We start from the raw sequence: 144,179 nt of genomic DNA on the forward strand, positions 1-144,179 counted from the left end.
TTTCTTGAGCAGGAAGGAAATCTGCCAGCATCCTGCCTTCCGACATGAACTACAACGTCCACCTGCCAGCGCCCCCCCCCCACTGCAGAGTTCGGATCTCTCAAACCTCCATCCACATAGTGTAAGCCAATTCTTTAAAGTAAATCTCACTCACTCTCCCTCTCTCTCTCTCCTCCCACATTTCTTTCTCTCTCTCTGTCTACACACACACACACACACACACACACACACACGCACACTATTGATTCTGCTCTGGAGAAGCCTAACACGGTGATCATTTAGGTTTTTCCAACTAATCCTTACAATTGGACAAAAAGTAAAGATCAGTTACAACTAAGAATAATTTAGAAAGCAAAACGGTGACAAAAAAAAAAAAAGAAAGAAAAGAAAAGAAGACGATGGCACCGACATCAAAGGATGCCAAACCTTCCGTGGCTTTGCTTGCGGCTGTCCCAGAACCCAGCCACCCCCATCCTCCCCGCACCCACCCCAGGCTCAGCTGCCCTCCAGCACCACCTGCTGCCTAGGGTCGCTGGCCCAGCCTCCGCCCTGGCACCCCGCTCCACCTGGTGGCTGGAGAGACCTTCCCAAGGGCAAAGAGTTGCCTGAGCGTGTGTGCACGTCCCATTGTCCTTGAAACAGGCTTCAAGCTTCTCAAAGTCATGCTCCGGGAACGCCCCCAATCCGGCCCACCTCTCCGACCTCTCTCTCAAGGCCTTTGGTCCTCCAGGTTCCCCCACGGTCTCCCCACGGATGGAGGTTCTTGTCACTGAGTCTTCGCTCAAATATGACGGCGGAGGCTTCCACCCCATCTGTCGCTGTCCCAGCCCCAGCCCTAGCCCGCCCACCCCTCCCTCTGCCTGTTCTGTTTCCGCCCCCCCCCCCCCGCAGTGCTCCCCACCCTCCGAAATGACCTTCATTTGTTTATGTCGTTGTCCAACCCAACCTCCTTCTTTCCTACCCTCTGCTCCGTCCCCGATGAGACCTGAGTTCCGTTCTTTTCCCCAGCACAAGGCCCGTGTCCACTGTCCTCCCCGGCCCGTGTCCCTGACAGAAGCATCTGAGCAGGTCCCATGTCCACGTCGGAGGTCACTGTCTTCTCCTCTCCCGTCTTTTTTAAACGTGGGCTCAAGTCACGTAGAATCAATTGCCTGGGTTGGGGCGCCTCCTCCTAGCCCATCGCCACAGGCCAGGTTTCCATGGTGTCGGGACCCATGTAAGAGGGTCTGCCCCGAGCCCTTGCTCACGTGACAAACCACTAACTTTCTTCTGTGGTATCAGCGGGTTACAGGTAAACTTAAAGCTTATGTCTGTAAGCACCGAGCCCCTGACACCACAAGTACATTTCATTAAATGAGGAAAATGGAAACCAAGGCAGCCGGTGTGCAAAAGGGGAGTCCTTTATTCTGATCCTTACTCTTCCAGAAGGAACTCACCTTTCAGCTTGGCGCTGACCTATCTCCCAGTGTCCCCGAACCACGACGTCGGGGCCAAGTGACCCCCCCCCCCCCCGCTCTGGGCCCTGACAGCCTGCTCCTAGGCTGGGCCCCTAGCTGACACACAGCCCATCATCTTCATGACCTAGGGCCCAACTACAAAACGTAACTGAGACAATTCAGTTAATTTCCTGGGAATCCGGACGTGAGAAACTGAGCCAGTTTCTGGACAAAGGTCAAGAAGGATGTGCTGTATTTGGAAACCAGGGCTAGGAAAGCCACGAGCTGCGTGCTCTCCGTGGCAGGAGAGGGAGAAAGCTAAGCGTGAGCCAGGGTGATGTCCAGTCCTGGTGGGAGACGCGAGCGGCAGGTAGAGGGAAAGCAAGGCCCTCCTGCCCCTGTGGGGGCATAGCTGCCGCCTGGACCCCCGGTTGCATCCCCACCCCGGTGCCCTGTGGCCTGGCCGCGAGGAGCTCTCAGTCTTGCGACCTGCCACTTTACAGACCCTCCCCCACCTCCCACCTTAGCACCCACTACCCTGGGGGCACTTCTGTTCCAACCGGGCCCAGGGCCCAGGACCATAAAAGTAGGTCATGAAGTCCCCTGGGGATGGGGGAGGGGCAGGGGACTTGCTGTCCGGGCTTTGAAGCCTCTTTCTGTGTTTCTTTCTTGGCCGATCACAGACTGAGTCATCGGAAGCCCCAGAAAGTTCATGTTTTCCCCATTTCCCGAAGCTAACAGGAAACAGACCATTACCAAATTGACAAAGGAAGGTGGGATTTCTTTGGCTTACAAGCCAGAATTTATTTCCTCTGAGGGCGAGGAGGGGGACCTCCGAAATCGAAAATAAACCTCATTTCTAATAAAGGAGCAGTTCCTCATAGAGAACTGCTCAAGAGGAACGGGGGGGGGGGGCCACCGGGGACACAGAAGCAGGATACACAAAGGGCAACATCTGGAAAGAGGAAGCCAGGCCAGAGGAGGGAGGGACGGAAGAATCTGGCATCCGAAGTGGCTTTGAGGGTCTTATGACAAGAACGGTAATTAAATACTTTCTCATCAAAATAAACAAATAAATAAATAAATAAATAAATAAATTTTTTTTTAAAAGTCTGAAAAGAGGACTAGCTATTATCTTTCTAAACTGGAAAAAATTTTCAAGGGCACCCAACAGACGAAAGGAAAAAAAAAAAAACAGAGCAGAAAGCAGTAGAAAGAGGAATCAAGAAGATGGAATGCGCACTTACCCTTTTTTGTTTTAATGTTTTTTTGATGCTTATTTATTTTTGAGAGAGAGACGCAGAGCGCAAGCAGGGGGAGGGGCGGAGAGGGAGGGAGACACAGACACGGAAGCATCTCCAGGCTCGAGCTGTCAGCACAGAGCCAGGCGCGGGGCTCAAACTCACGAACCCGCGAGATCATGACCTGAGCCGAAGTCGGCCACTTAATCCACTGAGCCACCCAGGCGCCCCCCCCCACCCCACCCCCCCCGCACTTACCCTTTTAATTGAGCCCCTGAAGGCTCGAAACAGGTACGGACTCAAGGACTGGGCGTTGACTTTGGCCACGGACGCGCTGAGGGCTTCCCGCAAGGAGGACGGGTCGTAGTCATACACCGGGAAACCTGGACGCGAGCGGACACGGGGGACACAGTGAGACAAGAGCCCCAACCCCCCCCGCCCCCGCCCCCGCCCCGGGCCAGGACGGCACCTGCAGCATGAAGGGCAGGGGGCCGTGGCGCTGAGTTGCTTACCTGCACAAGACAGGAAGTTCACTCCAAGAACCAGAAGAATCGGCATCTTCGTCACCATCTTCTCCGTTCGGGGGAGAGTAGTTTTAATTCGGAGGCAGCGAGATCGTTTCTCGGCGTTGGACGATCACGTGTGACCTGGCCTGCTCTCTCCGCCTGCCTCTCTGGCCTGCCCGCTGCGGCTTCGACAGAAACCATTGATCCTGGGGTCAATATTTGCTGCTGGCTTTTCCTACGGAAACGGGCCAGGTTGAGGCTGCTTTTGAAGTTTTGCCCTCAGTGGGGGACTTTAGCCCACGGCCAAAGACATCGGGAGGTCCGGGGCCCCCGCGTGTGCTGTTTGTTTTTCCCTGTCTTAATTTCATCCACATGTGCTGCTTCTGTCTCTTCCTTTCGGCTGCATGTGTAGAAGGAGGGGGTGTAATCGTATTTGCGGCAAAACCGTGCATTTTCGACGGTCGTCCCTTTGGTTCCCCCTCCCGTTCCTAAAGATCTTGCGGTTGACGGCATACGGAAATGGTGTGGCTACCGCAAGACGTGTTGGGAAACGATGGCGGTAAAGGAGATAATTTGATATATAGGAGCTAAGTGTGTCAGGCAAGTACACGTGCAGCAGGAAGCTTCCTGGTGACCGGGCTTCTCTGCTAACGGACCTTTGTGCACGTCACCTAGACCAAAAGGTGTGCGCGTGCTGATGATTTTCACGTGGCGAAAGAGCCCAACGTCGCTGGCGAGTCTTAAAAGCGAGAGACACTTTATAGTAAATGGTGCATGTTCGTGCACGAGACGCTGCGTCGTGCTGTGGCTCAGGAAGACTAGCCCGGAATCTGGGCTCCACACGCATCAAGCGTCTACCCTTGTGCACAGCACTCGATGCCTCTGAACCTCAACTTCCTCGTCTGTGAAATGGGCAGAAATAGTAAAATATAAAGTGAGCTATTTTTTAAGGCTTATTTCTGAGAGAGAGAGAAAGAGAGAGACTGGAGCAGAGAGGGGAAGAGGGAAAGAGACACAGAATCCAAAGCAGGCTCCAGACTCGGAGCTGTCAGCACAGAGCCTGATGCAGGGCTCGAACGTAGAAACCTCAAGACCGTGACCTGAGCTGAAGAAGTCAGATGCTTCACTGACTGAGCCACCCAGGCACCCCTGCAGTGTGTTATTAACCGGAGTTCTACAGAGAAACAGAACCAACAGGGTGTTTAGAGAGGCAGGCAGACAGACAGAGAGAGACAGAAGCAGAAAAAGAGAGAGACAGAGAGATTTGTTTCAAAGAATTGGCTCACCTAACGGTGGAGGCTAGAGAGTCCAAAATCTGCCAGGTGGGCCAGCAGGCTGGAGACCCAAAGAGAGTTGCAGTTGAATTCAAAGGCAACCTGCTGGCCCAATTCCTTTCTGCTCCGAGGAGGTCATTTTTTGTCGATTGGTGCCTTCAACTGATCGGATGAGGCCCACCCACGTTATAGAGACGAATCTCCTGTACTCAGTGAGACTGCGGCCGTTTACCAAGGACACGGTGCGGGGAGGGATGCTGGTCAGAGGCAGGCCCGTTGTTACCGACAGGAAGGAGGAGGAGGAGGAGACACGGGGTCCATTGACCACCGCCGCTGTGCCCTAGCGGAAGTGGGGTGGGCAAGCGTTAAATGGACGCTACCACAGGAGGCAACGTGACCCATCAAAATATTGCCTCTGTTTTGCCTGCCCTCTGCACAAAGGGTCAAAATCGTGCATCTCGTGACTTCGCCTACCGGCCGGTTCACAAACATCTACCGCCCCAAGCCCAAGGGTGCTCTTTGCACACATCCCATTCATCAGCACGTTGCCACAAGGGTTGTTCACAACTCAGGAGACAACAGGCGTCGGCGAGGACGCCGCGGAGAAACGGAGAAACGGGAACCCTCCTGCACTGCCGGTGGGAATGCAAACCGGTGCAGCCGCTCTGGAGAACAGTGCGGAGGTTCCTCGAAAAATTGAAACTCGAACTACCTTACGGCCCGGCAATTGCACGGCTCGTTTCGTGTGCAAAAGACACAAATACGCTGATTCATAGGGGCACATGCACAGCAGTGCTTACGGCAACGCTATCAACAACAGCCAAGCCATGGAAAGAGCCCAAAGGTCCATCAAAAAGAATGAAATCTTGCCGTTTGCAACAACCTGAATGGAACTAGAGCGGATCGTACTAAGCAAAATAAGTCAGAGAAAGACAAACGGCATATGATTTCACTCACATGTGGAATCTAGGAAACACAACAGATGAACAGAGCGGAGAGGAAGGAAACATCAGAGAGGGAGGAAAACCATAAGAGACTCTTAAATCCAGTGAACAAACTGAGGGTTGCTGGAGAGATGTTGGCTGGGGGGATGGGCTAAATGGCTGAAGGGCAATGAGGGCACTTGCTGGGATGAGCGCTGGGTGTTGGATGTAAGTGATGAATCACTAAACTCGACTCCTGAAAACACTAGTGCACTAAACTTGTATTTGAGTTAAAAAATTTGACTTAAGAAACTTGGATTTGAGTTTCAAAAAATAAAAATTTTGAGGGCGCCCGGGTGGCTCAGTCGGTCAAGCGTCTGACTTCGGCCCAGGTCATGATCTCGCAGGTCGTGGGTTCGAGCCCCGCGTCGGGCTCTGTGCTGACAGCTCAGAGCCTGGAGCCTGCTTCGGATTCTGTGTCTCCCTCTCTCTCTCTCTCTCTCTCTCTGCCCCTCCCCTGCTCATGCTCTGTCTCCCTCTGTCTCTCAAAAATAAATAAATGTTAAAAAAAAGTAGTAAGTAAATAAATAAATTATAAACAAATAAATAAACAAAGACTTTTAAAAATCCCTGATAATCTCAGGGTCTAAATGTCTGTCTGCCCCATGCAACACCTCTGGACCCAGCAGCTTTTGGCCTCCCCTCGGGCCACCGGCCTCCCTGGACGGGTCCCGGTCATGCAGGTGCCCTCGCAGTTCCTTGGGGACACAAAACAACCTCCATTCCAGAGCCCTTCTGTGCCCGATTCCTTCTATCTGACAGTGAGGGCCTTCCTTCCTCGTGTTTTCCCCAGGTCAGCTCCTTCCCATCATTCGGGCAGCAGCATTAAGTAGCATCTCCCTGGAGAGCTTTCCCAAGCACCCCTAAAGTTCGCGTACCCTTCACCCCTCCATATCAGCTCCCCCCTTCCTCCCTTCCGAGCCCTCATCGCAAAGCCTGGCGGTCTTGCTTGCTTGTTTGATATCGTCTTTCATCGCTAGACTACATGCTCCATGAGGCAGGGACACGTCTGTCCTGTCTGTCCGTGCCGAACTGCAGCTTCCAGACGGGCGCACACGTGGTCTCTCGGAACCTTCATCCAAGCTCTTTCCAATTCGAGCCAGCAGTAACTTCCGAGGCGCCAAAGGTCACACAAAGCAGTGTGCCACGAGATCTATAATTCTCTTACTCTTAACCTGGTTTGAACTCAATTCCATTAGAGTCTTCCAGATTTAACTAATGGCACCACCTGGCTCCAACCTCCAAGGTCCCATTAAGTGAGCAGTGCTAATTAAAGTAATTGCAAAAGAATAGAGGAGATGAAGGAGGTAACGGTGAAACGATGTTGCCGGCACAGGGCGATTGTTTTTTGTTTTTTGTTTTTTTTAATTTTTTTTTTTTAACGTTTATTTATTTTTGAGACAGAGACAGAGCATGAACGGGGGATGGGCAGATAGAGAGGGAGACACAGAATCGGAAGCAGGCTCCAGGCTCTGAGCCATCAGCCCAGAGCCTGATGCGGGGCTCGAACTCACGGACCGCGAGATCATGACCTGAGCTGAAGTCGGCTGCTCAACCGACTGAGCCACCCAGGCACCCCCAGGGCGATTGGTTTTGTTTGTAGTTTGCTGGCACCAGAGACATCATTCCAGGGCTGGATTCGCTTGGCTACAATAAACAATGGAGAGCAGGGGCTGGTTGGTGCTACGAGGGGATGATCCGGGGGCGCCTGGGAGGCTCAGTCGGTTGAACATCTGACTTCCGCTCAGGTCATGATCTCATGGTTCATGAGTTCAAGCCCCGCACCGGGCTCGCGGCTGTCAGCCCCTCAGTGCAAAGCCCACTTCGGATCCTCTGTCCCCCCGCCCCGCCCCTTCCCCACTTGCGCTCTCCCCAAAATGAATAAACATTTTTTTAGAAGAAGTGATGATCTAAAAATGCGTCATTTCTGGTAAACCTAGAAGATTATATATAAGCCAGCCAATGAAATTCAGGCCGTCATGATTTATTTCATTATTATTTTTTTTTTTTTGCCTGTCTTCAGCAAGGTATACGGCATTAATTCCAGCGATTTTCTGCCCTTCCCACAAAAATTATTTAGTTAAGCTCTTAAAAGTTACATGGCAGTAAGTGAAGAAGGCCTTAGAACTTTTTTCTTACATAGCTCCTGGACGTCTACATAACGTTTATCACGGGAAGCTTAACAAGCAATTGGAAAAAGTTTGAATAAAGACGGTGGTCATCCATAACACAGACTAATAAGGTTCATTGCTAACATCTCCATCATTTCTCTTGGGAGTGCTTCTTTTCCTTTTAGTCACGTCTACAGTAATATTACTTGAGAAAAATCGCTAAGTGTAGAGCAAATGTAAACCAAGTCTTTGAACCAGAAATCACAAATTTTGCCTCTATCATGCAGTCTCTTGTAACGACACAGTTTCTAAACTCCTGGGGGCGCCTGGATGGCTCCGTTGGTCGAGCGAACGACTTCAGCTCAGGTCATGATCTCGCGGTCCGTGAGTTCAAGCCCTGAGTCAGGCTCTGTGCTGATGGCTCAGAGCCTGGAGCCTGTTTCAGATTCTGTGTCTCCCTCTCTCTCTGACCCTCCCCTGTTCATGCTCTGTCTCTCTCTGTCTCAAAAATAAATACGTTAAAAAAAATTTTGGGGGGGTCCAGGGTGGCTCAGTCGGTTGAGCGTCCGACTTCGGCTCAGGTCATGATCTCACGGTCCATGAGTTCGAGCCCCGCGTCGCGCTCTGTGCTGACAGCTCGGAGCCTGGAGCCTGCTTCCGATTCTGTGTCTCCCTCTCTCTCTGACCCTCCCCCGTTCATGCTCTGTCTCTCTGTCTCAAAAATAAATAAACGTTAAAAAAAAAAATGTTAAACTCCTGAACTCCACTGTCAAGATGTCCCTCAATTGCCTATGGTCACAGCCTTTCCACGTTCTGGAAATGCCAATATTATTGTTACTTTTATATTCTAGGGGTGATGTGTTTTTGCCAGCCAAAGCTTACAGATCAGAGATTCTCCAGGTGTGTTCCCCAGGCCAGCAGCTTCAGCACCACCTGGGAACTTACTAGAAATGCAAATTCTCAAACCCCACCCGGGGCCAATTATGTCAGAAATTCCAGGGAGAAGACCCAGCCATCTGTGTTTGACAGACGCTCTAGGTGGTTCTGATGCACGCTCAAACGTGAGACCCCCGCGCAGAGCAGTGGCTCGCAACCCCCGGCTGACTCTGCTCCTCAAGGACGTGCGGCAGTGTCTGGAGATATTTGGGTTGTCAATAACTAGGGCACAGGATGCCAGTGGGCATCTCGAAGCCAGAGCTGCTGCTGAACTTCCTGCAATGTGCAGACCCCCGTAACAAAGAATTATCCAGTCCAATATATCAAGAGTGCCAACGCTGAGAAACCCTGGGTAAAGGGAAGAACCTTTTTGACCAGCAGCCCTGAGTTTTAATAATGGCTTCCTATTAAAATTTTTTTTTAACATTTATTTTTAAGACAGAGAGAGACAGAGCATGAACGGGGGAGGGGCAGAGAGAGAGGGAGACACAGAATCGGAAGCAGGTTCCAGGCTCTGAACCATCAGCACAGAGCCCAATGCGGGGCTCGAACCCACGAGCCGTGAGATCATGACCTGAGCCGAAGTTGGACGCTCAACCGACTGAGCCACCCAGGCGCCCCAATAATGGCTTCCTATTAAAACGTTTTAAGGTTTATTTACTTTTGAGAGAGAGAGAGACAGAGTGCGAGCAGGGGTGGGGCAGAGAAAGAGGGGGGGGACACAGAATCAGAAGCAGGCTCCGGGCTCCGAGCTGTCAGCCCAGAGCCCGACGCGGGGCTCGAACCCACGAGCCGTGAGATCATGACCTGAGCCGAAGTCGGACGCTCAACCGACTGAGCCCCCCGGGCGCCCCTAATTACGGCTTCCTATTAGTTTTCACTCATTTTGTTTTTAGTGTGATATGTCCTAGGAAAGATTTTATTTTTGTGTTTACATTTTTGTTAAACTTGTTTTTGGTTTCTACCATGGTCATCTTTTGAAAGCCTCCAGGTCAAAGTCATGATTGTTCACCTAGATGTTTCAATTTCCCTTTTTACATTGTACTTATTCAATCTGCTTGGAATGGATTTTGATGAAAGTTGTGAAGTAATGATTTAATAACTTCTTCTATTTCCTAACCAAACCATGATAGATAAGAGGATGTGCTTCACCACGACAAAAGAGCTAGCTAAGCGTAAGGACGGTTTATTCTGAATCGGCTTCGCCTTCATGTGACCAAAAATTCAAAACCAGATTAAATAAAATATGTTTATGTTTCACATTAAAAAAAATAAGCGTGGGGCGTCTGGGTGGCTCAGTCAGTTAAGCATCCGACTTCTGCTCAGGTGATGATCTCACAATTTGTGAGTTCGAGCCCCACATCGGGCTCTGTGCTGACAGCTCAGACCCTGGAGCCTGCTTCGGATTCTGTGTCTCCCTCTCTCTCTGCCCCTCCCCCATTCATGCTCTGTCTCTGTCTCTGAAAAATAAATAAATGTTAAAATCAATCAATCCATCCATCCATCCATCCATCAATAAAAGTGTGATAGGCAGGCCAGTGCTTGTTTGGAGGCTCCACAATTACCAGGGATCTGGATTCCTTCAAGACATCCTGTCACTATGGTCCAAAAAGGCTGCCAGAGCTCCAACCATCACATTCTATCCCATGCAGCTTGAAGAAGGAAAAAAAAAGATGGGCCTCTTCTTCTTCTTTTTTTTTTTTTTTAAGCTTATTTATTTATTTTGAGAGAGAAAAAGAAAACGCAGGAGGGGCAGAAAGAGAGGCAGAGTGAGAGAATCCCAGGCAGGCTCCACAGTGTCAGGGCAGAGCCCGATTCGGGGCTTGAACTCACGTACTGCGAGATCATGACCTGAGCCAAAACTAAGAGCTGGGCGCTTAATCAACTAAGCCACCCAGGTGCCGTGAGCCTCCTCTCTTTAAGGACATTTTCCAAAGGTCACGCACAACATTGCTGCTCACAACTCATTGGCCAAAAACAAGTTAGCAGGGGATTTATGCCCCACAGGAGAGAGGTGAAGGCGGTCTCCAGGAAGACCATTGTGCAGGAGGCTAGAAGGCCACCCCTGAACAGAGAGCCCCCAAAGAAAAGATGGAATTAATAGAGTCTCTGACAAAGAATACTGAGAAGAGATTTGTACCCTCAGTGTAGACTTTGGAGTTGAATTTCTGTCTGGCACAGAGAAGATTAAGCAAACCTTTGAAAATGACGCATTGCTATTTCCAGGAAAAATAAACATTTGCTCAGGAAAGAATTCAGTTAGGAAAACTTTGGTTCCAGTGTGCTAACCAACATGGTCCCCCAAACCACAGGAGCTTAAAACAACCAGATTTTATCTTTTGTTTACGGCTACACGCGCACCGCCAGTTGAAAAAGAAAGGGACTGTCCTCATCATAGTCACAAAAGGACCCAGACTGATGGAGCAAACACCTTCTGGAACGCGGGTAACTTGTGGTGCCTGATGCAAAGAGACCCCTGGAGAATTTCACATCAGCAATTAAATGCCCCGGAGTCTGTTGGCCAGATCAGTCACATGACCCCCACCCCCCGACCCCCACGCCGCCCCGCCTGGATTCAAAGGGAGCAGAAAAATTCTTGCCACGTACCCTGAAGGTAGATCCCCAAATGTTTGACATCGAGCAACAGTGACAACCACACAAGGTCACGGGGAGTTGCTGTGGAAAATACAGATATAACCATGATCGTGTAAGCATCGAACAATGATGTTTGGGAGGATGGCTGTTGTGGGAAGCGTTTACTACATCGAGGTGGGGGTGGCGAAGGGGCATTAGAAAAAGGAGTCCTTGGGGCGCCTGGGTGGCTCCGTTGGTTAAGCGTCCAGCTCTTGGTTTTGGCTCAGGTCACGATCTCACGGCTCGTGGGTTCGAGCCCCACATCGGGCTCTATGCCGACAGCTCGGAGCCCGGAGCCTGCTTCAGATTCTGCGTCTCCCTCTCTCTCTGCCCCTCCCCTGCTTGCGCTCTGTCTCTGTCTCTCAAAATAAATAAACGTTAAAAATTTTTTTTAAAAAAGAGAGAGATGAAAATAAGAAAGCAGAACAGATAGGCAAAAGGCCTCGGTTCTTTGTTGGGGGTGGGGGTGGGGGTGGGCAGGGCACAGACTTATTTTTCACCATGAGCCTTGTGGTGCTTTTCGGCTTTTTAAAATATGTCAAATACTATTCTGGAAAGGCAAGAAATTAAATTTCAAGTTTCAAGAGTGGGAGGAAATGCCTCGAATGTTTGATAGCAAGCGTCTTTTTATCTTTTGAATGCACAGCCCCACATGTCGCCCTCCTAGGACAGAAAGGGAGGAACGCAGTGAGATGCCATATTGGTGCCGTTGCCCCTCGACCCCGGGTGCTCAGCCCTGGAACAAATCCTGGGTCTGTTTCCATTTTCACAAGCAGCCAATAAGCACCATTTAAGAGCAAAGCAAACTAAAGAACTCAATCACCCCCAAAGGAAGGATAATTTGCAGACTTTTCTCCTTCCAGCAACCGTGTCTAATCCGGCGCTAACCCCTCGGAAGCACCACAGCGTTTCTAAGAGACAGGAATCCAGAGAATTCTACAACAACACGCTCCCCTTTTAAAAATGCAAATCAGTGGACATGTTTGCCGGCTCAACCACGGAATGCTCTCCAGAGATTTGTCAAGAAGCTTCTGCGATGCTTCCAAATTCTTGGGATTGCTTCGTGCCTCCCTGAGATTAATAAGAGATCCCCTATTTTTTTTTCTACCTGGTAGTCATTTTCCAAGCATATGCTCGCTTGAAGAACGTGGGGGGCAGGAGCTGTTTGGAAGGCCAGCATGGCCCTGTCCCCCTGCAGGCTTCTGGAAGGGCAGCCAACCTCCCGTGACTGAGACTGTTAAACTCTTTTCATTGACTCACATGGATGTAAATAATGACGAGAGTCTGGCATCTTCTCACCAGATGCCCCGCATTGCCCTGCCTTCCTTCTGTCATCTGTGATGAAGGTGATGGCGGGGGGGGGGGGGGGAATACTCAAGGTAAGGGAATAAAGAATTTGTGATTCCACCTCAAGACAATATCCCGCTTCTCAAGGCTAACCTCTTGCTGCCTAATCCTATTAAGCACGTTGGAAACTTGAGAATTACCTCTGCCCTCTTGCAGGACTCTCCTCTCAGCTCCCTCCTCCCAGCCCAGGCAGATGGAGATCCTGGGCCAACGAGGGAGAAGGTCATGTTCTCAAAGAGGCAAAAACGAAGTCATGAAGAATTTCCCAAACGTTGCCCTGCGTTGATGCAGTCGTTTGGATGTTTGCCAAGTGCCGAGGACCGTGGTGAACACTCGTCCCACAGCCAGCCCCTGGGGAATACTGACCCGATCCCTTTGGGGCAGACAAGATGGCGGGACCCAGACTGTAGGGCCAATGGCAGAGTTTATTGTGTTGTCATGCCGCCTTCCACACTTTTCATGGCCCTACGGGCGATAAAGACTGTCCCCTAGGGACACCACTGGAGGGCTGGGCAATCTACTGCTAGAGGCAGAGCCTGGTAGGTAAAGTCTCAACAGGAATCATTGGGACTTTCTCCTTCCTTGGACTAAAATCTCCTTCCTGGCCTTCTTCATGGCCAAGCACCTGCTCTACCGACTCGGCTCAGGCCCCAGCTGCCCGCACGGTTCCCTGCGGCTCACTCTTGCACCTCTTTCTGCCCCCACAGGCCCTCCAATGAGTCCCCAGGACTCCCTCTGTTAGCACGCCTTTCACATCAGGTGAGGGTTGGAGTTCTCCTGTCTGTCTCCTCATTAGAGTGTGAGTCCTTTGAAGGAAGAGTGGCGTCATTTATTTTAAATAATTTAACAAGTGATGGTTGATGAACGAGTGAGTGCAAAAATGAATGAATGAATGAACGAATGAATGCATGCATGAGTTCAGGTGAGGAAATCAGAGTTTCCTGACCTGCCCCACTCCACATAAGCAGCGTCGCCAGAACGGATCTGAATGTTGTGCCTCCTAACTTCTGATCCGGGGTTTTTCCCACCACCGCCTACCAAACCTGGAATGTTTTCCCTCTTTTTTAAAAAAAATTTTTTTTAACGTTTATTTATTTTTGAGACAGAGAGAGACAGAGCATGAACAGGGGAGGAGCAGAGAGAGAGGGAGACACAGAATCCATCCGAAACAGGCTCCAGGCTCTGAGCTGTCAGCACAGAGCCCGACGCGGGGCTCGAACTCACGGACCGCGAGATCATGACCTGAGCCGAAGTCGGACGCTTAACCGACCGAGCCACCCAGGCGTCCCTGTTTTCCCTCTTTACGAGCCCCCTCTGCAACTCCGCTAACACTGGGCGAGCACTTCGCTTCAGTACTTGTAAGGGAACACAGCACAGATGAGGGAACTCCGAGGGAAAAGAATCACACATCAGAAGAAGAGAACAGAGAACCCAGAGAAACAAGAGCAAGGAAGAGAGATGGTCAGCAAACCCAGCGCCTCCTTCAGGTGATCACGTAGCCGCGATCCGGGGCTGAGGTTTGTCTCGTGGAAGCGATTTACAGGGCCCGGGACTCGCGCTTCCTTTCTTCACATCTCGACACCACAGTTCAAGGGACGTACGGAAGGAGTAAAGTATAATGACTTTAATTAACGTCAGGAACTCCGAAAGGTCTGAGATGTCGCCCAACCAGGGACGGGCATGGAAGCTGGGAGAAGGTCCACCCTCCTGCGCCGGAGACGAAGGACGGCTTATTCCTGACGGCAGCAGCTGGAATATCCGCATGCCTTGCGTCGGTTACCTGAGCCCCAGCTCGCCCCAGACGACAGGGGACGAGCCAGATTACGCCTGCTCCACGAAGATCCCTGCTCCTGGCGACCCCGAATCTTCCCTGGCACACAGTAGGGCTCCCGACCCTTCTCTCCAGAGGAGAACGTTGCCTTCGTAGCAGAAAGTTGGCACGCCTGTCCTTGGCTTTGAAGGGAGACCTTATATCTACCTCCCAAGGCTGTTCATCGTATAACAATCCTTAAGGGGCACCAGGGCGGCTCAGGAGGTAGAGTGTCCCACTCTCGATTTCGGCTCCGGGTCATGATCTCATGGTTCAGTTCGTGAGATCGAGCCCCGCGTCAGGCTCTGCAGTGACAGCGTGCAATCAGCTTGAGAGTCTCTCTCTCTCTCTCTCTCTCTCTCTCTGTCCCTTCCCCCCCCATCAAAACCAAGTAAATAACTAAAACGTGAAAAAGAGAGAGAATCATCGAATAGTCAGAAACAAAGGCAGATGTGCAGAAACCTGAAAAACCGATGGATGATCGACCCCCCCACCCCAGGGAGCATCTGACTTCCGCATTCACTCAGCTATTGAACGCTATCGAGCAGTCACATGCCAGGCACCGTGCTGCTTCCTGGATGTACACAGGGAACAGACCTGACGTAGCTCCTGACTTCGGGGAGCTTGCGCTTCGGCGGGGATAAAAAGCATTCATCCAAGATCCCATAAGTGCATGCAAAACACAGTGACAAGGAACGTCAGCGGAGGCTCCGGGCACCGCGGAAGTCTATCGTGGGGTGCTGCGAAAATGTGTCACCTCTGAGTCGGGCACACAGCTTCCCCAAGACAGTCCTGTCTCGTGCCTGTTGTCCCAGACTGACTGTTCACAGCATTCCTTCCCTTCTGCATGGTGCGCTGTGAGGAACTGGGGGGGGGGCAGGGCTCAGGGAGGGAGAGCGTGTCAGATGAGGCTACAAAGGTGAATAGGACAGGAGCACACGGAGCCTCACGGTCTCTATTAATACCCATGGTCATTATCTGCAGAGCATCAAGAAGCTATTTAAGGGTTTGAAATAAGAGTGTCACATGATTAGAGGCTCCTGGGTGGCTCAGTCGGTTGAGCGACCGACTTCGGCTCAGGTCATGATCTCACGGTCCGTGAGTTCGAGCCCCGCGTCGGGCTCCGGGCTGACGGCTCAGAGCCTGGAGCCTGCTTCGGATTCTGTGTCCCCCTCTCTCTCTGCCCCTCCCCTGCTCCTGCTCTGTCTCTCTCTGTCCCAAAAATAGATAAAAGATTAAAATCAGGAGACAGAGTGTGTCACATGATCAGATTTTCGTATTGAAGAGGGCACTTGGGCCCAGATGGGGAGTTCAGAGGAAGTGAATAGTGAACAAGGAGGGTCAGGGTCCATCACTGCCTCTGGGAGGAGACCAGCAGTGGTCGAGGAGAGAATGGTTAGATTTAAGAGACACTCGGGGGTACGCCTACCGGGGTAATGACGTGAGAGGAGAGAGGCCGCCAAGGAGGACCCAAGGAGTCCCATCTGGCATGGCGGGTGGAAACACTGGACAGTGTAGTCAGAGAGGCAGCGAGGAAGTGAGGCCAGCGGCTGAACAGGCATGGAGGTCAGGGGCGGATCCGGGCTGGAGTTATTCACCAGAAAGTCAACATCACAGGGATAGTAGCTGAAGCTGTGAGCGTGAACGAGAGGCCCCACAGCGGCACAAAGAGGGAGCCCAGGCCAGAGCCCTCAGAGAGCCAACGTGAATAGACACGTAGGGTAGAATGGGTTCCAAAGGCAACCGGGAAGGTGCCATCAGAGGTACGAGGAAAACCAGGAGACTGTGGCTTCCTGAAAGCGAAGCACAGCGAAGAGAAGCGAAGAGGAGAAGGAGACGGGAACTATCAACCGTGTCGAATCTGCTGGGTCATGAGGGAGGAGGAGGATTGAAAAACTCCATTAGATGTAAAGACATTGGACTCGCCGGTGGTCTCAGGAAGGCGTGTTCTGGGCAGGAATGAGGGCTGAAGCAGCCTTGGGGAGGACTCAGCCATGAGCGAGAGGGAGAAATGGAGGCCGCGAATACAGGGACCTCTGTGAGAATCCAGACGACGAAAAGGGGGGACAGAAAGGCCAATGGAGAGACGGAGGGCAGAGGCTTTGCACTTTGTGGCTAGGAAAGGTTAGAGCAGGTGGAAATCTTCTAGTGGGAACCAGTCAGTGGAGACGGGACGAGGTCAAATAAGGGTGGGGAGAGAGTTCACCCCAGGTTCCTGAGACGCACAGAGCTGAGCAGGTGGCGTCCAGTGCGCAAGAGGAAGAACTGACTTGGAGAAGAGGGGGGCCGGGCCCGGGTGGTGGTGGGGAGGAAGGAGGAAACCCCGGGTCCAGGTGTAGGGCAGTCTCCAAATCTGGAGGAGGGAGGTTGAGTGAGCGCTCGTGGGAATGGGGAGGTAGGAGGCCAGGCTATTTGCCAAGAAGGAGATGGGGGAGGCGGGGCCAGAGCTTGGGAGGATGGGGGAGGCCTGGTGTGGCCACCGGAGTTGGGGGGCGGGGGGACGGGGCAGAGGAAAGCGAGGAGGGTCGGACAGAGTTTATGTGTGCCTGTACACGTGCCCAAGCACACACACTCGGGACACGATCCAGTCTCCACCCGCCTTAAATTGTCTCTCAAATCCAGCCGGCCGGGCCTCCTTCCTCCCGCCCGGTGTCCGTTCCCGAACCATCCCTCACCAGGATCAGCTCCTGATGAAACCAGGCGAGAGTGTCTGCCCCTCAGAGGGCTGGGGGAGCCCGCAAGGGGGTGGAAAACTGCTCACACTCACCACTTCACATCCGTCCTTCATCCCCGCTTCATCTACAGAAATGAATTCAGAGCAACCCAAATGGCCGAGAAGAGAAAGCCCGTCAGCGTTTCGATCAAAGCGGTCTCTGCTTGCTTATCCAGGCAGAGGCCGGCTCCGAGGGTTTCGGGGAGCAGGGGCTGGGGAATGGCTCAGGTCGAGCTCTCCTTTTTCTACCCTCTCAGCCATGGGCTGTCCGTGTTCCCTGAGAAGGTGAACGAAGGTCCAGGGGCGGGCGGTGGGTGCTGCTGGGTGAGAGCGAATTTATCTTCCCCTTTCAGAGTGTAAAAACGCTTCCTCCAAGTCAGATGGCCTTCGAGTCTGAAAATGACTCTTTCTAACAGGGAAACTGTGTCACCTACTCACAGAAGGATCTGAAGAGGAGAGCTGACAAAGAAGGGACTTAAATCCAGGATGGGGGAGCCGGAAAGCAAAGCGCCATCAGGAGTGGGAGGAAATTGTTCTCCTGACCTGGAAACGACCCTCACTTGGAATGAGTCTCCTGCTTCCTGACACGCCAAGGACAGGGGGGGCTCAGAGCCTGGGGCTTTGAAGGGCTGGTGGGGTGGTGGGGAGGGAGGTGGGAGGCCTGCAGGGAGCAGACAGCAGCCCCCCAGCGTTCCCAGGGAGGGGGCTGGCAGGGGCACCTGCAGGGGCTGCCGAAGCCCGAGGCAGGAAGCCCGGGGTGTCTTCAGTTCGGGGTCACTGAAGGCCCACGACTCAGAGTGAAGCATCCACACACCGCCTAATCCGCCTGAAGGCAACTGACAGCGGGGCTTGAAAGGAAAGCATTTCTGGAATAATCCCAGAGCGCTGCAGTTTCTGATGAGCAGATTCTAGGAAAAGCAGAGAGCCTGGGGGCCGGCGGGGGGCGGGGGGGCTTCGTGTTGCGGCGGGAGGTTTCTCCAGAAGCCCTCCCCACCAGCCCGGGGGGGGGGGGCGGATTCTCTCTCATCTGTCACTCATCTCGGAAAGAATTAACCAGACGTTGGGGCCATTTGCCAGTGCTGAGATGGAAAAGGACAGAGGAAGCTTCGGGGGCGGAGCAAGGACAGCAGGGGGTGGCAGGAACCGGGAGGCAGTGCCCAGCCCCTCACAGTGGATCAGGCTGGAGTTGTGAGGGTGCTGGAGGGTCTGGGCTCGCTCGGACACACTGCTTTCTTCCGCATTTACTTCCAAGCAGGACGGCAGAATGGGCCCGTGCAATTTCCCTTTCATCCACACAAAATTATTGCAAACCCTATTTCCCCCACCTCACAGCTCAAAAAAAAAAAAAAAACAAACAAAAACAAAAACAAAAACAAAAAAACCAAAAGGCTACTAAAACTCTTAATTTGGGAGCTATGTCTGGCACCTGGATGGCCCCGTCGGGTAAGCGTCTGACTTCGGCTCAGGTCATGATCTCACAGTTCGTGAGTTCGAGCCCCGCGTCGGGCTCTGTGCTGACAGCTCAGACCCTGGAGCCTGCTTCGGATTCTGTGTCTCCCTCTCTCTCTCTCTGCCCCTCCCCAGCTCACGCTCTGTCTCTCAAAAATAGAAACAATAAATAAATAAATACAAACAAGTCTCTGCGCTCTGGGAAGAGCCACACGCTGGGGTTGAGGTGGGAAGGAGCCGTCAAAGACGCACATCAATGCCACCATCCGTCCACAAGGGTCCCCTGTGACCCTGCAGGGAGCCCCGTCCTCTCTATTTACACAGGTAGAGTTGCCTGGAGGTTTGTTTGCAGTTTCCTGGCAAAATCTCTCCCAAGGGTGAATTTCACAGGCTAGCCATAGGGTGACACGTTGTGCCCAGAACACCGAAGTTAAACCAAGTTAATAAGTGACAGGCAGATACAGTAACTAACGTGGTGGGCGGGGCGGGTGGGTGCTGGGTGAAAGATACAATAACTAACGAAGATACAATAACTAACGTCGTGTGGGTTTGGACTGCCTGAGGGGCAGTGGGCTCTGCAAGGTTCAGAACCGGGATTTGAACCCAGGCGAGCTGGTTCAAGTTTGTTCTCTTCACCGCTGGCCCGTGTGTCTTTCCCCTACCTCAAACACTCTTCCCTGGAGGAACCCTCTTCGAGAGCCCTCAGCTGGTTCCAGAAAATGCTTCCCCAGAGCTCCGTTGGAAGCCCCTTCTGTATGTTCCCCTGCAGCCCTGTGCTGAAGTGCCGGCCAAAGGGCAAGACTCAGGACTGAATCACTGGTGGATTTGCCTCTTCCTGTAGACGGTGAGGTCTCTGAGGACAGGGTCGGCATGATATCCGGCACTGCAAGGCGCCCCATTGACGCGTCTCAGCGCGCGGATTAATGAAACGATGAGAAAGACCAGGTCTTGGTCCCGCGAGAGCCGCGAATCCAGGGGGGGACAGCTCGGTGTACGAGGACCCTGACCCTTCACAGACGGGCCGCAAGGGTTGCGGCCAAGTTGACAAGTCAGGTGCCAAACCCACGGGGGGAAGGGCTGGTGACCTCCGCCCAGGGAAACAAGGAAGGAAGCGATGGTGTTTAATTAGGGCTGAGTAATAGCTTAGCCAGGCGAGAAGGGAGAAGAAACAACGCGAGTGAAGACAGCTCAGGACACGCTGGAGAGCGGCGAAGAGTATTCCACTTCCGTCATACGCACACCTAACCGAGCTCCTGGGAGAGACCAGCATCGTCTAGCTACGGTGACTAAAACAAACCAGTAGGAATGTCTCTTCGCTCGGGAACTCCACGCAGAGGGAGCGGGGAGACCACGGTAGGAGCTGATAGCCACAACTTCCCCGGCCAGGATTCTGGACCAGGAATGGATTACCGCTGTGCCGAGTGCTGACTGCCGCCCCCCACCCCCACCCCAGTCTGGGCCTCTCGGTAGGGGCCTGGCCACGGCTTGTGGCCTCCAGAAGCCTTCATCTAGCACGCCGGTGACCCCCAGATATCAGGAAGCTAGGGAGTGGGGGATCCAGGCAGTCTTTCTGGAGGAGGCGATTCTTGAGTCGGGCCCTGACGGTAGAGTAGGAGCTCACCAGGACAACAGGTGGAAGAGACTTCGGACAAAGGAACAGTGGAAAGTGGTGACCATAGAGATGCTGAATCCACGGAGCAGTTACCCAGGGCCAGCTGGACCTGAGATTCCCCCTAAGCTATCTTGTTTAATCCTCTTAACCCTCCAAGTTAAGGACGAGGGTGGGTTTGAGGTCCTTTTGCAGATGAGCGGATCAGGGCACAGAGAGTTTGTGTAACCTCTGCAAAGGCACACAGCCAGCCAGCCAGCAGTGAAGCTGGGATTCACGGCCAGCGCCCTTGTCCCGCCGTTCCGAGCTGGGGGCACCGCACTGCCACCTGTTCAAGAATCCACTGAGGCATGAAACCAAAGAACGGAGGCAGGCCACGGGGAAGGGAGGGCCAGGTAAGTCACGTGGTTTCCCTGCGCCGTGGAGCACTGGGCAGTAGGAGGTAAGAAACGGGCTGGGAGGAGGACACAGCGTTCGGCCCAGGCCGGGAGGGCCACACGGGCAGCGGCCTGGGGTCTGTGTGAGACGGCTGTTTCTGGAGTTTGGGGACTAGACGGAGAGGTCGGACCAAGTGTCCGTGGAGGTGGGTAAGAGCCAGGCTGCTGATGGTGCAAAGCTCCATTTTGGGAGCTGGGCAGGAATTAACGGAGAGCCATTGAAGACTCAGGAGCAGGGCCCGATAGGCTCCGGGGTGATGTCAGGAAGACAGTCTCAGAGTCGAGAGGGGAGGTGAGCCTTTGGCAGAAACATGCCTTGGAAGGATGCTGCTGTAATCCGGCCTTGCGGGAGGCCACGGGGGCTCACGATCTAGATTACCTGTGATCTGCCACGATCGCTTCGCGGTTTATATGTTCCTTTTCTGAAGATGTGCACCGTCGCAGGGAGGAGGGTCCCAAACACAGCGTCCGGCTCCCCCCTAAACGCCCCCCACCGAATGCTCCCTGACGTCTCCCGCCAACCCCACACGCCTGGCTCCCGCCTGTGCACAGCAAGCAGTGCCCATCTGTAGCCACTCAGACTTCGCTCTGCAGCCCAAGGAGCTCCGCCAGGCGTCTGTGCAAACACCAGAGTGGTCTCGTGAGCAGAACCGGGGGGCGGCAGATTTCCTCCACCGATTGCGGAGCAGGTGCTGCTCGGATCCTTCACGGGATCGCTCCCTGCTTAGCGTGCGTCCCACCGCTCCTGCACCCGTCCCCGCACTGGGCAGACTGCATCGTGGTGTTAGTTCCGTTTCGTAAATCCATCCCGTCTCCTCTGGGCGATGGTAAGACGGTGGAGGGCAGGGGCCTCCCATCGCTACGTCTACCCTGAACCGATCTTACTACCCAGGAAGGGCTCACAGCGGACAGTTAATGGAAACGCATTGTACGTGTAAGGGAGTGAGGCCGGCTTCTCCTGGTCAAACAAGACTCCCGTAGCGGGAAGAGACTGGTTTTTGCAAACTGATGCGATAAAACGTGTTGATCAGAGCAGAGCGCACGTTTCTGAACGGCTCTTCTGAATTCTGAATGCAAGTCTGAACAGGATCGAGCTGGGGGGGCTTTGGGGCGCTCTGGTCTGATCGATGAATGGGGCAGGCCGCCGAAGGTTGATTTTCCCCTGGAGATTTCCATCTTCAGGAGAATAAAGGCCCAGGTGGGACGGGAAGGAGGCCGCTGGAGCGTTTGTGTCTGAATCAGCTCCAGCTCAGCCGAGGGCCGGACTTGGGAGCCTTTTATTTTTGAGACAGAGGCTGCAGGCAGAGGCTGTCTCCATGGCAACCAACAGCTCAGTCCCTACTTGACCCAGAAGAAGCTGAGAGGGGTAGGGGGGCACCCACTCCCTCAATTCTCCCTGGAAAAATGTGCTGGCTTTGGAGCAAGAGTATCCTGCCTTCATCCAGGAAAGCATGTCCCAGACGGGGCTGAGGCTCCATTATCACGTGGGGTTGTGGACAGTGGACATCCCTTTGGCCCCCAAGATAAACCTTGAGAACCTGTTGTGAGCCCACAGGGGATGTCCCTAACCTCAGAAATAACTAGGCATGTCTGAGGGGTGGTGATATATGGGGGACTTCTTAGAGAAGTCAGCTCAGGTAACCCTGGGAACGAAATCCCTGTAGAAACAAATCTGACTAAACTAAGGGATTTGAGGGGCGCCTGGGTGGCTCAGTCGGTTGAGCTGCTGACTTCGGCTCAGGTCATGATCTCACAGTTCGTGGGTTTGAGCCCCACGTCGGGCTCTGTGCTCTCTCAGAGCCTGGAGCCTGCTCGGATTCTGTCTCTCCCTCTCTCTCTGCCCCTCCTCTGCTCGTGCTCTGTCTGTCTCTCTCTCTCTCAAAAGTAAACATTAAAAATTTTTTTAAATAATAAAAAAATAAACTAAGGGGTTTGAAGCCTTCCCCAATGCAACTGACCTACGTCCAGACCACCCACGTGGCCAGAGATCCAGACACCATCAAGCCCCCAAGATGGACATCCCAGTGACCGAAGGGAAGAAACCACCACCACGGACCCATAATCTCAAACCCTGTGACTTGAATGCGTCACACTCACTGGCATCTAGAGCTCTCTGTACTCCAGAGGCTCTGGATAGAGGGTACCTCGTGCCCAGCCCCCCTTTTGCCTTGGCTCTGACATGGAAAGGTTGTTCATTTTTTTTTTAAAACTTCTTAAACCGAGGCTAGGGCTGGAGACATAATTGGTTTTCGAGAAGCGTCAGTACAAAGCTTGTCCTTCGGCGGAAGAAGCCATCTTGTACTGTTTCGTTTACAGTTAACCTACATAATCCTAGCAGTGATATATGGGGACTCCATTACCCATTTTTGTCTTATTTACCGTAGGCAAGAACTTCCCCCACTAGGTAAGCGATGTTTGTGTTGTTCCAGAACCGGGGCTTCTCCGTTTCCTTACCTCTATCAACAGGAGCACAGACAAGTCATGGAGTAGAGGAGTTCACGGACCAGTTTAGACTTCGGCTGACTTGACGAGGATCTTCTTCGTGCTCCGGCCCTGCCGGTTGGGGGACCTGAGATCCGTTTGAGACCTGGGTACAGTCAACAGCCAGACTTGGCAGGGACCCCTCTTCCTGTGCTGAATCTGGAGGAATTTTGGGAGGCCTAACGGGTCACTTCACCCCGCAGCCCCTTCCTACTGGAGCACCTCTTTGGCCACTGCTATCGGAGGGATGTTTCCATTTAGGTGTCACAGAACAGACATTTGTCTTGAATATCCTTTTTTTTTTTGCCCTCTTAAAGCGAGACTAATTTAACTCCAGTTTGGCTGAAAACTTCCTAGGGGAGAAAATTCGGTCTACTGGTTTGGTATAGATAAATGGACATGAAACTTTTTAAAAGTAAAGATCATTGTCTTGAGTTTCGTGTGAAGCTAGCGTCACCCTATTTTGACTTTCTTGTTCAGGCCAGGCGTAAAACTTTTTTTCCCAGGAGGTGGAAGGATTTAAAAATTTTCTATACGAAATCATCCCCCCACACACAAAGGGCCGTGTGTTTTTATAAATACAGTAAAACCTTGGATGGCGAGTAGCTTGTTCTGTGAGCGTTCCACAAGATGAGCAAACATTTCTAATAAATCTTAACCTGATAAACAAGTGAATTGTCTTGCGATGCGAGTAGTATGTGACACCGAACGTCACATGATCACAACTGAGCCAATGGTTCTTGAAATTCGCTTTGATATACAAGCGCTTTGGATGACGAGCATGTTTCCAGCATGAACTATGCTTGCAAACCAAGGTTTTACTGTCTATAACTCAGTAAGGAAAGAACTACAGAAGCCACCGTTTTATTTCTCCTCTCACCACGTGCATGTTTGGTCATTGTCTTACGCACTGTCTCAAATTCCCCTGGTGTTTTGTTTTCTTTTGTTTTGTTCTGCGTAGTGTTGTGTCTACCTAAGGAGCTGAGCTGACCTTTCCACAGAGAGGCCCTGGAGTCTAAAATGATCAGGATCATTCACTTATTTGTGTCTTCTGTTACACTCGTGTCTCTTCTTTGTGTCAACAATAAAAATCCTTACTGCTTTCTCAAAAAAAAAAAAAAAAAACACAACTAAGTAATTTCATTTTATTCTCACCGTCGATAAAATGACCAAAGCAACACATGACAGTTCTTCCTTGTTATTTAATTCATTTACACGCTCGTTTAAACCAAGTTGCACGTTACCGGCAGTGGGGCACAGGACAGCAGCTCAGATTAGATGCACATTCCGTACCTGTGCTATTTCCTACACCCTAACGTGTTAGAGCTACACCTAACGTAACGACTTTGAATACGCAAAACTCACGTAGAGTGGCCGTGCAAAACCGGCTAACAGACAAGCCGAGCTGAAAACACTCAGCCAGTCCTTCTCTAACACCAGTGGATTTTGAGTATCTGTCCAGGTTCTCTGTCACGAGCGCCAATCGGAGACGTTCTTGTGCTGCTGATACTGATGGGCATGTAGACGTCTCTCTCAAACTAATAAAAACATGGGCAACGGACATAGGAATCTGTGGGCAAATGCATTTTAGCGGGTCCACCGATAGTTATGCTAAATTTGGTCTTATGAGAGGTTTGCAGTGCGATTTCCTGATTTTATTCAAATTCACTACTCGAATGAGGGTAAGAGGCGAAAGATTGTTTCTCCCCGCACAGTGGTATATATCCAATGTGCCACACACTTTATTTTTTCCCGCCAGCACAGAGAGGACATAAATCTCTTCTTGGTGGCTTCAGAAAAGACAGATATTCCAGTTGCCGTAGTGAAACAAAAGTAACGTTCTCCCACTAACAGAGAAATTTTTGAAAATTCCACTCATTGGCAGTTTTTGCCACATAAATTTTCCATCTACTTTTAGCATCCAAAACCATGAACCCATCAACCCTTTTGAAGGGGATTCCCCTTTAAGCCATCAATAAAGTTTAAGTAAAAAATAAAAGTATATAATAAATAAAAATAAAAAATAATATAGTCATTCCCATATATTCGTTCCTTGCCAGCTTTCTGAATGTTGTCAGTAATCATTTCAACTAACGCCCAGACAAAATGATAAAACACTTTTGGGGGGGTTCGTGCTTTTGTAGTTTTTCTAATTAGATGATCTTTTAATAGCTTCCTTCTACGATTTCCTTCTGCAGCCATTGAGTTTATAGTGTATTCAAAGCGGGGAAAACTAATTCTGGACATTTAAAGTGCCTTATGTTCTTTGAGCACATCTTTTGGGCAAAGACACCACCTCTTGCAGAGAAAGCCGGAACGAGAAGTGTCTGATAAGATCATCTCCCCAATTCTATACCGATAACTCCACTACCTGCGATATTCATAGAAGTATGTTGGTTTCTGCCTAAACTAAGGGTTAAATATAATGTCTTATGTTAAAGAGTTCTAAGTTCATGGATCTTGCAACTTAGACGAAAGTTAATAACTCCTATTTGCTATACAATTATGAAAAAAGCCTCGTAAATGGTTTGATCATAAATACGCACTCCTGGGGATCCAGCCACGGGAAAATTTCCCAAGTGCAGAAAAAGATTCATACGCCAAGATGCTTGTCCCACTGACCAGTTGGAAACAGCCTTCAACGACCAGCGTTACGGAAATCACCGGAGGTTGTATATTATGCCATTATTCACATAATGTTTTAGAAGACCAGGAACGTAACAAAACATCCTTGATAAAATACTCAGTGAAACAGCTTATACAAAATCGTGTATGTAGTATGATGACATCATGTGCAATTTTAAAAGATAGATAAAACATGCATAGAGGAAAACAGATTTGGAAACGCCTCCTAAAATGTTAGCAGCGATTATCTTGAACCACTAACAGGAGTATTTATAGTCTCTCTACTTGTCTGTGTAGTCTGAATTTTCTACAACATCCATGAATTATCTTTACCGGGAAAAGAAGAAAGAGGAGAAAGGAGCCTCCACTGAAAACAAAATCAGGGGTACCTCTTAAGGTCCCATTTTTGGGTGATTATTCACACCGTTAAGAATGGGGGGCTCCTGGTGAGGGCAAGAGGGTAAGACGTTGCTACATCACCTCCGCTGAGAGATAAAAAGCATAATGAGAAGAACAGTCTTTCCTGAGCAGAGGGGGCCCCTCTTGTCCTGGCAGGTTTTAGAATCTGCCCTGACTGGGGAGACTTTTTAACGACATGCCAACTAATTAGTCACATATTCCCAAAAGGAAAATAGCCGGGGATCAGTTGAGTTAAACAAACCAACCGTCCAGGAGGGAACGCACGACCGGGTTCTTCTTCCCGGGAGAGATATTCTGCAACACACAGGGGTCAGAAGTAGGGAAATCGAAGGAAGATGGGGGGGGTTCAGGATCATACTCCGATCACACAGCAAGTCCACGGGACCGAGACTCAGGAAGTAACCGGGCAGCCTTGAGGGGAAGCTCTTCCTTAGTGCCCATCTTCCTGTGTGAGACCAACCACACGTCCGTTTCTCAGATTTGAGCACACTGGGGTGATTAAAGCCATCTACTCGGTACCCCGGGCCTGAACAGTTCTTACTGAGTCCTCAGTAACAAAACTGTTCATCAGCACTTGACTTTTTCCCACGTAGATTTCTGAGATCACCTGTGAAACAGAGAAAGAGCACCGATTTAGGAATGGATTTCCCACTTCCGTTCTCAGGACATGATTTGCTTCTAAATTCACTGGTAACGTACTGGTCATGGGTCCAAATACACTTCCAAACATGGATTTTCTTTTGGTACTGAATTGGCTACCAGACCACTTTCTTTTTTTTTCTCTTAAAGGTGTGAGTTCTGACCAGTTTGCCATGAGGACACAATGACCACAGGTGAGTGACAGAGGTTCAGCTCAGCCCAGGTTAAGACCCAGAATGGTTCTGAGTGCTTTATTCGCTGAGTGGTTTTCCACTAATAAAAGGATGAATTGAAGGAGCATCTAGGTGGCTCAAGTCGGTTGAGCGTCTGACTCTTGATTTGGGCTCAGGTCGGGATCCCAGAGTCACGGGATCGAGCCCCGCGTTGAGTTCCACACTGGGCGTGAAGCCTGCTTAAGACTCCCTCACTCTGGGGCCCCGAGTGGCTCGGTCGGTTAAGCATCCGACTTCGGCTCAGGTCACGGTCTTGCATTAGTAAGTTCGAGCCCCCGCGTCGGGCTCTGTGCTGACAGCACGGAGCCTGCTTCGGATTCTGTGTCTCCTTCTCTCTCTTCCCCTCCCCTGCTCACACTCTGTCTCTCAAAAGTAAACATTTAAAAAAAAAAAAAGATTCTCTCATGTTCTCGCTAATAATAAATAATTTTTAAAAATAAAAGGGTGAGTGGAAAATAAAGTTAAAAACTGCAACAACTTATTGAAATAAAGTTTTGTCATGATCCCCAAGGGAACGTCACATTCTTTCACTGACCTAGAATTTCGGTGTAGCAAGGGCAAGGATCAATGGATTATTGTGTAGGGATCAAACCATTTCTGGTGACTGCCTTTCCCCCTCAACCCTCGGGTCCTCAGGTCCACTCTAAGTGCAAAGGTCTGAGAAAACGAATGGCTTTGTGCTGTCCCCAGTTCTTAATTCCTTTCAACCTTAGTGTGCGAGAAAGGAAAATAGGTGTACAGCCATCTGTTGATTCTATTCCAAGTTACTGGATCAACTTGGGGATGGAGAGCCTAGACGGGCCAGTTGGTGAAGACCTGTCCCTACCAAAGCCAGTTCACTCCCACCTGCAGCTGCATTCTCTTTCCTTGTCCTTCCCCCCCAAAAGATTACCGCCACCCCCCCCCACCCAGAGAGAGAAGTATAGAGAGACACTACAAGAATAATGCTTTAGGGGTGCCTAGGTGGCTCAGTCAATTGAGCATCGGCTCAGGTCATAATCTCACAGCTCGTGAGTTCGAGCCTCGCGTCAGGCTCTGTGCTGACAGCTCAGAGCCTGGAGCCTGCTTCTGCTTCTGTGTCTCCCTCTCTCTCTGCCCCTAACCCACTCACATTCTGTCTCTGTCTCTATCAAAAATAAATAAACATTAAAAAAAAGTTTTAAAAAAAGAATAATGCTTTAGCAGCATGTAGATCGTTGCCTATAAAATTACATTTTCAGTGAACTTCAAAAGGATATGCCAGATAGATAAGAGAAAAGAAAAGAAAAAAGAAAAGAAAACAAAGAAAAGAAAACGGGTCTTATATTGAAAAGAAAAAAAAATATACAAAAAAATTGGGCACGCCAAATTCATTGTTTCTAAAGATATCAGTGGTGATGAATTTATAGGATTTCTGTTTTCTCATATATTCCTCTTCTTCTTTCTTCCTTCTTTTAATGTTTATTTATTTTGAGAGAGAGAGAGAGAGAGAGAGAGAGAGAGAATGAGCAGGGGAGGACAGAGAGAGAGGTAGAGAGAGAAGCAGGCTTTATGCTGCTAAGGCTCTATGCCTTTCTGATTGTATACGACATGCAGCCGTCTTGCTCTAACAAAGTCCTCCATATACGATCCATAATTGTCAGAACCCAAGGGAAAGTATGGAGTGACCAGAAATATTGAAAGGAGCCTAACGCAACACAATTTCCCCTGTAACACAATCCGCAATGAGAAATTTTACAGTGTGTGTTTAATGCACAGCCTGTAATCAGGGTCTGAGCCTCAGCACAGATCCTGACACAGGACATCTCTGAGAAGTTCATGGGCACTCAGTAAACAGTAAGGGAAGGGAGGGAAGGGAAAGGAAGGAAGGAAGGGAGGATGGAAGGAGGAAGAGGGAGAGGGAGTCAGGAAACCTTAACTGCGTTTCCATTCCTTGCAATTCACTTTCTCAACAAATTCTAGTCAAATGGAATCCCCACTGCTGTTTTTTCCTATATCTACACGTTAACATTTTAACACTTAGGTTCAGAAGTTGGACAGGCCATGGAAAAACAATATTGAAGCAAACGGTAAGATCACGGAGCAAAGCCTTGGGTTCAACTGCCAGTTCCCTAAATTACATGTTTACCGTGCGACTGAGCTATGGCTAAAAAGCCTTGGATGGCTCACTAAAACATTTGTTGGTAGGAAAAACATGACCAGCATACATTTGTCTATCCCACAGCAATAAACATGTATAGTGTATAGTGTATCATGAGAATAAGGTACACATTTTAGGCACTGATCCATAAAAATATCCATAAAAGAGAATTAAGTAGCAAGGAAAAATGCCAAGTCTTGAACGGGGGGGGGGGGGGGGCCTTGATTCGATGAATGCCAAAAGAGCTACATGGTTTGTAAGTAACTTTCGAAGATTCAAAAGGACATTTGCACCCTATCGCTGCCAGCGCTAACCTCTGTGGCAGAACATCACTGATGGAAAAGTAATGTGAATCCAGGCTTCTCTTCTTCCTTCCTACATCCCTACGTTGTTTGAATTTTGGTAACAGTGCATCATTTTCAAATCTGATGACACAGGAAAATAAAAGAACCGAAAAGAATATCATGATTTTATTTATTTATTTCTTAAGAATAATTTATTGTCAAATTGGCTAAAATACAGCGTGTAAAGTGTGTTCTTGGCTCCCGGAGTAGACTCCCATGATTCATCACTTCCATACAACACCCAGGGCTCATCCCAACAAGTGCTCTCCTCAATGCCCATCCCCCGTTTCCCCCTCTCCCCCACCCTCCCCCCCATCCACCCTCAGTTTGCTCTGTGTATTTAAGAATCTCATGGTTTGGGGGCGCCTGAATGGCACAGTCGGTCAAGCGTCCCACTCCGGCTCAGCTCATGATCTCACGGTTCGTGGGATCGAGCCCCACGTTGGGCTCTGTGATGACAGCTCGGAGCCTGGAGCCTGCCTCGGATTCTGTGTCACTCTCTCTCTCTCTCCCCCTCCCCTGCTCATGCTCTGTCTCTCAAAAATAAATAAATGTAAAAAAAAAAAAAAAAAAAGAATCTCATGGTTTGCCTCCTTCTCTGTCTGAAACTATTTTCCCCCTTCCCTTTCCCCTTGGTCTTCTGTTAAGTTTCTCAAATTCCACATATGAGCAAAAACATATGATATCTGTCTTTTCTGACTTATTTCACTTAGCATAAAAAAAAATCACGATTTTAAATTAGCCTTAAAATATGTAAATTTTCAGAACAAAAATATAACCCATTAAAATGACTTACCTTGCTGTAATTAGATTTTTCTCCATTAGAGTCCATGAAGTTCTATTTGATTTTATTAGCAATCTCTTTCAGAAGACCCTTGAGATCATTAATCTTGAAAGGGGAGGGAAAAAAAAGTAGAACGGTCTTAAGATGAATTTTCCAACTTTCAATTTTAAATTGTGACTTTTCCATGAAACAGATGTATATACCAAATAGAAAGTATGACACATCTTAGAACAGAGTGAGTAGCGTGTGATATGGACCCTGTCCACTGCTTACTTTCTAAAATCGTGTCACTAGCCAATACTCATTAGCACCAATTAGTGGGAGCTTTTCTCAAAGGTAAATCAAAAATGGTTCCCACGTTGAAATGATAGGTTTTAACAACACAGGGAAATAATGTGTAGAGATAATAATGTCATGTGCGATGAACACTAATAAAATTATAAGATACTAACAAAGTTTCACTCTGGCAGAAGCATACTAATAAAAATAATGTGATATAATATTAACAAATCAAGTTTTTGCAAATGAAGTGTCCACTCCCACCAAAAAAGTATAAATTGTAAAACAATTTAAGTAAAAGGCAAAATAAAATTACTTTCAATACATGCATCTTTCGCAAACTTATCGCACAAGATGAAGGAAGCTTGTTCTTTTTTTTTTAATATTTTTTACAACGCTTATTTATTTTTGAGAGAGAGACAGAGACAGAGAACGAGCAGGGGAGGGGCAGAGAGAAAGGGAGACACAGAATCTGAAACAGGCTCCAGGCTCTGAGCTGTCAGCACAGAGCCCCACGCGGGGCTCGAACTCCCGGAATGTGAGATCATGACCTGAGCCGAAGTCGGAGGCTTACCCGATTGAGCCACCCCGGCTCCCCGAATGAAGCTCGTTCTAAATTACATGCTACATCAGCGCACTCGATAAAAGCTTGCGTACTGGGGGATAGTAGAAGGGCTTTAATAAGCTGTTCAAAGCGGATGTCAGATTCCCAGAGCTTGCTCAAGGAATAAGTGATGATCCCTAAAGTTCTCCGTGGTTGGAAAGGAGAGATTTTTTGTTGCTCAGAAGAGGAGGGCACAGGATCCAAGAGGGAAGAGAAAGGGGAGGGGAGAGGGGAGCAGGAAGAGAAGGGCGGAGAGAGGTAGTGGAATCCTGTGTAGTTTGAGGGCTCCCTGGGACCCACCCAAATTCTCCCCAAACCTACAAAACTCATGGTGTCGGTGGGCTTCTGGTAGGAGCCGGCAAAGGGGCTGAGCTCCCCGGCCAGGGGCGTGAAGTGGGCGGAACCCGCAAGCTCTTCTCTGAGGCCTGCACGAGGGGGCGGACGGCCTTCAGCTACGCTTTCAGTTCCAAGAGACTTCCTCAGCCCCCACCTCGCACAGCCCCGCGGCTCAGGCCCACCGTCCCCACCGAGAGTGTCACCGCCAGGCCCTCGGTCGTCAGGAGGCCTCGGTCCCCAGGCAGCCTGGGCCGCGGGAGACAGGTCAGCCTGTCCGGTCCCCTGGCTCTCCCGATGACCTCTGACCCAGGCCTCGTGGTGACCAGGAGACCCGAGGCTCTGCCCCTGCCCCTCTCTCCCTCCAAAGCCACCCCAGGGGAAGCCACGAGGGAAACAACACGACAACCAAAAACAGCCTGCCTTCTCCACACACACAACACCCAGACAAGGCCCAGCCGCCTCTATTCCCAAACCAGACCGTCCAAGCTGGTCTTTGTGGCCACCCCGAGGGCTCGGATTGGTCTTTGAAAGCATCCGCCAGGCAAGTCCTTCTCACGCTGAGGCTTCCCCTGCCCAGGAAGAAAATCCAACTCGAAAGAGGCAGGTTCCCACACAGCGCGGCCCGGCCACCCCTGCTTCCTCCCACTCAGAGCCGTGCCTCGTTAGCGGCCCGGAACCCTCCGTGCTTCTCTGAACTTGGGACCTTCACAGCTGCTGACCCGGCCCCCTGCTGACGCAGACACGGGCGGCCTGTGGGACGCGTGCCGGATACCGCATGCAAATCATTGTCGCCGTCGCATCCCGCACACCTCGGCTCCTACGACCAGCCCACCCCACAAAGGATGCAGTCGTGACGTTTGGGGGCCACATCTGCTTTGATGGCACTTAGCCCCAAGCCTGGCACGTAGCAGGGGCTCCTTCAATATTATGTGCTATGGGACCTAGGCACAGAAGCAGCAGACGACATATTTAAATATAAAAACAGTGAAAAGGTAGGAAAGTGATTTCTCTTCCCTCCCCATTGATTATAATCCTGATACACATCTTCGCACGATCATCCATGCACAGCCCTCAAGTCCAAGAAAACAGGAATCTTCCCAGCCCCTCAATTAACAACAAACAACACAACTCCAGAAGGAGAGCAGCTGTAACAAAATACACCATCGTGTGATAGCGTGTCCAACAAAGATGGCGGCCACCACCAGTTCCTTTTGGCCCGCACGCAAGTGCCGCTCTCACCTCAAGAGGTGGGTCACGGAGTCTGGGCCAGCCTTGACCGCTTTGATCAATAGACTCTGGTGGAAATGACATCATGCCAGGTGGAGGCCTAGCCTTCCGGAGCACTGCCAGTCTTTGCTTCCTCGCTCTTGGAAGCCAGCAACTGTGGACCAAGGGGGACAGCCCCAAGACCACCGTGCGGCGACAAGCCCAAGCCACAGGGATCAGACGTCACACGTGGGAGAGAAGCCACATGGAGGAGCATAGGGGTGCCAAATCCTGGCCTCGCCACCCACTGAATCCAGCCCGATAAATCCAGCCGAGCCCACAGGAAGCGGAACCGCCCGGCTGATGTGCCCCCAGACTCTTGACCCACAAAAAAAACAAGAGCCAAACAAAATGGCTGCTGGGAGCCACTGAAGGGTGGGGGGTGTTTGTTACGCAGCAGTAGGTAACTAAAGCAAATTGTGATGGAAGCATTTGATTGTCCGCACAAAACAGCCCATCATCCGGAGTAGTCGACTCCAACGTTCACAGCTGGCAGTTCCAGAGAAAGGAAGACGAAGATTCCGAAGGAAGACAAGAGCTACTCCGGGCGACCAGACACAGACACACCGTCCAGTCAGGACCCGTCAGGCAGGTGACCTGCCTCGCATCAGGGGCGCCCGGGTGGCCCAGTCAGTTAAGCACCTGACTCTTGATTTCGGCTCAGGTCATGATCTCACGGTTCGTGAGACTGAGCCCCGTGCTGGGTTCGGCGCTGACAGCGTGGAGCCTGCTTGGGATTCTCTCTCTCCCTCTCTCTCTACCCCTCCCCTGCTCAGGTGCTCTCTGTCTCTCTCTCTCTTTTTCTCTCAAATTTAATAAACTTAAAAAAAAAAAAGAATTCTGGTGGTAAATAACACATAAATAACCCCCAAAATTTGAATTGGATAACTTCTCATGTAAGAGCTCTACGAGGGGGTAGCTTTTGGTCATTTCTTCACTCAATAAACATTCATTGAGACCCTAGCGGTCCAGGCAGGGTGCTGGAGAGTCTGCCTTACTCCATGGGGTACCGTCTAGCCACCACACGGCATGGCCCTGGGGCAGACTGTGATTGCCGTCATCCAGGATGCCGTTCTCAAAATACCGTGATAAAACACCAGGTGTCATTTCCCCCACAGAGCCTACCAGGGATCCGGTACTTATGAATCAGTTGTAATGTCTGCTAATCCTAAGTCACAATTTCCGGCCACCCAGCTCAGGGCGGATGTGGGCACACTCTCCCCACGCCTAAAGCTCATGTGTGTCTTCGTGCATTCGCAATGCCCTTCCAATTAAATAGCTAACAAATTAGAGCAGCATCAAGGACGAGCACAGAGGCTCACAGCCTCCCAAATCACTCTTCTGAGCCTCGCTGGTGTTCCTGTAACTGCAGGCATCTTACACCTGCTTTCGCAGCTGAGAGAAAGCACAGAGGGGGCCCTGGGTCAGACAGACACAGGAGACAGTTCAAAGGTCGGGAAATAGGACTTGAGCACACAGGGGGCTATCTGAGAAGTCACTCCGTTCCAGCCCCCAGACCTTGCACGCTGAACGAACACGGAACAGGGTCACTTCTATCTTTTTCTCTTTTTTTTTAATAATTGACTTCTTTTGTTTTCAGACCACAACCACTGGCCTCCCGCTGAAAGATCAAAGACAACACAGATTTTTAAAAAAATAATGTTTCCCAAACTGTCATCAGAACTATACCTTTGTATCCAGCTGTCTAAACCGATGCCTCATTCTTCAAAGACGTTAAAAGAGAGAGAGAGAGAACAAGAGAAGGGCAGGGGGGAGAGAAAAGGCTATTAGACTCCATTTTACAGTCTTTTAAAGAACAAAACGCCGATCGTTTTCATTTTCAGCTAAATCCGTGTCAGCTACGTCCTCTCGCCGATACCCACACGAAGCGGGATCCCACACTCACCCCCGTCAGAGGTACAGCATACACATGCTATCTCCACTGGCAGAGTTGTGGAATCTGACCTGTAAGGTCCACCCGCCCCCCGACCCCCGTTCCAGAATCAAGATCTCAGAGACCAGGAGCGGAGAAGACCTTAGGGCATCTGCCTTGTCACTCAGAGAAAGAGCATGCCATCCATCCCACGTAACAGCTGGGTTGAACTCGGCAAAGGGATTGGTTGTGCTTCTATTTACTCTTTCTTCGTTAGAGTGAATTTTGAGCCATGTTTGGAGCTCTCAGGAAGAGTGACATCATCGGACCGTTAGCCACGTTAACCCGCATAATGAGAAGGGCACCGCTCCCAGAGGCCCTGCATGCCCTTTACTTGGGGACCGTCTACGGATTTAGCTGTGACGTATCTCATTCTATGGCATGTTTACAATGACTCCATGCAACTCATAACTGAGCTTCAGGACTTCTCAAGGACAGCCCGTAACGGACCCACCAACTGGTCTCCCGTTCTAGTTCTTCATCACAGAGACAGGTGTGCATCACCTGTGAGACGATGCCAATTGCCCTCGATGGGTGGGTGGGTCTTCCCAGAAACCACCTCTGCAGCCATGGCAGAGCGACCCGCGCTCTTGTCACCTGGTTCCCAGGCCCCGCCCTGCAGCCTCCAAGTACCTCTTCCCTCCCTGGGGCCTCGGAGGGCAATCGGGGTGGCAAGTGGGTGGTCCTGCCCTTCTGGAAAGGCTGATACACACTCACGTGTTTCTCATCTTCAGTTGCACAGGTAATACCTTTTTGGTGCTTTTTCTTCCTGCCGTAAATTCTCTTCCCAGAGCTTACTCTGCAAAGCTACTTATGTTCTGCAAACTTAATGTACGCAAGGGGGGGCCATGCAAAGCAGAAGCGAACAACTGACATACTCCTCTGAGGTGTCATTGGCTTTCGTGTTGATCTTGACGAGGTAATTTTCTTTCATGACACCCTCCCAGGCCAGAGTCTCGTTGTCTTCGTTTTTGAAACCTTGAATAATGAGACCAAAAAAAAAAAAAAAAAATCACACTGTTTCTTCTGCCCCTTACCTCCTAAATCAACACCTGCTCGTCATTTGGTGATACCCTGGACCCGGAAGATTTAGATTCGTCCTGCATAGGCTGATGTGAGTAACGTTACTTGCTAGTAACAGCCGCAAAGCGATGGAATGCTAATGAATTTCTTGGTAACAATGAAGAATTGGAGCTGTCTGAGTGAAATAGGAATGCAATCTTTATTCTAAACAGAAATCAATCAAAAGCCTGTCTGGGTGTTTTTGTGACTTAGTAAAATCATTTCACCAATGAATTCTGTCCTCACGTTTTATGTGTGCTCCTCTCTCATTTTGATGACATAAAAAGGCTATGTCAACCACTCGGTTGGATAATTACGGACGGATCGCTACTCTCTCAACCTAAAAGGGGCGTAGGGACTTTGGAAGAAAGGACAATAAAGCCCGGACATCATTCCTACCCTTGTGAAATAATACGCAGTCTGGGTGTGGACCTCAAGGAAAATTCTTCCACTCAGTCCTTTTCCTTTCATCTAAGGCAGGGCCTGCTGTAAAACTGGCCTGGGGCATGTTCCAGCAAGATTCTCAGTTCAATTTCTTACAGTACCTGGGCCTCTCAGAAGGCAAGCAAACAAAATCACAGATCAACAAGGCGCCTGCGTTTCAGGTAATGGCACAATGGACGGCAATCCTCCGTATGAACTCGTGGGGGGAAAAAAGCACCTAGGTTCAGGAAGGCGTCCACTTGCGGAAAAAAAAAAATCTAGTTTTATTTTTAAATTGCCTTTAAAGTGTAAGATCTTCCTGGATTTAAAAAGAATTAATTGGGAATCAAAAGCAGAGCCGATAGGCAAGTCACGGATTTCAGCAAATCCTTTATAGCAAATGCTGGTTTGTAGAAAATAATTCCTAACTGGATTTTTTTCCATTGGATTTTTCCTAGCAAAGTGGTTGCCAATGTCTTCTGCTCAAACCGCGATGCATGTAGAAACCCAGTGAGAGCACTGAACAACCAACACGGAAAGGAACAACACACACTCCTGGACACAGATGGCCAAAGAGTGACAGTGACAAATGAGCGACGGTCACGAACGACAGTGACCAAGACAGAATGGCAAGTTGTTTAGCGGTCGAAATAATGCCGTTGAGATGATGGCATGGCACTTTCACCACCCAACGTGTAAAATTAGCAAGGTCTACAGTAATAACTATGGCCTGTGTTGGCAAAGATGTGGATGAGCAAGTGTCCCGTAAGTTGGGGAAAAAGATCTGTAAATTGTTACAGCTGCAGCGTATGATGGAGAAGGTGGAGGAGGGTGGCAGACAATATCAAAAGATTTAAATCTGTAAGTACCCTTTATCTAGAAATTTCTCTCCTATCAATAACTCCAAGGGGAAAAAAAATCAGCGGTGCGCTAAAAAATGAAGGCATATAGCTATTTATCGTCATGCCGTAGGACACGGAAAGCACCGAAACCCTCCACGTGTGTAACAGCGAGGGATTGGTGACGTTGAATGTGGCACATCCGTAGGCCGGGAGAGTCTACAGTTCAAAACTGTCGTACAGGTTGATATTTATGTGTATGGAAAATGTGCATGATGTATTATTAACTAAATGAACAAATAAGGTTATGAATGTGTCTGTACAGAACAACCTAATTATCATCCACCCACACGAAACTAATAGAATAGATACCATTATGTTAACAATATCTGAGTGGTGGCTTACATGTGTCCTTGCTCTTTCTTATTTACGTTTTTCTGTATTTTTCAAATGTTCCATAATGAATACGGATTGGTTTTTTCTCATGGAAAGCAATATATTTCCTAACAGTGCAATTACTGGGAAGGGGCGGCATACTTTGTCATTGTTACTTTATGATGTCACCAAAAAGGAGCAAAAATGGAAGCCTGGGGGACGCCTGGGGGGCTCAGTCGGCTGAGCGTCCGACTTCGGCTCAGGTCACGATCTCGCGGTCCGTGAGTTCAAGCCCCGCGTCGGGCTCTGTGCTGACAGCTCGGAGCCTGGAGCCTGCTTCAGACTCTGTGAGTCTCCCTCTCTCTCTGCCCCTCCCCCACATGCTCGCTCTCTCTCTCTCTCTCTCTCTCTAAAAATAAACATTAAAACAAATTTTTTTTTAAATTTTTTTTTCAACGTTTATTTATTTTTGGGACAGAGAAAGACAGAGCATGAATGGGGGAGGGGCAGAGAGAGAGGGAGACACAGAATCGGAAACAGGCTCCAGGCTCTGAGCCATCAGCCCAGAGCCTGACGCGGGGCTCGAACTCCCGGACCGCGAGATCGTGACCGGGCTGAAGTCGGACGCCCAACCGACTGTGCCACCCAGGTGCCCCTAAAAAAATTTTTTAATGGAAGGTTGGATTCTACCTTATCTGAAAAGGTGTTTGAAAAATCTTGGCATTTTTCTCCAAAGGACAGTTGTGAGCTTAAATCCCATGACGTCCCGGTGACTTAGAGGCAAGTGCAAAGTGAATTTGGGAAATGAATTAACACAAGAGGCTCTGGCAACCATCGAGTGCTGCGGTTTCTGGAATCCGTGATCTCCAAGCAGCGACGAACGAATGAATGGCGAGCAGGGTGTCCAGAAGTCTCCAGCGAGTAAACGGGGCTCTCGGCTCGCCCTCTCCCGCCATCACTGTGCCCGGCATGGAGAAGGACCTGTCCCACTGTGCCCCCCTATTCCCTCTATTTCTTTATTCCTCCCTGAGACGAAGAACTATATGGGGAGAGAGAATGTCATCTTTTTCTCAAATGGTTGTAAGAGCATCATTCTCCCAAGGAAACAGGTGCGGATTCACATAGCTCATTTCTGACCTGTTTGCCTCCTGAAGCTGAAGTCCTGCCCATTTGATGGCCAAATTGGGGGATTTGCTCCCATTTTTATGTTCTTCGCGTGCTTACTTGTTGACTAAGTTTTGGGGGAACAGAATGCATCGTGTCGTCGAACCCATCCAAATTCAGAAGACTGATTTGTCCTTAGTGATACACTGGATTTTCTGGTTCCACTGATCTTGGACAGAGCACAGGGTACGTGTGGAGAGTGGATCTTCATTCCAAATCCACCTACCCAGCCCCAGCCGGAATCCAACCAGTGATGGGGATTCACGACCTCACACAGCTATTCATTTCATTTCCTGATAATGTGATTTGTTGGACACCGTCTTAAACTTTCACCAACTCAAAATCTTCCTCCCTGAAATTTTTATCCACGGTTCTTTCTCTGGAACCATGTAGGTAAAACTATGGGCCAAGCAGCCCAGCCCTCGCATGCCTCTGTTCGCAACTGGTACCCCCAGAACAGAGTTACTATTTGTGAAGGAAGGAAGGCTTTGAGCAATATGACTGTTTTTACACTGTTTCTTCTCTGTGCGCCATAGGGTGTATCCCTTTTCGTGCTTTGCTTTCCTTGACTTAAAGTTTGTGACCGAAAAGTTCATGCTTTTCCTGATGATTTTTAAAAGAAATGTATGGGATGCCTGGGTGGCCCAGTCGGTTAAGTGTCTGACTCTTGATTTCAGCTCCAGTCGGGATCTCACGGTTCGTGAGTTCGAGTCCCACGTCAGGCTCTGCGCTGACAGCGTGGAGCCTGCTTGGGATTCTCTCTCTCCTCATCTCTCTGCCTTCCCCTGCCTGTGCTCTCTCAAAATAAATAAATAAACTTAAAAAATAAATAAAAGAAATATAAAGCCTCTCACAGCCTCGAAACACACGGGCCCTGGTGCCGTGCGTGATGAAGAGGTCAGCCTGCAGGCCTCCCCCAGAGCCAGATCCCCTGGCTTAAATCTGAGGTCAGAAGGCAAAATGAGTGGGCTGGCGGTGCCCTTTCTATCTTTTTCTCTGTGCCCAAACACCCAAATGAATAAAAATAAGCCTCTTCCTCCTTTCCTGCTTAATTTGGTCGAAACGTGTCTGCAAGCTAGGAAGATCTGTCTGGGTCCGTGGCCCCAGGATCAAGTGTTAGGAAAACCTAGCCTAGTGCAGGGAAGAGAGCTGTACCGGGGGAGGGTGTCCCCCGAGGGTGACTGAGAATTCCCTGATGATAGATTCTGGCTCCCACAGCGGTGGGGGAAGGAGAGGGAGTCCAGTGGGGACCCTCCTGCTCCTCACCCCTTATCGGGGCTAAGGAGGTGGGTAGCCACGGGAAAAGGAGAGCTGTGGGCGTCCCTGCCCTCCCGAAGGAAATGGGTCCCCATCAGGGAGAGTCTGCGTGGTGTGGACTAGAGGTTAAGGGGAAGCAGCACTGGAGAAAGTACCGGCAAGCCCTGGGAGTCGAGGGGCCAGCCAGGGAACAGCTGAAGGACCCACCAGGTGCCCACACAATAAAGGATCAGTTGTGCACACACGCCAGGTCAGAGAGCACGGAGCCGGCCTAGAGCAGCACCACTGTTTCCAGAAAAGACTTTCTGCTTCTTTCCCCTCCTCCCTCCCGGTGCTCCAGCCCACAGAGGGTCCGTGACGGCAGCTGGCGGGTGGGAGAGAAGGGGCGAAGAGAGAGGCAGAAGCCAGCGGCCCACACTTCCTTCCAGCGCTACCCGCTGAGAGGGGGTACAGCAAAAAGGAGAGCCTCCCGCCTGCATGGCCATCAATGGGCTGGTGAACAGACCAGACCGTACATGCAGTGAAGTAATGATACGATTTTCGATGTCGCTCAGAGCGACCAGGAAAGTCAGGAGCTCTGCTGGGGCGGGGCTAACGTCTACCAGAGTCGACATCTCACGGAAGCAAAGCCGAAGTCGCGTCTTGACACTGTCCTCCGCGTCACACTTGTTCAACCTACTATTTGCACGATTATGATGCTCACCCGAAAGTTATCCCCCCAGAATGAGGCCAGCCCACAGACCTGCAACGCTCCCTTAACCCACTCTCTCCCTCGGGTAATTCCCTGTCTCTACGGACATACGCATGGGAGCGAGGCCGTGACTATGACGAAGCCCCTTCCCGCTGCCCCGCGCGGACATGGCGCGCGCCCCCCACGACTGATCACTGCTCCTGTTCCCGGGCACGGAACGGACAATGACTCACAGCAAGGAGAAGTCTCCGTGTTTTTCCTCTTACAGCAGCACTGGAAACACTTCTTCACCACCATGTAGAAGTAGGCAAAGACCACGAAGGGGAAGGGGATGTTCAGACGGTTGCAGTACTCTTGCACCAGGAAGTATCTCTGGAACTTCCAGACCTGGTCGTTGTTCTCCTGGACGGTGCCCACGGTGTAGCTGGTAGGAGGGGAGACAAGGTCAAGCCTCAGCCTGCCACGCGCCTCCTCATTTGATTGCCAAACACGGTGGCATTGATAACGAGGCATGACTGTGATATAGCTTAAATGATAGCTTAAGTCCAGGCAGGGGAGGAGAATCTGTGCCGAGACTGGGGCCAGGACAGCTCAGCATCGGGCACTCTTCAGTTGGGGCTGGGCCAGAATTGTGTCTACGGCTTTGGGGTCTGGGGCTTGGGGTTTTAGCGCACAAAAAATACTGTCCAGGGAACTTTTAAAAAGCTTTTTACTTCAAGACCTTTCAAGGATTCCCTTCTGTCGTTGGTCTGTTATTGTGTTAGTCACAAAGAGGCGAAGGTATCGACTCTCTTAGGAACAATTTGCTCCTCACATGTTGCTAACGGGAGTTTAATTGTAAACAGTCTGGGAAGGAAGTTTGTTCATATTTATCAAGGGCCTTAGAAATGTTCATCCCTTAGGGGATGCTCTATCTCCAAAGGATTTGGTTGGACAACTTAATTAAAGAAAACGATGAAGCATTTTACCAATTGGGAAGTTCAACCATCCCTTAGGGGCACCTAAGTGGCTTAGTCGGTTAAGCCGCCAACTTTGGCTCAGGTCATGATTTCATGGTCCATGAGTTCAAGTCCCACGTCGGGCTTTGTGTTGACAGCTCAGAGCCTGGAGCCCGCTTCGGATTCTGTGTCTCCCTCTCTCTCTGCCCCTCCCCTGCTCACGCTCTGTCTCCCTCTCTCTCAAAAATAAAATAAACATTAAAAAAGAAATGTTCATCCCTTTGATCCAATGACTTGACTTCTGGAAATTTAACCTAAGACTACGGAGGTACTGAGAAAAGAAAATATATCAAAGGATATACACGCATGGCTGTTTGCCACAACCCTGAAAAAACCAGCTTCCCCAACCCCCCACCTCAATAGAATGGGACAACGGAAATGCTCAACACTAAGGAAACGAATCACCCATCATGGTTAATCAATAGGACTGCATTACATGGCCGTTCAAAATAATGATTACTAATAATTTTTATACTTTGGGGAAAGGCTTATAACACATGAAATAATTAGGCTCAAACTCACACTTACCACATCATCTTACTACGTGAATCACAACTCACAGGGAGAAATAAATCCGCCATTCACAGTGGTGATCTCCAGCCCACATCGTGAATGTTCTCTATTCTCTTTTGTTCCCTTCCTAAGCATTACGCCATGGGCATGAATTATTCACGTAATTAGAAAAAACATCCACTGGTCAGAAGAATGTCTCATTGTGCCACTGATTTATCAGTTACAGATCAAACCAACCATAACACAGCTAACGCTGTGCACCAGACGCTGCTCGAAGCAGCCTACTTGTACTAACGACGTGATCTGCAAACAAGTCTCCATGGGATAAAAGTCCTACTTTCGTCTACGACGGACGGATCAGAGAACTGAGGTATAGCAGGCATAGGAATATTGTCTGAATTTCCCAACTAGGAAATGATAAGGCCAGGCCTTGGGCCCTGCGGTCCTGCCCAGCGTCTGTCTGCCTCATTACCACATAATACCACCTCCCAGAGTAAAGCAGGAAAGGTTCTGAGCTATGCTGTGTCTCCAAAGGATTTGGTGGGACTGCTTAATTAAAGAAAAACGATGAAGCGTTTTACCAGTTGGGAAGTTCAACCATCGCAGATACTTGTATTGCTGATATCAAATAACCACCCCCCCCCCCACCCCCGCCGCCCCGAGAGCCAAAGAAGCAGCAATCAGTCTTTGAAATCCATAAGCAAATTCTGACTGGGGTTGCATTCGATTCTCCCAATTCTGGGTAAACACTTCGCAGGCCAGACCTGGATGAGGTGACCAGGCAGGGGACCCGGGTCTGTCTGTGGTGAGACCTCATTCTTGCCCCGTGGCACGCTACGATCTAAGGCTTAAATACCTTTAGCCGAGAAACGATCACACACACGGGCAAAACACTAACCTACACGGCTATGGCTTTGGTTACAAAAGCTTGGCTTTGCTCGTGCTGGAGCCTGCTGGTGAACGGGAGACCCCGGGTCCTGGATTCCGTGCGGGACCGGTGTCGGCGGCAGGTGCCCCTTCAGCACCTATAAGCCCGGCCCCAGGGAGCCAGCCGTCTTTGCAGGAAGGGAATTCATGCTTCTTGAGCATCTATAACACATAAACTCCTACACGAGGCACGTAAGATAGTTGCTTGGCTGATTCTCGTGTCAATTCTGTCCATTCTACGCAGATTTTTTTTTTTTTTAAGGTGGAAAACAGGACTGTGCTGTAGGAGAGTGGAGCGGAGTGAATCCGGCAGCCAGCTTGCAGTTTCTTCCAGATGTAGGTCAGGCTGCTCTGAGGCCACCACCAACATCTTTACCTGTCCTCGCGGGTCCCCGCTGGCTCTTCAAACGGCACCGTAGGCCCCTGCACTGAAAGAGGGGAGGGTGGCGGGCACACCCCGGATTCACGAAGTCCAGGCTGAGGACTTGCCAGAGGTCCGTCTGTTACGTTGTGACAGAACAAATGCCACCATCCAAATCAGTGTCACTGGAGGATCTCAAAATGCTGACGTAACTAGTCAAACGGGCAAAAGCCACAGCATGCATTTCAACGCATCAAATGTTGTTCTCTGAGGTTCCGCCCGGAAGGAATCAACCACTCCTATTGAAGGGAGGGACATGTCGGATGCTTTAGAGCAGGGGGAGCCGGCCTCTCCAGCAGGTGGACCTCTCTCCCTCCCTCGGGAGCTCAGCACCGCACTCGGGCCAAGAAGAGTCCCAGTGGGAAACGATTTGCATCTTGGCTTCCTCACTAGTCGCTCAGAAGCTGCGAGAACATCCCATGTCTTCCGGGTCATCTAGAGAAGGGATTGGCCAACTGTGACCGGGGGGCCAAATCCACCCCCCACCCCCACTGTTCTGCAGGGATCGCCACATTAGGATGGTCTTTGCCAAGCAGAAAGGTGGGGGTGGGTGCTTGGCACCGGGCCAAAGCCAAGACCCTAGCTGGCCCTCACAGGAAAAGTCGCCAGGCCCTGGTCCAGAATGGATTGGGGCCCATGCCCATAAACTAAGGCCTTCATTGGTATCATCCTCCTGGGCAAACAGTACAAACCCTTATCCGCATCCCAGGGGGCGACAGCAGGCCAGCTGATTACTGGACTTGAATACCCAAAAGCCACTTTGCATAAATAACACATTTCTGGGGTTGGCCATGCTGGGGCTTATTTACACTGAGGCCCACCTTCCCCACACGGCAGGAGCTTCTAAACTTCTCCACCCCTCCCCCCGCAGATGAGTTCCAGACTCAGACGAAGAGAGAGACAGGAGCGTTCCCCAGGGAAGGCCGATCGATAATTGAGCACCGCTTCAAACTGCTTTGTTAAAATAATTTTTATATTCTTTAGGCACTGCGTTCCATCTCTGTAAAAGGAGAGGCAGGATCCTGGTGCCAATACGTGAGCACCACCCCCCTCAGCAAACCCAAATGTCCAGAGCAACTCAGACACCATCTCTCCCACCCAGGTTCTGGGCATCTCCCTGTCGGCCGCTGACCATCCAGAGCCTTCCTGGAGAGGAAGTCCACGATGTTCCCTTTGACCCTACGACTCCACGGATATCATGTGCCCTCCGCTACCCAGCTGGTGGGAGATCTGCAGTGATGACTGAGTTTGGTCCCCTAAGACCACCCAAGTGCCTTCTGTAGAGCAGGACTGAGGAGGCAGGAACCTCACAGGGACACAAAGTTTCAGAGGTTTGCTGACACTGAAAATGTTACCAAGAGATAACAAATGTTTAGGATTCAGATAGCCTTGAACGTAAATGAGATCCAGCAGCACGTTAACAGGCTAATATGCCATGACCAAAGAACAGAGGACGACTAAATATTAAGATCATTTATATAATATATCATTTTCCTAATACATCACAGATCAAAAGGAAACATGCCATTTCCCTAGCTGCTAGAAAGTCTTCTGGCAAATTCAACATCCATTTCCGATTAGAAAAACTAAAAAAGAAGTAGGAGGAAAAGAAAGGAGTTTAATAAATAAGAAACAGGAGGAACCTTCCATGGCACAATTTAAAAAAGGAGAGAGAGAATAAAAGAATTCAGTAAGGAGACTCATTCCAAAATAAATAAGCAAATCTTTAATAGCCTTCCTACATGTCAAAAATTACTTACAGAAAAAAAAAATAATAGGAAACAGTATCTTGTTCGCAATCACAAATGGCTAGGAGAAAAGGTAACCAAAAATCTTCCAGATCCATAGAATAAAACTGTTAATCGTCACCAGGAAACCACGTGTCTTTGAAAAAGTGGAGAATCACACCATTTTTTCTGGATGGCAAGATACCATTTTTTTTTTCAGCCTCCCCTGAATGATTCTGTCAAGTTCACATCATCACAATAAAATTCACAAGGGTCTTTTTTTTTTTTGAAGGGGAAAGCATAAAGGGTTTTGGAAGATGAGCCTTAGGCGCCTCCCTGTTATTAAATGTACGAGAAAATCCAGAAAAAGTTTTGAATGAGAATAAGGAAGGGGACTTGCACAACAGATGCTAAAATCATTTTTTTAAGTCAGTAATTAAAGCCATTTGGTAGTAAAACCAAAATAGACTGATCAACAGACCAGAACAGCAAGTCTGCCAAAAAAAATCACGAAGAAAAAGAAGACGCTAAAACAATGGCAGAATTTTAGAATGAACTGAAAGACGAGAAACTTGCCAGCTAGATCTCAATCAGGAAACACCTCCTCTGAGCTTTTCGCAGATTTCACACGCTTTCCATCTGTTACTTCTTCCCAGACACGCCAGCAATATCCGGCCAGACCTGCCCGGTGGCCTTGGCGACCCCGACTTCTGCTGCCTCCCCCCAGACCCCTCCTGCACATCTCTGTTCCCCTCTCATTCCACAAGATCAAAAAAACAGGTTCAAAGTCAACAGTAAGAGACAGCCAACCATTTCACTACACTGATTTTTTTTTTTTTCAGAGAGAGAGAGAATGAGCAGGGGATACGAGCAGAGGGAGAGAGAGGGAAAGAGAATCTCAAGCAGTCTCCACGCTCAGTACAGAGCCCAACACGGGGCTCGATCCCACAACCCTGGGACCGGGACCTGAGCCGACATCAAGAGTCAGACGCTCAACCAACTGAGCCACCCAGGCGCCCCTCACTACACTGATTTTGGAAGTGCGAACTCGGTTTAGTGTTTTGCTCTCAGAATCACACGACTAAGACTGCGCCCTGTGCCCGGCATCAAGACCCAGCAGATGCTCCTTCATCTGCGAGAAAATGTCCTACTTCTTTAACGTGGCATGAAAGACACCCCACAACCTGGCCCCTGCCTCCCTTTCCACCCCCTTCAGTGGCTGATTCTCCCCAGACTAGCTTTATCTCCCCTGCTTCACCCCCCACCCACCGCCTCGAGTCAGGCTATGGGCTCCCCCCAGTAAGGGGTCCTCTGAGTGAATGTCACCTCTGCTCAGTGCCACTGACCCTGGCCCCACCTCCAACGTTCTGTCACACCTAATAACGCTGCCCTGATCTCCACAGTCTCTGAAAACAGCCTTTTTAGTACTTCTTATATAATATTCTGTTATAATATGTTATATTACGTAATATCGTTATACTACATTATGTTATGTATTGCATTATATCGCACATTGTATCATATCATACTATATGAATATGTCTATGTGCCCCTCAGCTCCTTTAACAGCACAGACTTAACTTCTCTCTGCCTCCAACTCCTCATCTGCAAAGTGATAAGAAAGCCACACCTCCACCAAAATGGTCAATAATTGAGGTGGCCCATGACAGGCACCTGCATGGCCGCACCAGAAGAGAATCAGTAAACAGGAGCTATTCTTAAGACCACATTATCTGCTCTTTTCTTCTTCTCTCCCCTTTCAACAGCGCCCCCTAGCCAGTCGAAGTGTCACCCAAACCTCTAGTTGGTCCTGGTGATTATTTTCTTTTTTCTACTTTTCTGCATATTGTAATGAACGCATATTCCTCCTAAGATGGAAACATATTTTGGTTACAGAAATTCTCCTAGATGAGGACATGTTTGACGGATCCCCTTTGGGAAAAAAAAGGCAAAGGGTGGAATATCTCCAGGACGGTGCCCGTGAGCATCACAGCTGCGTGTCAAGATGACCCAGAATCATCTACTGACTGTAAGTTCACTTCATGCTCTGATGAGCTGCACAGGGCCCGTGATCGATAATTTTAATGCAGAATAATCACAGAGGTTTACATCCATTACCTCTCCCCGTTGAATGCCATCTAGAGAGCACTCGAATACTGCTTTAAAATTCCCAAGTGCTCCTTTACATTACAGTTCATAAGGTCGCCGTTGTGTATGGTTAAGCTTTCACATGAATGCTTGGATGTGATGTGAGACAGGGGTCACCGCCTGGCGGCCACTGGCCCACAGAGCCCAGAACAACTCCCACAGCCGTCAGAAACAGTGTTCCGAAGATTCCGCCCAAGGGTGGCGGGAGGGTGGCTGCAGTTACTCACAAGTTCCCAGACAGACATCAACAAAGAAAAGGTCTCTGGTTTAACCCGGGACTATTCTCTTTTCTTTTTTCTTTTTTAATTTTTTACGTTTGTTTGTTTAATTTGAGAGAGAGAGAGAGAGCGAGTAAGGGGGAAGGGGCAGAGAGAGACAGAGAGAGAGAGAGAGAGAGAGAGAATTCCAAGAAGGCTCCGTGCTGACAGAGGCGGGGCTCAAACTCACGAACCATGAGGGGCGCCTGGGTGGCGCAGTCGGTTAAGCGTCCGACTTCACCCAGGTCACGATCTCACGGTCCGGGAGTTCGAGCCCCGCGTCAGGCTCTGGGCTGATGGCTCAGAGCCTGGAGCCTGTTTCCGATTCTGTGTCTCCCTCTCTCTCTGCCCCTCCCCCGTTCATGCTCTGTCTCTTTCTGTCCCAAAAATAAATAAACACTGAAAAAAAAAAAACTTTTAAAAACTCACGAACCATGAGATTGTGACCTGAGCCTAGGTCAAGAGTCGGATGCTCAACCAACTGAGCCATCCAGGAACCCCTCACCAAGGACTATTCTAGGAGACCCCCCCAAGGGGAGGGATGCCCCTAAGTTGTCACACCTAAGCGCTGAATAGGGCGACAGTAGGGTACCGTGCCATGGTTGGGTGTCTTGGGGAGGGGAATTACATTCAAGACCTGAATGGACACAGGTAAGCTGGACGGCCGTGTGGCCAGAGCCATGGCCAGCCATTCACTTCCTCAACCTGAAAATGACACGCTGGGCTCTAGTCCCTCCAGGCTCCAGATTCTATCAGTTCATCATTATAATGCGGATAATGGAGGGGCGCCTGGGTGGCGCAGTCGGTTAAGCGTCCGACTTCAGCCAGGTCACGATCTCGCGGTCCGTGAGTTCGAGCCCCGCGTCGGGCTCTGGGCTGATGGCTCGGAGCCTGGAGCCTGTTTCCGATTCTGTGTCTCCCTCTCTCTCTGCCCCTCCCCCGTTCATGCTCTGTCTCTCTCTGTCCCAAAAATAAATAAACGTTGAAAAAAAAATTTTAAAAAAAATAAAATAATGCAGATAATGGATTAGAAATGTGGCAAGGTCCTCCCTTCACAGCACACAGACCCAGGACAGATCTAAGTCATATTCTACTCTGTGCCTCTCTGAGATTTCCTGAATTAGTGCAACTCAGATGTCACGGCTTTGGGAGCTATCAGCCCCTTTAGTTAATTTCTGGGGAAACTGCATGGTGGCCAGTTTTCACACGGCCTGTCCCGTGATCGGTGTAAAGGTTGTAAGGGCGTGTCCTCCCTCCCTGGCTTTCATGTGGACACATAATCACCCAGCAGCTGCCACTCTCTCTGCAGCTCAGACTGGGACCTCAGGCAGCATGACCCTGTGTAGCTTCTTGACTCCCGAGTCCTTCCCTGCCTGGCCACCCGCTGGGGTGGTGACGGAGAGGGTTGCACATGCTCTCCTTAGGCCCACGTGGACACAACAACCATATGATCTCCGTGGCCCCCCCAGGCACAGAACAGACATTATACGTCTATGTGCTACAGCCCCCGCTGGTCTGTGACCCACCAATGACGCGTCTCAGGAAACGTAAAGACCTGGCAACCAAGTTTCCGAGGCGTAACTAAATAATGAACTAAACACAGGAAGAGCCCTGTTCTCATTCATCCAGCCCACAAAGGTCCAGGTGCTGAGCCTGACCCGTCTCCATCCTCTAGAGCTTACGGTCCAGAAGGACAGAGGGTTGTCACTGTGTGGGGGGTGCGGGGAGTCTCTACACCAAGTGGGGAGGGCATCGGGGACCACTCGGGGAGAGGCTGATGCTCAGCTCCTTAAAAGGCGAGCAGGATCGGGGCAAGAGACAGGCAAGGTGGAGCAAGTAATCCCGACAGAAGGAACAGCACTTGCAAAGCGTCAGATGTCATAGGTCACCACCCTGTTTCAGGACAGACACCCAGGTGCTCCCCAGGGACAGACCGTGAGATGTCTGACTGTTGCTCAAAAGCCAGGTCACGGACAGCCTTGGAAAAAGCTGAAGAACCTGAAATTTGCCTCGAAAGCCGCGGGGAAATACCGACATCCTCTCAGAATTTTAAGTAGAGCGGTGACATTTTAGAAACATTACTGCGGCCACAGTATAGAGGTGGGACCGAGGGAGGACTTCTTTGTACGCGGGTAGACCAGATGGCCACTCACTGCTCAGCCTGCTGGATGGGTAACAAGTCCAGAGGCATGTGGCCCCACCCACCCCTGTGCAAAAGGAGGCCACGGACCCTCGTCCACAATCCTTGTGTCTCTTGGGAGCCCAGGGCTCTATGCAACAGTTGTCTTTTTCTTATTTTTTCTCTACATTATAGAAGCTTTACGCAATTACTGTAACAAGTGAAATACATACCTGTATTTTTTTTTTATTTTTTACATGTTTATTTATTTTTGAGAGAGAGAGAGAGAGAGAGAGAGTATGGGAGCTGGGGAGGGGCAGAGAGAGAGAGGGAGACACAGAATCCGAAGCAGGCTCCAGGCTCCGAGCTGTCAGCACAGAGCCTGACGTGGAGCTCGAGCTCAGGAACCGCGAGATCATGACCCTAGCCGACAAAGTCGGATGCTTTACCAACTGAGCCACCCAGGCACCCCATACACTTGTTTTTTAAACTAACTGTACTAATTCTTTTAATTTCTTGGTTTTTACTGCAAGAAAATGAGATTACACCATAAGAACTAGTCTGCAATTCGCTTTCTACGTTTAACAAAACATCATTCTTTCAAGTCCATAAAAAGAGATCTATCTTTTTTAAAACCTGCGCGATACTCTGTCATCTGTAACAAGCTTTCTTCGGCCATCCCCGCAGTCAACAGGCATCAAACGATGATCCAACAAGCATCCTTGTATATATGTCCTTAGGATAGAGTCCCAGATGCGAGAGAGCTGCCTCAAGGATTTGTGTGTGTTTCCTTTTAATAATTCTTTTCATATCACTTTCCAGAGACTGAGGGGCAATTCACATTGCCAGCAGTGATGTCCATTTCTCAGCATCACCCCCAACACAAGAGGCTTTTTGAAATTCTGTTCATCTGATGGGTCCTAAGCCAGCATCTCGTTGGCTTTTCTGCCTTTCCCATCAACAAGACGGAGGCCCTTTTCGTGTGATTTCCCGCCACATGAAGTTTCCTTCTCTGAATTGCCGTTCCTCTGTCAATTTCCTATTGCATCATCTTTCTGCCATCCACCTGCAGACGCTCTTTCTACATCGGGAATTAAAAAGTCTTCGTTCATCTCACGCCACAGTTTCCTCCAAGCTACCACTTATCACGTGACTTCACCTGAGCTTTCCTTTACCTTCAACACGTGCCGTACGAAACCAACGGTGTTTATCTTGCCTTTCGTCGTTTCTGGGTTTCTGACTCCGACAAGGTGTTTCTCTTCCACCCCAACGTTTAACAATGATACACTATTGCTAAATTTTCTGTCTGTCTGTGCTGGGATCACATACCCAAAATGACTACCTACCTTGGGGCACCTGGGTGGCTCAGTTGGTTAAGTGTCTGACTTTTGATTTCAGCTCAGATCGTGACCTCACAGATTTGTGAGTTTGAGCCCCACATAGGGATCCACAATGATAGTGTGGCGCCTGCTTGGGATTCTCTCTCTCCCTTTCTCTCTCTCTCTCCTCCTCTCTTTCTCTCAGAATAAATAAACTTTAAAAAAATGACTACCTGCCTTAAAACAACAACATACAACTAAGTAGCTCGCACTGAAACGACCACTGAAACCCGGTGAAACCCTCTTAAGAAAGATGAAGGGAAATGAAGATCATGATTTTCTGAAAGTATTAGGGAGAACTGCCAAAGGCAATGAAAACATTTTAGAGTCACCGTCGCATTCTCTCTTCACCTCATGAGACATGAGCCCCAAAAGAAAGTCACTCTCCTGACTCTGCTCTTATGATTTGTATTTAAACTGAAAAATTTTAAATTTTTTTTTCAACGTTTATTTATTTTTGGGACAGAGAGAGACAGAGCATGAACGGGGCGGGGGGGGGAGCAGAGAGAGAGGGAGACACAGAATCGGAAACAGGCTCCAGGCTCTGAGCCATCAGCCCAGAGCCCGACGCGGGGCTCGAACCCACGGACCGCGAGATCGTGACCTGGCTGAAGTCGGACGCTTAACCGACTGCGCCACCCAGGCGCCCCTAAACTGAAAAATTTTAAAGCAGCCACTAACTACAGGCTGAGTCCTTTAAACCCTAGAATCCAAGCCACCGAATCCCTAGAAAATAAAGACATTGGAGAGGAGCTGAACTCTACTGCATTGGTATCACGTCCACATCGTGGCACCCGGAAAGATGGCTACGTGGATGCTAGACGTACAGAGTCTGGATGTGCTGGAGGGCATTACAGGCACCTGTCTTTGGTGTCATAGAAACTTGCAGCACAGCTCACAGGGACTCACTCGCTGTGTTGTCAATATAGTCCCTCGAAGGCCACACCCCCTCCAGTCCCCTATGCCCTAAGCTCTCACCTAACTTCCTCGCGGGTGGACTTCTAGGATCTTGCTCCCCGGTGCCTCCACCCCCGCCTGGTACACCGTGAACACCCGGGAAAGTCACGACCGAGCACGTGCTCAGACTGAACGCGAATGAGCCCGTACCCGAACATGGCGACGAGCAGGTTGACCAGCAGGATGTTGGTAGAGAGCATGTAGATACACACGAGGGGGATGGTGATCCACTCGGGGAACCGGGGCAGATTGTGCTCGTCCAGCTCCACACACAGCGGCTTCGACTCATTCCCAGTGAAGGTGCAGTGGGCAAAGTCGTACGTGGTGCCTGCGGATGTAGAAACCAAAAGGCAACATGAGGACCCTCTGGAGGAGGCAGTGCTACGGCACCTGGGGTGAGGGGGTGGGGGACACAAGACAACCTAACGAGGATGGCTTGGGGGGGGGGGATGGCGATGATAAAAAGCATTTGGGTTTCGAAGGCACTGAGACCTGATCAACAAAACTAGCTGATGGATTGGAGGTGAGGGATGAGATCACAGGAGGGGTCAAGGATAGGATTTGCACAACTGAGTGACAGAGCCCAGATGGGGGGGCCTCGAAAAAAGTCCCAGTCCTCACAAAGGACTAAAACTACTGGGGTGCAGTGGGACTAAAGCCACGAGGATGAAACGTACTCCCTGATGAATAATGATGAGCACAGTGTGCAGAAGGGAAGTTAACAATAGCAAGGTGCCTTTCCATCATGCACAGGAAAAGAGCTAAAGTCTTAGAAAAGGCTGTAGCAGAAGAGGCCAGGGCTGCCCGAGGCCACAGGGCTAATCGAGAAAACACCAGGGAGCTGAGAAATGTGACCAACAGGGCAGGGGAACATCGGGATCGCTGTGTCGTGGCAGGACCGAACACGACAAGCCCGGGCTATCGTCGGCATCACAAAGATGCTTTCGACAGCTCGTTCAACACACACGCTGGCCTGCACATGCCCCACTCCTTCCTTACGTAAGCTGGGTGTGGGCACACCCGTGCCATCCGTGCTGCCACTAACCTGCCTCCAAACGAGAGCGGACAGTGGGCCACAGCCGGATGTTTAAATTCCGATCGCCAGTGCAAAAATTTCAGTATTGCTCCTTTTGAAATAAATGGGCTCCCAGTTATACAAGAGAGGACAACTCACAACACCTGTTCCTAAACTAGCGAGGCTTGTTGCTGTCAACTGCCGCGTCGCTGTTGAAAACACAAGAAACGCTATTTTTTGAGAAGTCGAGACGTCACAGACTACACTGCTGAACACGTCTGCAAGGCGGGCGTAAAGTCCTGCTCCAAGAAAAGGTCATGAGGGTCAGTGTTCACTCCCTGGTGTTGACTCAACGCCAGCTGTGGATCAGAGCAGGGAGCCCCGGAGGCCGGTTCCGGAAGCAACCCCCCTACCCCCGGCTGTCCCCACCCGGGCCGGGTCAGGCTCACCGTCCACGTCGCTGGGCACTTGGCCGAACATGGCCAGGTAGGGCTCGTAGATGACCGAGCGGAATATCCATCTCCAACGATGCTCGTTTTGCCTGAGGATCCCTTGCCTGGCCACGCCAAAGGCCACCATCCACACCGCAAACAGGAACAGGAAGAAGAACACGTCAATCAGCTGTCAAGGGAGGACAAGAGAACAGAGTCAGGACCGTGCCCCGCAGGTGGCTCGTCTGCTCGGCTGACCACAGGGAAGGGTCGAAGTTCCAGTCACCCTGTGTTCCCCCTAATTTGCCACCTTCGGGTCTTGGGACAACTCTTTTCCGGAATTAAAACCAACGGATGTATTTTGGCTTTAGGTCTCCCAACCAGCTCAGCCACAGAAACCTTCTGGATGAGAGAGCCCAGCTCGAGAGCGAAAGAGGGGCTTAATTCTGGAGCACCTGTACCTCTACTCCTCATCAGACTCCCTTTCTTTAAATCCCTACATTGCGTCCTCAGTATTCTTTTTTTTTTTTTAAGAAAAATCAAAAGCTCTCTTTATTAGACGGTTTAATTTCTTTTTTGACTTTTTGCACACACAGCATGACTTCATGGTGACATGGTGCCTCAGATATGCTTTGAATTAAAACCGCAAACTCAAAGGACCTCAGCGTTGGAAAGCAACCTCCAGATGAGCTAATCCAAACGCCCATCTGACTTACAGACGGAAGCACGGGAGGTTTGGGTCATCTGGAAAACAAGCTTAGGAAACCCACATCGCCAGTGGATAATTCTCTTTCTGTTGGACGTCCCTGTGAAAGGGGGCTGGTAGGGCTCGTCCTACATCTATACTGCGTGGCTACAGAATCGAAGCTCTGATCATCGCTGTGCTTCTAGCCCCCTGCACGCTTCCAGACGAACATTAACCTCCGCGGTCCGCATCTGTAAGATGGGTGTAAACGTTGCACTCCTGCCTCTTCTCTGAGTTGTCCAGACTCAAATGAAAACAGCTGGTAAAGAGTGACATCTGGACAGATCTCTTCACTGGCAGCACATTTCATTAGCCACTTGCTCCTACCAGCCACCTGTTAAATTTCAAACCGGGGGAGGCCCCTGATGAAAGCACGTCAGAGACAGCAAACCTTGCCAACTGTGACCTGCCGGGGGACCAAGCCCCTCTACAGACAACTGGAGGGGTCTGGCAAGCAGAATGCGAACCACAAACCCCCTCCACTCTTACCATCCTCTGCAACATGATAATCTTGGGTCCTAAATTTCTGCTTACGGTGAAAATGTGGATCAACCTTAGAGTGAATATGATATAATCCAGGCAAAAGATCACCCGTCCGGAATACAAAGAGGTTTTATTCGAAGAGTGGAGCCTACGGAAGGAAGAGAAGCAGGGCCCGTGAGACCTTGACAAAAGAGTTCCAACTTTTGTTTTTAAAACTAACCGAACACGAAGAAACAGGGTCAGGGTGCCGAGAGTGAGTGGAAGCAGACCAAGGACAACGCGTGTCGGTCACTGAGGACCAAAGGCCCTGGTCTTCTGCCCTCGCGGCCCCCGGTGGGGCAACGACAGGGCGCACAACAAGGCTTGCAGAGGTTTTTGCCACGTCCTCCTCAAACTCTACCCACTGCAAGAACGCCGTCGCATTATCGCTAACTTCCTGGCTCCCTCGGCCACCATGATGATCCCGGTCCCCAGCCCAGACCAGCCACTTGGGACTAGGTTCTGCCAGGTTTCCCCTAATGAGACCTCACCTCATTTGCACCAGATCATTTGACCCGCTGACCACCTGCGAATGTGCTAATTGGAAGCCATGTGTTTTCGCCACCTGGAATGCTCTAGAAATCACGTCCAACCCACCGTGATTCAAACGCTGAGCCCCAGCAGAAAGGAAAGGTATCGGAGGGGGAAACGGAGCTCTCACTCACTTCAGACTGCGGAGTGAGCAACGGGTAGGCGTTCGTCCAAAGAGTCAGGCTTCTCTGCAAGGGACGCCATGTGCACAGCTCGAATACGACCACGAGCTTTGCCTTGAGGCTACTCGGGGAAGGCAGGCCCGGAGGGGTGCGGGCACGGGCGATGTGCGCCATGGTCCGGGTGTACCTCAACTTCCCTTTCACGTGGCGTGCACATTGCTTTCTGCCTTCAACGGTGATTCTAGATGGGTTTTTCTAATCATCCGCTCTGACTCTGGGAGGGCGAGCTCCATAGCCAGCATTCACGAGGCAGTTAGGTACATTTTAGAAGATTACGTGGCCCAAAAGGAACACGTTACGCAACATTTCACGTGCTCATCATCCTTGGCTTCCTCCGTCTCTAATCATCCCCCTCCCCAAAATTCTGCGAGCACAGAGAGAAAAACTGTGAAGAACCTTTCGATTACAGATCACCAGGAGGGAGAAGAGAGGAGACGCAACTCCATGCCGACCACGCTGGGTCTCTAAGAGGCTCTGACGGTGGCGTTTGCAGTAATCTCGAGATGGGGGGGGAAGGGGAGACAGGTTGATCTTGGGCTTGAAGTAGAAGAGATCTTTTCTTCACCTCTTCACTCAAGAAAATCCAAAAAACGCCTGAAACTGGGAAAGGTGGTGAGGCCAACTTACCGAAACACAATTCCTGCTATGAAGTAAAAAAGCCCGAGTGTATCCATGACATTCCACAGGTCAGTGAAATAATTCACCCCATTCATGTACCACTGCAGCACAGAAAGGGACAGAGAGAGAGAGAGAGAGAGAGAGAGAGAGAGAGAACATCAGCAGCCGGGAAACATCAACTGCTTCCAGATTTTTTTTTTAACGTTCACACATTTTTCCCCACATCCTTCTTGAGCCACATGTCCCATGTGCCCTGCCACATGCCCCATGATATTCTGGGGGGATTGGAAAGTAGGTTGCACACTTGCTGTTCCGTTACTCATGTGTTGCTGACAAAGTCAGAAAAAGGACTCATGCACCATCACCATTCTTTAAAGATGAACCGGAAGACAGCACAACCTGCGTGGACAAATGTGGAACACCCAAGCCGCCCAGTACAGTGGTATAAGTTGTGCACTGCACAACTGACAACTGTCATCATGGATTTGCGTATTTGTTGTAAATACTTTTTGGCACGTGGCAATAAAACATCTTGATAAAAGGAATTTTTTTCTTTTATTATTTTAACGTTTATTATTGAGAGATGGAGAGAGACAGAGCACGAGCATGGGAGGGGCAGAAAGAGAGGGAGACACAGAATCCGAAGCAGGCTCCAGGTTCTGAGTTGTCAGCACAGAGTCCGACGCGGGGCTCGAAATCACAAACCGTGAGATCATGACCTGAGCCGACGTCAGATGCCTAACCGACCGAGCCACCCAGGCGCCCCAGGAATTTTCTTTTTTACTTTGCACACAGGTGTTCTATGCGGCACCTGTGAGGACAGGTGCAGTCGCAGAAATGACTGACAGGAACAGTGTGCCTCAGGGACCCTTTCATCATGACTTGTGGGTATTGGGTATGATTTCTCAGAAGAAAACTTGTCAGGAGATAAAGAGGGAAAAGACGATCCAGTAGAAGGACAGCCCCTTGGTGATCTGTCTGCTGGGTCTGGGGGACTCCAGGGTAGTCACCTGACCCTCCCGTCCGTCCCTCTATTTCAAACATGTTTACCAAGAGCCCACAGGATTCCAAATACCCGTGCCGGGCTCCTGGCACACAGGATGTCGGATTAGGTGCGACGCTGATTCCCAAGGAATCCACTGGCCCCGGGGAAAGGCAGTCATTGGACATGTTTAAAATGAAACGCGGTAAGGGCTGGAGGGCTGGTGACACCAAGCCCAAGTGAGCTCAGATAAGGAAACCACCAGACTTAACTTGAGCGACGCAGGAAAACACCGGCAAGGACGTGTCCTCAAATGTACATGGCACTTTTCAATTTCACTACGAAATCAAGCACCAGGGAAATAAAATCTCCCAGCCCCGGTTCGACCACGTTCCTCTGTGGGATGGCTGAACGCGGGGGCCCAGAAACCGCATCAGCATCCCTCACCGTCCATGTGGGCGGCCCCAGTCTCACCGATTACCCGCCAAGAACCGTCTGTAAGATGTGAGCGGTGGGGACAGGCCCCAGCCACCTGCTTCCCCTTTAAAACCCTGATCCGGGAGGCAGATAGGAACACGGCAACCAGGTAGATCCAGTCCAGCTCGGCCTCTCAGAATCCTGGCCTGAGCCGGGGGAGAAACCCCGAATAGATCGAGCCCAGGGCTTGGAGGCACTGTTGTAGTAAGAAAGCGGGGTTTTGTTTTTGTTTTTGTTTTTTTTTAACGAACAGAGGCCTCTTTTCTGAGTGGAATGACAGACAGGGGCTATACTCATCAAATACCAGAACCATATTCCAGCATATCTTTCAGGATTTGGGGATTCCAAGGGCCTTAACCCTGAAGGGATGATGGAACTTACCTCGTGTTGCATAAAGATCCACAATTTGATCAATGGACGCTTGTACATACGGACTGCCTTGGTTGAAAATGTCAATTTAGCCTATTACAGCCGCCCCCCGGGGAAGGAGACATAAGGAGAGTGCACTTTGGGATACCCAGACACAACCTGAAACAGGTAACATCCTGTCTGGTTCCGGGTTTTTCCTAACGCGTGTGAATTCGGATCATTAAGACAGTGCCAGGATAGCAAAGCAGATTCCTGGAGGAAACCAAACTGATTCCAGCCGCACGAGTCTGCAGGCAGAAGAGAAACAGCGACCCCCAGCGTCGGATTCCTTGAACGACGAGAAACCCGGAGGCCATGCTCCGCAGTCTGGCTCACGGACCTCAGGGTCAGCTGTCCGGGCGGGGGGCAGAGGCGGACTTGAACCCTTTCATCCCCCCGCCGCTCTCAACCCTCAGCCCGAGGCACTCCCATACCATCACCTTAACGCACACAGGATCGATGAATGAAATCGGTCCGTTCCAAAGTGATGTTTAAGAGGATAAAGAAGAGGGGCACCTGGGTGGCTCAGTCGGTTAAGCGTCCAACTTCGGCTCAGGTCACGATCTCAGTCTGTGAGTTCGAGCCCCGCGTCGGGCTCTGTGCTGACAGCTCAGAGCCTGGGGCCTGCTTCAGATTCTGTGTCTCCCTCTCTCTGCCCCTCCCCTGCTCATGCTCTGTCTCTCTCGGTCTCAAAAATAAATAAAAACATTTAAAAAAAAAAAAAGAGGAAAAAGAGGAAATATTTGCCCAAAGCTGGATGCCCGCATCATCACCCTCCGTATCAAACATCATCCATTATAAACGTACACAGGATAGCGGGACTGGGTCAGAGCTGTGGGCATCCATCACCTCCTCCCGGCAGGCCCCCGGGATGACTGGGAAGTGCTTCTCCTCAGCCCACTTCGCTTCCCGAGGCTCCTGCCCCCCACTCTGTCTACTCTGGGTCTCTTCCAGGGAACACGTCACACTACACCTGCCCAGGGTCCTTCTCCAAGCAAAACGCACTTCTCCTGAGCCTCCTTCGAATAAATGACTTCGTAGTTAAACGTCCATACAACTTTGGATGGAGATATTTGTGACCTAAGGACTTCTCATTTCACAGCTGTAACCCTCTAGGCCAACCTTCCAGTAAATGTAAGACTCTGAGCAGTGCTGTTCTCTCCTCGGAAACTCCCAGAAACGACCCCCGCCGATCCTCTCTAACCGGTAAAAAGCTCCGTAAGAACAGAGAGATTTGCGTGCTTGGTCCATTGCTGTATCTCCAGTGTCTAGAACAGTGCCTGGCATCTGGTGGGTGCTCAGTAAACACTTACTGAAAGGCAGGAGGCACGAATGAAGTGTTTGGCTTACGCCAAGACGTGTCTCCCTGCGTCTTCCAGCCGCCGGGCCAAGCCCCGCCCTCTCACGCAACCCAAAGTCCTGTCTCCGGGCCCACGACTTCTCTAGATGCCTGGAGGAACCAGACAATGGCTGCAGCGTCTGTGCCTTCACACCACGTGGGAGGCAGGGTCAGCCCCGAGACTGGCGAAGAAATGCCTGGGAGCATGAATGAGCGAGGAAAGAACATTCCGAGATGCAGCCACCGGCAGCACCCTCTGCTCCAAAGGACACCCTCGAGCCCCTTGATCCCGGGCTTCCCAAGTCTCCCTCGCTCTGGCCTCATGAGCCACCGTCGCGGCCCCGCTTGCTCCCAGCCAGGGCACCGCCATGGGACTGGATGAGGAAGACCCTGCCTCGCCAACTCACCTCTTAAAAAACATACACTCTCGGGGCGCCTGGGTGGCTCAGTCGGTGAAGCGTCCGACTCCTGATCTCAGCTCAGGTCACGATCTCACAGTTCATGAGCTCGAGCCCCGCATCGGGCGGGGAGCCTGCTTGGGATTCGGTCTCTCCTTCTCTCTCTGCCCCTCCCCTGCTTGTGCGCACACGGTGTGCATGCACTCTCTCTCAATCTCTCTCTTTCTCCCTCTCTTTCAAAATAAATATATAAACTAAAAAAAAAATTTTTTAATTAAAAAAAAAAAACAGAGGTGTCTGGGTGGCTCAGTCGGTTGGGCGTCCGACTTCGGCTCAGGTCATGATCTCACGGTCCATGAGCTCGAGCCCCACGTCGGGCTCTGTGCTGACAGCTCAGAGCCTGGAGCCTACTTCCGATTCTGTGTCTCCCCCTCTCTGCCCCTTCCCTGCTCACACTCTGTCCCTCTCTGTCTCAAAAATAAATAAACGTTAGAAGTTTTTTTAAAAAAATATACATTCACTTGCCAGATATACATCAATGTCATCCCTTGAGCTAAGCCCCTCTGGGTCACACATGAAAACGAAGCAAATCTCTGCATTGGGCCATTTTCATGCCACTCGCTTCTGGACAACAGCAGCATATGTATGAGGAGCTGAGAAACCACACCCGGGAGCGGAGGAAAAGGAGGAAGGCACGACCCCAGAGCCCAGCCACACCAGGCTAGGAGAAGGGAACACGCATGACCCCACGTGGAGAGCCAGCTCAGCGCCTACAACGGCGTCAGGAGGTTCCCAGTAAAAACGGTGCTGTTCCCTTACTTCCTCACATCGGCCTGGGCCCATTCCCGCCTTAAATGTGGAACGTCCTTCCGTCTTTGCTTCTCCCGAGCAGGACATTTTCACCCCCTGGCTGCAGACACATAGTAAGTCAAAGCCAGCAAGTAAAAGACAGCTGGGAGAAAGAGCCTTTACAGAGGGGTTATGGGGTGAATCGCACCCCCCAAAATTCGTACTTTGACGTCCCAACCCCCATGTACCTCGATGGGGCTGTGACCTCATGAGCCAGTAGGTGGGGCCCTCAAGAGGCCGACGTGAAGTCAGAATCCGCTGCGCGTCAGCAGGACCCTGACCTGGGGAACAGTTGCCGGTAGACAGAAAGCCTGATATCTTCCCATGCGCGACACCCACGTGGGTCGTTCATGTTGCTCTAACCCCCACCCGTCCCCTATCTCCATCCCCCACCTGCACCTACGGGGCCGGGGAGGGCAGACGCAGGGCCCGGGCGTGAAGACTCCCTCCCTCCCCCCGGCCCACAGCAGACATTGAGAACTGGTCAAGACACTCGCCGGCTGAGAACAGAAACAGACTCAAATCATCCTCAGTCGAGGGCTCCTAGAAGCCACAAAAAAAGTCTATCAGACTTGGCATGATGGGTGAAACCACTTTGGGATTGCCGGACCAGGCAGCGGCACTGTGAGGTCGAGGACGGCGCTCTATGGCCCTCCGAACCTCTTGCGGCACCTGCCGTAGCATCGCGTAAACATAAGCACCGAGGCCATGCTTCCTGAGTGGGTATGATGTTGGGTCTGGGCTCAGAAAGGGGGCGACAGAAGTGACAGCCACAGCACTGCTCTCAGATCATCACTAAGCCTGAAAGGGTTTCCTGGGACTTTTCATAACGGTTTAGGGACAGCATCACCCTTGCCATCAACGCTTACCTGTCCAACAATTACCAAGGGAGCACCCGCTGTGTGCCAGGCATGGGCTACAGCTTTGGACTGAGTGGTGGGGAGAGGATACCACAAGACGCAGATCCCAAAGAAACTGCAGAAAAGCACCATGAATAATTCACACGCACTCCCTGAACGCCACAGGGACTTCTATGACTTTCTAACACTGTCACTCTGACACGCCGGGCATTAAGATGCTCTTAGCTTGAAAGTCCCCCCATCTCCCCTGCCTCCCTTGATGACGGTAATGGCAGGCGTGGGTTTGCAGTCCAAGGTCAATCTTCTCTCTGAACACACTCCCAATCCTGAGTAATTCATTTCCATCAATTAACATTAATCAGCAAGGAGCGAGCCTGGTGCTAAGGAGTCTCACCGGAGGGCTGAGATATTGAAAAGGCCCCATTTACTTCAGGAAAACCAGGACTTTGGAACCTCGGAAGCAACTTCTGCTCCTCTCTGGCTTTGGGAAGACAGCACCAACTGAGCAAAGGAGGAGGTGCCCCGCGTGGGGATGGTCCTACCTGTCTTACTTCATCGCAGAACAGGACAAAGACCAGGGCGTAGAGGACCAGCTCGGGGGAGTGTGGCACCGAGTGAAAATCCATGAGCAGCACGTAGGCAAACAGCAGGAGGAAGGCGATGTAGAAGACCACGTTCCAGGCAAAGACCACAAAGGGGGAGGTGAAGAACGCCACGTAGTACCACAGAATCTTCTTGTGCTTGTCGATGGGCTTCTTCCTGGACCAAGAGGTAAGAGCACCGTCGTCACCGTCCGAAGCATCGCGGCCTGCGGGGGCCTCGGACCCACGGCCAGGGGAAGGGGAGCTAGATCGACCCCGCCAACACTCAGCCCTTGGCATTTCAGGATTAACAAATCCGAATTCTGCCTTGGATACTGAAGACGTAACTCTATCTCCAACTGTCTGGAATCAAACCCGGGAAAAGCCAGAGAAGATTCCCAGCCCTACTGCGTAGGGCATGCTGCCTACAGTCCCATCATACATTCCAGGCTTTATAATCCTTTACCTAAGGATTTACCAAAGGATACGTGCACACACACACACACACACACACTCCCTCTCTCTCTCTCTCTCTCTCTCTCTCTCACCTGTCATCATATGTCTCAGTTTCATACCTAAATGATACAAAGCCACAGCCAACCAAGGGTATAATAAACAAACACAGGATAATCTTCCAATTCTTGGTGTCTCGGGAGATCTCTCCATACCACTGCTTGGAAAGAAAATTCTACAAGGAGACAGAGACAGAGGACACGAGTCCTTATTAATGCAGCGAAATGCAGGATGGTTTGTAACCCTTCTTCCCAACCCTCACACCCCCTCAAAAGAAAATAACTCTCCAAATCAAGGTCCTATCCTTTTATATTAGTTACCTGAACTCTGAGGGGCTTCGATAAAATGATTCACGAGTGTGTTTGATTGTCAACCCTTTCCTGACTTGGGTTCTGTGAACTTTAACGCTTATTTATTTTTGAGAGAGAGAGAGACAGAGCGTGAGCGGGGGAGGGGCAGACAGAGAGGGAGACAGAATCTGAAGCAGGTTCCAGGCTCCGAGCGATCAGCACAGAGCCCGACGCGGGGCTCGAACCCACGAACTGGGAGATCATGATCTGAGCCGAAGCCGGAAACTTAACTGACTGAGCCACCCAGGCGCCCCAAGGTTCTGGGAACTTTAAAATAGAAGTTGTGTGAGTCCAAATTCCCTAAAGCCATGATTTTTAACCACTTCTAATTCTTCTTAAGTTTAAACAAGTGTCCTTCCAGCGCTTTCCTTCCCCCTGATTGCAAATTCACACACCCGTCCAGCGCCACCTGCAGGACCCCCGGGGTTATTTCCGGAGGCGGACAGGTGACAGGAAGGGGGAGACAGTTGGCATCACAGCATCACTCGGAGTCGTGATGCACGGATAAGCTTCTCCCAGACTGTGCCAACCCCTGAGAGGTGGGACGGGGGCCCCCCAAGAATGTGGCAATGAGAAACCTCAGGTCGCCTCTGGGAGCCACACAAAGGGGCAAGTGTAGACCGGTCCTCATCAAAGGAACACACGGCTTCAAAAAAGGCCTTTGTTAGTCAGGAGGGGATTGGCGCTGGCTGGGAGGCTCAGGGACTGTGTGCCCCGCCAGACCTTCCATCTCGGAGAAGCCGCTTCCCCCGGGGAGCCCGCCATGCTCTGCCAGGCGGCTGCAGCCAGGAGTGTGCCCGGCCCAGTAGGGGCAGCCGCAGCAGAGGACGGCCTGCAGCCGCTGGGCAAACACCAGCTGGCTTGTGCCCACACGGGCCACACCAGGGCAGGCTCCCTGCGGCCCCCACAAGTCCCCGCAGGATTGAGCCCTGTTGATCAAGGCGACAGCGGGCTCCTTAGCGTACCTGTGTCTGCCTCCTTCCCTCGCCCCCCTCACCGTCCCCACCACCCCGTGCACTTCCTGGGTTCACCGCCAGAACGAACTACTTGCATTTAAATCCTTGCTTTGAGGCCTCTCCCTCAGGGAGCCGGACAAAGACAGGTCATACCTGTCCAGCCCTCCGCGCCCTCGTATTCCTGCCAAGGGGACGAGCACATCCAGCGGCACCGCTAGGTCCCCAGTCACGGGAGGCTCTTCCCTAGCTCAGCCTGAGGTCAAAGGCACGGTGAGCTGAGCGTGGCCCCACCTCCGCATCGAGCTCCACCTCCAGGCCATCCTGCCCCCAGGGCTGGCCTCACTCCCCCCCCCCCCCCCGTTATGGTGCAGACCCTCAAACAGCAATAAACAGCAAGACTCTTTCTTTGTGCCTTCCTGGTCACCGATGACTGTCGCCGTTGACTCTGGCTTAGCTGTAGCCGCGAACGGGTTTTGGGTTGTTTTTCCCACAAACGCTTTGCTAACTTTGCTAATCATCGGTTGCACGGCGTAACGGAAAGTCCACCTGACGGGCAATCAACACGGATTCAAGCCTCAGCTCTGCTACTTCCTGGCCGTGCAACCGGGAGAATGTTCCAGGACCTTTCCTGAGCTGTTGCGTCCCTATCAGCAGAATGGGATGACCTCCACCTCCGCACGTGCTGTGAAGGCAAAACGTGGTCACGCGCGCATCATGTGTATGACACGTAAGGGTGAGCCCGCCCACGTCTCCCCTGCCCCCCGCTTCACACCCGGGCCCCTCCAACTGGGATTGTGGGTGGGGGAAAAACCTCCCCTCGGCGACCGGAGACGCCAAGTGCAAACGGCCGGTGGAAGTCGGTGCGGAAAACCTCTAGTTAGGCCTCACCCAGTTGGAGCTGCTTCCTCGAAGTGCCGCTCCTACCAAGAATAACTATAACAGCATCCGCCGAAATAAAGGGCCGGCACCTGTCACATCCCGCCTCCCCAACCCTCACGGCAACCTTCCTTTACAGAGGAGGAGACTGAGGCTCAGAGGGCTCGCGTGCTTTGACCCATCACCACGCACATAATTAGGGATCCGGTGGGTGGAGACCCAGGCGCGGGACCCGGGGACCCAGCCCTCCTCCCTTACGGTGCAGCGCCCCCGCGCGCTTGGCGGAAAGTCAAAGAACGTTCTCTCTCCTGCGCTGTCTCTGGAAGCAGGGGTCTCTACCCGCGTCTATGTGCTGCCACCTCCTGGAGCGTCACTCAACTTCCCCTGCCGGCTTCTCCATGGGAGGCGATGGTTTTGTTTTAACGCCGCGCGCGGACAGCACCTGGCGGAAAAGGCCCACCTCCGGCGGCGGCGGCGGCGACGTTGGGCGACGGCGCGCCGTTTACCTGGACGCCGGGCTGGGCGATGAAGTGCTGGTCCGTCGCCTCCACCGCCAGCTCCAGGCAGTTGCTGCCGCCCCAGGCTTCGCAGGAGTACACCAGCAGCTGCTCGGCCAGGTCCTCGTCGCTGCTGTAGCACTCCGTGAACAGCTCTGCGGGGACAGTGTCGCCAGAGAGAGAGGGGGGCTGCGCGCGGGGCCGGCGGAGGCGCACACAGCTCCCGCCCCGCCCCCCACACCCCCGCCTTGACTTCGCGCGGAGCCTGGTTCCCAGCAGGCTTCCGGAACGCCAGCGCAAGGCACCACGTCGTCTCCCACCCAACAGAGGCGCTCTCGAGGCACACCAGGCCCAGCGCCGCCCTTGACGCGGCAGGTGTCCGCACGCGCCCCCTGAACCGAGCGGCGCTGGACAGGCAGCCCCCGGCCTTGGGTGGGGCTCAGCAGAGGGGCTGCGGACCCTCTGCTTCCTCTTCACCTACGCCCCCATCCCGTTTACCTCCTGGGCCTCCTTGGTGACGGCTCTTCGCAGACAGGGCCCCGTGCGAAACCACGACGACCACGACAAAAACCATGAGAAAGTGGAAGAAACACTGACCTACCGCATCAAAGCCGTGCTTACACGTTGACACCCAACCAGAGAACCCGGGGAATAAATCCGCGCGGGGAGTTTTTCAAAAGTCAAAACCCTAGGATCCCTTCTCTGAAGTCTATCGGAAATAAACAGACTCTCCTCGCAATTTTAGTGTATTAAAAGAAAGCATCGGACACCCTTGGCCATCACAGAGAAGCCAAAGTCACGAGCGTCCGTTCGTTACCTAAGACAACGGACAAACGTGTGCGTTTTGCGACGGGCCACATGGCCAACTGAAAACCCTCAAGTGAAACGGGAAGAAAAACCAAGCAGGTCCAAACTGTCTGTCGGTGGGAGGCAATGGTTCTGGGTCGCTCACGTTCCTGCGTGGTCTGGACCTTCTTCTTTTTTTTTAATGTTTATTTATTTTTGAGAGAGAGAGAGACAGACATGAGCTGGGAAGGGGCAAGGGGAGAGGGAGACACAGAATCCAAAGCAGGCTCCAGGCTCTACGCTGTCAGCACAGAGCCCAACGCGGGGCTTGAACTCATGCACCGTGAGATTCTGACCTGAGCCGAAGTCAGACACTTAACCGACTGAGCCCCCAGGTGCCCTAGTCTGGATCTTCTCAGCAAAAGCACTGCTTCGTTCAAGAATGACCGAACAGCAGGGGCGCCTGGGTGGCGCAGTCGGTTAAGCGTCCGACTTCAGCCAGGTCACGATCTCGCGGTCCGTGAGTTCGAGCCCCGCGTCGGGCTCTGGGCTGATGGCTCAGAGCCTGGAGCCTGTTTCTGATTCTGTGTCTCCCTCTCTCTCTGCCCCTCCCCCGTTCATGCTCTGTCTCTCTCTGCCCAAAAATAAATAAACGTTGAAAAAAAAAAAAAAAAAAAAAAGAATGACCGAACAGCAGACAGAAGACAGGCATTCCAGAAGGGCAATGCTTAGCAATGCCTCTCTGTTCCAGGTAATGAACAGTCATGCCCTGGAGGGGAGCATGGGAAGGTCACCCACGGCCCCAGTAGAAGCCCCAACTCTCCTAAACTTTGGGGAGCTGCACTGTAGGCAACAGCAGCCCGTAATCATGTCACTCCAGGGGAATGAAGGCACGAGGAACCGACCCAAGATTCTGGTCTGGCTGCTGCCTTGGCCATTAGCAATAAACCAACTGTGTCCCTGACCCAGGGGTTTGGGGTCTTATCTGTAGGTTGCTAACTTGATAACCTGCAAGTCGAATAAAAATCTCAGATCTGTCACAGTGTCTCGACAGCATCCAAAAAGACTCCTCCCCTGCCCCCCAATTCCCTGCGGTGCTGAGTTTCTTAGACTTGGCCTGGGCACAGCCCTGGCGGTTGTGGGAGGAGACAGCCCACATTTCCTGCATCCATCCTTGGACAAGTCAGTAAGTGCCAGGGCCAAAAGGACTATGGCTTCGGCCACAGCACGCGCACCCCTGACCGTGTGGCCTGCAGCCCCTAAATCAGGCCAGATAAGGGAGCCTGGACATGCCGTTGACCTCTGCCACCTGTGGGTGCTACAGGCTCGTGCATGCCTCCTGCCACACGGACGCCCGCCATGGTGCCCCGCTCCCGGAGACTCACCAACTGCACGGGTCTCGTACTCATTGGCCAGCTCCTCGGACTCCCCTGCCGCATTGATGTCATTCTTCACCTTGGCCAGAGTCTTCAGAAGCTTGCTGGCTCCCAGGGCTGCCAGAGTGCAGCCCCTGGTCTTTCAGAGGGGTGGGTAATGTTAGTTAGTTCCTTATCCCTTCAAGTGGTCAAGTCAACATTAACGTCAGACAAGGACAAACCCATGGCAAGAGCAGGAAATGGCAAAATCTGAACTGTTCATGATGATTCAAAGTCAAATTTGCAATATACACAAAACACTGTCGACCCTGAAGACACTCCCAGTCTTGAATGTGGAATTGGCATCTAAAAAGAAAATATCAAGCTAAATGCCAAGAGAAACTGACGGCCTGAGACCCAATGGCCCGGCCGCCACACTGCGTGTAGCAGCTGAAAGGGAAGAGGGGACTGAGAATGCGGGAGAGCTGACAATGGGGTTAGTAAGACTTGCAGAGTTAACATCCATCTTCGTGCTCCAATAACGGAGAACGTCTCTTCTCCGCAAGTGAACACAAGCCGTTACGTGCTAAACCACAAGGACAAATCTCAGCAAGCTTCCCAAAGCAGAATTTACACAAGCCCTCCTTCCTATCCCTGATGCCATAAAGGCAGAAATTAATTTTTCAAACTAAACTTAAAAACTGCATCCACTTGGAAAACAATCCCGCACCTGCGCACACGGGAGAAGCGAGAGCCTCCTGGGTTGCCCACCCAGCACAGCTACCTTCCAGGAAGGTACCCCCCCTCCCAAACACCCCTCCGTCGCCACGGAAACAGAGGCACAACCATGTTCACCCGATGTAAGACATTCCGTCGTGTTGATGACGTTTCAGATTAGGCGTGTGAGTTTCGAGGTCAGAACGACCACAGCAAAGCATGCGTTTGGAGTAAATTTGGCAGGGGGCCCAGACATTTACCTGCTCCCAAATGACCTTGGAAAGTTCCTTCTTGTTCTGAAGAATGGCCCAGATGAAGAGTGCTTGCAGGGGGTGTCGAGTTATAGGAGACACGTCCTGGGAGGAGATAGAACATGTGGTCAGCACACAAGTGGGAGATCCCTTTAGTAGATACACCGGCGTAAGAATGGAAGCAGGTGCCAGGATGTCCCAGGGGAGCACCCCATGTTTGGAGGGCTCTGTATGTTAGTACATGAATCCAGTGTAACAGCACAGAGGTGCGATTTTCATCACGGCGACTCACCGGGTAGGACGATCTGACAGTCTCTTACCTATCATCAAAGACGGAGTATGACTAGACAGAAAAGCACAAAGGGCAGGAGTATGTCTGACAGCAATGTAAAAACTGAACAGCTTCTGACAGCCTGAAGCATTCCTTCTCGTCACAGAAATCCGTTTCTTATCTACAAGAGTCGCTCAAACTAAAATCTAACTTTCCCACAGTTTAAGTTCAATTATTATGACGTAAAACCACGCGTCTGTCTTTGGAGTGTTATTCAAACTTCCAATTCCTAACACATTCACCAGCTCCTCTCCAGAATTCCGGATCTCTCAATGGAAACTTTTCAGATGGAAAATAACTATCTATAACTTCCCTACGGGTTTAACCAAGATCCAAAATGCTTCAGGCAGGATTACGGATATCGCAGAGGGTTTTAACATAAATAGTGTCAAAAAGAAGCTTTCTTTCTTTTTTTAAAATGTTTTTAAGTGTATTTATTTATTTTGAGAGCATGAGTGGGGCAGGGGAAGAGAGAGAGGGAGAGAGAGCGAGAATCCCAAGCAGGTTCCAGGCTGCCAGCACAGAACCCGACTTGGGGCTTGAACTCATGAAACCGTGAGATCGCGACCTGAGCAAAACCAAGAGTCAGACATTTAACCAACTGAGCCACCCAGGCCCCCCAAACAAGCTTTCTGAACACTTCTGATTCCTTCAAACACCTAGCTCATTTAGATTTTTGCAATGCACATGTATATACATACACAATTCATAGAATTATAGGAGATAATGACTTCGTTTGAGTTTCCCCAGAAGCAATCAAGAATTTGAGACGAGTAGTCAATCTGAGAAGTGATCCCAGGGAAACCCATAGGAGAGTGAGGCATAAGATCGGAAAAGAAAGAACGAATGAGAAGGGTGTGTTATCAATAAGTTGTCACTGTAGGTAACTAGAGATTACTACCACTAGGGAGTCCTGGGAGCCAGTGTAGAACACATGCCTCAGAATTAGCTCCTCCGGGGGTGCCTGGCGGCTCAGTCGGTTAAGCATCCGACTCTTGATTTCAGCTCGGGTCATGATCTCACAATACATGAGATTGAGCCCCACACGAGTGTCTGCGCTGACAGCTTGAAGCTTGCTTGGGACTCTCTCTCCCTCTTTCTCTGTCTCTTTGCCCCTCCTGTGCTCTCTCTGTCCCTCTCAAAATAAAAATAAATAAATATTAAAAAAAAAAAGAATTAGCTCCTCCAAACGGGGAGGGAGCTGGGATATTTATACACCAACCGCTGGCAGTCACGGGGCCCCAAGCAAACCTATGGCAAAGAGTAGCAGGTGCTGACAGTTGGAAACAGAGCCTACCTGTGGTCAAGAAGAGAGAGGCCTGAGAGAATTCGGGTGCATCGACAACAGCCTCCCAGATGAAAACCTGGATTATCCCTTTGGAAATAATCACTGCCTCTTCTGTCTACACACGAAAACCTGGCAGTCCCTCACATGGGCAACCCATCATGCCCAAGAGGCTGAGACACGAACAGGGGCCATTCACTTTTCCCTCTTCCTTGTTAGATGCCTTCAGACAGTGTGTGCACCACACCAAGCTTTGCAATCAAGAAAAACCGCGACAGTAATTTGAAACATAGCACAGAGCTTAAAGCAAGATATCAGACGACCCAGCAGGTAGACTCATGATCTTAAGGAAAGGCAGTAGCAAAAATTAACCACGCCAACATGTTAGCTACTTTATGGCGGCAAGGGGAGACGTGGGAGAGGGGGAGGTCGAGAGATTTTTCGAAGGAAGACGCAAAAGCGGACAACCACCCTGGTACGTACGTGAAGCTCTACGTCTATCTCGTCCCTGCTATTTCTGTCTTCCTTCCGGAAGCCTCTTCGGAAGTTAGCTACCAGTTTCCAGACAAACGTGAGGAGGGCGTCATTATAGGAATTCTTGGCAATCTGCAGGTTCCGATACACAAGGGTGCTGAAGTGGTTGGAGAAGAGCTCGGTGAGGACGTCGTTGGTGAGAAACTTCCGCAGGTTCAAACCATTCTCCAGGAAGAGGCGGACGAACTTGGGTCTGTCCTTTATGAGAGCCGTAAACATGACCTCTTGAAGGTCAGCAGACTACGGAGAAAGCAGAGCAAGGACTCAGACCCTGAGGCCACTGAGGGAAACACGAAGCGTTTTCTTTCTCAACCACATCACATTTCCAGCCACCAAGTAATAGTACCTTCAACTTGTTTTTAATCCTGTTTGGGGGAATACGTTTTATCTTTTCAGCTCTAATACAACATTGGATTATAGCCCAAACAGACGGGGAAGCGACGAGGTGGAATCTTGGGCTTGGATGTGGGCGTGCAGGTGGTTTGGCCTCTTGCTATAGCGGAGTAGAGATGACGGTGTCGGTCAGGAATTTATCACGGTGCCTGGCACGGCAGAAGTCCTCTGAGGCAGTGTGGTTCACACCGTTTCTCTGAAGTCTACACTAGACATTGATTGTGAGCCAACCACCGGCACCTTGGAACCCTCCTGTTGCCCAGCAAACCACACATGACCAGGCCAATGGCTGTGGGACACTTGACAAGTACACCTGGTCATTATTTACCTTTACCCGGTGATAAACTCTGGGTTTATCTCTGGGCCCGGTGATAAACCTATCCCATGGGAGCTTAGGGAGAATCTTATTAAAGATAATTCATGTTTACGTCAGACCCAAACCAGTGGATGACAGGCCACTGTAGCTTCCGGATATGTTCCGCCTGTCCTCCAGAACAGATCCTACAATGTGATTCTGTTGCCAACGTTACAGTTTAGAAGGCTCTTAAAAACCCACACACTTCCGGGGTGCTTGGGTGGCTGAGTCGGCTGAGCATCTGACTTTGGCTCGGGTCATGATCTCACGGTTTCTGGGCTCAAGCCCCGCGTCGGGTGCTGCACTGAGAGTGTGGATAGTGTGGAGCCTGCTTGGGATTCTCTCTCTCTCTCCCTCTCTCACTACCCCTCCTCCACTCCTGCTGTCTCTCTCTCTCTCTCTCTCTCTCAAAATAAATAAGTAAATATTAAAAAAAAAAACATATCCACACATTTGCAGCACTAAAATCCAGATTTTGAAGTGAAAACCAGAAAGCCTGACAACACGGAGAACCATCAGCCGTCAGCCAGAGCCAAGTGACAGCTGCTCCCGGGGACCTGGAGACTCCAGTCCCCAACGTCCCGGCCACTCCTCATTACTGTCCGCCCAGCCCACTTCCCTCATGATGCTTTTCTGACCCCAGTTTGGGGGAATATCCTCTGCCAAGGGCGGCATTAACCGTTTCTGTTTCTGTCTCATGTTGGGCCTCTGGGGATCACACGTTGCCTGGAGACAGACCTGCCAAGTGGCCCCTGAGTCCCCACGCTGTGGCTCCGGGTGGGATAAGAAGGGGAAGGGAGGCCTGCCCCGGGCCAGCACGAGACAGCTACACCTTCTCCTCTGTCCTCAAGGCACGTGTTCCTTTGCCCAGCACCTCCCATATCCTTCTAATCATTGCCTTTCCCTCGGTCACACGCTTGATGGGACAGGGTCCCCAGACTTCAGTCACAGTCACCTTCTGAAAACACAGGTGGCTAGAGACCATCTTAGAATGTCTGCTTTAGCAAGTCAACATGGAGCCTGGCAATCTATGTCGCTAACTGCCAAGTCCCCAGGTTATGCCCACGCCGCCACTGGTCCGGGGACCACACTTTGAGAACCACCGGAATACGAGGAAAGAGAAAAGCTTTGCAGTCAGACACGTCTTTGTTTCCAAATCCCGTCTCTACCATTACCTAGATGGGTCACCTAGAACAAGGCCGTGTCTCCGAGCCTCAGTTCACTCTTCTGTACAATAGGTGTTTGCAGGGATGAAACCAGCTAACACAGGTCAAGATCTTTACAGGGGCGTGTGGGTGGCTCAGTCGGTTAAATGTCCAACTTCAGCTCAGGTCGTGATCTCTTGGTTTGTGGGTTCGAGCCCTGCGTCAGACTCTGTGCTGACAGCTCAGAACGTGGGGCCTGTTTTGGATTCTATGTCCTCCTCTCTCTGCCCCTCCCTGGCTCATTCTCTCTCTCTCTCTCTCTCTCTCTCTCTCGGTCTCTCAAAAATAAATAAGCATTGAAAAAAAATTTTTTTTTTTTAAATTTTTTTTTTCAACGTTTATTTTATTTTTGGGACAGAGAGAGACAGAGCATGAACGGGGGGAGGGGCAGAGAGAGAGGGAGACACAGAATCAGAAACAGGCTCCAGGCTCCGAGCCATCAGCCCAGAGCCCGACGCGGGGCTCGAACTCCCGGACCGCGAGATCGTGACCTGGCTGAAGTCGGACGCTTAACCGACTGCGCCACCCAGGCACCCCGAAAAAAATTTTTAAATATATATATATATGTCTTTTCAGAGACTTGAGGGCAGAGCAGGCCCTCCAAAACCCATCAGTAACTCTTGATCCTGTGGTACCCACGGAGGCCTGGATTATTAACCAGCAAAATGAGATCGTCCCTGCGATGGGTTGGTGGGAGGGACAAATAAACACCACGAGACTGCTTTGTGCGCTGTAAAAGGTTACACCAACATTACCATTATGCCAAAGGCTTTTGCTTATTTTTAAACAGATTCTTAGGTAGTGTTTAATATGTGCCACTGTTCTAAGTGCTTCAGAAACATCATCCGATTTAATTGCCGTAAGAATCCAATGAGGTAGACGCTATCATTATCACCTCCGTTGACGGATGAGCGGTGGGTGCTGTGCTGGTAAATGTCTGCCAATCGCATCTCTGTGGGGGAAGTAGGCGCTCATTTGTGGTCGTTTTCAATTCCTGTGGTGTCGATGCTCCCACTGTGCCCGATTTCCAGGCACCAGTGTGATCTCACTGAACGCAAAATTGGGAGCAGAGGAGAAGAAGCACATCACTGTCTCGAATTTCCAGCATGAAGAGACGGCAGACGTGATCAACCTCCGGAGCACGGATGATAGAAATGCAGTCAAATAATGCTCAAGTGATGAGTCTTGATTATTTGTTGCCTTTGGGTTTTTTTTTAAGTTTTTTTTTTTAACATTTATTCATTTTTTTTTTAATTTTTTTTTCAACGTTTTTATTTATTTTTGGGACAGACAGAGACAGAGCATGAACGGGGGAGGGGCAGAGAGAGAGGGAGACACAGAATCGGAAACAGGCTCCAGGCTCTGAGCCATCAGCCCAGAGCCCGACGCGGGGCTCGAACTCACGGACCGCGAGATCGGGACCTGGCTGAAGTCGGACGCTTAACCGACTGCGCCACCCAGGCGCCCCAACATTTATTCATTTTTGAGAGACAGAGAGAGGCAGAGCATGAGCGGGGGAGGGGCGGAGAGAGAGGGAGACACAGAATCCAAAGCAGGTTCCGGGCTCTGAGCCATCAGCACAGAGCCCGACGCGGGGCTCGAACCCACGAACCCACGAGATCACGACCTGAGCCGAAGTTGGACACCCAACCGACGGAGCCACCCAGGCGCCCCTTACTGCCTGTTTTTAATTTAAAAAAATTTAATTCTGAGTTTATGCAATTTTAATAATGACTGTACTGAACAAGTGACGCAAATGACACAAAATGTCTAAAACTTTAGCGGTCAGTTCTTCCAAGTCAGCATCAGCTGACGCCAACACACCACCTGTGGGGAAACTGAGGCACAGAGAGGTCAAGCGATTTGCAGAGTTAAGTCACACAGCTGGGCTGCCTCTAGGGTCCATCCTCGTAACCACTATGCCCTTCACCCTTAACTATCTTTAATGAGTCCATAAAATTGAACGTACCGTCCGCTATTTGCCTAAGTTTATGTTTATTTGCACCGTCTGACCTTACACCAATAGAACATTTCACACACAGGGATTAGTTTACAAATCACCTAACTAGATCTGCTTATAATTCTACCTTCTCTCAACTTATTAAAGCCTTGCATCATGCAATAGGGCTCGTTATGCTGCAAAGACCAAACACAAGTGAATGTGTGCCGAAGGAATGAATAATTTAAAAACCCATAAGCCATTACTTCATTTGCATCACATTATGAAAACTGATAACGTGCTAATATAACATAGATCACGTCTTTGTCTTCAATTATACAACAACCCCTTAAAAACGTTTTCTGAGCCTGACTGCACACGATGAACGTTAAGAAATACACGAACCGGGGCGCCTGGGTGGCGCAGTCGGTTAAGCGTCCGACTTCAGCCAGGTCACGATCTCGCGGTCCGTGAGTTCAAGCCCCGCGTCGGGCTCTGGGCTGATGGCTCGGAGCCTGGAGCCTGTTTCCGACTCTGTGTCTCCCTCTCTCTCTGCCCCTCCCCCGTTCATGCTCTGTCTCTCGCTGTCCCAAAAATAAATAAACATTAAAAAAAAAAAAAAATTACCAGTGAGAAGAAGCAGTCCACTGGGGGGGAAAAAATACAGTTTTTAACAGACATACCACTTCCATATTGGAGGTACTTGTCTGGCTGGGAGTCCGGAGTCCCTCGCTCCTAAGACATTCACTGCGGGTCTTCAAACAAGCTGTTCTATTTTTCCCATACGCATCTCACCGCTGACAAGTCTCTTACCAGAGACTGGCTGGGCAGTTGGGACACGGTGCAAAATGAGTCCTGTTTTCTCGATTTTTAGTCGAGCTCCTTCTGATAAACCCCTTCCAATCATCTTGCACACAGTGTCCCCGTACGTCTCCCGGTCTGCGCCTAGGGCGGTGTCTGTCCCACCGCACCCAACTGGAGAAGCACATCTCGCATCATGACCGCAGGCTGGAAACTCTGAATGGCGGTAGTGGTTTGATACTTTCCTACAGTAAGTGCTTCTATTTTTAGTATCTCTCGACAACCATCCTACTAAGTCAACGGGGTTGTCCAAAACCACAGATGAGGGAAGTAAAGGTTGGCACCGAAGTGGAACAGTGCTTTATGAGATTTGGTATTGAAGACCTTGTCTGAATTGGCCCGACCTGACACTGGGATAACCCAGAAGGGCTTCTGTTACCTCCCATCGGCGGTCATTGGTGAAAATCTCATCACTGGCTAGGTCCAGCTGGTTCCATTCCAGAAGAAGCTTCAGCTGCCCGTTCCAGTTATCCTTATCTTGTTCATTGGTGCTAAAGGCTGTAGGAGGACAGGGAAGGAAATCGACGCCCCAGAAAAAAGAGAGTCAGAATTGGCCACGCAGCCAATTATCAGAGCCATTTATAAAGGAGATTCTAAAGCATGTTCTCTTAGAATCTGACACTCAGAATTGTCATTTCTTAGCCACATTCTCTATGGTATTCACTCTTGTCCATATTCTGTATGTCCTAAAGTATACAATGAAGATCAGTTCAAACGTTAATATCTTTCCATTTCATATCCTAACAGTGTAACTATGCTATGCTGATGTTTTTCACAGATTCAGACTCCATAAATGTTACATTTCAAGGACGCTGTCTGACTTAAATTATATCTAAATCTATGAAATAATGAGCCATAGTATAACAATGTTCTCATGGTCTTTTCCAGAGCTAATATATTCTGTATCTATGTATCTCTACAAATATAATCCGATGTTAATAAATACACTGAAACAGCCAATTTTCTGGCAAACACAGCAAGAATAATGCTAATAAATGGCTAATGCTTAAATCACACTTCCTAGTGCCTTACCCTACTCTGCATACCTCACATCTCTTACTCAGGTGCCTCAACTCTACATGGTCTTGGCCAACGATTGCTTTACTGTGGGTAATACCGCCTTGATGGAATTCTAAGATGGCAAAGATCACGGATGAGAATTTTAAAACAGGTTCATCCATAAGCTTCAGGAGGTGTGTAAATTCCTGAAACTGGATGCAAATTTTCTCCTATGTGTGAAGTGTGTGTGCATCTGAGTACACGGGGAGCCCTAGGACAAAGCCCCACAGCTTTTATCCACTCCTGAGACCCAGATGAAAATTCTAACCCACGGTCGCAGACAGCTCTTTGGAGAGTGCTGGGATCATATTCGACCGGTATTTTAACGACATAAAAATTCTTGTTCTATTAAATACATTCAACCAAGGAGATTTAACGCAGCAGGCCAATAATAGTTATTCTAGCTTCCGATCTACGATAACCAAACTTAAGTGCAAGATTATATTTCAATAAAGCTGTTTGAAGAAATAAACACAGGCCATTAGAAGCCGCAGAAAGCAACACAAAGCTGAAACTTGAGACGCTACCGTTACTCACCTTTGTACAAAGCATAGGAAATAGCGTTGCTCACAATTTCATCCCCAGCTTCTTCCATTTTAATAACTGTTAACAGGTGAGAACTTTCGAGAATTTCTTTGAGCTGGCAAGATTTAAAGAGCACTGTCATCAGGCAACTGCTTTCAGACATAGGGAGCACATAAGCTTCTCTCTTTTGGTGAAGACCCTTTTATTCCATTTTTTTTTTAAACACCACATAGAGGGCGTTCCCAATCTCCTTCCCTCCCTTTAGGGCGTCTGTACCCGTAGCGTCTAACCTCTGAACTGGAATAATGAGCCCTTAACCACGACGAGAACAGAGCACTGGTTGTACAAGGGCACACGTGTGAAAGAGCCCCCAGCAGAGAGCTGAGACTCAAGGGACTAGGGGTGAGTGTGTGTGTGTGTGTGTGTGTGTGTGTGTGCACGCACGAGCGTGTGCATGTCACAAAGCCTGGCACGCGGTAGGCACTCAATTGTTGAATGAGCAAATAAATGAGGAAAGAGCGACAGAAGCCACAGAAACCAAGGCGGCTCAGTCACTTCAGCATCCAACTCTTGATTTCTGCTCAGGTCATGATCTCACGGTCCGTGAGTTGGAGCCCAATGTCAGGCTCTGAGCTGACAGCGTGGAACCTGCTTGGGATTCTCTCTCTCTCTCTGCCCCTCCCCTGCTCTCTCTCTCTCTCTCTCACGCGCGCGCTCAAAATAAATAAATAAACCTAAAAAAAATTGTTTTTTAAGCCGCAGAAACCAAGTGCGGTCATAAGGCCTTCACCCACGGGAAGCTAAAGTCCAATGTGCACAACAGCCAAGAAGACTTGGTGACTGGAGAAAGAGATAAGGAATTTGCTGTTATCCTTTGTGATTTTTCTGTAATGTTTTATGTTAAAACCCGATCCCAGGGCTTCAGGCGCTGGGGAGCTTGGCCGGAGCTTGATGAGGCAGAGCTCCCCCAGCGGAGGAAGCCGGTTGGGTTTACTGAGCTCCGGGCTGGGGATGGGGGCCCAGCAACGTCTGGAAATGACGATGTGGAGCGGCAGAGTGTCACATGGACCGGGGGAGGGGGGTGTCGGGCCAGGTCGGGAGGATGAAAGCTGTGGCAGGCAGGGCCTTGGATTTGGACGTTAGGGGGTGACCGTTCAGCCTGCGGTCTCCTGGGAAGGCCGTGCTGGGGGTTCAGAGGCTCAGATCAAGGGGTGACCAGGAAATAAAGGAAAACTGCCTGACACATCCAGGGTGGGCAGCCCGACGGACAGGCTGGGAGGGGGTGGGGTGAAGGGAAGGGCCCTCTCGCCACACAGGCAGTCCTTGCTCAGAAGGAAAGGGTCCAGCTAGAAATCACAGGTGGAAGGGGTCCAGGCCCCACGATTCTGGGGGCACAAGTGGGAGGGAGACATCTTTTCTTTCAAAAAGAAAAGGAAGAAGGAATACGTGAATATGGATATGGAGCAAACTGACGGGGCCCAGGGACAGCTGCAGGGAATCTTAACTGGGCCCCTCCTCGACACCTCCCTCTTACCTCCTCCAGTCCAGTCCCCCCACTGCAGCCAGTGTGCACTTTCCTGAACACAACCCATCACAATTCAACCTTTCAGGGACTTCCCATTGCACTTGAACAAGGCCCAAAGTTTGAAACGGTGTTCAAGAAGCTGCCTGGCTTGGTCCCTGGTAAGCTTTCCAGCTTCCACCCTCACTGCCATATTATAGGTCCTTGGGGTAGGCCGTGCTTGCCCTGCACCTCAGGACCTTTGCACATGCTGTTCTGGCCGTTCCAATCCCAGTCCTCACCTTCAGATCACAGCTTCCATATCACCTCCTCTGAGAAGCCTTCCCCTTTCATACCAGGCCAGGCTCCCTTGGCTCGTGCCCTTACAAATCCACGTAACCTTTCTTAAGAACACCTATTTCAGTTCAACCTTATACATTGTAATCACTCAACCTAAACTTTTTTCCAATTTCTGTTTTCTCCATGCGGACAAGGGCTCTTCCTGCTGGGTATCCTGTTCTTCCTGAAGTGCCTATTCCAGAACCTGGCATCCGGTATACATTCAATAAATATCAACTGCATAAATGAGTAGATGAGTTTGAAATAAATGAATGAATGGTATCTAGACTGCTTGATAGATTGGGATACTATGGAGAGTCAACTTCTCGAGAAGGTGAGGAGTGGGCACAGGGGGATAACTCTGGTTGAACTGGTAGAAGGAGAAAGCATGATCGTAGGGAAGAGGTGCCCTGGGTCTCCAGGAAAGGTCAGGAAACCATGAGTGCAGATTTGGGGGTTGGCTGTCCACAAGATCAGTGAGGTCACCCCCAATTAGCCTGGGGGGTTGCTCAACTAATATCTGACTGGATGTATGCATTCATTAATCAATAATTCCACTCTTTACCATGGTCTTTTGGGAAACCTGTACCAATTGCAAAACTTTATATAAGTGCATAATTAAAATGCCAGTCTAATTTTGTATTATTGACGGATGTCTTCTGACATGATTATAACTATGATAGATCATTAGCATATTAGATATGAATACGAATGAGGTATGAATCCCAGACAGGATAAGTGAAATGTGTCTGATTTTTAGCCTGTTTCAGAGTTCCTGTGACAGATTTTCTTAAAGCAGAAATGAAAATCCTTTGTCAAAAGTGGGGGACCTGTTAGATGGCCTCTGTTCTTTGGCCATGATGTGGCTCGGACTCCAGAAGAAAAGTTGCATGAGGACTAGAAGGAAAGTCACTGGAGAGGACCCAGGGCCATCGCTGGTGGGAAGCTAAGAGTTGTCGATTCCTTCCTCTGCGTGTATCCTTGACGCAACCACTGAATTTCTTCCTTCCACCCAGGGAAAGCACCTTGAGTACAGTGCTCAACATACAATGTCGCCGTTGATATGCATACTCTGGGATTGCTCTGCTGATATGTTTGGAATCGACTCAGACCATTTAGGTTTCAACATGTGGACAATCACACATGTACAACCACTCGGGGAGGGAGGCCTCCTTTTCCTTACCCGTGTATTTGTATGCAGAGCAAGCTCTATCCAAATTAGGCCCTGTGATACTCTCTACCCCTTCACTCACTCCTACTCAGGTTGAGAGAGTGACATATCTGATTGGTGACTTTCGCCTTGCCTGGCCAGCCCTTTCCTGCGTCTCCACTGGGATCTGCTCCTGGCAGAGTGCCCGTGCTCTTGTCTGCCCTCAGCCACACACCTAGCCTGGGAGACGCAGAAGCTATCCAGGGCCACCTCCGTCTAGGTGGGCTCATCTGTCTCTTTCCGGGGCTCAGCACAAGAAAGCTCGTTATGACTGCACCCCAAGCCACATCTGTCAACCTTGCCTTCATCATCAATGAAGCTGATAAAATTTAACGTCTATCCACCCGATTCTTGTGTCTGTCTCTCAACTGGACTTGGGCCAAGATACAAGAAAATCCCAGCACAAACTTTTATAGAAAACCACCAGCTTTACCTTTTTAATAAAATCGGGGAAAAGCAATAATTCAAGTAGGAATATCATACAAGAATTTGTGGGTCAGGATGCCATTCCACACCAACACCGACTCTGGAAGAAGATGCATCTGTGTTTTTCAGTTCTGGATTCCAGGTAATAAGGCTTAATACGGAAAGGACTTGCTTCCTGATTATTTCAGCTAAGTGCCCACTCATATGAAATTAAAGAAGACCAGTAGGGTCCCACTGTGTGTTAACTTACCACAGAGTACCAAACAGCCTAGAAGCCTGGGTTTTTTCTCATTATTTACAAGGCTTTGGTTTGTCTAGGCTTACCTTAAATAATGGCAGAGGCTACCATGAACAAGATTATCTGCACTATTCTAGGATTTCAGCTTGCCGTGTTTGGTATTTTGAGATGCTTTCACAACTAACTACTGTTGAAATACCAATCTAGTTAAGGAATATTTTTTATACTAAATCCAACCTTGAACTCTCATGACAAAATGGGCTCTATGACTAAAATCACCTGCTCATTGCCTATAGCCTGTTTTTTTTTTTTTTTCCTTTATGGATAAATTCCCAAGTGGTAGCCTGTGCTCGTAAAACTATCTAAACATCGAACGCCATTCTGGAATGAGTTGAGGTGAATTCACCCACTAATATTAACGTGAGCTTTCTTATGAACTGAGCGATCAAGAAAATGGAAGCCAGTTCCGGTCAACAGCAGTCATGAAACAGACGGAAAAGTGAGGAGGCATGGCATTATGTTAAAATACTTTTATAGGCTTAGCGATAAGAAGTGTAATAGATATTCCGGTAAGTACCTTTCTTACATGATCTGATAAGAAGGGCGAGAGATTCTGAATGGAATCACAGGCCAATTAATTTAGAAAGGCAATCATTCCATAGTAACAACTCCTCCAGTGAATTTCTAAAACATCATTGCCTGGGATTTCTTGCCTCCCCTCCACTGATACACACAAAATTCGGAAGCTAAACATGTGGTGAAGTCAGGGCGTAAAAGGATTACCAGCTTTGCAAACAGACTTGACTTTGAACCCCATATGCTACCCTTACCAGGTACAGAGACTTGGAAGTCATCTAACCTACGTGAGCTTCAATTTCCAGCGAGAAACCTGGTTTGGGCCAGAGTATCACTTCAGTGTCACTGAGAATAGATAAAATAATGCAGCTCTAGCGGAGTCGGGCACGTAAGGCTTCCTCCCTCCCCAAGAACTTAGCTGCCTTCTTCTCGGCACCCAGAAGTCCCCCTAAAGCTCACCCATTTGATCCAACTCTCGGTCTCTTCCTCAGGCAGCCGGGACACCGTGCGGGGTAAGAAGCGCACCAACTTCTCCTTGACCACGGATGACGTCAGCACATCCTCCACCTCCACCAGGCTCGCGATCACGTCTGCAATCTGCCCTGAGCCTTCCACCACCACACAGGGGATTTTACTCTTGATGGAGGTGTTGATGGCCTGGGAGAGGGGAGACAGAGTCAGCCAGAAGAAAGACACACTGATGGCCAACACAACGCACTCGGGACCAAGGTGGTCGACCAGACACCTTGACACATCTCTGCACATTTTCCTCTGTTTTTTTCTGTTTTTTTTTTTTTTTATTTTGAGAGACAGAGACAGAGCGCAAGGCATGGATGGGTAGAGAGAGAAGGAGACACAGAATCCGAAGCAGGCTCCAGGCTCTGAGCTGGCAGCCCAGAGCCCGACGTGGAGCTACAACCCACAAACTGTGAGACCATGACCTGAGCCAAAGTCGGACGCTTAACTGGCCAAGCCACCCAGGCGCCCCTCCTTTGGGGTTTTATTTCAATCAGGAGCAAACCAAATGTTTGCAACTGTTTATGAATGAGAAATATGGGCCAGGTGTATTACACCCTGTGCTAATACCAAATCTCATAATAAGGACACGCGTGACGAGCTTAAGTTCTCCAAAATAAGTGCTTTAAAATATCTCTACCTACAAAATTGATCATTTCAACTCCTGACATCATAGATTTGCATGACAACTTCTAAAACGGTATTCAGTATTATCACTGACAGCTTATGTGGCATAGGTTAAAAATATTCATACTCACGAAGTATGAAAATACCTTCAAGCAGCTACATATTTTCTATTATGTTGACACCTATTTCCCTTAGAATTCCCAAATCATTTTCCTTGCCCCTTTTACAAAAAGAGAATAAAATTAAATTTGTTTCTTATATAAATATGCACCACACTTTTATTTCCACAGAGGTTGGCAGAGGGGAATCGTTCTTCAGAGTCTTAATTCACTTGATGGCAAGATAAAGTGATATATATGCCCAGAAGAAACTTTGAGTCCCCAACCTTTAGGAGACACTGAATGCCTTCATGGAGAACATGTCACCCATGGAGCGTGTGGTGCCTCATTGGGGCAGACACCAGGGTGTTCCCAGCTCTGCACCCCACTGCCTGCCCTGCGGGCAGGTGTCCGCATGCTGGGGCCGGAGTGGGGTGAACAGACAGGGAGCTGTCCCTCCTCTCTCTTGTCCCCTGTTCTGGGCACGGTTACTGGCTGCACAGGTGCTCGGGGAAAATGCCATGGAACTGTAGTGGCCCTCTGGAAATCAGAATTTCAAATCTAAAATTTGAGAGAGAGATAACAAACATAACCATCTTTCAATTACTTTCTCTTCCTCTCTTCCTCTTTTGCTCTTAAAGCGAGTGTATGTCACCTACTGAGAGTTTCATATTGAAAAAAAATCGTTTATGTTTCCCTGATAAGGCTTTCCCTGAAAAATTTTCATTTACCAATGGTCTCAGTAGCAGATCTTACAGCAGGTGCTCAATAAATACACATGAATGAATGAATGAATGAATGAATGAGAAGGCCATTGTTGCATAAACAAAGAGAAGTGCTAGGTTATGATTCCACAACTTGGCCAGGAATTACTTGTAACTCCGGGAGGAGGCTCTGGGAGGGAAGTGGAAGATAAAGAATCGTAGTATCTACACAGAATAGTTTGGAAAATGAGGGGGCAGGCAAATCAATGTGAAATTAATTAAAAGGAGGAGTTGAAAATCACTTTCTTGTGAAGTCCTATTCCTAAAACTAGGCATCTTCAGCACGACGTGCATGCCTTGAGACACCGACAAAAATGCGATAACACTGATGCATTCTAAAGTCAAGCAGATACCTGGCTGCCGGCAAAATGCTCTCAGTAAGACCAAAGTCTGCACGGATGGGGTGGGAAGCAGAATTCCTGCTTGACTACTCAACTTGGAAGTGTAGAATTGTTCAGGAAGTTTCTGTGATCTCAGAGTCACTTAGGGTTTGGAGTTCCTTCTTGTGGGTGGAGTCTTTGCAGGCCCAGGAAGCATGTAGATGGGCTTTTGGTGGGTCTGGGAATCCTGATCTGGGGGCAACCTGTGTGTTTATGATCACAGCCCATCTCCACGCACATGGGGTAACCATGGTTTTCCAACATACATGCTGCTTATGATCTGTCTTAGGAGTTAATGTCAACCCTTCTCCTTGGTGGGCTGACGGCCAAAGCCAACATTAGGTATACAGGCTATTCATGTTCTTCCAAAGCCTCTTCTGGAATATTAGAGAATATTGTGTGGCTAAGAGAATACTACCTAATTGCTGTAGTAAAAGAAATTGACCACACAAGCCCCAAAGCCCTAAAAATGCAAATTTGCTGGGTTCACTTGTTGATCAATCTTCTAGAAAACCAAACCAAGACTCACTTTCAAAGTCTCTTTGCCACCTCCTTGGGCAAAACACACAATGGGGATCTTGCCACCGTAGTTGGAATCTGTAAGGCATAAAATGTAAAACGTACTCATTAGAAGCACTCATCTACTTCAAGAAGAGGTAGACCAGGAGCTTCTGCTCCATAAGCCCAGAGTGTGAGGTGATGGCTGCATACCTCAGACTGACTACAGGGTGTGAGGTGATGGCCGCAGACCTCAGACTGACTACAGGGTGTGAGGTGATGGCCTCAGACCTCAGACTGACTACAAGGTGTGAGGTGATGGCTGCAGATCTCAGACTGACTACCTACCCACTGACCATGACGGATGTGTCTCTGTGCCCAAGCCAGCAACAGCATGACATGGGTCGTATTGCAATTCCTTACTGATATTTAAAGGGCTAACGTCTGTGAATGATTTAGTTTTGCCAGGTTCAAGTGTATCCTTAAAATAATTACACTCTCGCTAATCTGCATAATCCTGTGCTTTCTTGAAGGGGTGAAAACTTTACATGACTATGTGTTCTCTCCAGAAAGAGTATTACCAATACAAATGCCTTCCTTCATGTGTGCCCCACTGAGAAAGGAAACAGGTTGAGAACACCTCCAATGCGTCCCTGTTACCGAGTCTATTACTACATCATGACGTACTCCGGTTCCATAACAGGACACACCTCAACACCAGCATCTCAGCAGTGGGAAGACAGAGAGAATTTGCCACTCTACGTGGCAAATAAAGGCTTTTGCTCCATTGTTGCATTGTTCCCTTAAAGTCCACTTTCTAAATCCTGACCTTGAATAGTGCGCTCAGAGATGTACTTCTCCAGCTGATTCCGCAGTTTTGCCTCAACCGTAGGATGTCCGTGGCAGCCATTGTCCACGAGTAACAGATGGGTGTGATTGTTGTCCAGGATATACAGAGGGTCTCTCTTGAAGTCATCCATTATGTACTGAGCTGAAAAATATCCCTGAAAAGTACAGAGAAACTTCTCTTTGAGATTTGTGGCCCAAGATGCAGGATAGCATTTGTATATGTCAATATTAAGGCTAACCCTTCAGGTCCAACTATACTGATGTCTCCTCCCAGAGTCCTAAATGCAGAAGGGTCTTGGAGATCTTATGGAACAGGGCTTCGTTTTAAACATGAAGAAATGAGGGTTCAGAATGGCGGGGTCACTTACTTGCTGTCACATAAATGGCCAGTGACCGTGTAAGGATCACATTTCCAATCTAGTTCCTGTTCCGTTGACCTGTGCTCATTTGTGTAAACTCATTGAAACTGATAGCATTCCAGGAAGTGTGTGTGTGCTTCTGTGTGTGTGTGTTTGTATCCAGATACACACACAGAAATCTGTGAGTGTGTGTATGTATCTACACATGCACACATACATACACTACTTATATTTGTGTGGGGGGGGATACAGGTAGACATTGATACACACACATACATATTTGTCTGGAATCTATCACATGCCAAGACCTTTGCCAGGGTCTATGGAGTAGAAATTGAGCAAGATGGAGTCTTTGCTCTTTAGAAGCCCATAGTTACAAGGCCAAAAAACCGAGGCAATTAAAGAGATATTTTGTCCTAACACTTAATTCCATACAATCAACAAGTGCTGGAGTAGCACGAAGAAAGGAATTTCTGACCTTCATGTTCCATTCGAAGGTGTTTGGTTCTTAGAGTATTAGGGTTGCATTAAAAGATGTTCAATCTTGGGGCGCCCGGGTGGCTCAGTCAGTTAAGCGTCCAACTCTTGATTTCAGCTCAGGTCATGATCTCATGGTTGTGAGATGGAAACCCACGTCAAACTCTGAGCTGGTGTGGAGCCTGCTTAGGATTCTCTCTCCCTCTCCCTCTGCCCCTCCTCTACTCACACACATGCACTCTCGCTCTCTCTCTCTCTTGCTCTCCGTCACTTTGTCTCTTAAAAAAAAAAAAAAAGACGTTCAATCTGAACTCCAAGAATATAAGCAAAGTTTATAAGGGATGATTCAATAGGGAGAGGAAGGTCACTGCCTAGTAACGCCATATGTATTCAATCAGAACAAAAGAAGAATGAAAACAAAATCCAAATATTACAGTTCTCCTCTGAAAGTGGTCCTGGCGCAGTCAGGAGCTCCAATCAGGAGAGTCCTGGAAATGACAAATGGGATAATGTTTGCAAGACAGGGCTCTGGGCACTTGACAGGGGAGCCCTGTAAACTTTCCTGGAACAAATCATTCCTATTCCATTTATATTCTTCCAGAACATAACACTAATTCCCAAACCTCAACAAGGGAAGAATCACACAAGGAAAAGCCAAAGACCACACTCTCTAATGAATAAGGATACCAAACTCCTAACAAAGCATTGGATGATTAAACCCGGTTAAGATTATTAAGGAAAAATTAGCATTGTTTCTAAGATTAAGTCCATTAGATGATGGCTTCAAGGGGAAAATTCCAACCCAATAGATGCAAAAAGACACTTTGTACCCAACATTCACTCTGGATTTAAAAAGTTATAAACTGGAGGGGCACCTGGGTGGCTCAGTTGGTCGGGCGGCTGACTTCGGCTCAGGTCATGATCTTGCGGTCCTTGAGTTCACGCCCCACGTCAGGCTCTGTGCTGACAGCTCGGAGCCTGGAGCCTGCTTCGGATTCTGTCTCCCTCTCTCTCTGCCCCTTCCCCACTCATGCCCTGTCTCGCTCTGTCTCTCAAAAATAAATGTTAAAAAAAGTTATAAACTGGAAATAAAAGGATGATGCCTTATGATACTTTCTGAAAATACATGTATATTGAAGCTTTCACCAAATCCTATTTACTGGTGAAAATACTAGCCTCGTTCCTACCACCATGACAGCAGGTATTTTGAATGCCCATTGGGATACTTGCTATGATCATTGGTATTTAACATCACACTGGACATTTTAGCCCAGGCATCAAGACAAGCAAAAAATGCAAGATATAATTAAATGGAAGAGTTGCATTTAGAAGTAACACTTTTATCAGTAATATAGTCGCAAACATAGAACACTCAGAGAATCTACTGAAAAAAAAGAATTCATGAAACATTTGATTCAAAACAACAAATAAATCCCTTTTTATATAAAAAATGGCCTCCAAAATTACATTGAATGAGGACCTCACTCACAATAATAACAAAAATACATAATCACTAGAAATAACATTAAGAAGAAATATGTAGGTCTTAATGAGGAAAAGTGTAAAACTTTCCTCAAAGACACAGACTTGCAGAAACTGAGAGATATCCTATCATTGGAAGGAGACTCGATATTACAACAATTTCAATTTTCCTGCATCAGATTATAGGTTTTAACATGATTCCCACTCAGTGAGTATGAAATTTTATTGTGTTGTTTTGCCTCGTGGTTTGTCTTTGTGGTTGTGCTTTGACAAAGGGATTTTATTTATTCTTTTTTTAAATTTTTTAATGTTTATTTATTTTAGAGAGAGACGGAGACAGAATGCGAGTGGGTTAGGGGCAGAGAGAGAGAGACACAGAATCCGAAGCAGGATCCAGGCTCTGAGCTGTCAGCACAGACGCCGAAGCAGGGCTCGAACTCACGAGAGCCGTGAGATCACGACCTGAGCCAAAGTCAGAAACTCAACGGACTGAGCCACCCAGGCACGCCTGACAAAGGGATTTTAAAGTTTAAATACCAAGAATAAGGAGAGGCGTGAGCTCTTTTTTCATGCATGTGTACTGCAACACTACTTTGGAAAGTGTAGCACTGACTCCAGAAAAAAGAAAAAACAGCTGATGGAAAATGAAAAAAAGCCCAAAAGAGATCCTCAAAATACATAAAACTTCAGTGTTTGTGAAATGTGGTATTGTTTCAGACCAGCTAAGTCCGGGTCCTGGTATAGCCCGTCTACTAGGAAGGGGGGGTTGTAAGCCACGAATAGAGACCACAAAGGAAGATCCGGTCAACAAAGTTATTGTAAACAACTTCCACAAAAGACCAAACACTCTTTTTCAGGGAAGACAGAAAAGAAACAAAGAACTCAACCACAAGATCCTATGTGTTGGATCACCAGAGATTATCATTAACAGACACATAAAGGAATACAAACTAGTGCTATGATTTGAGTATTTAAAAATAATACACACTCACTGTAGGAAACATGGAAAATGCAGGCAAGTACAAGAAAAATTAAAATCATGCTTAATTCCACAACTCAGTGGTCAGCACCATCAAGACTTTAGGGAACTTCTGTCTTTCCTAGGCACACAGATTAATTTACGTAGCTTTCATAATTTTTTATTTAAAACTGCAAATATTTTCCATACCATCAGAAAACCTTTGGAAGTATTATTTTCCACAATTTTCCTTCATGTTTATAAAGTAATCCACCAGAAGATCCCTCTGATATTGAGATTCCCAGCTCTTTAGGTTTCTGTCAATTCTTGGTATCATCAGAAATATTTTAATCATCTGTTTGTCTAAATATTAAATTCCTAGTGAGATATTTGTAAGTACAGTATGAACAGTTTTCACATGCTTGATACATACTTTGCAATGGTTTTCCAGAAAGGGCACCGATCTGTTCTTTCTCCAGCAATGTATAAGGATCTCACACTTCTGTATGTGTTGGAGACTATAAACATCTTTGAAATTAACCAATAATAGAGTTTTAAAATTTTTTTCTGGGTGAAGCCATCTGGCCCAGAGCAATTTTGGAGCTTTTTACTTCCCTTTAAGCTCGTTCATTGATAAGTCATCTAGTCACATTTTCTAGTTCTTCTTGTTGAAACAGGTTTTGAAAATTATAGTTTTACAGAAAAATATAAATTCCCATGAGATTTTCAAATTTTTTGGCATACAATTATATGTTACATCCACACAATTTTTCTCAATATTTGTTATCATGTTCGAATTCTCGGTTTTATTTATTCCTTAAATTAAATTGTTAAAATGATTTCGGGGAATAAAGAATATTTCTATTCTTCCTCTTTTTTCTTTTCTAATTTAGTTCCGATCAAATTTTTTTTTTCTTCCTGCTCCTCTTAAGTTTTGTTAGAGTGTCATTTTTCAAACCCATTAATTTGAACACGATGGTGGTTAAAAGGCCGTGAACCATGTTTCTGCCACTTACTAGCCATGTAAAAAAAAGAAAATTTCTTACTTTCTCTATGCCTTAATCTTCTCATCTATAATGAGAAGGTAACAGTAGCACTTAACTCCTTGTTGAGTTAGTTTCAGTGTTGTGAAGATTATTATTAATATCATTGAATTATTTTCTTTACTTTTGCTAATAAAGGTATAGGACTATGCATTTCACTCTGAGGGCAGCTTTGGCCATATATTGTTAGTCCTTGCATATAATATTTTCATTTCCACTGCTTTCTAAGTGACTTGCGATTATATTTTTTGAAAGCTCATTTTTGACCCAATAGTTATTTAGCAAGGTGTTGCTAGTTTGTTTCTTGCTTCCCAAGTGATTGGAACTCTCTGTTTAATCTTTACATACTCATGTCACATTTTACCTGTTGATAGAGGATGGGCCTCATAAACTGCCATCAGGGAAATACTGAAGTCTTTTGTGGTCGTTGTTCCAATCCAGGGGGATTGGTAGCTGGTACATAAAGTACCTACTTTCTGGGGTTGCTCTTGTGATTTTATGAATTCATATATAGAATATATCCACCACGACAGTGGTGATTCTTCAACACGAAGCTGATGCCCAGGACAAACATGGCTGAGAGACAAACGATGCGATATTTCCCACACAGCCTGCCCACTGTCCTCAGAATTCTACCAGGCGACACTCATCCTGAAGTTGGCATTTGATGTGAGATGATTTTGCCTTCCCTGGCTGTGTGTCCAGCAATAACAAATAAAAGCTACCATTGACTTTGCACAATTATTCCATCCCATTCAAGGTTATTATTATAAAATAATACAAGGTTATTATTATAAAAATTCAAAGAGAACTTGCTCAAGACTATGTAGCTAGAAAAAGTCTACTCTGTGTGCAAAGCCCATCCTCCAGCCACCCCACCAGGCTGCCTCCTGGAAGATTCTCCGGAATGGCTCCTCGCTTTCCTCGGTCCCTTCTACACCTCAAAAATACAGATGTAATATCATTTAAAGAAAAATAAAAAGAACCAGAGTAATTCTAAAACTCCGCCTAAACTTCTAAGGAGTCCCAAGTGGGAGAAGGTAGAGATTAAATTGGGATTTCTGAACATCTGGCCCAAAGCTTCTAGACAGACATCACCTATTATTGCTTGAGGAGGTTTTCAACTCACTAGAAATGCTGTTTTCAAAATTCCATGCTTGATACAAAACCTCATAGGTCTACCTTGTATTTAGAACGTGAAATGTGTATTGATTACTCTCTAAATATGCTCTCAGGAAACTCTGAGGGGAGAACTATTCACAGCCCTCTTAATCCCAAATTAACCAGGGTTCACAGCATTGATTTTAATTCCTGTGAATGTAGCCAAGCAATAAGGGTATGGTGGCCAGAGCTTAAGTCCTCCTGGGACAGACTCAGGTCACAGCTATAAAGAATAAAGAGCCTGACTTTAACACGATATTGCCAGGCAGAAATTCTAATGAACAAAACGCACCCATTGGTAACTCCTTCTCAGGAATTCCTTGATCGTGTCCTCTTTGTTTTTAATTGTCGGTCCCAAGGGTGCTCCTTATAAGGCCGACCTCCCCATAAGCTAGCTCCATCACAGAGCCCCAGTGGGCAGGCCAGAGCCCCAGGCCACGGTCTTTCTCCTGTGTGACCTCACAGACCTCCTCCTGTTCCATACCTCAGCGTCGCAATTCCTGAGGAGGGTGTCCCTGTTGGAGACCATGCCCCAAGCCGCTATGCCAATGGCTACGATGTTCTCCTCTGAATTCCTGCTGATGGTGTTGTCTCTCACCACCTCCCCGATGTACTTCATCAGGCCATAATGGGTGCCTCCAGTGAGAATCCACGCACCTGTCAACGAGGGAAGAGAGCAGATAAATGCTCAGTTGGCTCTGAGTATCGCTCTTGTCCTGTGGCCACACACCCCCAAAGAAGCCTCCACCCTGTGAGCACCAGGGCCCAGCACTGCCAGCCACACCTTATAATGGGCCTTGCCAAGGGCCGACCGTATGGAGAAGAAGGAAAAGAGGGTCTCAGGAGGCGTTTCTAGAAGATGCTGCTTTTAAAAAGACACAGATTCTGGGAACCGCTCTAGATCTTAAGCATCAGAGTCTCCGGGGGGAATGGGAGGGGCCGAGGGAATCTGCATCCTTAACCAGCTTCTCAGGTAAATCTTATTATGGATAATAAATGTCGGGCCTGAGCCTGTGAGCAGGTGAGGTTGCCTCCATGGGAAGCAGAGTTCTCTTCTCTCGGACTCCTACCCCAGTGCTATGAGCCTCGGGCCGACAATCTAGCTTTACTTCATAATTATACAACCTTGCACACTGGTATTTTACGGTTTATATTTGGTGATCTTCACAGTGTCAAGGGCTTTGCACATTCGTCCTGCTTTGGTTTTTTAAGAAATGCAGAAAATACTTATAAAATATTATTTGGCACAATGATCGAACCTAAAGTTGGAAGTGACCCCGGTCTAACGTGCTAGCCATGAAGGAATCCAGCCTGAGGGTGGGCACTGGCATCTCTTGATTAGCTCTGGTGATGGAAGGCTCACTCTGCCCCCAGTTGTTAGAAGGTCCCTTTGTTCACTATTTGTCTCCATTCTCTCTCTTTTTTAATGTTTATTTTTATTTTTGAGAGAGAGCGACAGAGACAGAACATGAGCAGGGGAGGGGCAGAGAGAGAGGGAGACAGAATCTGAAGCAGGCTCCATCCAGGCTCTGAGCTGTCTACACAGAGCCTGACACGGGGGTCGAACTCACGAACCGTGAGATCATGAACTAAGCCAGATTCGGACGCTTAACCCACTGAGCCACCCAGGCGTCCCCTGTCTCCGTTCTCTAATTGTACTACTGTCTTTAGTGATAAGGAACGAGTTTAGTCACCTTCCACATAAAAGTCCTTCCCATATTTTTAGGTAAATGCGGCATGGTCCTTAGGACTGTCATACCTGATTCCTGCAGCCATTTCTCAGAGGATGTGAACTCCAGACCCTCGGCACCCAATCTCCTTCCTCGAGACAGATTTTCATCATCAACCTCCCCCTTTCAATCCAGGCAACGGCAAGTGAAGCAGCCTCCACGTGGCCAACGCAGAGGACGAGACTGTCCACATGCAGCCCGGACCCCCCACCCCTTCACCTCCCTGGATGTTCTCAGGCCAGAGACTTTTGTCCATTTCGGTGCTGTAGTCCCAGCACCTACAACAATTCCTGACACACAGTAGGCGCTCAATAAGTATTCTGAATGAATGACGTGTGTTCAGGACTTAGCAGTAAGGAAAGTGACCTGCTCCGTTTCGTACCAGAGTAAGCACCTACTGTAGCTCCCCCTGGTGGGTCAGGAAATTGAGAACAAATGAGGACAACGGCCCAGTTTCTTCTTGATGTTGAAAGAAAAACTCTTACCTAAAATAAGACGGGTGGGGGTGCCTGGGTGGCTCAGTGGGTTAAGCATCCCACTCTTGGCTTTGGCTCATGTCATGATCTCCTGGTTTGTGTGTTTGAGCCCCACATTGGGCTCTGCACAGACACATGGAGCCTGCTTGGGATTCTCTCTCCCTCTCTCTCTCTCTCTCTCTGCCCCTCCCCTGCTCTTTCTCTCTCTCTGCCCCTCCCTCCATCATTCTCTCTCTCTCTCTCTCTCAAAATAAATAAACTTTTAAAAATAAAATAAAAGAAGGCATGTGTCCTTAGCTCTCCCAGTTAACTAATTTTTTTAAATATAGTTTATTGTCAAGTTGGCTAACATACAGCATATACAGTGTGCTCCTGGTTTGGGGGATAGATTCCCATGATTCATGGCTTACCTGCAACACCCAGTGCTCACCCCAGCAAGTGCCCCCCTCAATGCCCATCCCCCATTTTCCCCTCTGCCCCGCCCCCCCATCAACCTTCAGTTTTAATAAAGAAGTTCCTAAAATATTAGGCTTTGATAAACTGAACCTAATCATGAGGAAGCATCAAATCGAATGATGGAACAGTCTGTAAAAACAATGTGTCTGTGTTCTTCAAAACGTCCTGAAAGACCAAGAAACTCTAGATAACAATTCAAAATGAACAAAAGCCTTTCAGTTTGCTTTGACATGAAAAGCTAAATTCAATGGAGTCCACTGAGGGGGAAAAAAGGTGTTTTCGGTTTTTTTCTCAAAAGGATAATATTGGAATAATTAATTAAAATAAGGACTGTTTTTTAGATAACAGTATTGGGCAGCTAGCTTCCTCAGGTTTGAAAATTGTACTGGGTTATGGGAGAGAACACCCTTGTTCTTGAGAGATTCGTGCTGACATACTTAGGGGCTAAAGGTCGTGATGCCTGCAATGTACTCGCAAATGATTCTTTAAAAATAATATGTGACTGTTTTTTGGGTTTTTTTTTTAATGCCTATTCTTGAGAGAAAGAGTGAGACAGAGCACTAGCAGGGGAGGGGCAGAGAGAGGGGGAGACACGGAATCTGAAGCAGGCTCAGGCTCTGAGCTGTCAGCACAGAGCCCGACGCAGGGCTCGAACCCACAAACCGTGAGATCATGACCTGAGCCAAAGTCGGAAGCTTAACCGACCGAGCCACCCAGGTGCCCCTTGTGTGACTGTTTTTGAAAAACCATATGAAAAATGTGAGAAAATGTTACCAAGTGGTCATTCTAAGGGAAGGATGTACACACATTCATTATGTTATTCTTACAACTCTTCTGTAGGTTTGAAATTTTTCATAATAAAAAGTGAAAAAGAAAGGAGGTACTAAAGCCACATATTTCACGTAACAGAGCCACAGCTATTTGTCCTGGTCTCAATTAAACACTTACCTGGCGCCAACCACCTGCCAGGCCTTAACCACTAGTCCCAAAAGCGCATCACTGGTCTCAAAATTAAAGACCAAAGAAATCAAACTTTCCTGTTTGACGCGCCAGAGTGTTCCGGGTAAAATTTTCCATGCAGAAACAACACAATGAAAACCTTAGCTGACTCAAGGAAACAAAAGTACCCACAGGGAAGCCCCTCGGCGCTGTTTGCTTTGGGACCCCCGCCCCCCACCACCTGCCAGAGCCCCCTGTCTGCCCACTCATTTGAGGACCTTGCTTTTAAATAGATCGCGATTAACCGTGTGCTTCTAGAGCCTCTAGGTTCTGCGCATGAACTGCATTGGGGGATTATGTTCGGTCGCCCAGCCCAGGGCGGAACCCCAGGACGCGCTGTCCCCGTCCCCGCGCGGGGACCCCGCACCTTTCGACTGCGCGATGTAGATGAGGCGGCTGAAGATCTTGCGCATGCGCGGCTTCAAGGCGAAGTTCTTGGCCCCTCCGGTCACGGAAATGACAAGGTTGGGCGTTTTCAGGTGCCAGTGCTGGGTCAGCAGCTCATAGAGGGTCTCCGCGTCCGTGTCACAGGACAACCGGATATACTGCGGGGAAGGGGGAAGGCGGCAGGGTCAGCGCACCTGTCGCCACAGACACCTGCTCCTGTGGGCAGGGGCGAAGCAGCTAAGGGGGCCCCGCGGGGAAGTGTAAGAAAAGCACTAGGCTGGGGGGGGGGTGCCTAGGGGATGGGGGCGCCACCGAGGGCCCCCCCGGGGCCGGCTGGAGAACCTGGGAATTTATCCCACAAGCTGTGGGGCGCCTGTGAAGCTCTGAGGCAGAGCACGTGGGGTTTACATGTCAGGGAATCTTCCAGCACTAGGGCTGACTGCAGACCACGGGACAAGACTGACACAGGGGAGCCAGCCGTGCGCACACAAGAGCTGGCAGTGACCCATCCTGGAGCAGGGGCCCTGGGGAGAGACAGCAGTGTGGGTCACCTTCCGGGGCTGCGACCACAGGGCCGGGGGGGGGGGGGGGTTGAGGCATCCAGACCCAGGCTCCAGGCTGCCTACGGAGGGTACTGCCATGGACACAGAAGACCCAGGGTACCACTTTCCGGCCTCAAACCTTGCTGTGACACCCCTGTAAGAGCCTGACATGTGGGTGTGTAGAGGGACAGGGCACCCTATTCGGGGCCATATGTCTTCTCAAGAATGCCATGCGCTACACTAAATGAGACAACTCCCAAAAATGGTCACCGGCCTTCAGCAGCAGCGGGGGGTCCACGTGGATGTTCCGAGGTCGCCTGCCGTGTGCCCTGGGGAAGGGCCTCTGAGGGACAGCCGGTCACCAGCTGAGTTTTCCAGTCGCACAAAATGTGATCACAGCTTTTTGACTTTCACAAGGTTTATCTTTTCCTGCAATCGTTTCGGGATTGACTGCCCGTCCCCTCCTGCCTCCACACTGTTAGACAATTCAAGGTACCTCCAAGGATTGTGTTACAAGGTTACCAGGTGCCTCCCTGGTTGTGTTAGTACATGAATCCGCTAAAGCAGAGAACCGTCTCTTACCTTCCCCTTCTTCCCCAGAGTCTCAAACTGAATATCCCCAAAGGCGTCCGTTGGAAATTCCTTGGTGTGTTTCTTGTAATTCCATTTCTCATTTGGGTTGATCTGGGTGCCTTCCACGTGCTGGCTCTGGGCGTAGCCACACTTACACACGTTTTCCCTGAGCGGAATGATACCGAGAAGGAAGGAACAGATCTCGTTAAGCCTACTGGACGGGGTTCATCATGTTTTTAGAGGAAACCGCACAAGATTAGCTTAAATAAACGCACAAAGAGATCTGACCATCGAGTCTTATTTCCAGACTATAGTCATCATCTCGGCTCATTGTTTACAAACCACCTTGGTGCCTTAGTCCTGTCGTCTGCTATCCATCCACCAAAAAGCGGGCTCCAGATCGCGAGCTAGGCTAGAGGAGTGCCCTCAGGGAGTTGTCTCTGCATAAACAGCCATGAGGTTATTACAGGATTAAGCCTTGGAAGTCTGAAGACCATGACTGACCTTCCTGCGTGGTTCACAACGCGCGGGAGCTCTGAGGCGGGCCTCTGAGGCAGCACCAGACTTTCCGAGGTGAGGTGAGCCCTTCCCCCGGGAGGCAGGGGGCCCCTGGCGGGGGCTCAAAGCGACCCAGAGTTTAGAGAGCCCATCCCGTCTATACTGGACGTCACCTGCTTGGGAGACTTTCCCCACTTGGGATGGACAAGGACAAGCTGAGCAACACATGGGCACTATTGCTTCCCATGAAAAGTGCAAGGGAACTAACATGTACGTGTTTGCTAAGTGACACGTGTGACCATGTGAAGTTGGAGGAGGATGAAAAAAATAGGCAGTGAGAGGTAAAGCATTGAAAGTCCGCCCTGAGTCAGGCCTGGGTCGAGCTCACTGCACCCAGGGAATCACGGGATGGGAAGCCTGCTCTCCGGTGTGGGAGACCTCTCGGGACCAGCCAGCCCGGCCGTAAGGGGCGGCGCAGAATAAGCGGACCCCTCCTCTACCCCAGCACAGTCCTTCTCCCCCCCCCTTGCTCGAGAGGGTCAGAAACAGTGGCGCACACTCTGTCGAGGGACCTTCAGGCTGTGGCGGGGCCATACGAGCAAATCAAGGAATAGCAGACGTGGTGACACCAGAAAAAGAGGAAAAAAGCAGTTAAAAAAAAAAAAATCTATAAACAAATGCGATGACTACTTGGCTCCTGTAGCCGGGGCTATGTGGCGTCCTGACCACCACGACAAAAATGTCAACGCGGCCAAAGCAACGCTCCCTGGCGAGGCACTGCTCACCCTTCTCCTGCCCCACCCACTGGGCTGCCCCATTCTTTCTCCCATCAGTCTTTGGACAAGATTCGGGAGGGCGCTGGGAATTCAAAGGAGCCACGACCAGTGGAGAAGCAGGACAGAGTTCTGTCCCAAGAGGCTGGAGAGTGGCAAAGGGAGACCCAAGTTTGGTCACTGAAATAAGCCAGGGGGGCAGAGCTCTCCTTTTCCAGAGAGGGGAGGAAAGGGATAATGGGGCAAGACAGAGCCACCACCAGTGAGAGGCCAAATGTCCCGATCTGCCCAGGAAAATTCCTCTTTATATCTGCTGTTCAAGCCCTGGGAGGGTCAGAGCCTCCATCGTGCTATCAGTGTTCCAAGTCTCAAAGTATGCAGTCACCCTAATCACCAACCTGCTAGAAAAGATGCCCCTCTGGCAGACACGAGCCTGCGACGCCTAGCACATTTATGCAGCGCACAACCTGGGCAACCATCCGTAGTGACTCTGAAGCAAGGATTCCCTGGGCAGGCTGGGTCAAATAAAGGTATACAAGCCTGAGAAAGCCTGTTAGGGTTTATTTTATATTCTCTTTCTTGGCACATAAGGGCATCCAGCAAATATCCTCCAAACGATGAAGGAATAAATGAGTAAATGGATACATTGATTAGTCTCCTGTAAATCATTTGTATCTTAATCATTCTTCAGTGATTTTTGTAAACTAGGTATTTTTTGCCTTCTGGAAGATGGGCTTAAGCATACATAACTGTCACATGGCTGTCACAGGAGGAAGGGCAATGTTATCAAGGTCTTCCTCACTGATGACTTTATTTAACAGATGGCAAAATGTAGAAATAATTCTAAAAACACTCTGTGGCAGTAGATCCCATTTCAATTGTACAAAATGACAACAGTGGTCTTGTTTTTCTGTGACACATTCTAAAAGTTCGATGGAGCAGAAACCAGTTTGGGGAGGAGGTTTTATGATCGCTCCAGAAGCAGACAGATTCTAATAGGGACCAAGATTCTACTACCTGGAAGCAATTGGCCTCAACCGTGTGACCTGAAATGAGTCACTCTGCTAATGGAGACCTTCCTGAGCTACAGGGAGCCCAGGGTAACTGCCAAAGCCACACAACAAAGACCGTCCCTAATGAGGAACAGACACATCGCAGCAGGAATCTTCCCACGCTGCTCGAACTCCTCACGCTGATACTTCAGTGTGGTCCCTGCTGGAGAGTGCGCATGTGATGTGGACCCCAGCGAAGTTGTCCCTGTTCCTCAACCCTATCCACGCGGTTGGATTGAGACAAGCCTTTCCTTGGGTTCGGGGTGACATGACTGTTTCCAACTGTAAACAAACCCTTTCAGGTTAAGCTGGCGTGAGTTCCTTGTAACTGAAAGTCTTCCTTACTGTAGAGGATGGAAATTTTCTGTGCTCAAAATATATGTCAGACTTTCAGTATTTTCTTGGGCTATAAAAATCTAAGTAAGGCCCGGATCCAAAGTCACGCAGCAATGTTGCCTTGGAACAGTTTGGAACAGTTCTCTGGGCATCACGCAGTCGGGCCAAAAAAAAAGTGAATTGACCCCAGTTTCCTCGGTGCTTTTCTTACTAAGTCCCAGGGCACTTCCTGAGTCAAGGCTGCCCCCCAGTGGTCTCAGAGTCCTCCCCACTAGGGTCCAAGTTGACTTCCTCTCCTTTCCCTTTAGCTGTTACCATCTTGCTATCTGTTGGGGTCTGTCCACACCCACCGAAGGTCAGTGCAGGATGGGGGCGGGGGGAGAAGTCCCTGCCTCACCTGCCCTGGCTACAGCTGAAGACAGACTCTTAAGCCCTTTTCCCTTCTATGGGGAGGTGTGTGCCTCAGGTGACCTTGGCTGAGAGAGTTGTCTGGCTCCGTTTTGATGGTCTGCAGGCTGGTAATGCTCTACGCAGGAATTTGCATGAATTGGTTTACAAATGGAGAGGAGGCCAGAAAGGCATTAGGAGCACAGATACCTGCAGGAGGGATAGGGGTGACGGAGAGGGGGCGTGGGGCAGATGGGAGAACATCAGGACCCTAGTTCTACCTCTAGACCAAGTCTGAAACCTATAGAGCGACTCGGTCAATAAGGCAGCCATTAGCCATGCGCGGCGATGTAATTTTATGTTTAAATTAATTCAGATCAAAACTAAAGAAATTCAATTCTCTGATCGTACTAGCCACATTTCAAATGCTCAATAGCCACCTGTGGCTAGTGACTACCGCATTGGGCAGTGCAGATATAGGGCATTTCTATCGTGGCGGAAAGTTCCATTGCACAGAGCAGCTACAGAGAAGGTAGAGTTCTCCTTACTTCTACCTAGAATGCAGCATGGCCAAGGCAATGCGAACTGAAGAGAACAAACCCAGATCGGGGTCTCACAGTCTCGGAAGTGCCAGGAGGCAGCCCAGAAGCGGGGCAGCAACGTTTCAGAGGGTCCTCGGCAGTGGGTGCAATGGTTGGGCTCACTCTCCAGTGACTAGTCAAGAAAGTGGAGAGACTTGACTAGTCTGGGCATAGCACATACGAGCAACCCCAGGAATTCTCTGGGGAGACTTGGACAGCCTGTGTTAGTTTGAGGGAGAAGCAAGCAAATTCAGGGTATCAATATCAAAAGTCCCTTCATATGATTTCCCTGTCTGATGGGTAATTTGGATGACACAGAGTATTCCCACCATCTATGGAGAGATGGGGAAGTTCAAAGAGTATAGGGTCTTGACCCCAGTCTACAACCTTGTGCCCTTAGGAGAAGGGAATCAGAATACCCTGAGGTGTTCTGGTCTTCGGCTTGTGTTGCTGAAGGTGGGGACTGCTCCCCTTTGTTTCCTGCAAGATTCAAGCTGTCATCAAGCACTCTAACGTAGGCAACTACAGGTTTCTCCATGTGACATCCATTTCCTGGTCTGCTGGTAGGAACACCCTGATTTTCCTTTGACGAACCATCCCTCTCCACCCTGGGTCCATGTGGACATGATACCCAAGCCTGGCCCAAGCCTGGCTCTGTCTGAGCCAGTGTCAGTCTTAGAAAGGTGGGGGCAGGGGATAAAAAGAACACACAAGCTAGGAATCAGAAAACCTGGGTTCAGTCCTTCATCCATCTCGCACTGGCCATAGGACCTTGGGCAAAATACTGAACTCTCGGGGTTCATGTGCCTTGTCTGTCAAATGATAGCAAGCCACCTTGAAGGGGCGGGGCAGGGGGGGGTTGTAGAATTAGCGATCAAGTATGTTAAGTCCTTGTGATATAGCAGGTTCCCAATAAATATTTGTTGAGTGAATGAATGAATCCAAATTGTATTTTCTACCCATCAAACAAATATATTAACAGCAAAATCTTTCATTGAAACATTCAGGAAATAAAGAGCTGACTCATGAGGTTTACATCCCATCAAAATGACTCACAAGGAATACGTTTACACCAGTGGCAAAACAGAGATTCTTAGTTTTTCTGATGTTCCTTTTCTCACTCACACGAAGCAAGAAAACACATTTATGAAGAACCTTTTATGCCCTGAGGCATCAGAGCATTGAATCCTTTATGCGTCACAGCATTGAATCCTTACCACAACCCATGAGGAATTCTTTGCTAGCGTTTTAGCATCAGAGAATTCGGTGCAGAAAAAAGGATAATTGGCTCAAGGTCACGCGGTGAGCAGGCAGCCGAGCCAAGGTGGGATGCGGGGCTGGTTCCAACGAACCTGCTGTTACTTGTTCTTACATCCTTCCTCTGTTCGCTGTCTCTGTTCCGCAGAAGGTCAGTGCTTTAATTATAAACGACAGCAGCAACTATCTAACCAATGAAGAGTTAGATTCTTTCTTCTCTCGGCAGCGGGCAACAGAGGAAAGGCAGAGGGACAGGATGAGAGGTGGGCGGCACGAAAAATGTCTCTTTGGGTCCGGGCGCATCTTCTATGGGAAAGATCAGGGGTCTGCTCATTCACTCCCTCCCTCATTAAGTAACATTCATCGAGGACCTCCTCCTGCATTCAGAGCCGCTGGGGGCTGCTCCCCGTGTTTGGAAACCCAGCCTTGATGGTACAAAACACTCGAGACTCGGAGCGGATGAACCCCCGATTGGATGGGAAGGCCCTACATCAACAGCCTCACGGAGGAGTCGATCGGATGGCCACGTGTGCTCGTGCCCGGGGGTCACCTGCCAACAGCTACAACACAACAGCCTTCATTGCTGCGGCCACTCAGGTGGGCTCCCAGGCTCATGGGAACACCGAAGGGGGCGACAGCCTCTCTTAGAGCCTCTACCAACTATTGCCAAAGCTAAAAATACAAAACGAAATGCTACCGCCCTGGGGACCCGCTCGAGGGACCAAGCCCGAGCTACTTGCCAAATTCTTCCTGCTCGCACACCATTTCTGAGAATCGCAAGATGAAAACAACTTTAATAATGAACTAGTGAGCATTTGTTTGTTTGTTGTAATGGTTGTTAATAATTTATTTTCCAACCCGGAAGCAAAAACGGAGGGGAAATAGATACTTACGTGGCTTTGGAATCTTTGGTAAAGAAGACACATTCCCGTTTCTTAAAATTTGCTTGAATAAAATTCACCAAGTCCTTTGGAGAAAGAACGTTGGACAGCATATCACTAATTTATTCGAACACACTGCTGTTATTAACAAATACGAAAGATGATCTAAACCTACTTCAAAGGCTTTAAGAATTTACCACGTATTCGTAGCACCCAGCGTCCATCCATGTTCTTAGAGTACACGACGGTTTTTAAAAGAGGCATACATTTAAATTTTATAACTAAATGCGAATTTTTCTAAAAGTCAACTTGGAGTTATCTTGTAATAAATGTCATGATACACATACAAATTATGTTTTCCCGTCTCTAGGACTACCAAGGGAATGTATGCATTTGTCGATAGTTTACCATAAATAATGTATCAAAGCAGATTCTCTGTCCTCTTACACTTGCTTTTCTAAAGAAGACATATTTCAGAGATTCCTTCTGGGCTTGTATTTTCTCCCCCATGGGCAAGGTGGTAAGGCATATCCGGAACCTCATTCTGAGAAACAACCACAATTTTTTATACACCCAAAGCTTCCCTTTAGATGGGAAAGCAAACTATATGGAAAGAGATGAAAAATACATTGGAAAACACTGTACTCCTGGGGCGCCTGGGTGGCTCAGTCGGTGAAGCATCTGACTTCAGCTCAGGTCATGATCTCATGGTTCCTGAGCCCGAGCCCTGCGTCGGGCTCTGTGCTGATGGCTCAGCACTTTGGATTCACTGCCTGCCTCTTTCTGCCCCTTCCGCATTCACACCCTGTCTCTCTCTCTCTCTCAAGAATAAACAGTAAAAAAAAAATTTTTTTTTATGGGAATGCAAGCTGGCGCAGCCACTCTGGAAAACAGTATGGAGGTTCCTCAAAAAAAAAAAAAAAAAAAAAAAACGCCTAAAAATAGAACTACCCTACGACCTAGCAAGTGCACTACTAGGCATTTATCCTCGGGATACAGGTGTGCTGTTTCGAAGGGACACATGCACCCCATGTTTATAGCAGCACTATCAACAATAGCCAAAGTATGGAAAGAGCCCAAATGTCCATTGATGGATGAATGGATAAAGAAGATGTGGAATATAGATACAATGGAGTATTACTCAGCAATCAAAAAGAATGAAATCTTGCCATTGGTGACTACGTGGATGGAATGAGAGGGTATTATGCTAAGTGAAATTAGTCAGTCAGAGAAAGACAAATATCATATGACTTCACTCCTATGAGGACTTTAAGAGACAAAACAGATGAACCTAAGGGAAGGGAAGCAAAAATAATATAAAAACAGGGAGGGGGACAAAGCAGAAGAGACTCATAAATATGCAGAACAAACTGAGGGTTACTAGAGGGGTTGTGGGGGGGGGATGGGCTAAATGGATAAGGGGCACTAAGGAATCCACTCCTGAAATCATTGTTGCACCTAATTTGGATGTAAATTTTAAAAAGTAAAAAATAAAATTAAAAAAAAAGTTTTTTAATAAACATTAAATAAATAAATAATTTTAAAAATTTTTAAAAGAAGAAACCACTACACTCTTCAGGTGGAAGGACAGAATTGCAACATACGCAATTGATAGACTATATAAAGGACTTCAAATCTGGAACAACAGGACAGACGACCGACGAGGAAAATGACAAAAGATGTGAGCACAGAGCGAATAAAAAAGGACGCACGGATAACCCGTGCACGTGTGAAGAGAGGCTCACCGGCATCGGTCATGAGGCGAACGTGAAGCGAAACCACCGTGACTTCTCACTTCCCCGGGGAACCGGGTTGGAAAAATCAAAAAGGCAACTGACGCGGAGAGTGATGAAGGGGAAGGCAGTGGGGCCTCGCGCCCCCTAGGGGTGGGTGAGCACATTGGCGCGACCACTCTGGAAAATGGTCTACCGTGGCCAGCAAATCACGCCCCTAGAAAGCACCCCCCGGTTGGAGAGAGAGGTAGGTCTGTCCCACGAAACGCGAGCCCACAGGCTGAGAATGCCTGGCCACGGTGGTCAGCCTTCGGGGGGGGGGGGGGTTGTCTTGCCCTGGGGAGGTGGGGCCGGCAGTCCAAACCCTCAGGTATGGGTGCAGGGGGCAGGGTGCGGGCAGGTGCAGTTCTCAGACAGCGTGGTGCAAGTCTGGCTTCCCAAGTCAGGCTGCTGGCACCAAAGCCAGCCGTGACTCCTCATCCCCGACAGCAGCTGCTCACGCATACGGGGGTGGGGGGCACAGGCAGCGTCTTGGCGTGAAGTCCACGGTGCGCCCAGCAGTCGGCCCCCTGCTCCCTTCTGAGACATCAGAGAAACAGGGACCACACGCCTCCTCTTTCCGGCCCTTCGAACGAAAGTTATCCCACAAACCCCGGGTCTTAAACCAGACCTCGTGACGGAGAGGTGTCTACCCTTCACCGACCCAGCTTCACCCTAAGAACGTTTCCCAGGGAGCCCCAGCTCACACACCCCAAAATGTTCACGTGGCATTGCTCCTAATAGCAAAACGCAGAAACCCAAACGTTCCCCGTAGGCCGGATGAACACAATGGATCGTTGGACGGCAGTGAAAGGAATCGACACAGATGAATCTCGAAAATATAATGAGGAAGAAAAAAACAAGTTCCCCCATGAATACTTGCAGAATTTCATATATGTCAACAACAGATAAAAGTAAATAATACATTGTTTAGGGATATATATATATATATAGGAAGGAAGGAATGGGTCATAGAAAATTCAGGATTGCAGTCACCTCTGGCAGGAGAGAGGGGACAACATGGGGGGCAGGTGGGGGCCCTCCAAAGTCCTGGTGATACTCTGTTCCTTAAGCTGGTGGCCGGCACAAGAGTGTTCATTTTATTACTCTTCCTTAAGCTGGAAATTTACACTTACACATTCTTGTCCACAGACACTAAAAATACGGAAAGCAACGATGATTCCTACCCTCATCTGAATGCATAATTTTTGAAAGCCTTTGATGCCCTTCCTCCCTGATAATATTTTCTAACCTCTTAACTAATTCTGAATCTGCTTAACCACAAACGAAGAAGATTCAACAGATGTAGAAGCCAGCGAAATCAGTGGTCGTGGAGGGGCAGTGGTGTGAGCATGGCTCTGTTGCTAAAAATTCCCTCTGTTGCTAAAAATGCACTTTGCAGAAGGGTGTGTTCCTTTTTTTTTTTTTTAATGTTTGTTTATTTTTGAGAGAGGGAGAGAGAGAGAGAGCACAACTGGGGGAGGGACAGAGAGAGAGGGAGACACAGAATCCAAAGCAGGCTCCAGGCTCCGAGCTGTCAGCACAGAGCCCAACAAGGGGCAAAGTTGGCTGTTTAACCGACTGAGCCACCCGAGTGCCCCCAAAAGTGTGTGCTCTTGAGGGGCGCAAACAGGGCTTTCTAGAACTGAGGCGTCCTTGGGTGGTTTCAGAAGTCCTACCCAGGGGGCCGCCAGCACTGCTGAAGGTGTGACCAGAAAAGCCGTCCAGAAATCCCCTGGGAGCCATGGAGTGGCCTTGTCCCACCGTCAGCCTTGGTCAATCGCCCAGAGGCATCAAAGCCCCATCCAAACCCAGAGTGAGATGGGTAACGGCCTTCCCCGCCTTCCCCGGAGGTCTCTCATTGCCTGAGGCTGGGGGACAGTTCCCCTCGTCTTTGCCCACCGTTTGTTTCTGCAGGGCCAGGGCTAAGGTGAGGCCTGGGGCAAAATGTAGGGGGCGCGGGGGGGCTCTGTGTCGGGGATGGACAAGTGCAGGAGGAGTGCCTGACAGCCAGCACTGCCTTAAATACGCGGGGGCCGGGGGGTGGGTGTTTTTGCCCCCTTGTTTGTTTGTTCAGAGCTCCCTGGTAGCTCACAAAGCCAGCCCCGTGTAACCACCGGTCAGACCCGCACACTGATGGGCCCGGCAGCGGAGCACCCTTCCCCATCCCTCTTCCGTCCTCTTTCCCACGGCAAGCCACCATCCTGACTTCCAACATCCCAGTCCAGGGGGACCGTTGGTACCAGACTGCAGTGTCGTCTTTATTTCCGGACCAGCGAGCACGTTCGATCTGCCCGGAGGGTGGCCACGAAGCCAGTGGAACCTGCCCCAGCAGGAGCACCGGGGACAGCGCAGAAGGGCCCCTGCTGGTCCCAGGAAGCAGGGACTGGCGAGTCCCTAGGACCTCAGGACAGCATGGACGAGGGGTTAGAACGGGAGACGCGGGTGCCCCGGACACCAGCTAGAAGCTGTTGCAAGAACAAGTGAGAACCGAACAGAGATGCAGCCGTGGGCTTGAAAGGAAGGACTTAGATTCGAGAGTCGTTTCTGGCGAACCCACAGGATTGGAAGCAGAAACACCGAGGATGAAACGAGGGTTAACAGGGCAGCATCGTAAATGTCAGGAGCGTCCATTAACAAAGGCATCTTTTCCCAACTTATTAAGGTTACCATCTTTCAAATAAGGACGCTGGAGGGGCATCTGGGTGGCTCAGTCGGCTGAACGTCCGACTTAGACTCAGGTCATGATGTCACCGTTTGTGAGTTTGAGCCCCAAATCAGGCTCAAGGCTGTCAGCAGAGAGCCCGCTTGGGATCCTCTGTCCCCTTCTCTCTCTGCCCCTTCCCGACTGCGCTTGTGCAAGCTCGAGCTCTCTCTCTCTTTCTCGCAAAAATAAATAAACATTTAAAAAATAAAATAAAATAAAATAAAATAAAATAAAATAAAATAAAATAAAATAAGGATGCTGTTGGGCGCCTGGGTGGCTCAGTCGGCTGAGCGTCCGACTTCGGCTCAGGTCACGATCTCGCGGTCCGTGAGTTCGAGCCCCGCGTCGGGCTCTGCGCTGACAGCTCAGAGCCTGGAGCCTGCTTCGGATCCTGTGTCTCCCTCTCTCTCTGCCCTTCCCCTGCTTATCCTCTGTCTCTCTCTGTCTCTCAAAAATAAATAAATGTTGAAAAAAACTTTTTTTAATACAATAAAATAAGATGCTGCAAAAACAGCACAAAAGAGAAAATGCTTCCATGTTTGACAAAACATAACCCACAGAACAACGTACTATACGTTGAGGTAGGGTCTTTTCAAAGAAGGAGTACGGGTCCCCAAATAACATAATGACCAAAGCGACGCCTTCAGACGGCCCAGCACCGCCTGGACTCACGCTTTCGCTGTAGGACACGTCCGTGCTGCGGGACGTGCTGGAGTACAGGGTCCGGGTACTGTCCAGCAGGCCGTTCCTTCTGTTCCTCATGCTGAGCCTGGCACCCTCGAAGGACATCTTTTCTGTGGAGGACAGGGCGGGGAGGAGGGGTCAGCTTGAGTCGCAAACAGCAAAAGGACTTCACGAAAAGCCTTGTCACAGGCCCTTTTGCAGAGGGCCCCTTGCTCTGCCCCAGGTCCCCCACCGGTCACTGCACCCCCGCCCTGCTCTTCTGGCCTCATCCCCCCTCACCCCTCCGGGACCCGCTTGACTTCCTGTCCTCACGGCCCCTCCGGCCTGGGGCGGGGCCCCCCTGGATGCTGCCCTCTGAGGCGGGCCCCGCATCACAGACCACACTTGGGAGGTTCGCAGTGGCTGCTTCCAAGTTAGGGGCTTTGTAGTAAAACCATAAAGAACAAACCGTAACAATGGCTTGTGTCAGCCGGAGGAGGGGGCCAGACTTTGAGAAGGATCCTGGCCTTGATCCTCCCCGTGGTAGCAGGGGCCGAGGGCCTGTGTGTCTAAGGTGGCTCTGGGACTCGGGGCCGGCACTTGGGCCCCAGGGATACCTGGCAATTCCCTCTCGGGCCTGGGTGCAGGCCGTCAGCCCAGGGGACCGAGAAGCCTCAGCCGCCTTGGGGAGGATTCCGGGGCCGCCCCTGCTCTCCTGATGCCCAGACGCCCCCATCCCCACCTGCGGGGACTGCCTCGGACCCATGGGGAGGATTCCGGGGCCGCCCCTGCTCTCCTTACTCCCAAACCCCCTCATCAGACCTTCAGGGCCTCCCTCAGACCCGGAGCCCAGGTTGCAGACAAAAACACCCACGGCTACTCCCTCCACTTCCCTGTGTTGTCTGGCAGACACAGTAAACACATTTCTAGAACGAAAGCATCATCCTTCCCCGTCTCCCTGAGTGTCCTCCTCCAGCACGAAGCTGCCACCCATGATGGCCACACCACATCCAGGGGCAAGTCCCACCTCCTCCCCGGCCGCCAGCCTCTCCAGGAGCCCACAGCTGCCCCCGGGGCCCCACCCTCTGTCTGGAGCCTTCTTCTGCAGACCCTCTCTGTCTGTCTGTCTGTCTGTCTGTCTGTCTGCTCAACCTTGGGGCCTCACGTCTGCACCACTTCTGTGGGGAGGTGCCGTGTGACCCCCAGGCAGAGGCACGCCCCGGTGACTCCTGTAGCACCCCTACTCCCCACCCAGCTGCCGGAACCCCTGATTCGTTTAACGATCTGTTTGGCTCCTGGACCAGATCTGTCTTGTTCAGCATTATATGCCCAGGACCCGGCAAGGCACACAGAGGTGATCTGTACAAATATGTATTGAGCGAATAATTTAAACGAATAAATAACACCCCCTGCTGACCCCTAAATCCTCCTCCTGCTTTCGCACAGCCTTCCCTGGGTGTGGAAAGGTCTGGACCCACCGCCCAGCCGGTGTTCCTGCTGTCTCCGGCCCAACGGCCCCTCCCAGGCAGCCTCAAAAGGCTCCCACCCCGCAGAGACTGGAAGCTTCTTTGAAACCCACTCAGAACAGCTGGTACAGGCTGTTTAAAACAATGAGTGCTTCTTTTACTTCTCTCCCCAGACATTTGAAAGAGAGGCTCGGAGTATTAATTGGTACTTTACATACATTATCGTAAAACCACAGATCAATCCTGCAAGGTATTTACTGTGATCCCCATACAGCAAATTGCTTCTAAGTAGGGCACCAATGGTCAAGAAATGATTTCATTTGCCCCACAATGAAAAACTGCTTTTTTTTTTTTTTTCTGCAATGGGAAAAGGTGTTTTTTTGCTTTTTAATCACACTTCGGTCAAACAAGACACAGGCAAGTCACGTAAGATGTGCAGGGGGCGGCCCTGTCCTGGCACGTCCAATGCCTACATGAGATATTTGTTTCCACCTGCTCTTCTGAGGCGAGCTGATGCTCAAGTCGATTGATTATGAGTTTTGGGCCTTCTTCACGACATCTTATGTCACAGGTGCTCTGGGTGATTATCCTGAACGGGGTCAGGGGTTAGGGCGTGGGGGGGAGAGGAGCCAGGCATTAGCAGAAGGGGCTATAGGGCAGAGGGCCACAGGGAAAGGGCAGAAGAGACACCCGGGGGGAGAGCCTGGAGAGTGAAAGGAGGGTATCCAAGGCCCCCACGCCCAGGAACCCCGGGAAAGGGCGAGGGAACTGGATAGGCTGACAGCCAGGAGGGGAGGAAGGAAGAAAAGTCACACCAGGGAGAAACCAGCCGATGCACTGGTGCTATGGAAAATAGGCTCGTATCACCAGGCCGGACAATAGAAAACCCAGTAGAAAAAAATGGGCTAAGGGCTGAAATCCAAATCCATCAAAGAGGGAGCGCAAATTGCTAAAAAACGTGAAAACAGACTAATCTTCCTTTCTCATAAAAGCCATAAAAGGCCCATAACAATGAAACTCCACAAGGAGGTGTTTTCAGATGATAATATTTGATGGTGGGAGGATGGTGATGAGACAAACAATTCCAGACGACTGGGTGGGGTGAAAACCCTTTTATGGCCTTCAAAGCAACTTGGCAGTAAAGTAGCAAGGCATTTAAATACTGTCACCCCAGGGAACCAGCTTTGGAGACCCTAGATAAAAGGAAGAGTCAGAAACACAAAAAGTTGTACTGAAAAGCTGTTGATCGCGGAGTTCTTTCTAATAGGGGCAATCAGAAACAACCTAAATTTCCATTCATAGAACATTCCACCCAAAAAAAGTAACAGGGTGGTGCCATTAAGGGGGTATAATTTAATGACATGGAGAAATTATTATGATTTGTTCCAAATAGGGGGAGAAAGAAAGAAAGAAAGAAAGAAAGAAAGCAGGCGGCAAGGAATCCTGGTGGTTAAGAGACACAGCTTCACGGACCGGCTCTCGGATGAACCACCAGGCCGCAGACCTTGAGTGGGTCCTTCACCCTCCTGGCCTCCTTATGAAGGCGGCTCAGCGCCTGCAGGAAAGGCATCTGCCTCCGTAGGGAATGTAAATGCCTTACAGATGATGTGCAGAAGGCACCCGGGAGTAAATACACCGAAATGCTAATCACTATATGCTAACGTGGGGGGAGGGTAGGATAGTCATTCGTTTTATTTTTTTTACTTTTTATATTTACCAAAAGTAAATACATTGCTTGTGCCGTCTTCAAAATACACTTAATAAACAGGATAAGCCACGAGAGGCTGGGCAAGGGGAAGATAAGCAGTGGCCATACCAATGGCAGTTTCAACGATACGGGTTGAGAGAGCATGTAGACACCGGTGGAGACGACCGGTGTGGACCTCCCCTCCAGAGGAGCAAACGGGAGGGGGGGGCGGTGATGGCTGACTTGGGGCCTGTTTCAATCTCTCAGAAGAAAACTAGCAGACAGGGGGCAGGTATGACAACTGCGAGAATAAGGGCGTGAAGAAGAAGGGCTTTGTGGGGCAGGCAGGACTGCTGAAGCGGTCCCCACTAACATCACCAATCGGAGATAAATAACCAATCAAAGATCAAAGGAAAGGAAAGCCAACAATCGCATAATGCATACGGATGAGAAACTTTGGCTGTTTCTTCCCCCTCGCGTCACAGTTTCTGAAACCCTTCCTGGATAAGGAAGTGATTGGTGTTCCTCTCCCGGCACCCTGGTCCCACGTGGCCTGCCTGACTCTTACTGCGGAGATGAAATAGGGACAATGTCCGGGTGTTCAGGGCTTCACTCAACAGCCGAGTCTAGAGTGTGTTTTCAAAGGGCGTCCTGGGGGCCTCCCTCCCAGCTAAGAGGGGCTGAGGGACGCCACACACACACACACATCGGTGGGAGCAGCACTGCCTTCGCCCCATTCACGCCTCCAAGGTCCTAGAAGGTCCTAGAAGGTCCTAGAAGGTGGCCTCTGTGGAAAGGTTTCTGCTGTTGAAGAGCAGCTAGAATCCAGCTCCTGAGCTCTGGACTGTTCTGCACTCCTGCTCCCCATCACCCAACGGCACTGGCAGACAGGGGCCATCTGAAGCCTCAGTCTCTTGGAATCGATAAGAGAGCCACTACTGAACTTGAGGAAAAGTAAGTCTGTCGATGGTTTACCATGCCCCGAAAGTTGCAAGTGATGGATTTATCCATGACAACCCCCAACGAATGGGAGTTGGAGTTTCACATACAACTCGGGAAATATGATTGCGTCACTCCGAAACTAGAATGCAACGGAAAACGTTATACAACCATGGCATCCAAGTGTATGGTGTTGAAGCCTCACCAGAACTGCCTCTCGGATACTGCTTCTTTCCAGGGATCCGATCTGCAGTATTTGGGGTTCACATGACAGAGACACGGGCTTCCCACCCATTTGGAGGGCACTGGAGTATGAGGCTTAAAAGTGTGAGTTTCAAGTCTAGGACCATCTCTTTATTTTCTCTTTAACTCGGAGTGTATTTCTTTAAATTCATGGAACTCTGGGCTAGGAGTTGGAAAGCAAAGTCAAGAAAATGACGGCCCGTGATGTGGATAGAACTTTTCTGATAGAATCCACCAGTAAAATGACAGCAAGGGCACCCCACGGTGTGTAATAACCATATTTGAAGGGGGTGATTTCTTGTAACACAGACCCTCCATTCACTGTGCTATTCGTCTCAAAAATCGTGGGGTTGGCAAACACATCAGGAAAGCTCAGACATCATACCACAGGCCAGGGAGTCAAAAGTTCGGGCAAAACCAAGAGAAATACTTGTCTTTAATAACAAAAAGTTCAACGTCAAGAGGAATTCAAGTCAACACACCGAGAAACGCCTGTTTATACAATCAAACTTCTAGGGAAGGGCACCTGGTGGCTCAGTCGGCTAAGCGTCCGACTCTTGATTTCGGCTCCGGTCATGATCTCCTGGTTTGTGAGTTGGAGCCCAGCGTCAGGCTCTGCACTGACAGTGTGGTGCCTGCTTGGGATTCTCTGTCTCGTTCTCTCTCTCTGCCCCTCCCTGGCTCATGTGCACTCTCTCTCTCTCTCTTTCTCTCTCAATCAATAGATGAACTTAAAAAGAAATAATAATCAAACCTCCAGGGAGATGAAGACTGTGTGGTAGAAAAACAAAACAAAACAAAACAAAAGCAAAGGCTTGGAGTCAGGAAAAACCAAGCTTGACACAAGGCTCAAGCAGCATCGGCCTGTGGATGGTCAGCATTACATGGGACGAGCCCACAGCAGCTCAGCACAGTGCTTGGGTGACATTAGCTTCGGTGCTTCTGTCCTTACTGCCACCATGAGTGTAGGGACTTCAAAAGAAGAATGAATAAGGTGTCACAGGAAAAGCAAAATGGCAGGAAACACCACCGATTCTTAAGCATCGTGACCTCCTCCCCTGCCTCGCCCACGAGGGAAACGTGTTTCATCTGCTCAGCTCCTGGGGCTCATGGGGAGTGAAAACAGGAGAGAAGCCTAGAAAAGCTGAATAGACTTATATTGCAAAGGACCCAGAGCCAGTCACAGGAGAACAAATGTGGAAAATGGGAGGGGGAGGCTCCGGAGAGATGGTAGGGGTGTATGAGGGGAGCCGGGTACACAGGGATACCGCCGTGAGTAAGGCCGTCGTGAGACAGGTAGACAGCATCTTTTGGACTTTTTTCTGAGTTCAACCATTTCTCTCAGTTATCTATTGCCGTGTCGGAAATTACGTCAGAACATAACTACTAAAAACAGCACGTACTTTGATCTCACAGTTCCTGCAAATCAGGAACCTAGGCACAGTCGAGGTGGGTTCTCTGCTGTCGAGGTACAAGCAGAGGCTGGGGTCTCATCTGAAGGCTGGATGGGGGATGGCCCTGCTTCCAAGCGCACGTGGTTGTCAGCAGGGTTGAGTTCCTAGGGTCCTCAGGACCTCACTGGCCAGTGGCTGGAGGCCACCCTCAGTTTTGGCCCTGTGGGCCCTCCTATGCAGCAACTTGCTTGGTCAAAGTATGCCAACCCATAAGGTAATAGAATCTGCCACAAGGCAAAGTCACTGGCTTTTGTAATGTCATCATGCGAGTGACATCCCAAATCACCTTTGCCATATTCTATCATGAGGAGCAAGTCACTGAGTCCTGCCACATTCCAGGGGAGGGGACCACACACGGACACAAACACCAAAAGGCAGGGGTCCTTCGTGGCCGTCTCAGAAGCCTGCCTGCCACCGTGTCCTTTCATTCACATTTATTTCCAATGCTCTTGCTATGTTGGACCTACATATGTTTTGAATAAAACATTGTGCGAGACCAGTCATAAGACTCTTCAATTTTATTTGGGTCCCGTACATGGAAAAATCAAAGCGGGACCCCCTAAGGTATCTGACTGAGCAGCAATGCTAAGGAGGAAATCCGAGTAGCTTTAGGAAAGAATGACAGAGCCCCCGCAAACCTGACCCTCACTGCACTAAGTCAGTGTTGGGTCAAGTTTGTTCATCTGCCCGCTGCCTTCAGGCTACTCTCTGGATGACTGTCACCCAACTTCCCCCAGCCCCGTGGCAGTCCATGTAATCCGGGAATTAGACCCAGCCTGTTATTGTCAAGCTATTCTTTTTAGATTGTAAATGTTTATGTATGAGAATACTTTTTATGTCTATGTTTTCGACCCTCTTTCAGATTCGACCCTCCATGTATCACTGGCGTCCCGGTGGGAGTCCATTCATACCGGACTTCTCCACCCTGGATTCATCTGTCTGCGTCGGCAGGAAGTCCCTGGGGATGATTTGAGAGGAGCGACTCACAGGAGGTGTACATGGGGTATTTTTATTCATGTGAATGTCTTTTCGCACGTGAAGAATTTGACAACATTCTCCCCCCACCGTAGAACCTGTTCCGTTCTTATTAGACTTTTGATCTTGTAAAAGAAAACCCTGAGGGCAACCTCATTTTTATTCTTTCTTCCCAGCATTTATTTGCTTTTCCCTCTTCTTCTATTTTTTTTATATTTATTTATTTTTGAGAGGTGGGGGGTGGGGGGTGGGGAGAGGCAGAGAGAGAGGGAGACACAGAACCTGAAGCAGGCTCCAGGCTCTGAGCTGTCAGCACAGCAGGGCTCGAACTCCCCAACGGTGAGATCATGACCTGAGCCTAAGTTGGAGGCTTAAGGGATTGAGCCACCCAGGCGCCCCTCCCCCTTATTCTTAAATGCTAATATTTTATTGACTCCTGCTAGCTAGTGGCCTAAAATGTTTACTTTGTGAACTCTTTTTACACGCAGACTCAGGTTTGGTTGTTTTGGGTTTTTTGCAGCTCTGCGAAGTCTGTTGTTGGTGTTTTATTATTGTGTTCTGATTACAGCCCCCCCGGGTGTGAATGGCTCCAGGGAGCACGTTGCCTCCCCACTCAGTCCCCATAATGTGTAATGAAGGCAGTTGTGACCAAGACAGAAGGAGAGGGTTTGCTCAGAAAAGAAGTCTCACGACCCAGCAGCGAAGTGCCTTCCCGAACTGACTCCAGTCCTCTTTGTGCACGAAACTGGCACCCTCCTCAGGGGTGGCAAACACGGGCACCATCGTGGCACCCAACATCAAACCAGAGAATGTGCTCAGCTGTCTGGTGGACACGAGCTCAGGGTCCTACACAGCGACCCCTGGCAGAGTGGGAACAGCACAGGCTGAGGCTGAGGACATCGTGAGGCTCTGCCCCATCAACTCTCCAACCCGGACAGGAGCCCCTCGGGGCAACCGCGCCACCCCTTGCTGTGGCCGTCATGTGTGGAGCCACGGAGAACACGGATAGATGTGCCATGAAAGTAACACGCCTTTCAGAAGAAGAAAATGATCCCTTTAGAGGAGACACCATAGTCAAAAGGTCAACAGGATAAATCTTCCTCCCTGGGCTAATGAAAGAATTGGGTCTTTAGTACAAAAAAGTCCCACCAAGGGGTGCCTGGGTGGTTCAGTCAATTAAGCATCCGACCCTTTTTTTTTTTTAACGTTTATTTATTTTTGAGAGACAAAGACAGAGCATGAGCAGGGGAAGGGCAGAGAGAGAGGTAGATGCAGAGTCTGAAGCAGACTCCAGGCTCCAAGCTATCAGCACAAAGCCCGACATGGGGCTTGAACTCACAAACTGTGAGATATCATGCCCTGAGCCCAAGTTGGACACTTAACCAACTGAGCCACCCAGGTGCCCAAAGTGTCTGACTCTCGATTTCGGCTCCGGTCGCGATCTCATGGTTCGTGAGTTCGAGCCAGGCTAAAACAGTGTGGAGACTGCTTGGGATTCTCTTTCTCCCTCCCTCTCTCTCTCTCTCTCTCTCTGCCCCTCCCCTGCTGGCTCTCTCTGTTTCTCTCAACATAAATAAACTTACAAAAAAAAAAGAAGTTCCACCGAGTCTCATGCCAGGCAAAATTAATTGGCTTAGAGGTGTCTTGGTGAAATCATTCAAGGATAAGAATAAACACAAAACTGTACGAGCAGAAAAAAATAAGGTACGAGAGGGAGGGAAGTAAGCCTGGCATCAAACTTCTCCTCGGTAGCACCATAAGCCGGAAGATGAAGCATATGTGTATTTTTTAGAGAGAAAAGACGGTGATCTAGGAATTTCATCCTCAGCCAATTCAGCTGTGAGCGCCCCAGAGAGGTGCCCTCGGGAACCAGAGAGCAGGGGACAGGGAGCCACCCACAGGGCTTGAACCAGTTCTGGAAGGGGGCGGGGTGGGGGGAAGAATCTAAACAATAAATGGAAAGGCGCCTGGCTGGCTCAGTCCATTGAGCATCCGACTTGGGCTCAGGTCATGATCTCTTGGTCTGAGGGTTCAAGCCCTGCGTCAGGCTCTGTGCTGACAGCTCGGGGCCTGGAGCCTGCTTCAGGATCTGTGTCTCCCTCTCTCTGTGCCCCTCTCCCACTCACTCTCTCTCTCTCAAAAATAAATAAACATTAAAAAAATAATAATAAATAAATAGATAGATAATAAATGGAGGAGACACGGGAACAACCTGTTTGCCTCACCGTCTAAATGTTTATTTTGTCCTAGGTGCGCAAAGTTTGGAAGAGACTTACTGAAAGATTGCTGGGTACAAAGGAAGCAAAGAGCAATTCGTGAGCAGAGGGTGAAAGGAGAGAGACTCCAGATGTGCAGGGCTGACCCAGCACATGGAAAGCCAGCCTGCTGGGGCTGCTAGAAACTTCCTGCAGCCTGGTCTCGCTGGGGGACTAAGCAAAGGGGTGAGCTCGGTCAGGTGCAAGCAAGATCAACCCCCCCCCCTCCGGCCCCCCATGCCCTGAGCCAGCAGCCTTCAGGGTACAAAGAGCTCCTGGGTCGGGGGAGGGGGTGGGGCCGGATGGGTGGGACGATAAAGGGGGCTCCTTCTACCGACGGTGAAACAGTTCCAGAACCTGACTGGTGGTGGTGGTTACCCAAATGTGCTCCTGCTAAAATTGAATAAAATGACACACGCACAGAGGAGTACATCTCAGTGAGAAATCTGAGTGCAGTCTGTGGGTGACACGGATGTCCGTTTCCTGGATTGGATGCTAGAGCATAGAGCCCCGCCTCCCCCCCCATCGGGGAAAAGGGGCGAAGGCTACTTGGGACCCCTCGGCACTATTTTTCCAACTCCCTGTGAATCCACCATTATTTCCAAATAATGATTTGAAAGGGAAATGACTCCCGTGTAAAACGAACACTGGGCCGCACAGGGGGAGCCACCCCAGACGGAACCCGGCGCCCCCAACGCACCAGCCTGGGGGCCTGTTGCCTCTAAGGCCTTGAACGCTCTCGTGGAAGTTGCTCAGGGAAAGCGGTTCCCGGAGCGATGGGCCCCAGGGTACAGGCACCTGAGAGGCTGGCCAGATGGAGGACTTACCCGTTTAACTGTGCGTGATCTCAGCTTTCAGAGTCTTAGCAATCTCTCGATTATTTTTATCGATGGCCCTGACACTCAAAGATTGCGGACGGACGTTGCCTGAGTAAAGAATTAAGACCCAAATGGACTCTGAAATGCCATTGGCGGTTTCACAGTTTCAGGGTGGGATCGTGAAGGCATAGATGCCCGCACACATCAGGCCCCACAGCAGTTCCCAACCAAAGACCCACGGTGTCTCCAGTTGCCCACACAGAGAAGCACATGTTCTCTGCACAGACTGAATGGCTGGGGGCCTCATTAAAACTCGGCTTGCCGGGCCCCCAAAGGTGCTCATCAGCTCCGAGGTCTCTCATCAGACTCTGCATCTCTAACAAGTTCCCAGGTGCCGCTGGGGCCCCTGGTCAGGGGACCCCATTTACAGCACCAGCGACCTCACCCAGGACACTGCGAATAGTCTCCATGACCCTCTCGTCTCTGGCTTCAATCCCAGCTCTTCAGCACTTATCATTGGATCTTTTTATTTATTTATTTTTAGTGTTTATTTACTTTTTAGAGAGAGAGAGAGAGAGAGACAGAGCACAAGGGGGGTGGTGGGGGGCAGAGAGAGAGGGAGACACAGAATCCGAAATGGGCTCCAGGCTCCGAGCTGTCAGCACAGGGCCCGACGCGGGGCTCGAACTCACAAGCCATGAGATCATGACCTGAGCCGAAATCGGACGCTCAACAGACTGAGCCACCCGGGCGCCCGGGGATCTTTATAAAACACAAGCATGTAACTGGGGTGCTTCAGAGACCGTATCGTGTCAATTTGGGCTCGGGGTTCTTCTGTGGGTCATAACTTGAATTTATGGACAACGCAGTTTGTCCTGCAAACACACGAGACGCATCCCCATCAGCCGTGAACGGCCCCCTCGTGCCAGGAGAAAACAGTGGCCGCGTCTCACGCAAGGTCTGTTATGTGCCAGGCGCTATGCTGAGCTCTTAACCCTCAGTCCTCCTGTGAGTTAGATGATTCTTATTCCCCCGCTTAAACGGATGAGGAAACCAAGGCACAGAACATTATGGATGCCACATTACCACCTCTTGGGGAAGAGACAGACTGTCATTTACACTCCATTCATACACTGTTAAAATTTAAATCGAGGAGTAGAAACCTCGAGGGGGAGAGGTTGGCCTAATGCTCTCTTCATTACTGGCGTTCACGGCTCATTCCGAATCATCTAGAAATCACCCATTCCTAACAGAATACTCCTGCATCCTGCGAGCCTGTTGCAAAACCAAAACCAAAACTCAATCTGCTACAGGATCGTCCGGGTACAAGAAGAGCATTGGGCATGTGTTTAAAATTATGGTTTCCCTGCCTCTCGCCACCAGGGAGACAGGTGGTCTTCAAGCAGGATGTGTTACCTAAGTCTCCATGTGGTAAAGGAGACCAGAGAGCAAGTTTTCCTTATGTCACCCGAAATGAGAGGGACTGTCTCGTTCGTGCTCCGAAAGAATGTTCCAAAGGGCCGGTGCCGAAGCCCGACCATCTCCCCTGCCTCCACTCCCTCAATGAATCAATTATTCATAACGGTGAGTGATACTTGCAGAAGCTTCAAACAGAAATGACACCACGCGGAGACATCTTCTCCCTTCCCGTTCTCGCCCCAGCCCTGGAGGTTTACCCAAGAGTTACAGTGACCCCACAAGGGTTAACGTGCGCCTCGCCTCCCCCGTCTGGTTCACCCTGGAGGACTGAGATCGGTGTCGTCATGGGAATTATCCCGCTTTCCCGAGGGGCCGTAGTTTTGTCAGTCACATTTTTGAAGTTTGCATCGATGGGTAAAAACTGGGGAATGGTGAAAACCCAGGGGAGCTCCTAAAATCATTGATCCCAGGGTCTCCGGCCCCAGAGAGGAGAGAGGTGGGAGATAGGAGGTGAGTCCCGGCAGCAAATGAATTTGAAGGTGCTAGTTGCTGAGAGCCCCCTAGAATAAGGGGGAAAGACCAGGGGTCCCTCTATGCCTGGAGCCCTGTCACCTTCACGGGTACCAGGAATAACATCAATTGTTAGGCAAGACAAAGAATGAATACCGCGTGATACCAACTTTGTTCCAAATTTTAAAGAACCATAAATCAAAAGTCACAACCCTGAAAGAAAGTGCTTTACACTCTCGAGACACCGAGGAGCCAAAACCCCCTACCATGAGGGGGTCTGTATTCTGCTGAAGAATCTTAACTCCGAGAAAGTCAGCGCCAGCAGTCATGGGCTCAAAACCGACTAGAAATGAAATCTTTAATTATTCATCCAACCCCTCAGTGTTTCACTTTTGCTTCTAAAGAACACAAGCCATGAGCGTGTTCCGGAAGCTGACAAAAGGTAAGGGAGCACAGTGTGTAAAAATCAGTCACATATCCTTTTCTCCTTCCATCAAAGACTGTTGACGCTTTGGACACGTTCTTTCTTGATGCTAATTTAGGCTCCCTCATCGTCTTGATTTAAGAAGAAACTGTTTGGTGACGTCCTCGATCATCCCATGTTTGGAGAACATAGGATCGCTTTAGACCGTCCGCTGCACAGTTAAGATGCCAGTGTGTTTCTTAATAAAGCTCATTTGAGGAAATTTCTGACTCTGTCAATCAGGGGGGGGGGGGACGCTGTAATTATATTTTAAATCATTCAGAAACCTGCTGCAGACGTCTACACTTCTAAATACATCCCAACGAGTACTGTATTTATCTGTGGACTACTATCTCGCTTATCCCCACAGCTCCCTGAGAAATTTCCCGTCTTGTCTTCTGTTCCTTCCAAATCTTCACAGAGTTCACATCTTCCCAGAAAATCTAAACGATGCCCTTCCCAAACACACCCTATTCGTGCCAATTCTACGAGTCACAACAATCGCGACATTTACGGAGAGACAAAAAAAGCAAAGGTTGGTAACATACCAGCTGAGGTAGGATTTTTGTCCGGCAGGATTTGCTTGCACTGGAAGAATCCTGCTCGCCTCCCCTTTCTTGCAGAGGAAGGAGGCTTTTATAATCTGAGCTTTCTCAGCCCCGCCCTCCTCCCCGAGGCTCTTGGAACGAGAGGAACAAAAAAATTTAAGCAGCTAAGAGAAGACTCGAAAAGCCACTACGGTAGCAATTTAGTGATCGCGTCTGAGTGACCAGAGCATAACTAGAGAACACAGTACTTTAAGTGCTAACAGAGTAAACACAAACATTCTCTCTCTTGGCTTGCCAATGTCAGTGTTAAGTCACACTAGCATTTAATTTCTACAATTTATGGCACATCTTAAAAACCACAAATGAAATCGGAAATGTTCATTATGGAAGGTGATGACAAGATTAATTAATAGGTGAAAAGCTTTTAATTGATTAGAAGAAAATCATAAAGGACATTTAATAAACTTTTTTTTTTTTTGGCAGTTTCTGTTCAGTTTGTCTACACCAACTCAGCACTGGGCTAGCTGGGGTGTCGAGGGGTAGCAGGCTGTTTCAGCAAGGCTAGCTTCATTCACTTGTAGTAACACCTACACCTTCTTAACACTTGGCCTTGGTAGTCACTCCACCAGCAAGGCTGAAAAGTAATCGTCGTCAGGGGGCGGCCATCAGCCGTCTTATTGAAATGATGCACCACAGACATCATTTCAATAGTTTTGTCATAGGTAATGCTCCTGGAGTGTTGGCTGATCTTCCTTTCTTTTTTTTTTTTTTTAAGATTCTTTTAAATGTTTATTTACTCATTTTGAGAGAGTGAGCCCGCGCCACCCGAGCAGGGGAGGGGCAGAGAGAGAGAAGGAGAGAGAATCCCTTCAGAGCAGAGCCCGACTCAGAGCTCGATCCCATGAACTGTGAGATCATGACCTGAGCCAAAAATCAAGATTTGGACACTCAACCCACTGAGCCACCCAGGCGCCCCTAAGATTTTATTTTTAAGTAATCTCCGCACCCAATGTGGGGCTCGAACTCACAACCCTGAGGTCAAGAGTCACACACTGTCCCTACCGAGCCAGCCAGGCGCCTTGTCTGTTCTTGCTATGACGTATTTATATATGAAGTATGTGCTATAGGCAAGAAGTGAGAGGATAGTATAATTTTAAAGTTGATTACATAGTACAAGCAAATGCAGAAGTGTTAGAGATTGAACATAAGGAATGTCAGGGGCGATTTCATCAAGGCAGAGGGATCCAAGCAAGATCTAAAAGGAGCGATAAGATGCCATCAACAAAAGCAGTAGCTCCTATAAAGAGCATATTTGATTCAGAGGGAGAAAACCCCTATGACAAGGAGAAACAAAAAAACTTAACATAGGACCACAGACTAATACTCTGAGGGTCAGGCAGGTCATGAAAATGAATGGAGACACCAAGTGCAAGGCAATAGGGAAGAGTGGGGACTATGGAAAACTGGGTATGACCCATACTGCATTTGAATGAGGACCCGCATGAGAAGAGGTCTAGCAAGAGACAGAGAGAGAATCAGAGAACTCTCAAAATCACCCTTAATGTGGATCCCAGGACTAAAACTCCCACCCTCCTACAATCTCCTTCCCTGACCCCCACACACCTATGCATACAGACAGAGCCCCTGGATCCCGTCCTCTGTTTCCTGAGCCTGCAGTCTACACAGCATTCTTCTAGGTATTTTCAGACATAAAGGAATCAGAAGGCAGAATCAACAATCTAGTGTGAAACTCAGAAAATGAACCGGAAGGGACTAGAAAGCTAGAAAATTATAGAGACTGAAGTCCAAAGTGCAGATAGATGTGCTATGCAGGAATACTGGCGGAAGGTGATGCGGCAACCATCACAGGCTGGCAGAGAACAAGCTGATAATAGAGGGGAAGGGCGTGATGTGGGCAAACTGGGTGGAGCATGGCCCGTTCAGCAGGTGAAACATTATAGAGCCCATGAGCGTCTTGATTGGAGCGTATCTACGGGGAAAGACTCAAAATCCATGTGCCAAGTGATTGGCATAGGTTGCAAAACTGGGGCGAACAGTTTCCTCTTGGGTTTAAAATATACTTTGAGGGGCGCCTCGGTGGCTCAGTCGGTTGAGCGTCTGACTTCGGCTCAGGTCATGATCTCGCGGTTGGTGGGTTCGAGCCCCGCGTCGGGCTCTGTGCTGACAGCTCAGAGCCTGGAGCCTGTTTCAGATTCTGTGTCTCCCTCTCTCTCTGCCCCTCCCCCGCTCATGCTCTGTCTCTCTCTCTCTCTCTCTGTCAAAAATAAATAAAACATTAAAAAAATTTTTTTCCATAAAAAATAAAAATAAAATATACTTTGAGAGAAGGACCAAAGGATATGGAGGCTGGGGCGGGGGCTGAGGCGGAAGGGCAGTGTTGGGGAGAATCCACACTGCGATGTCACAGCACCCAGTAGTAACACCATGATGGGCTTTGAGTACAAGCCTGGGGGCTCGGATTTGATTGGACGGGCGGTCCCCTATAGGTCCTTAACAGTGACAGCAAGAGTCAGGCCTACGCTGAAGGTCACACACGGCACAGACTGGAGGGGTCAGTCTGCAAGGAGGAGGGTCTCCAGGGATGTGGTCTTTGGGAGGTCCAGGGGAAGCCGGTGCCTTCTGAGAGTGAACAGGGCAGTTCCACACCCCAGGCCTAGAAGCCGCACCTGCCATATGTCTTCTGCCCCCAGAAGGCTAGACGCAGCCCCTGTTCTGGGCCCAATGTGGGTTCCCGAACCCCCATCCCTCAGAATGTGACTGTATTTGGAAATAGGATCTTTCTGACAGAGGTCAAGTTAAGATGAGGTCTTTGGGGTGGGCTCTGACCCCATATGACTGGTGTCCTTATAAGGAGATGAGATCGGGAGGCTGACACACACAGAGGGAAGACCGCGTGAGGACACAGGAGAGGACAGCCATCTGCAAGCCAAGGGGAGAGGCCTCGGAAGAAGCCAAACCTGATAACTTGATCTTGAAAAGTCAGCCTCCAGGACTGTGAGGAAAAATCATCCAGTCTGTGGTATTTATTATAGCGGCCCTGGCACAGCCCCGAGGTCCGGTGTAAAGGGGGTCGTTGACCCGTCCCTGGGAATGGCGGGGAACAACACGGGTGGCCCAGGGAAGAGCAGAGAAGCCCCATGGGAGCCTGTGGCACCCCCCCGCCCCCCCTTCAGCACAGCCAAGTCACCCTATGCAGGGTGACGGAATGGGCTCTTCCTGTAACATTGGGAGCCCGGTGGCCCTGTCCCGCCTTCAGAGTGAGGCGGGTCAAGAGCGTGTGGGCTTTCCTCCTTCACTGTCTGATTCTTCAACCAACAGGTTCTTTGTTCTGTCCCAATTTTCACCCTAATTCCAAACTTGTATCCATAACAAAGGATCCTCCTAAGGACCCTAAACAAGTTCTAGTCAAGTGTTTTCAGTACATCTTGAAAGTCTTAAGTGAATGGATCCTTGCTGCAAATGCTCTCATGTCCTGGAGGAATGGAGACAGAGAAGTCTCCACATGGGGACACACTGGGACGGAGACAGAGGTGGCATAGACATATAGGTACGCACGCGGGAGAGACACAGATATAAAACCTACGTTTGCCATTTTCCCCAGGACTTAACAAAATGCCCAAATTCCTCTACCGATTTTTTTTAAAGACATTTTATTTATTATTTTTTTCAATTTATATCCAAGTTAGTTCACATACAGTGTAGTCTTGGCCTTAGGAGTAGAACCCAGTGATTCATCTCTTACATATGACACCCAGTGCGCATCCCAACAAGTGCCCTCCTTAGTGCCCAGCCCCCCATTTAACCCCATCCCCCCACCCACCTCCCCTACAGCAACCAACCTCCCCTCAGTTTGTTCTCTGTATTTCAGAATCTCTTATGGCTTGCCTCCTTCTGGGTTTTTCTCTTATTTTGCCTTCCCTTCCCCTATTTCATCTGTTGTATTCGAAGGAGCACATGCACCCCAAAGTTTATAGCGGCGCAATCAGCAATAGCCAAAGTACGGAAACAGCCCAAATGTCCGTTGACCGATGAATGGATAAAGAAAGTGTGGTGTATGTCCAGCGATCAAAAAGAATGAAATCTTTCCATTTGCAACAATGTGGGTGGAACGGGAGGCTATTATGCTAAGCGAAATAAGTCGGTCCGAGAAAGCCAGATATCAGATGATGTCACTCGCATGAGGAATTTCGGAAGACTTCCTAAGGGAGGCTAGGTAGTTGCATTACCTCTCAGCGCCAGAAGGTGGCTCCTCTGAGCAAAATCATGGCTGCAGCCCAGCGGTTTTCCCGCACCTGTGTCTTCAAAGCAGGGTTCGTAGGTGACTACTGATAGGGGCCAAGCATCTTCCTCCAGACCCTTCTTTGCCCCACAAGGCGAGCAAAGCCTCTCAGCATGCTCCCTGCCCAACCTGGAGCCCTGGATTCTCAGCTTTGCTTTTCCATTTTCTGCACCGGGAGAAAACTTCGAAACTGGATGGACCGGGGATGGCTGGGGGTCATGGCTCCACCACAGTGCACACACACTCAGTGCCAATGAGCCACACGCTTGAAAACGGGTGAGATGGCAAACGTTTATGCTACGTGTGCTTTGCCACAATGAAACGTAATTTTTAAGAACACAGAAGGAGGGGCGCCTGGGTGGCTCAGTCGGTTCAACCTGTGACTCTTGATCTCGGCTCAGGTCATGATCTCACGGTTCGTGAGTTCGAGCCCCATGTCCAGCTCTGTGCTGACAGTGAGGAGGGGTCTGCTTGAGATTCTCCCTCCCTCTCTGCCCCACTCCTGCTCACACTCTCTCTCTCTCTCTCTCTCTCTCTTAAAAATAAATAAATGAACTTTTTAAAAAATCTGCAATTCAAACAGACAAAGCAAACAGGGCAATGAGGTGGGGGGGGGGAGGGTGAGTCTTTTGAGGAACTATTTTCACCTTGACTCCAGCCCGAGTGAGCTTCAGCTCCTGAGTGTCACAGAAAATGAGACAACGCTGCGTTCACACGGGAGTCAACTTGGCCTCTCTGACCTCTCTCCATCCCATTTCAGAGCTCGAGGCACTAAGAGCCCATTTCCGCCCTTTTATCCAAATTACCGAAACTTTGCTTGAGGAGACAAAGTGAGTTCTGAGTGATTTCTGACCACTTTGATGTGGTCGCCAACTGCGAGGGGGGATACAACAGGCCCACTTGGGTTAGCCAAGCCCTCTCACCTCCCACTCCTGGGGACGAGAAACCCACCCCGAGACGGGAAGGACGCTTGAATGCTTCTTAAAGGCATGGTGGCCACAGGTGATGGAGTGTAATGGAAAGACAACGTGAAAAGTGGTGGACAATTAGGATTATTAGAAGTACTATCCTCCCCCAAATGGGCCCTGAGTGGAAAAGGGTTCAAATGTCAGAAACCAAAATAGCCAAGAGACCCCAGATGACAACTGAGCCTTTGCCCCCAAAGTAACGTGACGGGAAAGACATTTCCTAAGGGGAGGGGGAGACGCCACAGCACGCTGGCCCCCCGAAGCCCCGTCCCCATTCATCAGACCAGGCCCCGGGCCGGGGGCTGCAAGTTCAAACACGCTGAAGGCAGAACGCTGTACCCGAAGAATTCGGTCCCATAAAAATCGCGGTAGGTAACGAGGAAACAGGAGTCTATCACGGCGGGATCCTGGTCTGTGTGGGTGAGGCACCCCCCCCAGAGAGGACGGAGGGGCTTGCTGTTAGCCTCTTCCTTGCACCCATTCTATACTGATGATAGCTCAGAGAGGAAAGTATCGGACCATCCACCCAGGAAGGTCCCGCTCTTTTTAACAAGTGCACAATCATAAACTCCTCGCGTCACGTGCGTGTGTCCACACCCACCTGTGACAGTAGCCGCCTTCTGCCGGCTGCCTGTTCCGCACCAAGCACGGTTCGGAGTGCTGTACGCGTGCCGATTCACGGAAACTCCCAACAAATCTGCGGGTAGGTGCCCCGTTTTACGGGCAGTATAAGTGAGGCGCAGACAGGGTATGTAGTTTGCCCAAAGTTATAGAACTAGCAAGTGGCAAAGGCAGGTTGGAAATCCAGGCTGTCTGTGTCCAGGGCCCTTTCGCTTAACTTCTGTGCTATAGGTGCGCACACACACACACACACACACACGCAGAGCTACTCGGGTAGGAGGCACAGAGAGGCAGTCTGGCCCCAATAAAACTCAAAGGAAAGTCAAGGCTGTTCGGCTCCCCTCTTCAGCCACACGCATGTGGCATAAATTTCGTTTTCAGGAACTTCCAAGGAGCGCGCCTGATGTCTCCACTTCTGTGTCCAGGAAGCATCTCAGACTGACCCGCCCCAATCAGAGCACTTGAGTCCACACCGCCCCTCCCTAACCTGCGCCTCCCCCCTGGCGGCTGGTGACCATCACCCACCCCCCCCCCGGAGCCATCGTTGGCTCTCTCTCCCCCCAAGACCCAGTCTATCAGTAGCTCCTGTGGGTTCTGCCTCCAGCCCCAATTCGGTGTACCCCAAAGCCAACCGTTCCTCTGGTCGCTGCTGCTACCTTCTCCCCCCAGCCCACCACCGTCTCTTTTCTGGAAGCCGGCACGGCGCCTAGCTGGCCTGTCCCTTCCCACTTGTTCTCTCATGACCCTTTCTCCACCGTCTTCCAAAGCCATCTCCTCAAAGCACCTGTCAGCTCTTATCAGTCCCCTTGTGGGAACTTCACACGGCTTCCCATTGTAGCCAGGAGAAAATCCACGTCTATACAGTGGCCCACAGCCAACTCCCGACCTTGTCCCCCAGCATCCCACCTCTTGTCCCTCCTCAGGCTCTTGGCGTGTTCCACTTGTCACATCTAGAACTCTCTTCCCCCAGATCTCCTAGCACACAGCTGCTTTGAGGACGCCTAGAACTGAGGTTAAGAGCTCACGCTCCAGAAGGGGATTGTCTGGGTTCAAACCCCAGCTCCATCATCATACCTGGGTGACGCTGGGCAAGTTGCTTGACCTCTCTGTGCCCAGTTTTCCCATTTGTAAAAGGGAGATCATAATTACACCCTCCTCATAGGTATGTTGTGAGGCTTTGTTAACACATGTAAGGCATGGGAAATGGCACTTGGCGCCCAGTAAGCATTCAGAAACCAGCCACTCATTCGAGAAACCCACCCTGATCTACGGCCCATCACTCTGTCACATCCCCTGTCTTGTTTTTCATCACTGTGTTGACCACTACTTACATTAGCTTCTTTACCATGAAACACGGTAGAAGAAAGCCTCGAACTTCCCCTTGAATACATCATCCTTGATCAACTGCAGGCTGTGGATGGAGGTCAGCCCCCGAGTACCCATTTTCGGTCTTCACGCAAAGAAGGTTACAACTCTGTCCATTAACATGGTGCCCCAGGAACTACGGGTGAATTGGTGGGTGGCCCCTGACTTCTGGCCCCTGACTAACCTTTTCTTGATCCTAGAATGAGATAAAATAATTCAGACTCAAATATGATCCATGCCTTCTTGTTCATTTTCTTACAAATGACGAACAAATGGAAAATTAGTGACTGTGTGATGCTATATCTCAGGTTTAGAGAGGGTGACAACGTCACCATCCCTGTGCCTCCCATGGCTCCTGGGACAGCCAGTGCCCCATACATAGTGGTCGATTGATTCATCAGGACACCGCCAGTGTTCCTCCAAATGGCATTTCTCTAGAGAAACTAAGGTCCAGTAGGTCCCCTGCCTATGTTTCCACGTCCACAGAACATGGGCTCCTTTCCGACTTCACTTGAAGATAAGAAGTCTCCTTCATCGAGAGACTCTTGTTTGCAAACAACTCTGTTTCTGGGCTCAAATCACAGAAAGTCATCAGTTGTGGACTCACAAGTCCACGCTATTCAGGCTGCAAAATGGAACAGAAACGCATGCAAGGACTTTTCTTCCCGTCGTGATTCTTTTCCTGTGAAAGACATTTCCTTCTCTCTGTCTCCGTCTCTCTGTCTCTCTGTCTCTCTCTGCCTTTTCACTCCTCATTCTGTACATTCTCTTTCACCAGTGTGTCGGGACTCTTGGCACTTCTAATATCACCTCTGAGCCCAACCACTGATGCTCAGACTTGAAAGTTACTAGATCTTTCTCCACCCTCTGGGGCATATCTATCAGATTAAAGACTTGGAGAAACTTGACTCACCAGATCTTTTAAAGGGATCGGTATATAGGTTTGACTCTCTACTGCAAATAAGTGAAAACCCAACCCAAACCTGAGTTAGTATAAGTAAATGTGGGATTTATTGGCTCAGCAAACTCAAAGTGACAGGGTCATACTGTCTTTTTTTTAACATTTATTTATTTTTGAGAGACAGAGAGAGATAGAGCACAAGTGGGGGAGGGGCAGAGAGAGGAGACACAGAATCTGAAGCAGGCTCCAGGCTCTGAGCCATCAGCACAGAGCCCGACGCAGGGCTCGAACCTGCAGACCGCGAGATCATGACCCGAGCCGAAGTCGGACACTCAACCGACTGAGCCACCCAGGCGCCCCTACAGGGTCATACCGTCTTAAGGATCAGCTTGGTCAGGGGCTCAGATTACATCACCAGGATCCAGCCTCTGTCTATATGTTTCTCTATCTGGGCTTTGTTCTCAGATATGTTTTTCTACTCATGATTCTAGGATGGCCGTGCAGACAGGGCTGCATCATCTCTTGTGCAAAGAACACGGGGCGGGGGGGGGGGGGGAGAAGTGTCCACTCCCCAGACCACACAAACAGAAGTCTCAGAATTGAATCTATAGGCTTCTGATTGGCCTGACTGAAGTCATGTGTCAACCCTAACCAATTACTGTTCTCATCAGCTGCAATTCAATGATTGGCTTGTGCACAGATCACAAGCCCATCTTTGGGGGCGTTTTAGAGCAGCAGTCACCAGCTGGGGAGCGGGTAGGCTGAACCCAACCCAAACCCATTTTTCGTTGGGCCGATACAGTATTTTAAGATCTTTCACTCGAGGTGCTTTTGCCTGATTCCCTCAATCTCCGGTTTCCTGCGTCTGCTCAGCCTGACTACACATTGACATCACCGCTGGCCTTGGCAGATGGTGGAGTTTGGACACTATCATAGATGGAACTCAAGAACTCAGTGTAGCTGAACCAATGATCTTTGAGCACCGATTCATCTGTCTTCAACAAGTAGCAGTGCCTCGCACAAAGGCAGCACGTAAAAATGCTGATTTATACTCATCAATCTACCAATCAACAAAAGGAAAGGACCTTCTCAATCAAGAGTCTACAGGACTTGGGGATTGGGTCCCACTGAATCGTTGACCCATTCATCGTTGAGGATGAATGAAAAAAAAGTTTATTTTTTAAACTTTTTGGTAAAGCTTATTTACTTATTTTGAGAGAGAGAGAGAGAGCAGAGAGGGGCAGAGAGAAAGGGAGAGAGAATCCCACACAGGCTCCGTGCTGTCAGTGCAGAGCCCGATGTGGGGCTCAAACCTACAAAGCCACGAGATCATGACCTGAGCCAAAATCAAGAGTCAGACACTCAACTGGCTGAGCCGCCCAGCGCCCCCCCCCCCCGCAAAAAAAAAGATTTGAAAAATGTATTTCTTCCTGGGGCACCTGGGTGGCTCAGTCAGTTAAGCGTCCAACTTCAGCTCAGGTCATGATCTCATGGTTCATGAGTTCGAGCCCCATGTTGGGCTCTATGCTGACAGCTTGGAGCCTGGAGCCTGCTTCGGATTCTGTGTCTCCCTCTCTCTCTGTCCCTCCCCCACTCATGCTCTGTCCCTCTCTCAAAAATAAATAAATATTTTTTTAAAAAGTTTTTAAATGCATTTCTTCCTCATGCCCAAGCGGAGTGTGGGTGTTCAGCAGACAGCTACCCACGTGGTGTTCAAGAACCAGACTCTGCTATTCTGTGGCTCTGCCATCCCCTGGGCCTTGAAGTCCTCTGTAAGGTCATCTGTGAAATTCAAGCAGACAAAAGGGAAGTGAGAAATTGTGAGGCTGGGCCTAGAAGTGACAAATACTGCTTGTAAGTACATCGCACTGACCAGAACCCAGTCCTTGGTCACAGCTACCTTCGAGAGGGGCTGGGAATGTGGTCTAGTTATGCGACCAGGAAGAAAAGAAAATAGGGTCTATGAACAACTAGCCAGAATCTACGAGAAACTATGACACAAACGGAGGGTCTCATTCACCTGGGTCATAGTCTCCACATCCTTATCCCGGCGACCTCCGTATGACACTTAATGTTTCACATGCACGCTAGGAGACAGGTCTTCTCAAAATGACCCATTTCAATTGTCCTGATTGGCTGTGAAATACCAGCTTTTAGTCATTGTAGCAAAAGCTTTGGATATTCGAGTCCATTTGGTCTCTGAACCCCCCCGGGGAGCAGGCGTCATTATTCCATTTCACCGATGAGGAAGTCGGGGCTCAAAAATAGGAGGTACCTTGCTTGTGTTTAGCTACAAGTGTCGGAGCCAGAAAGCAGACTGCGATCTGTCCGGTTCCGGAAACCATGCTCTTAATAACAAAAGTCAGTTTCCAGATCAGGACCAGGTTTGGGTTGTTGTTGTTTTTTCTGGATGATCATTTTGGCGCAGTTAATTCAGAACCCAAGCTGCAATCTCAATCACCACTTCGGAGATTCATCTCACTGTGGAATCATACGTCTATGCCGTACCCAATGGAACCGTCAGTCGGCTGGACTGGAAACTTGCTGTCGTGCCAACCCTGGACTTGGCTCCTGCTTCCACAAACTTCTGAAGCAATAGACATCCCCCCTGAGCTGGGTGGGAGCCATGTTCAGAGTGGGAGGAAGCCGAAGTGTTCCACAGGTGTCCCTGGTCATCCCGATTTCCTTCTTGGGTATCCCAGGCGAGAGTCAGGAAGAATCAGAAGGTAAGAAAGGAGCGCCCAAACACAGGCTTCTCCGATGCCCATTTTGACGGAGAAGCACAGCCATTTGAAAGCAGTTGAGAGCATTTAGTGAAAACAATTTAAATTCTGAATACACTGAATTTTAGAAAAAAAAAAAGCTTCAACGAAACGACACGTTTATGAAAAATATATGAGGTTGCTTCCAGTAATTATAGATCAGTGCGGATATGTTTCTTTCATTGGCCATTAATTTAAATCAATTATTTATCAAGTCCTGTGATGCTGTGTGCTTAAAACCACTTAGGACTGGGTGCTTTAATGTGTTCTTTAAAGGGACAGATTATAGATTCCACTTCAAGGTTTTCTTTCTCTCCTGTGGCTGGTGTGGAAAGAAAGAATAAGCTGCTGGGATCAAAATCAACCTCATCCTTACAATGAAGTGACTTCCCCCGCCCTCCACCCTCTAAAGTTATGGTGACAATTTTTACAATTTTTTTTTTTTTTGCCATTAGCTTCCTTGATTACAGAAATGAGGCTATTCTTAAGAAGATCCTTGACAGTCCAACACAATGGGCATCTTAGTCGTTGTCCTGGCTCAAATATATTCCCTATTAGATGGCTCATTGGATGTCCTGGCCACACCCACAACTGGAAGACCAGACATGGCCCAGGTTTCTTCATGACATCTGGTCAACCCCCCATGGGCAACATGAACTCGAAACTCAAGTCCAGGGGACAGTATTTAACATACAGCTGTTTTATTCCCTTTTTACCTTTGCGGTCGTTTCTGTTCTTGAATTTTTAATGGTAACTATGGCGCCTACTCTACACAGAAAGGAAACTTCCTGAGTGTCAGGGATAAGAAGAGGGGATGGCAGTGAACATGGCATTGGTGGGGAAGACGCTGTCACTCCAAGACGGGCTCAACTGCATGCACCCACTCATGGGGAAAACTATTGGCCAGCCTGGCTCAACCTACTGAATTCCATCCCACCTTCTGGCTGTGTTTAAATACCAGCGAGCTGGCTGGCCATGGCATCCCATCCCCTTTTTTCACGACCGCCTTTGGTCTCATGCTCCCGATGGCTGAACAACCACGGCCTGAGGCGTTATCTCCTCAGTGTTTTGCACGTCGGCTTGTTCTCTCACCAGGGCATTTTCTCCCCCACTTTCTCTGCCTGGCTAATGCCCACACTCAGCCTTGAAGGGCCCAACTCCAGCATTTCCTGTCTCAAGAACCTCTCTCTGCTCCCACCCTTAGCTCCCCTGAGTCATGCTTCATGTGACCATAACCGCCACTACATTTGTCCCCCCACACAGTGTTGTGACTTCTGTGAGGACAGGGACGATGTCTTCTGACATTCTCAAGGTATTCTGGCATGCCCAGAAAAGTCAGAGAGAGGGTGCTTGGCATAAGCGGTGGAATTGACGAGCTTCGCCAAAACCCAGCCAACAAAGCAACCCTGGACGTACCTAGGGGAAAACCGTTCCTTGTTGACAAGCTTAGAAGTGCCTCATCAGTTTCAAATCTCAGGATGTGAATTCCTTTCTCCTGTGTGATTCACACGCTAGATTCCTTCTATCCCTCGGTCAAATCATGGATTCCACTCAGTAAAAGAATAAGATTTCAAATGGGAAATCGTATCGCCAGGAATAATAATTTCTCGTAATTAAATAGTTCCTTATCAGTTACAAAGAACTTTTGAATATACCGTGTCTTTTTATTTGCCTGTATTTTGGTAACATGCTGGCCTGGATGAAATGAAACCCAGGTGTCTGGGTATTCAGCAGAGCATAGAGGCCATACAGAGCTTGCTTAAGAGGGTCGCGTTGAAGCCAGGCTGCCTGTGTTCCAACTACATTCGTCACAGACAGCTGTGTGACCTTAGGCAAGTTGCGTAATCTCTCTATGCCTTAGTTCTTTCATTTGTAAAATGAAGATAATAATTGAATCTTCCTTTGGGGGTTGTGAGATATAAAATGAGTTAAGGCTGTGGTTCTCAACCTGAACTACATATTAGAGCCATCAGGAGGGTTTTTAAAAATACTGATGCCCAGGCCAGGCCAGCCCAACTATAGCAGAATATCTGGGGTACAGCCTGACCATCCAGATACCAGTATTTAAAAAATTCCACAGGTGGGACACCTGGGTGGCTCAGTCGGTTAAGCGTCTGACTCTTGATCTCGGCTCGGGTCATGATCTCACGGTTTCGTGAGTTCGAGCCCCACGTCGGGCTCTGTGCTGACAGTGTGGAGCCTGCTTGGGATTCTCTCTTTCTCCTCTCTCTCTGGCCCTCCCCCACTCGTGCTGTGTGTGTGTGTGCGTGTGTCTGTGTGTGTGTCTCAACATAAACAAACATTTAAAAATGTTTAAAAAAAAATAAAAAATTCGCCAGGTGATTCTGAAACATAGGCAGGATTGAGACACCCCACCCACCCACCCACCTGAGTTAAATGAGGGAAATCACTTAGCACAGTACCCGTCACATATTATGTAATGTGTAGTATATGCAGCCATTCTTATTTGTGTGCGATCGTCAGTGGGTGTAACGGCATCATCATGGCTGCTGACTTTTGACTTTCACTTTAATCACTGAGTGTCCTTGCCTTTTAGCCAATCTTGCAGGAAAGCTCTTTAAAATATGCTGCACACTGGGGCACCTGGGTGGCTCAGTCGGTTGAGCATCCGACTTCAGCTCAGGTCATGATCTCACAGTCCGTGAGTTCGAGCCCCGCGTCGGGCTCTGTGCGGACAGCTCGGAGCCTGGAGCCTGCTTCGGATTCTGTGTCTCCCTCTCTCTCTGCCCCTCCCCCGCTCATGCTCTCTCTCTGTCTCAGAAATAAATAAACATTAAAAAAATTAAAATATGCTGCATACTTTCCCGTATTCTTTTTTCTGTTGATAAATTTTTTTAATTCACATAGGTAATTAGAAATTAGAAAAGATCAGTACATGAAAACACATGTAAGGCTCCAATAACCCCACACCAGAAAAAAAAAAACCATTCACATGCCATTGGATACTTGTCCAGATTTTAGTAACCAGGTGTATGTTCCAAAAGTAGATCATTCGAGGTATACTGTTTTAAAATCTGCATTTTCCACTTTAACAGTTCAGAATATTTTCATGCTGATAAATGTATTTCTTTTTTTTAATTTTTTTAATGTTTATTTCTTTTTGAGAGAGAGAAAGAGAGACAGAGCATGAGCAGGGGAGGGGCAGAGAGAGAGACGGAGACCCAGAATCCGAAGCAGGCTCCAGGCTCCGAGCTGTCCGCACAGAGCCCGACGTGGGGCTTGAACCCATGGACTGTGACATCATGACCTGAGCCGAAGTCGGGCACTTAACCAACTGAGTTACCCAGGCATCCCTGATAAATATATTTCTGAGACATATTACTCTACTTTAGAAACTACCATAATAGGAGCACCTGGGTGGCTTAGTAGGATGAGCTTCTGATTCTTGACCTCAGGTCATGATTTCACAGTTCGAGCCCTGAGTCAGGCTCCAGTGCTCGCAGAGCACAGAGCCTGCTTGGGATTCTTTCTCTCTGCCCCCTCCCCAACTCATGCTCTCTCTCTCTCTCTCTTAAATACTTTTAGAAACCACCATAGTATATTTAGCCATGCCTCCTCTTTTTTTGAACCAATAAGCTGTCTCCGCTTTATGTATGTTATAAATAGCATTGCAATTAACATTCCTTCATAGGTTAATTCATTCTTTAAGAAATATTACTGTCTACCTTATGCCAAGGACACAGCAAGGGGCCAGAAGAATCCCTTCCTTCCCTTTCAAAGGGGGAAGGATGACAGAAAACCAACAAACATATGATCTGTGGGATGGTGACAAAGGACTATAAGGAAAATCAAACGAGAGCAGCGGGGCGGTTGGTATGTTAATCGGGTGACCAGGTGAGAAGCTGACCCCTGAGCAGAGAAGTCCATGAGGTGAGGGAGTGAGCCAAGCGGACACCCAGGGGGAGAGCATCCGGACAGAAGGGGACGTTCAAGCGACAGCAAGAGGGCCCCTGTGCCTGGACGAGAGCAGACAAGGGGCGGAGGGATGGAGAAGTAGATGACACAGGACGTTGGAGGATGCCGTCCGTACTTGGGATCTTGCCCCAAGGAAGACAGGAGGCACAGAGGGTTCCAAACAGAGGAGGCACAGGACCTGAGTTGTGTTCTTCACAACTGCTGCTTGTGGAGAATGGGCCGTAGGAAGGCAAGGATAAGAGCATAGTCACCAGTGGGAAGGCAATTGCAAAATCCAAATGGGAATGGTGGCTTAGCCGAGGTCAGAAAGTGGTTGCTTCTGCAACCAAGCCTTTATTCCCATCTTTAACCTTCTGTTATGGGTTGAATTGTGCCCTGCCCCCACCAGGTTCATGTGCTGAAGTCCTCATTTCCAGGACCTTAATATGGGACCGGTTTTTCCTTCAGAGTCTCCAGAAGGAATCAACGCTGCTGACACCTTGACCTTGGCCTTTCTAACCTCCAGATCTGTGAGACAATACATTTCTGCTGTTCCGGCCGCCTGGCACTTTGTCACAGCAGCCCTAGGATTGGGCTGACAATTGCCACTTCCTAGGAAACATCGTTACTGACTCACACACACACAAAGAAAACACTTTATCTTTTCATGTTTTCATCTGGCTCTTAATTTGTAATAGTCTATACTTGTGCTAACTTTTTTTTAAGAGTTTATTATTTTTCTATTTTGTTAATGTTTATTTATTTTTGAGAGAGACAGAGTGTGAGCAGGGGAGGGGCAGAGAGAGAGGGAGACACAGAATCCGAAGCAGGCTCCAGGCTCTGAGCTGTCGGCACGGAGCCCGACGTGGGGCTCGATCTCATGAATCACAAGATCATGACCTGAGCCGAAGTCGGACGCTCAACCGACTGAGCCACCCAGGCGCCCCTAGTTTATACTATTACACCAACCTGTAGCCACGTGTGGCTTTTCAGACTTCAAATATGGCTGGTCCTACTTGAGACATGCTATTAATGTAAAATACACATCAGGTTTCGAATACTTAGCATGGAAACAAAGAATATATAATATTCCATTAGTAATTGAATATTGATTACATGTTGAAATGGTAATATGTTAGGCACATTGAATTAAATGAAATACGACATTGACATTGTCAATGACATTATGACATGAAAAATGACATTGAAATAATGTCACCTGCTTTTCACTTTCTCGATGTATCTACTAGTAAAGCTTACAGTTACATATGTGGCTCATACTTGTGGCTCACATCCTATTTCTGTCAAACCATTCTACATCATAAAGATGTAGTGTTTTGTGTATGTAAGTTCTTAATTTTCTTCACTAAAGTAAAATCTGGTATTTCCTTTATGGTTTTGGCTTTCAGTACCAGGCTTAGAAAGTTTTCCATGCCCCACAATCATATTAATGACTGCCTATAATTTGTCCTGATACATTTTGCATTTAAATATTTACTTACCTTGGGGCGCCTGGGTGGCTCAGTCGGTTGGGCATCCGACTTCGGCTCAGGTCATGATCTCACAGCTCTGTGAGTTCAAGCCCCGCATCGGGCTCTGTGCTGACAGCTCAGAGCCTGGAGCCTGCTTCGGATTCTGTGTCTCCCTCTTTCTCTGCCCCTCCCTCACTCACGCTCTGTCTCTCTCTATCAAAAAATGAATAAAAGTTAAAAAAAATTTTAAATATTTACTCACTTTGAAATGTATCTTTTGTTCATGGTGAGAGATTAGAATCTAACTTCTACTTTTTTCTAAATGGTTATTTTGCTTTGTTTCTGAAACTTGGCTAGTCTATTCATATTCTAATCATTATGGCTGTAGAAAGTATTTTAATATCTTGTAGGACAAATAATCCACATGGTTCCTTCTCTTTCACATATTTCCTGCCTAATCTTGTACATTTATAATTCCAGATGCACTTTCTATCCCTTTTATAAATAAAAAAAAAGTGTTAGAATATTTATTGGAATTATGATAAACATATTAACTATGTGGTATGTTCGCAGCATTTTTAATAACGGAAAAGAATGACAACAATGTCCAAGAATAGGGAACCGTTCATGTAAATCTTGGTATATCCCAAGTGAATGCTGTGATGGTGTGGTTGTATATTTATTTGACCTGGAAAGATGTCCATGATATATTGCCAAATGAAAAATACAAGTTCGGGGCGCCTGGGTGGCTCAGTCGGTTAAGTTGCTGACTTCCACTCAGGTCATTACTCGACTAACTTTTTATACTTAGCCATTTTGGAAAAAAAAGAAAGTTACATAGTTAAATATCTAATTGACCAATTAATCCATTAATCCTGAATTAACATTTCTACTATACCATATTTTGTCTAGCCATTCAAGAACATGGTATATCTCTCAATTATTTTTTTAAATTTTTTGCCTCCTTCAAAAAATGTTGCTGTTACAATCATGTCTACTCTAGATATTTCTTAGGATTTCTATTCCAATTGTCCTATTTTTCTACTATATATTATAGTTAGTATTTGGTATGTGGGAAAACTAGAGAATTTTATTTATATATGTCTTGTAATTTCGGTTACCTAGAAAGGGAGGGAGACAAGGGGAAAAAAATTCGGTCACTTAATGAAATCCCTACTTAATTCTACATGTTTGTCAGTTGGTTTATTCTTTTAAATTTTCTCAGCGGACAATCGCATCACCGGCAAATCATCTTGTTTATCCTATCCCGGTGTTTAAACTCTTTCCTTTTTTACACGTGATACATTGGACAGCTCTTTATATTAATACTGATACAGTTATGACTGTATAGATACAATGTTATTAACATACATCCTTATCTTCTTAATCTGCACAGAAATACCCCTGTGATTTTGTCATAGTTACTGCTGTGGGCTCCTGGCTGCTTCTGGAACTCGCTGCCTTGGGGTTGCAGCCTGAGGCAGACCCAGTGCAGCCCCTGCCAGGTTTTGTTTTGACTCGTCCCAGGTTATTGCCACGGAGCTGGCAGGAGAGAGCACATGCTGCTGTCTGGGGAGGGTGAAGCCGCTTCATCGTCTCCGAATGCAAGGGAGTGAGTGCTCGCCCATAAGGAGCAGTGAGCTCTTTCCAAAGGCTCTGGGAGAGCCCCGTTGCTGGAGACGCCAGCCTGATATTCCCGATCTTTCCCAACCAGGACCTTGACCTGGGCACAGCAGACCTGCCTTGTTTGGGGATTTCACCTTTCCCGGAGCTCAGCCCCATTGAGCATTCAGTGTTGGGCCGGGACCTCCGCTCTCTCTGCCTCTCTTTTGCAGAAGATGAGTCTCTTCCTATGCTACCAAAGACACCTCTTCTCTCGGCTTTCTGTTATCTATGCCCAGAACACCAGCCCAGCGTAACACAAGCATCCTATTCTGTTGAAGAACTTTCACTTTCCCCGTGTCCCAACTGCCTGAAACACCGCACCAGCTAACACAGTCCCTTCCAACACCAGCCCCATCCACCACTAGAGAAAGTAGCAACAATTACACCTCCACCTGGTACCTGCCTCCCATCAGGACAGGGTCCAAAACCCCATCTTATCACTCGTGCAGTGAGTTGAGCAATAGTCCCTCAAAAAGCTATGTCTCCTGGAACCTGTAAGTGTAACTGTATTGGAAAAAATGATCTTTGCGGTTGTAATTAAGGCGAAGATCTCAAAATGAGATTATCCTGGAATAGAGGGGACCCTAAATCCAATGGCAAGTGTTTTTGTAAGAGAAGAGGCAGGAAGACAGAGGAGAAGGTGATACGAAGAGGAGACAGAGACTGGAGCCAAGCCGAGCATCGACAAGCCAAGAACACCAAAGATCGCCAGCAGCCGCCAGATTCTCCCTCGGAGCCTTGGGAAGGAGCCAACCCTGTGGACACATTGATTTAGAGTTCTAGTCTCCAGACTACTGTTTTGAGTGATCATTTGTCAGGGCAGCCTTAGGAAGCTATTTACAACCTTCTTTGTAGAACCTCCCTTGGAATCAACTGTCTCGTTGGGTTCCCCAGGAAGCAGACTTTGGGATGGAGTTTATTTTTTTTTTTTTTAATTTTTTTTTTCACCGTTTTTTATTTATTTTTGGGACAGAGAGAGACAGAGCATGAACGGGGGAGGGGCAGAGAGAGAGGGAGAGGGAGACACAGAATCGGAAACAGGCTCCAGGCTCTGAGCCATCAGCCCAGAGCCTGACGCGGGGCTCGAACTCACGGACCGCGAGATCGTGACCTGGCTGAAGTCGGACGCTTAACCGACTGCGCCACCCAGGCGCCCCTGGGATGGAGTTTAGAACACAGAATATTCACTGAAGACTTCCCCTGGAACGAATATGTGTGCAGGGGAAAGTTGGGGGCAGAAGCAAGGGTGGACAGAGGGTTGAGCTGCAACTCAGGTCCAGTGACAGCCTTGGCTGACCGCTGGGTCCTCTGGAGTTGACTCAAATGGGGCCAAGATGGCCACGGTGATCAGTCACGGGTGTGGGCCATCCCAGTTGGGTGTCCCCCACTCCCTGCCCCTGACCACATCCATCCATTGTCGTCCTAACCCCCAGCACCTCAGAAGGCGGGGCCTGATCCAGTATGACTGGTGCCTGTATAGGAAGAGAAGGTTAGGACACAGACACACACAGAGATGACCGTGTGAAGACAGGTGAGGGAGAAAACAGCCACCTCTAAACCAAGAAGAGAGGCCTCAAAGAAAATAACCCTCCCAACACCTTGAACTCAGACTTCCAGCCTCCAGAACTGTGAAAAAATAAATCTCTGTTGTCTAAGCCACCCTGTCCTGTGGTCCTTTGTCATGGCGGCCCTAGAAAATGAACACAGGTTGATTCCAGTTTGGGGCTGTTACTAACATTCTCATAGGTATTCCTTGCCACACATACCCCCTTCTCTAAGGGGACATAAGCTTTTTGGGGGGGTCTATACTCCTCAGGCATAGAAGGGTTGGTTGCAAATGTGTAGATAATGCCCAAGTGCTTTCCAACATAGTAGAACTGATTTACATTCCTGTCAGTAGGACGTTCAAATTCCAGGTGCCCCATATCCTCGCCAACACTTGGTATCATTACCAGACTTTTTTTTAAGTTTATTTATTTACTTATTTATTTATTTATTTATTTATTTACTTACTTACTTTTTTTTAAGTTTATTTATTTATTAAAATAAACTTTTAAGTTTATTTATTTACTTAGTTAATATTTATTTATTTTTGAGAGACAGAGCATGAGTGAGGGAGGGGCAGAGAGAGAGGGAGACACAGAATGCAAAGCAGGCTCCAGGCTGTGAGCTGTCAGCACAGAGCCTGACGCGGGGCTCGAACTCACGGACCATGAGATCATGACCTGAGCTGAAGTCGGATACTTAACCACCTGAGCCTCCCAGGCGCCCCTCATTACCAGGCTTTTAAATTCTTACCAAACCAATAGTGCATGATGGTATCTTATTGTGGCTTTAATTCATATTCCCCTATTAATGATGCAGAGTGCTTTGTCCCATGTTTACTGGCCACTGAGAGTACCGCTGTTGAGAAGGGCATGTTCAAATCTTTGCCCCCATGTTTCTACTGTGTTTCCTGTCTTGTTGATTGGTTCATATTGATCTGGAATAAATATGCTGTGTATTACTGTCTTAGTACATATTCTTTTGTTTTAGTTGCAAATGCCTTTCCCCTACTCTGTTTCATTACTGTATATCTTTTGATGTATAGTTCTAAATTTTTAATTTGGTCAAGTGTATCCATTTCTTTTTACTGTTTATATATTTTTGTGCTTGGCTTCTGTCCTCACCCACTTCTTTCCCCCCTCAGCTTTGCTTCTCTGAGTGATGCCTTCATTCTCCCCTACCGCGCACGGCTTCCTAGATGCCAGGGGGCGAAGCCTGGACACGTGTGAGCCACAGACAGCTTTTGGGGCCGGCAACTCTAGAAGGAAGAAGGCTTCTCTCCCAGCATCTTTCTATAAAGGAATTTCACTGGCCTATCCTAAGTCACACCTTCACCTCTGAGGAGGTAAGGCCAGATGATTCTCAGCCCCACCAGAATCACATTTCATTCTGGAAGAATGGATTGCTGAGCTCATCCACTAGGACCAGAGGGAGAAGCCAGACATTCAAGTACCTAGAAGAAGGTCAGTATTGCTGGAGCACTCTAGAAAGAGAAGAGAGGGTTGTGAGATTAGGCTCAATACATAGGCAGATCTAGATCACACAGTGCCTCATGAACCATGATAACGATTTTGGATTATTTATTTATTTATGTATTTGAGAGAGAGAGAGCATGAGTAGAAGAGAGGGACAGAGAGAGAGAGAAGGAGAGAGAGAGAGAGAGAGAGAGAGAATCCCAAGCAGGCTCCACTCTCAGCATGGAGCCCGAGATGGGGCTCAGTCCTACAACCACAAGATCATGACCTGAGCTGAAACCAAGAGTTGGACACTCGACCGACTGAGCCATCCAAGCACCCCTGGATTTTTATCACTAAAGCAATCGGCTTTACCCTATGTGTATGAAGACTTGGACCATTTAATGCACATTAACAGAGCTGCTATTAAAACACTCATCAGCTGGGGCGCCTGGGTGGCGCAGTCGGTTAAGCGTCCGACTTCAGCCAGGTCGCGATCTTGCGGTCCGTGAGTTCGAGCCCCGCGTCGGGCTCTGGGCTGATGGCTCAGAGCCTGGAGCCTGTTTCCGATTCTGTGTTTCTCTCTCTCTCTGCCCCTCCCCCGTTCATGCTCTGTCTCTGTCCCAAAAAATAAATAAACGTTGAAAAAAAAAAAAACACTCATCAGCTAAAGTATTGTTTGAAGTTCTGCTGTGAGAGGCTGTCTCTGGCTCAAATGAAATGACTTGTCTTTGTGAACACGATCATCTTGAAAATTAATCATTAAGGTAACAAATTTCCATTACATGTGCAACCCTGGGATTAATACCATGGGCACAAAGATGTGGGCCTTGTCTGTAAGCACTCAGTCTCCTAAGGAGATAAAATTAATCTTTAAGGAATTTAGAAAGCAAATCCTTACTGAATCTGAAACTGTCCACATCAAACATTGTTATGATACTGAAATCAGGTCCTCCCTTACTGGATAAATAATGCTGCCTGCTTCTAGTTGGAGAGTTTATTTCAGAAAAGTGACATTAATTGAGACTAAAATATTAGTTAGAATATAAGACCATTAGTAGATAATCTTCCAAATTAAGTTATGAGTCCTGGTTTAAAACACAGACTCATCAGTTATCTGTCGTGATCAACTATCTGGAACAGCCTGTCCAACAAAACTTGATGATGATCCATTGGCCCCTAGCTGCTTGATCCAATATGGTAGCCACTGACCAGGACACCTTTGGCTATTGGGGGCTTGAAATGTGACTACTGTGACTGAGTCACTGAAATTTTAATTTAATTTTATTAATTTTAATTCCAATAGCCACATGGCTGTCTGTAAGCACACTGGACAGCTCGGGTCAAGAACATGGCCAAGAACCCAGGAAGATTTGATCACTCAGTAGCCAAAGTGGGTATTACCATTTTTATGTATAGAAACCACTTCATCCATGGAAAATTACCTCAGACTTTCACGGAGATCATAAAGAATCTGTGTATGATTAGTTCTGACATACTTCTAATAAGTTTTGCTATATGGTTTCCAGTTCACCAAACAAAATTAAAGTGGCAAAATGGAAATGTGAAGCAGAAGTTGGCCTGTTGACAACAAGGAGTAAAAATTAAAATTTCTAGCGAAGAGACAAAAAATGAACATATTTTAATATTCCTTAGATTGTGTTCTGCAGGACACGAGGGTCTTACAATTTTAAGAAGTGATAAAATGTGTTAGCACTTCTACAAGATGTAACTAGCATATTAATGCTCTGAGAATCTTGTAAAGAAGGTAGTTTAACCTAGCTTAAACCAGAGTTTTCAACCAGGGAAATATTTTTTTTGAGATCTTGCAAAATAACTTTTCCACGAAGCACCTTTTGGGAAATGCCGAGGTAGACCTATAACGCAAAAGAATCAGGCAGGAGACATTTATTGCATGCTAAACATGTCTCAAATCTCACAGAGCTTTATCAGAATGTTTTGCCAGTTTTGCTAAACAAATAGTCCCCATGTTATTTACACCTTTTCAACGCACACACACACGCACACACATACACACACACACACACGCGCGCACACACACACACACACACACACACAAGATGGAAAGTTTCCCAATGTACTCAACCCAACAAGCAGTTGCTAAGACAACAAAAAACAAAAATAGGACAAAACAGAGAAAGAAAATTATGGATCCCACTCCTTACAATGATGGATGAAAATAAAGTCCAGCAGCAGGAGAAGGAACAAAGCTCTTTGACCAACTGGGGTTTATTCTGGGATTACTCAACATTGGGAAATTAATGAAGACAATTTACAATTGTAACTGTACTATTACAATTGTAATTGTATTGTACTATCTACAATAGTAGGTGGGCAAAGGTGAAAACCAACACCATCAGACTGAGAGATACCAAAACGGTGGTCAATAAAATTAAAGATCAAAATGTTTAGCAAAATTGGGGGATAGGGAAGTGAAGAGATTTCTTAATAGCATAAAAAAGAATTATCTTGTGCCACAAGCAAATGCCGTGCTCGTGGACTGTAGGGGATGCTGTGCTGTGCCATCCAGACCTTTGCAACCCAGGACTGAACAGGGCAGCACAGTGACTCTCACGAGCCCTGGGTAATGCTCCATTCATGGATCTCTTCCTCCATTTAAAAAAAAAATGCGTACATATATGTTAAAATTTGTATTTTCATGACTGTATTGGTATAAAGACTAATATAATCCAAGCTGGGTATATCCATTTTTTTCTTCTGATTTTAAAAGTAATTCAAATGTTTTTGTGGCTCTTGGAAGTTGAATAACCCTTTGCACCATCCTCCAGTGCCATTGGAAAAGCCGCCCCTCGAGCTGCTTGGTGTGCAGACACCTTCAGCAGCAGTCTCTTCTGGACTCGCCTCATCTGCAGAGGTGCCTGCCCAAGGTGGTGCTCTAACTGGGTGGTCCAGATCCAACAACTGATAGTTGCAGCTGTTAAAAGGCCTGGCCATCTTGGTCCAACGAGGGGCAATCCAAAGAACCATCTAGCACCGGAGCCACCATGGGAGAGGCCGACTTCTCCCTCTGTCCACTCCCATTTCTATCCCTCCCTCCCACAGGGGCCCATCCCAAGTACCCTAAATACACCTCCTGCCTTAGACTCTACCTTAAAGCCTTCCTCCCAACCTGATATGGCAGTACATTACAAAGGAAACCACACCATGCATTTTTAGCTCAGAAACAGGCCAAATAATAAATAATTTGGGGATGCACTCACATTCTGCAAAACTGCAGGAGAGTGAGGGTGCTGTCATCACAAAGACCAGAGGTCACCTCAGTGGGAGTGGGCACACAGGGAGTTTTTGGGGTGGCGTCCCATTTCTTGATCCTTGTGGGTTTCCAGTGGCGTTCGCTCTACGAGTGCTCTTTCCACCTGTACATGGGTGTTTTATGCAGTCCTCTATAATGATAGATCTCACACTAAAAAAAGAAAAGATTTCACCAAGAAAAAGTGTACTTATTGTCATCATTCTTTCACTGTTATCATTTAGTGGTGGCAGTGTCCATTGTTCTGGGTTCTGTCCCCTCCGATGTGCAGAAAGAAGGGAAGACCATTTATTTATTTATTTGGGCTTCCCTGTAAATATGATGGATATCTGTGGCTGTGTGACAACTGTGTTCCCAAACATTGTCATCTAGGTTTCCTGATATAGAGGAATTCTAAGTAAGGGCAATGTAGGTGAGTAGCAATGAGGGCTTTTTCAGGTTGTCTGACAAAGTCATGCCTGCCCTTTTGACCTGTTTCTACGAATAATGAGATCAGGTCTCTTGTTATCTATTCTTCCTAGCAGTGGGATGTATGAGCCCAACTTCCAGGATGTGAGTTTCACATCAAATGACTCTCTCTGTGACATAAATGGACATTCTCTCCTTCCTGAGACTTGTATTCAATTAGAAAGCGAATAGAGACACCAAGATGGATGTAATAATCCCCCACAAACGGAGTGGAGCCGAACCCCATCTTTCCAACAGATGAGCTGCTCCAGGGAATGCAGCCCAAGGAAACACCATGACTTAGAAATTTCCTTGCCATAGTCTCAAAGCCTTCAGAAAAGTTCATAAAAGCCTCACGCTCCGGGAAGGAGGAAAGCCACAGCCTGAAAGGCCACATTGCCTGCTCACGGCCACTCAAGGCTGCGGCAAAGAACTGTGATATTGTCAGACCTTTCTAGGGCAAAGTGGTCCATTAGGCTCCATCAGCAACACGGTAGGTGTCCTGTAAAAGCCAAGAAAGCAAGCACAGAGCAGACACCTGGAAAACGCAAAAGTGCTGGCCTCCAGAAAGACACAAGGAAAGTAATTTAG

The 144,179-nt window shown here is 49.0% G+C and overlaps 2 protein-coding genes across 2 annotated transcripts in view; both read right to left on the reverse strand.

Moving 5' to 3' along the window:
• The window catches only part of SPP2 (secreted phosphoprotein 2), a 15,767-nt gene extending 12,520 nt beyond the window's left edge, over positions 1-3,247 (reverse strand). Inside the window, exons 1-2 of the mRNA XM_047082897.1 lie at positions 3,190-3,247; positions 2,936-3,060 (exon numbers count right to left, since the gene is read on the reverse strand). Of these exons, the coding sequence (XP_046938853.1) occupies positions 2,936-3,060; positions 3,190-3,247 (183 nt within the window). The remainder of the gene's footprint in view (positions 1-2,935; positions 3,061-3,189) is intronic.
• Positions 3,248-30,185: 26,938 nt separating this feature from the next.
• TRPM8 (transient receptor potential cation channel subfamily M member 8) lies at positions 30,186-106,230 on the reverse strand. Its single transcript, XM_047084728.1, has 24 exons — positions 106,114-106,230; positions 100,975-101,048; positions 95,207-95,363; positions 94,063-94,240; positions 90,519-90,691; positions 84,535-84,709; positions 83,737-83,804; positions 81,282-81,479; positions 76,545-76,647; positions 75,328-75,446; positions 70,145-70,435; positions 68,055-68,150; positions 67,108-67,237; positions 64,946-65,091; positions 62,320-62,432; positions 61,706-61,922; positions 55,860-55,951; positions 54,487-54,628; positions 53,271-53,442; positions 51,957-52,134; positions 40,594-40,784; positions 35,428-35,527; positions 34,306-34,339; positions 30,186-30,236 (listed from the first exon to the last, which is right to left on the reverse strand). The coding sequence occupies exons 1-24, from the start codon at positions 106,228-106,230 to the stop codon at positions 30,186-30,188; spliced, it is 3,315 nt and encodes a 1,104-aa protein (XP_046940684.1).
• Between the last annotated feature and the right edge of the window lie 37,949 nt (positions 106,231-144,179).

The sequence above is a fragment of the Lynx rufus genome, unplaced genomic scaffold (genome assembly GCF_022079265.1).
Source record: "Lynx rufus isolate CCGP_SWC_20201006 ecotype Redwood Valley unplaced genomic scaffold, mLynRuf1.p SCAF_2, whole genome shotgun sequence".
Lineage (NCBI taxonomy): Eukaryota > Metazoa > Chordata > Mammalia > Carnivora > Felidae > Lynx > Lynx rufus.

Coding starts and splice junctions, on each gene's coding strand:
- TRPM8 (XM_047084728.1), bottom strand. CDS start 106,230: ATGTCCTTCGAGGGTGCCAGGCTCAGCATGAGGAACAGAAGGAACGGC. Junction 54,629..55,859: donor ATAGCAGGAATTGTGTTTCG/GTAAGTTGGCCT, acceptor TTCCTTCCGTAG/GCTCCACTCTTCGAATAAAA. Junction 40,785..51,956: donor CTGCTCGTCGCCATGTTCGG/GTACGGGCTCAT, acceptor CCCTCCTACCAG/CTACACCGTGGGCACCGTCC.